At 46.8% G+C, this 144,179-nt stretch overlaps 2 protein-coding genes across 2 annotated transcripts; one reads left to right on the forward strand and one right to left on the reverse strand.

Annotated features, from left to right (window-relative positions):
* Nucleotides 1-7,561: 7,561 nt before the first annotated feature.
* Nucleotides 7,562-107,005, reverse strand: RSRC1 (arginine and serine rich coiled-coil 1). Its single transcript, XM_077184234.1, has 11 exons — nt 106,906-107,005; nt 106,421-106,465; nt 105,871-106,064; nt 102,359-102,478; nt 80,056-80,214; nt 58,495-58,531; nt 46,521-46,572; nt 23,594-23,662; nt 10,849-10,955; nt 9,885-10,031; nt 7,562-9,142 (listed from the first exon to the last, which is right to left on the reverse strand). The coding sequence occupies exons 3-11, from the start codon at nt 106,056-106,058 to the stop codon at nt 9,050-9,052; spliced, it is 972 nt and encodes a 323-aa protein (XP_077040349.1). The 5' UTR covers nt 106,059-106,064; nt 106,421-106,465; nt 106,906-107,005; the 3' UTR covers nt 7,562-9,049.
* A 1,399-nt stretch (nt 107,006-108,404) lies between these two features.
* SHOX2 (SHOX homeobox 2) lies at nt 108,405-113,426 on the forward strand. The gene is given in 5 exon segments (XM_077183618.1): nt 108,405-109,032; nt 110,034-110,242; nt 112,584-112,641; nt 112,718-112,820; nt 112,822-113,426. Coding segments are annotated over 5 exon segments (957 nt in total). The 5' UTR covers nt 108,405-108,764; the 3' UTR covers nt 113,141-113,426.
* Nucleotides 113,427-144,179: the final 30,753 nt, after the last annotated feature.

Here is a 144,179-nt window from a genome sequence, read left to right on the forward strand (position 1 = left end):
CCCTTTTATAAGTTTTGGTCCCTTTCCATGTTGGGTTCATTGTCCAATTGCAGCCCCAGGTTGTGCAGTCCCACCCTCCCAGTTTCTCCCCTCCATTCCCTGCTGTTTGCAGTGTTTGGGCTGAAGCTGCAGCGCTGTCCTTGGCTCTGGGGCTGGACAGGGATTGTTCTGTGTGCCTGGGCTGTGAGCAGAGCTGCTGGCACTGTGTGTGGAGTTTAGGGTTATACACTGCTGGAATGCAGTGCAGAATCTGGGAAATACAAAAGCTGAAGGCATCAGGGTGACCCTGGCCCTGCCCAGCATTCCCTGCCCAGACGCATTCCTGCCTGGAGTGAATCCCAAACCCCGGGATCTGAGGGAATTCCAGCAGCTGAGAGCAGAATCACCTGGTTGCTGTGATCTGCACAGTGCTGCAGCCTCAGTTCATTCCCCTCTGATGTCCCTGCATGGATGGATCCTGATGGAACAAGGATCTCCTCTCCTGACTGCCATGGAAACACTCCAGGCTCTTCTAATCCCAGTGGTCATCCCAGGCATGTTTCCTGCAGGGAATCTGAGGAGGGGCAGGACACAGGGAATGAATTCCCACTGCCAGGGGCAGGTTTGGGTGGGATCTTGGGAAGGAATTGTTCCCTGGAGGGTGGGGAGGGGCCGGGATGGGATTCCCAGAGCAGCTGGGGCTGCCCCTGCATCCCTGGCAGTGCCCAAGGCCAGGCTGGACACTGGGGCTGGAGCACCTGGGGCAGTGGGAGGTGTCCCTGCCCATCCAGGTGGATCTTGAAGATCCCTCCCAACCCAAACCATTCCATGATTCCCTGAACTCAGCCATGAAAAAAGAAATTATTTCTACCCCTGGGACGGGGATGTGGAACTTTCCCACAGCTGTTCCCAGCCCTCCACATCACCCACACTCCCCTGGTTCATCTTGTGCCCACTCTGACTCCCAGGGATGGAATCTCCCAGCCAGAGCAGCTCCAGCCCTGGATCCTGTGCAGGAACCCAGGGATGGGGCTGCAGGGGTTGTTCCTTTCCCATTTCCCTGGATTCTGTAAGGATCTGAAGGACGAGGCTGCAGGGGTTGCTAATTCCCCATTTCCCTGGATCCCGTGTAGGATCTGGGCAATGAGGCTGCAGGGGTTGTTCCTTTCCCATTTTCCAGGATCCTGTGCAGGATCTGGGGGATGAGGCTGCAGAGGTTGTTAATTCCCCATTTCCCTGGATCCTGTGCAGGATCGGGAGATGAGGCTGCAGAGGTTGCTAATTCCCCATTTCCCTGGATTCTGTAAGGATCTGAGGGATGAGGCTGCAGAGGTTGTTCCTTTCCCATTTCCCTGGATCCCGTGCAGGATCTGAAGGATGAGGCTGCAGAGGTTGTTCTTTTCCCATTTCCCTGGATCCCATGCAGGATCTGGGGGATGAGGCTGCAGAGGTTGCTAATTCCCCATTTCTCCTGGATCCTGTGCAGGATCTGAGGGATAGGGCTGCAGAGGTTGTTAATTCCCCATTTCCCTGGATTCTGTGCAGGATCTGAGGGATGAGGCTGCAGAGGTTGTTCCTTTCTCATTTCCCTGGATCCCGTGCAGGATCTGAGGGATGAGGCTGCAGAGGTTGTTCCTTTCCCATTTCCCTGGATCCTGTGCAGGAACCCAGGGATGAGGCTGCAGAGGTTGTTAATTCCCCATTTCCCTGGATTCTGTGCAGGATCTGAGGGATGGGGCTGCAGGGGTTGCTAATTCCCCATTTCCCTGGATCCCATGCAGGATCGGGGGATGAGGCTGCAGAGGTTGTTCCCTTTGCAGCTGCAGGAAGGAGCTCATTATGGGATGCTGGGTGCCAGGGATGCAGGGCTGTGTTTGCACAGAGATCTCTTTAATTGCTCAGCCCTTCTCCAGGTCTGGGGCTGCTGCAGCTGCAGCTCCTCTGTGCAGATTAAAAGAGTTCTGTGAGGAACTCCTCGTGCTGCAGCTCTGCCAGGCTGGAGGGCATCTCCAATGAGATTAATGATGTCTGCCTTAATAGAAGAAAACTTTGCATAAATGAGATTATGGTTTCTGCTGAAACCTGCCAACTCTTATTCATTTGCAGTAAATATTATCTTTAATTAAAAGTTTTAAGGTATCTTGTTCCTGAGCTAATGAGATCTACAGTGATTTCCCTTAGGAATTAATTTACCTTCTTAATTCTTATTCATTTTGGTGATAGGACTGTTTAAATCTGCTCCAGACTTCAGAGCTTTCTGGAGCACTTTCAGCCAGAACAGAGGGTCATTTTGCCACATTGATGTGTGTTGGTATTTGTAATTCCCTTGTTCTCTCTCCATTCCAAAGATCCCTGTTTAGGTTCCTGCCCCAAACATTTCCTTCCAACCCCTGAGTTCCCCTGCACTCCTCATGCTGAGAGGTTTCCCTCCCACCAGTTTGGGTTTGTGTTTTCTGTTCCCTCCAGAGTAAAAATCAATTCTGGTGATGCCCAAAAAGACCCTGATTGTGATCAACTTTTTATATAAAATACATTAAAATCTGTGGGAGACACTTGGTGAACTGCTGAAAAACACAGGAATATTTCTGCCTTTCTGGGAAATCATCCCCTCTAATTCCTCTACTCATCCAAAGGATTATTTTGAAGCAGCTTTAACACTTGGAGGTGAAAATTGCATTCCTGCACTTGTGTTTGAATGGGAAAAGTGCCAAACTGGGCTGGGAGAACTGGAGCCAGAGCCCTCCCTGAGGGCCAGACTGAAATTCATTCATCATTGGAACTAAATGACAAGGTTCCCTTCTTTAAAACAGAAATACAGATGGAAATTAAACAGCAAATTTCAAAGGAAATACCTGGTTTGTACACACGAAGAAGAAACCAAGAGGGAAGAATTATTTGTCCTCAGCTCATTATCAGCAGATTTTTCTGTTGAAATCCAATCTGAATCCTGTGAGTCTCCTCCAAAGATGCTGGGTCTGACAAGGTTTAAAAGCTGGGTAATTAATTACCCTAACGAGGGAAATGGAGCAGTCAGAGCCAAGTGTTGACCAGGGGTGGTTTTGTCCTGATGAAATATTAAATACCTGTTCAGGACTAAGCTCTCAGCCTTACCTGGATAAGTTGAACCCTATTTTATATAAGATGCAAACCAGGGAAAGACAATTCCTCCTTTCTACAGAAAAAAAATTCAATTTCTTTTACTATTATTCCAACTTTTTCCATTTCCCACCCAACAACTTGTGACAGAAAACCTCCCCATGTCCTCTCTTTGTGTATAATTAGGAATATTCCTAAAAACTGCCCTTGTGTGTGTGCAGCTGATAAAAGGAGTCACTTAGAGGCTGCAGGAGGAACTCCTGCCTGCAGGAACTCCTAACCCTGAACTTGCAGCACCAAAAAAGGGGAAGAAACACATTTTGGGGCCTGGGTTGGGCTATAAATAGAGCTGTCAGCAGCTCGTGCAGGCTGCTGATGCCTCCCTTTTATAGCTCAGGGCAGCCCAGCTCCCTGACCCACACAGAGGAGAGCCTGGCAATTAGGGATGAGCTAATGAACAGTGCTGGAGGGCAGCAGGTCCCTCTGGGAGCAGGAGGGACCCTCGGGGTGTGCTGGGGGCACCCTGAGCCTGCCATGCCCAGAAGGTCTCAGCAAAGTGGGAAATGGGATTTTGGGTGTGTTTCTTTGAGGAGGCTGAGAATTGGTACAAAACCAAAGCAAGTCACCAATCTGAGTATGAAATACCTGCAGGCATTGCCAGGCTGGGGTGGCTGGGATGGCTCCTTGGTGTCCCCTTCAGGGGATGGGTGTTGGGTAAGGAACATCCAGAGCGTCCCCAGGAGCTGGATGTGACACAGGCAGCCAGGGCCTGGCACTTCACTGCCATCCCAGCTCATCCCCAGAGAGCCAGGAGAAGCTTTTTGGTTCTGTGAGAAGTTCTGGGATGTTGCTTTTCAAACATCCCTACAGCAAGGATCCAGTGGGGAGAGTCGCTGAGGTTTGGGCTTTAATGAATCCCTGACCTTCATTTCCCATCCTATGAGCCAGCATTTCTTCAATCAGCCCTGATTTTGTGACTCTATCTTCTCCTCTTGGTTTTGTTTAGCAGAGTAAAAGCTGAGGCACAGAAACATTCTTCCCAAACTCCAGGAGCTGGCTGCAGTGGGAGCTCCATCCCTGGCTCCAGGATTTGATCCCCACTAGGATTTGTCCAGACAGGCTCTGCTGCCATCCATCAGTCACTGGGGATGGACAAAGCCTTTGGAAGCACAGGGAATTCTCTTTCATTTTGCATTCCCAAGTCACCAAAAGGTGTTTGAACACCTTGTGTGGGATGCCAGGGTTATTCCTTAAATCCTGGCAACTCCTCTGTGCCACTGCAAGGGAGGGACAAATTCCTGCTCCAGCCTCAGCCCCAGCAGTGGGGGAGAAGAGGGAAAACCACCTGGATTTTGGGGCTTCCCTCAGCAGCACATCAGGGACAGCAGCACCTGTGGGGAGCCCTGATTCCTCTGCAAAGCTGGAGAGGCAGCAGGAGCAGAGCTCTGGATTTGGGCTGGCATTTTGGAGGTTTGTCACAGGAAAATCTGGCTCAGGTTAATGGTGGAGGTCATCAGAACTGAGCCCAGGCTTGGCCACAGCCTCAAGCTGGAAAATCAGACAAAAATGCAGAACAGATTAAAAATCTCACCTGGGCAGCAGAGCTGCTTGATTTATTTGGGGCTTCCAGGAGCCCTTTTCCAGAGGGATCCCAATCCAAGTTTTCCTGGGACTGGCACCAGGTGAAGGCACCTTCAGTCCCTGTTTAAAGCCCGTGCCCAGTTCAGGCCATGCTGTGTTTGTTCCAAAGGGCTCTCCTGCCTCAGGCTGGTTGTGGCTGCAGCTAAAAATGCCTCCTGCTGCTTCAGCAGATCCCATTAATCCCATGTTCCAATTAGTCCTGGACAAGCTGAGGGTACAAGTTATCACAACATCGAGTTCCCAGCTCAGGTTCTGGCTGATTGCACAGGCAGGGCAGGGATAAATTGTCAGCTCTCAGCAGCCAGGAGAGGTTTCACTGCTCACTGGAGAAAAACTCAGCTTTTATTACACAATTACTTCTTAATTACATTTCTTGCAGCCCCAAAAGTCCAAACATTTAGCTCTGCTTACCCAGCTAGTGAGAAACAGCAGAATTAGTAAAAATAGGGATTTCCCAACTGTTTTGGGAGGAATGGGAGCACCTGGGGGCCCTGCTCCATTCTCTGCCCAGCAATGTCAGGAGCAAGGTTGAAGGAAACCTGAGAGGGCTCAGGCCAGCAGGGCTCCATCCCCAGCAGCTCCTGTTTCCATTTCCCACGCATTGGCAGAAATGAGAAATGTCCTCACCCCTGCAGCTGCTCCCTTCCAGGTGGGCTCAGAGCTGCTCTGCAGTTTCCAGAGGTTTCAATGGATTTTTAGTGGGAGAGGCCTTTGGACTGTGCTGTTCCAGAGCTGATTTCAGTCCAGAGGTGACATCAGCTTCTGCCAAGGCAGCTGCTGATAAATTGTTGGTAAATGACACATAAAAGAAAGGACTGCAGGGAGATGTATAAGAACATGGACATTAATATTTGATTTAAATATCTCTTCAGCTCCCAGTTGCCCAGTTCAGGAATTTGTACAAGGCCTGAAATAAGACAACAAGAATTTCTAACAAAATACTGTTAAAATTCACTGGTACAGAATCAGAGAACCATGGAATGCTTTGGGTGGGAAGGAACTTAAAGATCATTTAATTCTCATCCCATCCATGGCAGGGACACCTCCCACTGCCCCAGGGTGCTCCAAGCTCATCCAGCCTGGCCTTGGGCACTGCCAGGGATGCAGGGGCAGCCCCAGCTGCTCTGGGAATCCCATCCCAGCCAGGAATTCCCAATTCCCAATCTCCCACCCATCCCTGCCCTCTGGCACTGGGAGCCATTCCCTGGCTCCTGTCCCTCCATCCTTGTCCCCAGTCCCTCTGCAGCTCTCCTGGAGCCCCTTCAGGCCCTGCCAGGGGCTCTGAGCTCTCCCTGGATCCTTCTCCTCTCCAGGTGAGCCCCCCCAGGTGCCCCAGCCTGGCTCCAGAGGGGCTCCAGCCCTGCAGCAGCTCCATGGATTCCTCTGGGCTCTCTCCAGCAGCTCCAGATTTGTTGTGGGATGGGAGCAGAGCCCCTGGAATGTGGGAGCTGGGCTGGGGGCACCTCCCTGCCCTGTCCTTCCTCCCAGGAAGAGGAGCCAGCAGCATCCCCTGTGTGGCAATTCCAGAGGGACTCGGGGCCACTGAGCCATTCCCAGTCCAAGCTGGGAAACACCAACCAGGCAGTGCTGCCCTGAGTCCAAACTACAAGAGGGGAGTATTTTCAACCCTGGTTCACTGTGGGTTTAGGGTCTGTATCACTTTCAGGCTGAGGAGTCCCCCCAGCCCTGGGTTCAGCCCCAAGTTCCAGCTGATCCCTCCTCACAAAGGTTTCTGGAGTTCAAGGATCCCCACTAAAAATAACTCCCTCCTTGTAAGCTGACAAATGGAAAACTGTCATCATGCAGAGGGCTGGGTTTGGGTTACAGCTGGGCAGAGGCCCTGGGCTCACCCAGTGCTGCCCTGCTGGAGTGACTGGAGCAGGAGGAGCAACACCTGATCTCCTGGCCAGGAGGGCTTTCTTGGACAGCATCATCTGAGCAGCAGAACCCTCCTGAAATAACGTACCAACAACAAAGAGATTATTTGAAGCCAGTTAAAAAGCACCCCCAGCTCCTTTGCAGGCAGTGATCCCAGAGTGGAGCTGCTGAGGGATGGGGAGCAGGGACCTTTCCTGGTGGGAATGGAGGCTGGAGCTCTGCAGGCTCAGGGGACCCCAGCAAACACCACCCACCCCTGAGGTGCTGAGGGCTCTGCCAGGGCCATGGGAGCCCCCGTGGAGCAGGGACCCCTCTGCAGGGCTGGCACTGCTGGCACCATCCTGAGCACTCCCAGCCAGGCAGGGACTGGCAGGGTAAGAAACCAGAAAAATCCCCCTTCAATGACCCCCCTGAGGCAACACCCAAGTTGTTATTCCATGGAAAGAGCACAGTCCTGAGGAATTCATGGGCAGTCTGATCACTGAGCTGCTTCTGGAATGATAAAAAACAACTTTATCCTGATTTGCTCCATGTTTCCAGTGGTGTCTGGAATAATTCAGCTAAATTTTCTAAATGTTATTTAAATTACCTAAATTTAAATTTAGGTAATGTTTTTAATGCTATCTAAACATTTAGGTAGTGTATTTAAATGTTATCTAAACATGTAAAAATTTATTAATTTATTTTATTTAAATTATTTTAATTTATTGATTTTAACTTATTTAAATTATCTAAATGTTATTTCCATTTTCTTTCCAGCTCTTGCTCCCAAATCTCCTCCAGCAAATTTAGATGTTGATTAATAAACAATAAATAAATAAGCAAACTCTACTATAAATCTATTTACAGCCTATTGTAACATTTTCTAATATTCTACAGGGCTGCCAATAAAAGGAATCATTTTACATCAAATAAAAGCACCAAAATTATCCAACACAATGCATGAAAAGAGGAATTTACACCTGGACCTTCCATGGACATCAAACAGTTTTTATTTTCTATGAAAGAAACATAAAAGGTGATGAGAAAATGCAGCAATGACAAATATTACCATTTTAAAATGCTGAAATGAAACAAGGGAAACAAATTTTTTCCCACTTTTTCCTGCAGACAAGGTCTTGGAGTATTTTGATGCAGGATAAAAGTCAAACTAACACTTCATAAAGGAAGTAAAAATGTCAGAATGCAAATTCAATACATTTTCATTTTACATCCAGGATCTAAAATAAAAAATAAAACAACCAAAGTCCATCTGCAGAGTCAGCCTCCATTTTTTATCACCACAGATCTGAGAACCAGGAGGAAAAATGCCAAAAGCAGCTTCCCAAGGGAATGCTGGTGCAGGGCAGTTCCAGGAGCACACCCAGAGCTGGGGCTCAGTTTTCTCCTCTCCTGATGTGACCATTTCCTCCCAGCTTTACTGAAGAAACACTTTTGTGTTTTATTGATTTGATTGGGTTGACTCCCTGCACTTAGATGGATGATGGGCAGATTTTTGTGGAAGTTTGTCCAGGCTAAATTCAGATGTTCAGACTAAACTTTGATTATTGGAAAGTCCCAGCTGGCCCAAGGGAGCTCCATGGGCTGGGAACAGCCCCTGCCCAGAAGCAGGTGTGTGATAATTCCATCATTTGGGAATTACAGAAATGATCAGTTGATAAAATTCCCCATCTGGAGCTGCAGTAGTGGCAGATGCTCAAGGAAACGTGGAGCATTTTCCCCCAGAGTGAGGAACTGGGAGCAGAGGGATGAACACATCCAGGGACAGGATTCCCTCAGGAGGAGGGGATGACAGGGATGGAGCCTGGACCCTCTCCAGCTGCAGGACAGGGATGGCTCCACACATCCCTCACTGGCCCAGCCCTCAGCTCCCAGTTCCTGCCTGGCTCCATGAAACTTTCTGGGTTGGGAGGGATTAAATGGTATTTCATTGGGAGGGATAAAATGGTATTTCATTGGGAGGGATAAAATGGTATTTCATGGGCTGCCAGGTGTTCTTCACCTGAGGAATTCCCTCCAAAAAAAGGAAATTCTCCCAGCTGTGCTGCTCTGCCCATCTCCAGCAGTGAGTTTGGAGAGAACCAGGGCAGGACATTCCTGGTTATGCAGGGGAACCAGGACAGAAGATTCCCAGTTATCCAGGTGGAGCAGGGCAGGACATTCCTGGTTATTCAGGGGAACCAGGACAGAAGATTCCCAGTTATCCAGGTGGAGCAGGGCAGGACATTCCTGGTTATTCAGGGGAACCAGGACAGAACATTCCCAGGTATCCAAGTGGAGCAGGGCAAGAACATTCTTGACTCTCCAGGTGGAGCAGGACAGAAGATTCCTGGTTTTCCAGGTGAAACCCTCCCTGCCTGCCCAGCTCACTGAAATCTCCTCTAGGAGACAAGAAGAGGAGCTGAGTGTGGAGCTCCCAGAGTGAGGGAAGGGCCTGGGATGCTCCTGGGGGCTGTCAGGCCACGGGGCTCCCCATCAGCCTCTCCTGGCGCAGAGCCACCAGCCTCTGGAACCACTTCTCCTCAGCCTCTGCCTTCTCCATGAACAGCTGCCACGGGGAGGAAAGGGCACAGTCAGGAACTCCAGGTCTGTGACCATCCCCTGGAGCACCCAGCACTGCCTCAGGCCCACAGGAAAAGCTCAGGGGGTCAGAGACAAAGGTGAGCCCAAAACATCAATAACAGCAGGGACTGTTCAGGGAATCCTCAAACAGTTGGGCTTGGGAGGGGTCTTAAAGATCCTAATTACAGGAGAGGCAAAGCTCCAGGGCAATGCATCACTGACATGTGCTGATCTCTGTTCTGTGGCCATTCTACAGAACTCACTCTGATTGCTTCACTGCAAATCATTTTTAACTTGCTAATTCTTAAAAACCCTTTTATTTCCCTCTAAAGCTCTTCCAGAGGGATTTGCTCAAGTTCAGCCACAATGATTTAAAATCATCTGAAGTCTGTCCCATGTTTAAAACTTTGCAAGTTGGCAAAGTGGGCAAGTTCTGAGTTTTCCACCAGGTTTCCAACTACAGAAACCAATTTGTCTTGAATTTTTATTTATCCTAAATTCCCCAATGTTACATTAATTATATTTTATGACAAAATTCCTTTACAGCTCCAAAACTGCTGCTGAAGCTCCTGTGGGATTGCTCTGCTGGGAGGAGTGGGATCTCTTTATCCCAGAGCAGAGATTTTGTGGGGAGCTGTGGGGTCCCACAACCCTGCTCTCATCCCAGGGGCTGCTCTAAAGCCAAGGGTGGGATAAATTCTGGCTACAAAGATGGGATAAACACTCACATTTGGGTGTGCTAAGGAATTGTCGTCCTGGTACTTGATGGCAGTGGGGATGCTGGCAGCTGGGGGCTCCTTCTCAGCAGCAGCTGCCTCAGTGGCTCCTGCTCCCACATTCACAGGCTCCTGCTGGAGCTCAGGAGGTTCTGCTGACTGGAAAAGGAGCAAACACACAAAATTGGAGTGTTTTATTCCAATATTCCCAACTATGGCAGTATTTTAAGCCAGCACTTGGCTGTCTTCCCTGAAAGGATCCTCAGCATCCTCAGTGGGACACACTGGACAAGGACAAAGGACATGAAGTGACAAACACAAGGTGTAGGGAGAGAGCTGGAAAAACTGCACCACTGGGGTTTTGGGTCACTTCCTGAAGAAGCTGCACCAGATTCTTGGGGATTTCTAGAAAAACAAATTGCACATTCCTGGGGAAGCAACCAGGGCTAATTCCAAACACTCTCTGCCAGGTGGGAAAATGAACACAGCCCTCACCAGCTCCCTGCAACACCTGCTGGCCAAAATTCAGGGAAATCCTGGGATCTGGATGTCTCCTGCTGGGTTTCTGGAAAGCTGATTGAAAACCAAGCTGCTTCTTTTCGGGAATAAACACAGACTTAAAGTCTGGCTTTAGGTAAGCAGCATTAAATCATCTCCATTTTAATTACAAAGTAAATGTCATTACTTTGGGATTTGAATTCTTCTGCTTCTCGTAACAAAAGTATTCAAACCAGGTGATTTCCTTAAATTCTGCCACATTTAAATTCCCTGAGCCCACCCTGAGACCATCAGGGAGTCCTTGGTGGGATTTCAGGCTCTCAACGTTGATGCTCTTTCATCGATGGAAAATCTTAATAGTGCAGCTTCCTCCTGGCTCTGAGAGGATAATGCAGCAAGTAAGGGACTCAAAATGTCCCTTTTGGAAGGAAAATGTCCCTTTTGGAAGGAAAATGTCCCTTTTGGAAGGAAAATGTACCTTTTTGACTTCTTTGCTGGACCTGAAGGTCTGTGGGACGAAGGCGTCGCTCTCGATGGCTTCGATCTCCTTCACTCGCTTCACTTGGTCCAGGAGGGTGGCTTGGTCTGCACAGGAAGGTGGGATTTGTGGGATTGGTGGGATTTGGGGGATTTGTGGGATTGGTGAAATCCTGGGAGCCAGGCCCTGTCCCTGGAGGAGATTTTGGGACACACCAGGAAAACCTGCTGGTGCAGTGCAGCCCAAAATCTCCTGTTGCAAGGGAAAAGCTCTGAGTAAAAATAACAGCAGTGAGGATGGGAACATTCCAAATGCTGACCTGAGGGTTTGTGGGATTGCTGGGGAAGAAAAGGCTCCAAGGAGAGCTCAGAGCCCCTGGCAGGGCCTGAAGGGGCTCCAGGAGAGCTGCAGAGGGACTGGGGACAAGGATGGAGGCACAGGACACAGGGAATGGCTCCCAGTGCCAGAGGGCAGGGATGGGTGGGAGATTGGGAATTGGGAATTCCTGGCTGGGATGGGATTCCCAGAGCAGCTGGGGCTGCCCCTGCATCCCTGGCAGTGCCCAAGGCCAGGCTGGACACTGGGGCTGGAGCACCTGGGGCAGTGGGAGGTGTCCCTGCCCCTTCCCTGGATGGGATTTAAGGCCCTTCCAACACAAACCATCCCATAATTCTAAGCTGACAGGAGCTGCACTACAGCAAAGACCATAAATACAACTTCAAGCCTGATGTTTTGGTGGATTTGGAAGGAAAAACAAGAATTTGCTACATTTAAACCTGTGTTTGCAAGTCCTGCTGCCTTGGTGCTGAAACCTTCTCCTTGAAAAGTAAAAAAGATTGCCAAGGATTTTTGGGATAAATCAAAGGAGAGGGAATCAGAATTCACTGAGGTTTTGGATACACCTGGTCTGAGGGTAAATAAAGGATTCTGATTAAAGCCAGGCATAGACAGGCAGAAAAAGGAGATTTCAAATCCACAGCTCAGCTCCAGCATCACCAAATCCCAGGCAGCGCCAGGATCCCACCCAGATCCTGCACAAAATGATGGGAATGACAAATTAGGGAAGGGGCAAAAATCACTAAAAGCTGCCAATGACATCAGTGACATTAACAGGGGAAAATGGACTGGAGGAAGCAGAGCCCATTAGTGCAGGGGAGTTTTGACAAACACATTATGGGGAGATAAAACGACTTCCAGCTGTTGTTTGTCAGCTGTCAGGAGCAAGGATATGTATTTCATAGGAAAATCAAAAATAATGGAGTCAGAAAGCTCCCAGGCTTCAGACAAAAAAAAATCAATACTAACTCAGTGCACCGTGAGTCTTTTCACCCTGTTAGGGTGGAATTAAAGGGACTAAATCTTGGATTAGGGCTGGTTTTTAATAAAAAGGTGATTCCAGCAGCAGGCACAATTTCCAGCCCTGTCACCTTGGCAGGGGGAGCCTTCCCATTTTACCTGGGAACATCATCATCCTTCAGGGGTAATTCAGTATTTTACAATTCTCCATTTCCACCTATTGCTCTCCTCCCGTGTATAAATATACACACCCAGCTTTAAAGCTGTAAATTCCTATGGAATTGGGCTGGAATGTCACTTGAGAACTAAAATGGGCTGGAATTCTCTCGATGCCACCCCAAAACTACACACAAAATAATTAGAAACAGCAGAGAATCAGATAAAAGGAAAACAAACAGGGAATTCTGTGATTCTACAAATCAGGTGAAAGGAAAACTTCCCTGTGAGCTCTGCCTAAAATATTCGCATTTTTTCCTTAAAGACAAAATTTATTCCACTAAGAGTTTTAAAATCACCGAAATAGAAGCATTAAATGACCAATAATATCTTGCGAAAGATCCATTAAACAAAAACATGTTTTAAATATTTTTTGGATAATCTCTGAGTGTAAATTTTTATGGATTCATTGCTTATCCATAATCCTGACCATGAACATGAACTTAAAGAGATTTTTTCAAGCAGGTCTAACTCCAGAATCAAAGAAATGACAAAAAACCTCAAATATTCCTCAGAATCTGTTTCTTCCTATTTTACTAATTAGATTTAAGGGGTTAATTTAATTTAAATATATAACACATTTTACATAAAAAGCTTTGAAATATGGAAAAAAGCTGCTATTTTTTCTTGCTCTTTTGAGTTGAGGATTAAAAGAAGGAAACACCCCCAGATCCCAGACTAAACAAACAACTACAGCAGAAAATATTTCCCCTTTGATCCCATTTTATTTGGGGTTATTGGAAGTGATATTTTTATCCAGCTGTCTTACAGAGCTCTGGGTTTTCACACATCCCATGGTTTTTAATTGATCCCAGTTTTACTCAAGCTGCACAAGCTGACAAATTAAAGAAAAATGAAGTTTTGCCTGGGTAATTTGCAGTGGATGACACAAAAACCTCCCTGGCTGTGGGAGATCCTGGATTTTGCTCAAAGCACTGGGAAAAGGAGGAAAATCCAGCAGTACAGGTGGGACTCACTGTGGCTCTGTCACCTCTGGACTTCACCAACCTGGGGGCTCTGTTCTCAGGGAATTCTCCTGCCTCAAATCCTTTGGGAGCTCCCTGGAGACCCTCCCTGGAGATCCTCCTTGGAAAACCTCCCTGGAGAACTTTCCTGGAGAGAGTCCCTGGAGAACCCCCTGGAGAGATTCCCTGGAGATGCCCCCTGGAGCCCCTCCCTGGAGCCCCTCTCCGAGGGGAGCCCTCCCAAATCCCGAGAGGCCGAGTCCCGTCCCATGGCCACAAGCCCTGGCCGCAGCATTCCCGGCCGGAGCGGGGCTATCCCGGGATACCTGCTGGGATATTTCCCGGGATATTCCCCGGGATCTCCTGCCGCCGGTCCCGTTTCCCGGCCGGGCTCCGCTGCCGTTAGAGGGAGGCACCGCCTCACTCAACAGCGCCGGAGCCGCGGCCGGCGAGCCCGAGGATGCCCCGAGCGGAGCAACCCTGCGGGATCTGATCCATCCATCCCTGCGGGATCCATCCATCCATCCCTGCGGGATCAGATTCATCCATCCATCCCTGCGGGATCCATCCATCCATCCCTGCGGGATCTGATCCATCCATCCCTGCGGGATCTGATCCATCCATCCCTGCGGGATCTGATCCATCCATCCCTGCGGGATCTGATCCATCCATCCAACCCTGCGGGATCTGACCCATCCATCCATCCCTGCGGGATCTGACCCATCCATCCATCCCTGCGGGATCAGATCCATCCATCCCTGTGGGATCAGATCCATCCCTGCGGGATCTGATCCATCCATCCCTGAGGGACCCATCCCTGAAGGATCTATCCATCCCTGCAGGACCCATCCCAGATTTTGGGATCAGCTTCCATCCCCCTCATCCCTCCCACAACTCATCCCAGATGATTCCCATTCCCACTCCCCGATCCCTGGGCTCTGCTCCCACACTCTTTCCCAGCTGGGAAGGATTTCCAAGCCATAGTCACAGGAGCAATAAATACACCCCAAAAATAGAAACTTGGCAGAGAAAGCTCGGCCTGCTCATTCCTCTGCTCCCAACTTCACTGCAAGTACTTGAAAAATACAATTAAATTTCTTAAAGTAGCAAGCTGGGTGTACTCCAGCATCTATTTACTATGGGGAGCACACAGGATTTACAAATAAGGTTGGAAAAATGCAAAATAATGAGAAAAACTTTGTCCAGGCTTGTTTTAACATCCTGTGAAAATGAGGTGATCATTAAAATATATTAAATAGTATTTTGTGAGCACCGTGGTACTTACTACAGATAATACTACAGAGAGTACTACAAAGAGTACCAGACCACTCTAAGTTTGCTGGTTTGATACATTATAGTGATAATAACCTCATTTTTATAGGATTTTAAACCAAGTCTGGACACTAACAGCTTTTCTTTTAAAGACCTGGAAGCATTAGGTATAAAATGCAGCAGAAAACAGGAGGGGAAAGTTCAGCAGGTGAGCTCTGAATTTAAGAACCTTAAATTTAAGAAAACATCTATGAATTTAAGAACTTTGAACTTAATAAGGTGAAATTCCTGCTGGAGCCCTGCACGTCCTGTGTGCCTTCCCCACTGCCCTCCTCTCACCCATGCACCCCCATTTTTGGGCTTCCTGGGGTATTTTTGAGACCATCCTGGGCAAGAACCCTGCTCTCAGCAGAGGGGTGGGCACAGGCCTGGCACAGGGAATTGTGCAGGAGCTGTGGCACAGGGAATTGTGCAGGATCTATGGACAGGGAATTGTGCAGGATCTGTGGCCCAGGGAATTGTGCAGGATCTGTGGCCCAGGGAATTCTGCAGGAGCTGTGGCACAGGGAATTGTGCAGGAGCTGTGGACAGGGAATTGTGCAGGATCTATGGACAGGGAATTGTGCAGGATCTGTGGCACAGGGAATTGTGCAGGATCTGTGGCCCAGGGAATTGTGCAGGATCTGTGGCACAGGGAATTGTGCAGGAGCTGTGGCCAGGGAATTGTGCAGGAGCTGTGGACAGGGAATTGTGCAGGAGCTGTGGACAGGGAATTGTGCAGGAGCTGTGGACAGGGAATTGTGCAGGATCTGTGGCCCAGGGAATTGTGCAGGATCTGTGGCCCAGGGAATTGTGCAGGAGCTGTGGCCCAGGGAATTGTGCAGGATCTGTGGCACAGGGAATTGTGCAGGAGCTGTGTCACAGGGAATTGTGCAGGATCTGTGGACAGGGAATTGTGCAGGAGCTGTGGACAGGGAATTGTGCAGGAGCTGTGTCACAGGGAATTGTGCAGGATCTGTGGCCCAGGGAATTGTGCAGGAGCTGTGGACAGGGAATTGTGCAGGATCTGTGGCCCAGGGAATTGTGCAGGAGCTGTGGACAGGGAATTGTGCAGGATCTGTGGCACAGGGAATTGTGCAGGAGCTGTGGCACAGGGAATTGTGCAGGAGCTGTGTCACAGGGAATTGTGCAGGAGCTGTGGACAGGGAATTGTGCAGGAGCTGTGTCACAGGGAATTGTGCAGGAGCTGTGGACAGGGAATTCTGCAGGATCTGTGGCCCAGGGAATTGTGCAGGATCTGTGGCACAGGGAATTGTGCAGGAGCTGTGGACAGGGAATTGTGCAGGAGCTGTGGACAGGGAATTGTGCAGGAGCTGTGGACAGGGAATTGTGCAGGATCTGTGGCCCAGGGAATTGTGCAGGAGCTGTGGCACAGGGAACTCTGCAGGATCTGTGGACAGGGAATTGTGCAGGATCTGTGGCCCAGGGAATTGTGCAGGAGCTGTGGACAGGGAATTGTGCAGGAGCTGTGGCCCAGGGAATTGTGCAGGATCTGTGGCACAGGGAATTGTGCAGGAGCTGTGGCCACCCCGTGTTTGTCACTGAGCCCGCCGTGCTCCTGCCTGGGCACACAAAGCCAGGCCTGTAATTCAATGCTCAATTTACCCTTGTCTCAGTGGAGATTTCTCCCCGCTAATTGATAGAAATTAAGCCATTAATCAAGGCACCAGCCATCATTCAACCCGGGGAAGATGAATCCAAACTTTCATCATAACCACCTTCCCCATTTTAGTGTTCATTAGCATTAATTTTTAATGCAATTATGCTCTTCTTTTACGCTGAGCTCATAAATTACTGCTCTTTTGTTGCTCACTGGCCTTGTAAAATCCAAGGTAATGCTTTGTGCTCTGATCTTAAAGGCAATTACTGCCTGCTTCTATCTCTTCCATACCTCCATCCCAAATAACCTCTGTGCTGGAGGTACAGACTCACCAGTGGGGATCCCACACGGACGTTTCCTACAGAGAGATTTGCCCACGTTCAAACCCACACTGACACAGGCAGAGTGAGAATTCCTGCCTCTGCTGCTGGAGCCCAGGATCCAACAGCAGAGCAAGGACAGGAAAAGGGGATCCTGCAATGGATACAGGGAAAAATGTGCTGCAGTGTAGTGGGAATAAGCTGTCGGAGAGCGTGCAGGACAGCAGGGCCGCAGCTTGGAGGCTCTCCAGCTTTTCCAGGGATCACTTTGTGTTGTCACTTCAAAAGGTGCTGCTGGCACCTGCCCATGGCTCCTTTCTTTCCCCCTGGGCTGTGCCAGTGTGTGGTGACCCCACAGAGCCCTCCCAAGGGATCCTGTGTCCTGTGGGATGCACACGAGGCCCTTTGTTCCCACTCTGATGCTGGGGACCCCATCAGGGGAAAGGCACAGCAGCTCCAGCCACCTCTGGCTGCCCCCAGACACCTGGGCTGGTTGCAGGGAAAAGGAAATACACTTTAGGAAATGCACTTTAGGAAAGGCACACTAGGAAATGCTGCTTGGTTCAAATTATTTTTCTGTTTCTTTCCCAACCTTTAGCTGGGACATGGAATAAAGTCACTCACTCCAGCTCAAGGTCTGCCCAGCACCAATAAAATATCATCCACCTCCAAACTCCCAGTTTATCTAGCCCTTAGCCAGCCTAAAGAGGAAAATTCCCAGTGAACTCTCATGCTCACCCCACAGATTCCCAGAAAAACACCCTTCTGGAATGGGCCCAGATCCACAAAACCCTAATTTTTATCAAAATAAAATTCCCCACACCAGGGATTGTGGTCTGGAGTTTTGTTCCATACACCCCTATTTATTTCCCCACACACCCCTGTCTATTTGCCCTTTAGAAACAGCTTTTCAATACATAGCCATAAATTTGTGTTTCCACTGACTGAAGCCCAATAAGCAATTCCATGATGGTTTTTACAACCCCATTCCCTTAAGTGCCTTCTCCTTTAGCACAAATAAATGCCATGGAGATGACAGGGAAACACACAACATTAATGAGGTACAGAAATCAGATTTGTTTCTCATCTTGAAATTTGAAGACAATTTCAAGACTTTTAATTTGTAAAAATAAACCATAAATTTCCCTGTTAGGGAGATCATAAATTTCTGTTTCACTTGCAGAACAGTAAAACTTTAATGACACCAGCTGTGATTGCTGAAATAAAATCACTCAAATATCAGCTTCAAATATACTTTGATATTTTTAAAGATCATGGAATGCTTTGGGTGGGAAGGAACTTAAAGATCATTTAATTCCCACCCCTGCCATGGCAGGGACACCTCCCACTGCCCCAGGGTGCTCCAAGCTCATCCAGCCTGGCCTTGGGCACTGCCAGGGATGCAGGGGCAGCCCCAGCTGCTCTGGCAATCCCATCCCAGCCAGGAATTCCCAATTCCCAATCTCCCACCCATCCCTGCCCTCTGGCACTGGGAGCCATTTCCTGGCTCCTGTCCCTCCATCCTTGTCCCCAGTCCCTCTGCAGCTCTCCTGGAGCCCCTTCAGGCCCTGCCAGGGGCTCTGAGCTCTCCCTGGAGCTGCTCTTGTCCAGGTGAGCTCCCCCAGGTGCCCCAGCCTGGCTCCAGAGGGGCTGCAGCAGCTCCAGGACATTGGGATCACTTTGGGAACCTCTCCAGGGAAAGCAAGGAAGCCAAAGAGGGAACTCTGGAATACAAAGGGCCAGAGGATGATGGGCAGGCACAAAGCAAGGCAAAATTTAAGGAACTCATTTAGAAGTGATTATTAATTACAGCAGCTTTAATAAAAAGCCAGGAATTGATTCCTCCAGCAGCCATTATCCTTGGGGGGCCATTGATCCCCTTTCCAATTCCCTCTCCCTCAGCTCTGGACACACAGAGTGGCCAAGACCCCAAACTCCCCTTGCCCTTCCCATCTCTCATTTCCTCACGTGGCTGCTCCTCCTAACAAGCCACACTCTGCCACTGCACCCAAACTTGGCATTTTTTGTTTTCCCCTTGATTTGTTCCTGCCCCCTTTCAATTCCAACCCAGCAATCTGAAGATTAAACAGAGATAAAAGAAGATCACAGTGAGTGCCAGATGCTGGAGCAGCCTCCTGGGAGCAGCAGCACAACACCAGGTGTTGGTGTCAGCCTAATGAAGTGACACTGGCACACCAGGGACACCCAGGGAGGGGCTCCAAACCTGCCATTATCGAGGCAAAAACGAGGAATATTGGAAATTCCAGCTTCGAGGAGGCAGGGAAAAAATAATCCATGTCTTCATCTAAATGTATTATCCATATGAAATAATTTGGGGGTTAAACAGATTGAGTTTGGTCTTTGCCACCACAATGAACTTCAGGAAAATTTACTGAAGATAAACGAGGAGCTCAGGCAGTAACTGATGAACTTCAGGGCATCCCAATCCAGGGCTGAGTAAAGCACTTTAACTTATTACAGACTGACCTCACCCCAGCAAATCTTCTCCTGGCACGTCCAACCTGTGGTTTAATATCCATTACACCCAGGGAAAGGCTTTTAACTCTCTCTGAAGGAAGTGGGAAGGGAAATCAGTGGGTTGGGGTGTCCTGGGCAGGGCTGGGGTTGGACACACCATCCCTGTGGGTCGCTTCCAGCTCAGGATATTCTGTGGTGGCCATGGATGAGATTTTTCATGTGAGAACTCCTGGCCAGCAGGTCAAAAACGAATCTTAAAAAAAAATGAGAACTTTTAATTTGGGTTTATAGAATTTAGGGATTTTCTAAAAGTCAAGTCCTCCAGGTTTTTTGTACATTCTAACTTTGCTTCCATGACCCCTCCATCACTCAAAATCACGGAATCACAGAACCATGGAATGGTTTGGCTTGGAGGGACCTGAAGACTTGAAAAATTTCACTTTTGCTGAAGGAGAGACACCCCAGCAGCACAGAGGGCTCAGTAAGAGGCAGGGATGGCCCTCAGGGACGGGGTTTATTCCCTGTGGAAGGGCCAGCTGTCTCCCAGCCACATCCCCGCTCTCGTTTGCATCCCGCCCTCCCTCCCCTGCCCACGTGGGCCTCATTTCCAAGCCTATTCAAAATGATATTTTCCAAGCATGTGCCACACGACTTGTTCATATAAATGGAACAAATTAAACTGTCTCCACAGATATCCCCTCACATTTGTAGCCCTGATTCCTCTCCCTCACACGTGGCCAAGACACCGAATTATCTCCCTGCAGAGGTTGACCTCAGGATATTGGATTCTGCCACGGAGCTCTCCGGGACTGAACCGACGGGAAACACTTAATCACCCCTGCCTTTGCAGGGAAAAAAATCAACTTCAAATTTGCCCTGATGAAAAATCAATAAAGCAGTAATTGCTTGGCTTATCACGGCGTGGAGGGACAAATTGGGAAGCGGAGCCGGGCGCGGATCCCAGGGAAAGGCGCGGACTTTCGGGATCACTAAGCCAGAAAAGGGAAAGGTCTCGGAGCCATAATTAAATCTACTCCTGCTGATTTGCTGCCAAAATTATTTCCCTGGAGTTTATCAAAATGTTGCAGAGCATATCGGGGCTGGGGGGGGAAAGAAGGAATCAGTTCAGCACTGGGACAGCACGCGCCAGGCACAGGAACACAAAGCCCGGGATAAAGGACTGGGAAATGGAAACTCTGGGATAAAGCAACCAGGAAATGCAAGTCCTGGGATAAAGGGACCAGGAAATGCAAATCCTGGGATAAAGGGACCAGGAAATGCAAATCACAGGATAAAGGGACTGGGAAATGGAAACTCTGGGATAAAGCAACCAGGAAATGCAAATTCTGGGATAAAGGGACCAGGAAATGCAAATCCTGAATTAAAGGGACCGGGAAATGCAAATCCTGGGATAAAGGGACCAGGAAATGCAAATCCTGAGTTAAAGGCACCAGGAAAAGCAAACTCTGGGATGAAGGCACCAGGAAATGCAAATTTTGGGATAAGGACACTGGGAAATGCAAATCCTGGAATAAAGGGACCAGAAAATGCAAATCACAGGATAAAGGGACCAGGAAATGCAAATCCTGAGTTAAAGGCACCAGGAAATGCAAACTCTGGGATAAAGGGAGCAGGAAATGCAAATCCCGAGTTAAAGGCACTGGGAAATGCAAATTCCAGGATAAAGGCATCAGGATTAAGGCACTGGGAAATGTGAATTCTGGGATAAAGGCACCATGAAATGCAAATCACCGGATAAAGGCACCAGAAAAAACCGAATTCCAGGATAAAGGGACCAGGAAATCCAAATTCTGGGATAAAGACACAGGGAAATGCAAACCCAAATTCTGGGATAAAGGCACCAGGATAACGCCCACCCCATCCAGCACCCCCCTCCCAGCCATCCACCTAAGGAATGACTGACTGCCAAAAATGCTTATTTTCTATTCTGCTGTGCTCCAGAACAACTTCTTTTCCTGGTTTTCTGATGCATCCTCAGCTCCTCCTCCCCACACGTGGCCCTGCTGTGCTGTTTTTTAAACTCAATATTTAAAAATATTATTATTTGTGGTAGATTAAGAGAAACAAGCCCAAAACCTCTCCCTAACATCATCCGATGTGTTCCAATTTTTGCTTTGCATTTTGTTTTCAATTTTCCTCTTGTCCACTTCATCTATTTGGAATTTGTCTGGGGTAAAACCCAGCTGGGTGGCAAAATCCCCCTTGGATTTTGTCACTTTTCAGGCAGCCCCAAAGCAAGTAAACAAAAACCAAAGTAGGAAAACCCAAGCACTGAAAATACTCCTGGAAAAGTGGTGGGTTTTGCTAATAGACCTAATTTCATGCAGCAAATTAGCATAGCTCCAATGGAAGTGCAAATGTAATCAAACTGAAAAATTCAAATGAGGCGGGGGGAGCCTTTTGCTTTTTCTCTTTGCTTTTTAGTCACTTAAAAAAAAAAAAAAATCAGCATTTTGCTGTGTGTCCTTCACCAGGCTGGAGGGACTGTGGTAATTAAAACATTTAAACCAGCACAAGCCCCCAGTCTCTAATCTGGAGCTGGGGTCAGCTGTCTGTAGATTCTAATTTGTCCTGGATTTTTTATTCATGCTGGGGAAATGCTGCATATTGAACAGGAAACCAGCGGGAAGGGGCAGAGCGGGGCTTGGAGGTCAAATAATTTGATTTCCGAGCAGATTACATGGAACATCCAACGTCTAATCTCACACCTGATTTGGCAATAAAATGACAATAAAAGGAATGTAAAGACACCCTCGCTATGGGGTGGGCAATAACCAGATTTTATGAGTTGGGAGAGGATTGGTTTGTTTGTGGAATTATTTTTATTGCAGCTCCTGGGTAAAGGAGTCACAGGCTGTCTCCACAGGCTGGAATTTCCTTTTAGAGGGTTCTAGTGAGGGAAATATGGGATACGAGAGAAATAAAAATTCTTTTAAAATAGTGATTTAGAATTTAAAAAAAATATTTAATATAATTTTGCTTTATCTTATTTAATTTCAATGACTGGATGTAGAACTCAGTGCTCTGGTGGGGATCAGTCACAGTTTGGAATCAATGGTCTGGAAAGTTTTTTCCAACCTCAGGGATCCCATGAGGGATCTAAGAGGGTTAAAAACCACCCAGAAATGTTGTGTGAGGAAGGAAGAACTAAGAGAAAAATGCAAAATGCTCTTTTTCCAAGGAAAAAATGCCACTGCAGCCTGGCACAGGGAGGGGAACACACTCAAAGCCCTGGGTAAATGTCCTGTTTGCAAATCCATATGGGACATAAACCTACCTAAAACTGGAGTTTTGAATCCATATGGGATATAAACTTAACAAAAACTGGGTTTCCCAGTGTGCAATTCCCATGGATGTCTTGGAATGCTTCAATGCTTCACACACAGTTTAACAGAACTTTGTATTTTCCAGTGAGAATGAATCCTTCATTCCTAACTGGGAGCTAACTCCACAGCAATTAGACGGATTTGAGTTATTCAGAGAAAATCTTCTCTTCATTTTCCAGCACTGGGACATCCTCACAACCCTTCAAAGCCACCCCAGGACAGTTTTCATGGCTTATGAATAAATGGTAGAGAAGTTTTCCTCCCCATTCCCCTGGAAATTCCACTGTTCCCAAGTCATGAACTGCCCCTTTTTTCTTCCCTCTGCCTTTCCACGCTCACCCTTCCCAATCCCTGCTGGCACAGCCATTGCCAGCACATCTGCCACTCACAATGGGATGGAAGCACAAAACAAACAAAAAAATCCTGCATTTTTCCAAACCTTCCCTACAAATCGGTGCTGGTGGGACCCAAGCAGCTCATCCCAAAATCCCTGTGCCCGTGGGAGCCTGGCTGGGTGACTCCTCCAGGTGGAGAGGCTCCCCCGGGGCCATTGGTTCCAAAATCCAGGAATCACAATGGGAAGGGGGCACAGCTCCTTGGTTTGGTCCCTTTTCCAGCCAGATCTGGATTTTCCCCTTCCTGCCATATCTGGGCCATCCCACTTTTCCACTTGAATTTCCTCTTTTGGTACCACAAGAACCTTCTCCAAGCAGGATTAACTGGGAGCACCAACGAATTCCTCTCAGCATCCCACAGTCCCCAGGTAAATCAAACTGAAGATTAGAACATTTTGATTTTGAGTGAAATTCTCAGCAGCTGCTGTTTCAAAAATGGGGAATTTTCCCCGAGTTCCCTCTTGGAAGTAAATGATGGAATCCCAGAATGGTTTGGGTTGGAAGGGACCTTAAAGCCCACCCAGTTCCACAGAGCTCCAGTGAGGATTTGAGGCTCCTGGATTGTTTGGATTGGCTCCCTCATGATGTTGGAAATGCCATCACTGCCTGACATTTCCATCCCTGTGGTTTCATTATTCCACCTGCTGGACTGCAAAGCAGCAGCTCAGGGCACCAAATTCCATCATCAGCCTGGGGAGGAAAATCCCACAGCCCCACTGGAGTGTGGGCACTTTAAAATAATCATTTCTGACTTCCTGGGCTTTAGTTTGTTAGGAAACAAAAGAACATTCCTCACCTTCTTCCTTTCTTCTCTTGGCTTCTTCTTCACTTCTCTCCTTGGCCTTCAACGCTTCGTCTGCTTTGGCTAAAGAGAAGAAAATGAGCTGGAATTAGTTAAATTTATCCTATGAAATCATGGAATCATGGAATGGTGTGGGTTGGAAGGACCTCAAAGCCCATCCAGCCCCACCCCAGCCATGGCAGGGACACCTCCCACTGTCCCAGGTGCTCCCAGCCCCAGTGTCCAACCTGGCCTGGGACACTGCCAGGGATGGGCTGTCAACAACCTCTTGCCAAACAATATTTCCTGGGCTTTAAACCCAATTTCATGTTCCTTCCTGCAGGCCCCACAATGAAACCCACGTGCCTGACAGACCAGAGCTTGGTTCTTCATTAATTTTATTTGAAGTCATTGCCACAGTCAAGGAATGGCATAAATGGGATTGTGGAGGGTATATCAGGTCAATATTAGAGGCAATATTAATTCAATACAAATCCCCACATTCATTTTGGGGTAAGTAAGGCCCTTAAGAGGCTTTTAAGAGGTTTTCTTTCTTTAAACCCCAATCTGCCCAGCCCAAACTGCACCAAACCTGGTGCACCCACGAAGGGGCAGATTTGCTGCCATAGTGAGTAATCCAGCAGACCAATTTTGAGGATAAAACAGAAACCAAACAATATTTCCAGGGCTGCAGACTCTGTTCAGAGTGGGAGTCAGACAGTTCTTCCTCAGGACTTTATTAGGTAGTACACAATTTCCTCTTCACTCCAAATCACAGCAGCAGTACTTAATCCATGTTACAACAATCTTCTTTAAAAAGAATCTTTTTCCCTCTAGAAACCTCTTCCCTTATTACTTAATTATCTACCAGTTGCTCAACTGCAGGGGTTTTCAAACACTTTCCTACAGATGTTAAAGAAGATTAAAAATATACAGCACAGTAACAAGGGACTATCAATATACTCTGTAAATTAATTAAATTTCTGTTCTAGCACATCATTTATTCCAAAGCATTAATGTCTCAAAGGAGCCATTCTCTTTTATTGCCATCTCACTGCCTGACGAGTGAACTAAGTGAGAATAAGTCTCTAATAACATTATACTTGATGAAATATTAAGTTTTCAAAAGTATCACCAGGCCAGAAAGAGAAGAACCAACAAGGACCAGGAATCCAGCATTCACACACCAGGCCCTCTCAGGGAGGAAAATCACATTAAACTGTGCTCTGGATGGTAAGAGCTGAGTCAGATTTGCAAATATTTAATCCCAGCACCTCCTGAATTAAGCAAGAATTTATGAAAACCAAATTCAGCTCAGGAGGGAGGGGAAGGGCTCGTTCCTTTTTGGAGCCACCAGCTCCACCTTAGAATGCACAGCCTGGCCAGGGTGTCACAAAGTGATCCAATCACTGCACTGACAGCTGCCTCCATCTCCACAATTTTATACATATTTAGACAACATTTAAAGCCGTGAAATATTAAAACTTTTTCTGCCACTGAAGATCATTACGAGAATCTATTAAATCCCATAATAAAACCAAACCACGAGTAACTCTAAAGAGTTTTACTTCATTTACACTTTATTCTCCTTGGTAAAAGGACAGGGATAATAGAAATTCCATTTAAATTCAATTTTGGTGATATGTGTAATTGTAGATATACCCCTTGAGTCATGTAAAATGCTCAGCTTATGTTTCTTTCAAATTATCCCGCTCCCATTCCCATTCTGCTCCTTACAACTGTCTTCAATATGTATTAGCAGAGCTCATTAGGCTGGAATTTAATAATGCAAACATCAGGTGGATTTCAAGACCCTCCATTATCAGCACAAGATGGATTGCTCATATAGCTCGTGGGCCAACTGGGCACAATTTAGATTCAATAAACTACCAGGCCTAAATTTGATTTATCTATTCCACTGAGCTACTTTGTTCTTCCTGCCCGATTTGTTGCTGCACAGGAACAATTCATTGGGTATCTCAGTGGCAAAAAGATATTAAAACACACAGGAAAGATGCTGCTGGTCAATGAATAAATTTTTAGCTTGTCTTTGTTAACTTTAAATCGCTGATTTCCAGCCCTTGTAAGTCAACTTAAAACTGCTGCCCAGGCAGAGCTTGGCCTTTCAAGTCCTGGTTAATTAGAGGGACAATGGGGCAATTTAGGAAGTATCACGAGGACAATTCCCCACACAAAATCGCTCATTAACAACAATTTAACTTAGCCCATAAATCTCCAGAGCAGTCCTCGAGCTCACAGGGCTCTGTCCACCACCAGCACCACAGGCACTGAAACTCTGAGTTACTGCCAGGATTTAACATCAAAAGGTCTCCTCAAACATTTCCCATTTCTGTCATTTTTGCACAGAATCCCAGAATGGGCCAGGCTGGGAGGAACCACAGTGGCTCATCCTGGAGAACATGGCACAGGATTGTGCCCACTCTTCTTCTTCCTCTCCTTCTCCTCCTCCTCTTCTTCCTCTCCCTTTCTTCTCCTTCCTCTTATTCTTCTTTTCTTCTTCTCCTCCTCCTCAATGCTGTTATTATTATTATTATTATTTAGTGAATATATTGTTGTTCACTGCCCAAGTGCCATCAAAAGCACTAAAAGAAATTCACTTTTCTCAAACCAAGCTGCAATTAAACAACATTAAAAGATCTTTACAACTTGAGGGTTGGATTTGATGGTCTGGGAGGGCTTTTCCAGCCTAAACAATTCCATGGAACCCCTGGAAGTGCCCAAGGTTGGGAAGCAGAGTCCCTCCCTGATGGATGGGTGATGCTTTAATCCCAACCAGCCTCCCACTGGGCCAAGGTGAAATTATTCCAAGCAAAGCTGCTAATTAAGAGAAACCAGGCAAACTGTGAATTATTCCAAGGTAGAAACAGGGCAGGGGATATTTTGGGGCTGGAAAGGGCATTTTGGAGGAGCCCCTGCAGCAGAGCCCTCTCCCAGTGCAAGGGAGCAGCAGGGAAGGTGCATGGGAAAGACACAACCCCTCACTAAGGAGATTTCATTTTCCTGTCACAATTAAAAAGAGAGGAATGTCAGAACACCCACAACTGCAAACCACCAGAGGTCTGGAAAAATAAATTAATTCAACATAATTGTGGACTTTCCAACTGCTCAGAGTTGAAAACACAAGATGTGTCTGAGGAAAAGAAAGCCAAGAAACTGTAAAAACACATGGACATCTCATTTAAAATGCAGCCAACCATCCACGGTGCTCATCAGAAAGACTTCACCTTTTTTTTTTTTAACACAAACATTTTTGCACTTATAAAATATTCAGTCAGCTCACATATAAAAATACAAGTAGAATCCATTATTAATTTACAAGGCCCTGTTTAATTTACATGCTATTTTTCTCTGGTATATTAAATTTATCAAGGCTTGTGGAAATCCTCTCCACTGAATATTCATGGCTGACGTGTAAAATTATCTGTTATCCATCTGACAAATTCCAGCACAAACTCCAAACAACCACTTGCTCAGAGCATCCCTCTGACAGCAACACCAGGAGCAGCACCCAGGAATTCTGAGTTCCAGAGGAAAAGTGACACCACCACACACATTCTGATCACCCCAGATTTAAGCTGCTTTTCTGTATTTTTGCCTTTAGTAACGTTTCACCAAACATTTAAACACCACCAACATTCCTGGAGGTCTCAGAGGCCTCAATGAGAGTATGATTCTATCAATCCATGACCCCACCACTCCACGGGGCTCTGTGATTCCATAAATCCACGTTTTGGGTGCTCACTTGCCCAGTCCATCGTGTCCATGGCCACAGAGCTCCCCCTGGTCACACCTGGAGCACCCAATTCCCAAACATGGGAGTTCTGCTCTTGCTGCCCTGTCATTTAATTACACCAGACCCTAATTATGGATATTGGAGCCCTGAGTATGAGGGGGAGGGTGGAGCTCACTGCCCCTCCCCAGCTCTGCCAGTCACACTTAAAAACTCCCCAGAAGCCCAAATCTGGTTATTTTAAACTTCTCTGAGTTCCCAGGGGAACACACTCCCAGTGTCTGGAATCATCCCACTGATTCCTCCTGCTGTAGGAATGCTACTCCTCACCTCTTCAGCATCATTCCCTTTGTCATTTCAGAAAATATTCCTTATTTTGGGATAAACGTCCCCTTATGGCACAGTTAACAAGCAGCTGGCTTACAGCCACAAGGGTTTTCCCAAATATTAAATGGATTTTTGGTAGAAGATAAACCCAAAGTCATGTGCAACCCAACTGAAAAAACACAGGCAAAACCCAAACATTGTCTTATTCCAAAGGATAACTGAGATATTTGTAGTCATTTGGTGTAACGAAGATATGTGTTTATATTGGGTACAACCAAGATAATAACCAAGATAAACCCTTTCCCACCAAGCAGGCAATTTTCCCCCTGTTTCTTTCATTGTTGCCATTTCCAGGAAGCAGTTTGTGGCTCACCTGCTGGCTAGGAACAGCACAGGGCTGGGAGAGAGCCCAGCAGGAAAGAGAGAATATCCAAAACCCTGCTGAACAGTCCAGAGGGGTGGGATATGAAACCAGCTCTGTGCAGAGAGGGAGGCAGGCTCATCCCTGGCTGGAATATGCAGGGCAGGGATCTGGGAGGGCCACGGGGTGCTGGGCAGGGAGGGAAGAACTGAGAGCTCAAATCCCACTCTGGTGAGCAGGGCCCAGCTCCCCAAAGGCCTCCCCGGTGCCGGTGACTGCCTCCTGTATTAAGACTGCCTTTCTCATCACTTAATGCTTATTTTCATCACTTTGCTTAAAATATTGATAATCAATTAGGGCTACGTCTGTTTTGCCACAGAATCTGTGTCACAGTCTATCAGCCTGTCAGGGCCAATTCAATCCTCATTCAAAGTTAATTTTTTCTCCATAAATCCGCCTTTGGAGGAGTCATTAGGCGCAGAACATAGCCCGAGGTGCAATCACCTATTCTCTTTCATTAGAGGCAGGCAGGGAAGGTGAGGGAGATTATTAGAACTTTGGAATGATCACAAAGCAGCGTGCTGCCTGTCAGATCCCCCCAACATTTCATTCATCTCGCCCGCTCGCTGCCAACGCTTCTAAATGGACATTATTCATGAACATCTGTGACACGCTGAATATTCCAGGCTGGCAGGGATGAAAAAGCCATGCCCCCCCTTTGGCAAGGAAATTAATTCTGTGGTCAGAACAATTAGGAATAGAACAAACTTGCTCCGTGATGTTATTTTTAGGCTTTCCCGAGATAGCCCCCTTAGAAAGGTGGGATTTTTGGTTTTTAAGCATAAATGTGGCCACTCCAAATGGTCAAACGCTGGTCAAACATTGGAATGATGAAAAAGCTGTGCCCCCCTCGGACTGAGAAATTAATTCTATGGTCAGAACAATTAGGAATACAAAAAAAAACTTTGTTTGTGTCGTTATTTTTAGTCCTTCCAAGATATTCCACTTTTTAAAGTGTTAGTTCAGAACTGGATTTTTTCGAGTCCACTCTAGAGGGTCAAACACTGTATATTAAGGTATTGCTGAACAACGTGCATTTCCTTTGCTATGGAAATAGATTGTTGGTTGGGTTTCTTTACAAACAATTACCAAATCAGCAGCTTTGCAATCTGATTTGTTGATACCTTTCCAAAAGGCAGCCAAATGAAACCCCACGTTGGATTTGAAATCGCTGCCATCTGAAATTCCAGCCCACTTCCCTCCTGGTGGGAAAGCAGAGTGGGAAACAGATTTCCACAATCAACTCTGTTTATTCCTATTTCCTTCCAAGGAACACGTGACGGCCATCCAGGCGTTTCTGAGGTAGGAATGGCAGAAATGCTGGTGCAAGAGACAATCACCCACAAAATTCAATAAACCACCACATTTTCCATGCATATTCCCTTCCGACATGCAGGGGGTTAAGATGTAGCTACGTGGGGAAAAAGTCATTTCCATCTAATGAAATCACATCAAGTAGTTCCTTGAATCTCATTACAAAATTCAAAAGAATAGTCATTTACATTTTTTTCCCTGATATTACCAGGAAAACAGTGTTCTCATCACCAAACTTCCCACAGCCCCCATCATTCTCCTCCCCAAATATCCTCCTTTTCCAGAATTAAGGGCCAGATCCTCAGTGAGTTCAAGCTGGCACAATTCCACTGACTTGAGCTGAGCCAAGCCCATTTACTCCAGCTGAGGATCTGGCACTCCCTATTTATAATAATAATCCTAAAGAGGACTTAATCAGCAGCTCTTGGCTAGGTACATCCATCCATTATTTAGTGCATCCCTAATTTCTTTCTTTCTCCCATAGTTTCCCCCCCAAACACACATTGGAGGAAAAATCCAACCTTAAATAGGGTTTAACACTAAGGATTAATTGGCTTCTGACTGATTGCAGGGGCTGCTGTTAAATATTGCAAGGATTTGTGTCCATCCCAGAACAGGCTGTACATTATCCCCCTAAACATCTCCTAACCCTGCCCTGTTTCAGCTGGGATCTGCTGGCCCAGCCTGCAGCCCAGCTCAGGAAAAGAGCAGAACTGGATGTGGAACTGTCACCTCGGATCTTCAGCCCTGGGGAGGACACCAGCCCCCAGAACAGCTCAGTGATCCCAAGGGAAGTGCTCAAATGGACCTTCCAGGGGAGAGGGGTGGGAATCATGGAATCAGGAGATGCTTAAGGTTGGAAAAGCCCTCTAAGATCATCAAGTCCAGCTGTTGATCCAGCACGAACCCTGTCCCCACGTGCCACATCCACACATTTCCTGAACACTTCCAGGGATGGAGGCTCCACCACTGCCCTGGGCAGCTCATTCCAAAGCCAGATCACCTTTTCCAGGAAGAAATTGTTCCTCAAATCTAATCCAGACTTCCCCCAGTGCAACTTGAGGCCATTTCCTCCAGCTGATGAGAAAGGAAGAGCTTCCTCTTCCTCAAGGAACAAAGTAAAAGGATGGCCTGGAGTTAAACCTGCCCCTAAACTACTGAGACAAAACAAGCAGCAATATTTAGGAGCAAAAAAAATAAATTTCATATATGAAAGCTGATGGAGTAAAGGATGCTGTTATTGCTATATCCCTCAGGAATAATCCCCAGCTCAACCAGAAAACCAAGAAGCGATCCCTATGAAAAACTTCCATTTGCTTGAATTTATTTAAATTGTTCTTCAGGCAGTATTTGCTCCAGAGCTGTTTCTTTCCCCTGGCACAGCATGGGTGGACAAAGGAGAGGACAATGGGCAGGGCTGTCCCAGGCCTGGTGAGCAGGTGAGAGGAGGAAGCCAGGCTGGATGGGGCTTGGAGCCACCTGGGCTGGTAGAGGTGTCCCTGCCTGGCCCTGTAGTCCCCATGGAAATGCTGTCAAAGCCACCACACAAATTCTGAAGGACAAATTCAGGCTGCTTCTTCCTCCTCAGTGACTTCAGTGCTCCCTTTCCTGCGAGGATCTCAGCCCAAATCACCGCTCTGTTGTAAGCAGGGCTCAACCAAGCCCTGCAGCTCCATGGACTCTGTCCCACCCCACACCCCAAAAACCACTCAATCCTCAAGGGATCTGCCAGCCACCAGCTCCACCACCCATGAGAAATCACCCTGATCTTGTACTACCCACTTACCTTCACGTGAAAACGTACCAGCTCCTCCATTTAATTCCACAAATAAATCATTTTAATTCAAAAAACACTTTCTTGCTTAAAATAAAACCTCAAAGACAAATTACTTAAACGATTTCTGGGGAAAAAAAAAATGGCACCGTGCCTCAAATACAATTGTCATTACAGGCTGCAGACTGGCAATGACAGTCAGCTTTTCTTTCTGGGGTGAGGGCAGAATTCAGCCTGACAGCTTGTCAGCAAACTTGAAAAATTCACTCCCAAAACTTGGATTCCAAACGAGCCCTTCTTTCATCTGCCAATTTCCCGACGTCAGGAATGGCCACGTTAAGTGAAAATCAAGTAGATGACAAGTGCTGTGGCTGTGAGAAGGAAGCAATAAAGCACAGAGCACACACAGCTGAGAGCAGAACAGCTCTGAGAGGAGCCAAAGCCGCCCCAGCACCTCGGAGGGCTCCGGGAATTTCCAGCTCCTGTTTTCCAACCCGATAAAAACATCAGGAGTGGAAACATAAGGAATAAAGCTGTGTAAGTGGAGCATACTTCATCAAGAATGGAGCACAATTAATATTCAAATAGTGGTGCAAGGAGGCATTTTTGAGGATTTTTTGAAGAAAGAAGGAAATTTGTTCACCCTATGTACGATCCCTTCCCACTCTGACCACGATGTTAATAAAAAACCTTCGTGAAGCAACAAAACACAAAAAAAATATCAAAAAGCACATTTGAAAGTTTTTTAAAAACCCTGTAAGTGCATAAACACCAAGACAGGGTAAAAGACAAAGAATATTAGCAGCAAGGAGTGTTAACTCACAGAGATACTGAACAGGGCACTGGAAAATCAGGAAAGGACGAGGTGGAAAACTTCGGAGCTGGAAAACTTCGGGGTGGAGGCGCAGCAAAGTCCCAGGACTGAGCGAGCTGGAGCTGCGGAATCATGAGACAGGCAGCCACGAGAAGCTGACATCTGGCACCAAAAGGGGGAGCGTGTGTCAAGGGAAGATTTGTGGGGAGGACTCCCAGGCGATGCCAGCACACACTCGATTGCAGCCTTGGGAACATCCCGGCCGAGAAAGGGATGGGAGACTCCACGTTCCCAGCCCGTACCCTGAACTCCTATAACCATTTATACTCAGCCTCATTAAATACTCCCCCAGGATAAAAGAGGTAAATATATTGCTTAAATATTCAGTGGCTGGCTGTAAAATTTCATTGCAGATTAAGTGATGAAGATGAAGAAATGCTGCTGAAAACAAACAATTTATCTTCACTCGGCGCAGCAGAGCGCTCCTGGAACCGCGCCAGAGGCTCTGTGGGTTGGAATTCAATACCTGCATTAAAAGAAAACTACACCCCAACTACACACCAGGCTGAACATCCCTGAGTAAACAGTTCGCTGCAGCAGCGCTTAAATAATTCAGGAAGGAATTTGGGGTAGCAAACATTTTTTCTGAAGTACTGTGTGGCTTAATGTACTTCAAATAAATGTTTGTTTTTAAAAGTTCGAGTAGAGCCCATTAGAGCAAGTGGGAAAACAGACAAATCCAAGACAGAAAACCACCAAAGCACTGATTTCCAGGAGAGCAGTGAAGAAAGATTTGTCATCAGGGAGGAAGTCACCGCCAAGGGCACGGAGCTGATAATATACACATGCATTCCCACTGCTCATCTGCAGCCTTGAGAGATTCCAACTGGCTCTCATAAGTCTGGACAGCATAATTTTCCCTCAGACACATGTGCATCCATATATTTGTATAAAGCTGTAGCAAAGTAATAAATAAGCAGCCTTATCCAACACCAGAACTTCCATAAACTTTCTCCAATTAGGTTTCATTTCCAGCCAGCTTTAACTTTGGATGGGAGAGCTCTGCCAGGTGCTTCAGGAGGGCATTTCTCTCGTTCTTAGAGAACAGAAATAATTTGAAATATTAAAATGTCATTGGGTGTTGAAGGGTTTTAACCATGAGGAAAGGGAATGCACATACCTGTGTGGGACTGGCAGCAGAGCATCACTGAGGCCCCCATCCTTCATCCATCAGCAGGAACCTGGCTCTGAGCTTGCACATGCACCCACGGGATGTCTGGGTACCCCTTATATTGAATTTGTGCTTTTTAATGAAGATGATTGTGTTAATCACACTTTTAATTGCACTGCTCTGTTGCCCAAGCACAGAACATGGAATGGTTTGGGTTGGGAGGGACCTTAAATCCCATCCAGTGCCACCCCTGCCAAGGGCAGGGACACCTGCCACTGTCCCAGGCTGCTCCAAGCCCTGTCCAACGTGGCCTTGGACACTTCCAGAGACTGAGGTGTCCATCAGAACGTGGCAGAGGGTTGAACTGGATGGTCTCTAAGGTTCCATCCAACCCAAACCATTCAGGGATTCTATAAAAAATTCTTAAAGAAAAATCACCCCTTTTTTCAGATAACTTCCATCGTAACATTTTTGGAAACAATATTAGAAGCTTATATTTACAATTTGTAGAAATATTGCAAGCAGGCTAATAACTATCTCCAAAACCCCACTGAACTGCTTTAATCCCTATTTGCTGCCAATACTGGATATGCACTCCTCTGAAGAGCCCCCAGCCGATGGTATCCAGGCCTGTGGTGACCCTGTGGTGAGAGCAGGTGAAGCAGTGCTGGCTGAGGGGCTGTGCTGGGCCCAGGGCAGGGTTAGGGTTAGGGTTAGGATCAGGGTTAGGATTAGGGTCAGGGTTAGGCCAGCTCCAGCTCCATGTCCGGAGCCGCATCCCAAGCGCTGCTCCCGCTCTCGGAGCCCCGTCCTGCATCCCCCCATGGATCCCTCCCATCTCTGGGCTGATCAGGGCCCAGGCAGCCCCCCCAGGGCTGGAGCTCCCATCCCAGCTCTGCTGGCAGGGAATGGCTGCCCAGCACTGCTGGGAGACTCCGCTGCCCCCAGCCCAAGGCCCATGGCAGGGGAGTGGCAGCTCCAGCTGGGAATTGTCCAGCTCCGAGCCAGGGACAGCACAGGGAGCTCAGCTCTGCTCCCTCTCCCTGGCAGCTGGAACGCTCCAAGCGTGAGTTTGATTACTCTAATTAATATAACATTATCAACAGAGCTTCATATTGATCCCTCTCCCTCCTTTCTAATGGAAAATTCCAAGCTCGCAGGGAGGGAGCCGAGGCGAGCGAGGTTCATGGTTTTAATCCTACCCCAGCTTTAGGATGGGTTTCCTCCAAGTGCCCCTGATTCCTTACACCACTACCTGTTTGTTTTTTTTTTAATTATTTAATAGTTATTATTTCATATTTTTGTATTTTCCTTTGTTACAGTAACATTCACCACTTTGTTACCAGCCAAATCAATTAAAAAAATATCATGAACACACACATCCATTATTTTCACTGAGACTAACAAAAACATTAAGTTGAAATGAATAATGAAGCTGAGCTTTGATTTTAAACTTAATTTACTAAAAATAAACTAATAGAATCATTAAGGTTGGAAAAGACCTTCAAGGTCATCCAGTCCAACTTTCAAGAATTATTTATGTTGTTGTTCAAAGTTTCTTTCCATAGCAGGTGACTAAATCATTTAAATATGAATGATTGCAAACAGAATGTACTGTCAAACAACATTTCATGTCCACAAGAAAGAAAAATGAGATGCTATTCCTGAAATTACAACACAAATTATAAGTATTTTAAATTTTGGAATTTTTCCCCTTAGTTTACAGTGCAACAGGGCTGTTCCTTATTACCAGGCCCAATTCCACATGGATCAAACCATAAAGGAGTTTTTAATCCCCCAGCTTTGTCCTTTAAAACTCATTTAGCCCTATCCCAGGCTGTGGCAGGAGTGGGCAGCACTAATGGGCCCCAGCTCCCCCCATTCATCCCCAATTCCCCCAGGTGCTCTCCCTGCTCGTGCCCAAATGGCACCAACCTGTTGTGCAGCACATCCCTGAAAAGCCCAGCCTGAACCATCCCCAGGGATGAAATCCCTGCAACCACTCCAAGCTGTTCCTCTGGCTGCGTGGAAAAGCCCTGCCCTGCCAGCCAGGCCAAAGAGGAAACCAAATAAAGCTGATTTTAAGGCAGAAAAAGTCAAAGTGGGGTCCTTTAAAGCAACCCCTCACGTGCCAAATACATCAGGGGCTGCTGCACACGTTTGCTGCCTAAAATCTGGGGAAAAATTGGGAAATGCCAAGCACTGTGATGTTCTAAGGGAATTTGTGTTGAAACACACTGATTGTGGTAACAAAACCTGACACTTTCAATAAAAACCACCTTACACTGGAAGCTCTGCACAGCTCTGGTTCTAGCCCCTCGATATTTGTTCAATATTTGGTGTTTCTGAGCAAACCCCTTGGTTTTATCCCCAAGCTCACACGGGGAAGGAGCGGGGCTGCTCTGCTATGCCTGCAGCCACAGCCAAAGCCCTGGTCCTGAGGGATGGGATGATACAAACCCCACCCAGGGGATGCTTAAAGCAATAAAATGAATGGTATTTGTCACCCTGGGCAGCAGCAGAGCTCAGGGAGGGAAGGGCACATCCAAAATCCACTCCTGAGGAAACACCTGAGCTCGGGATCCAGCCCACACAAACTCCAAGCCTTTTCCATTTTCTTCCTCCACGCTCCCAAGTTTAATAAACAACAAACCCATCATTTTTTAACACTTTAACCAGCGAGAGCAGTGATTCATAACTCTGTCATAATTAAAATTTTATGGCAAATACACACAGCCATCAGTCATCCAGGCAGGAACGTCCGAAAAAAGTGGGATTTCAATTTATAAGCCCGTGCAGGATTGTATGAGTTACACTGTATAAAAGCACATTTCTAGGGAGTTATTGAACTGGGGAAAGCAAAAGTTGGTTGGGTTTATTTTTTTAAAATCAAATACAGAGGAGGTTATGAATTTGTTGGTGCAGTGGCTCCGTACAGTGACTGATGGTTAAAAAAGGGAAGGAAATATTATCCTGTGTCTTCTTCCAGAGCTGCACTAACCAAGTTTGGTGCTGTCCCTGGTGTTCCCTAATGCCACAGACACAGATTTCCTGAAATTATTAAAAACTCCCAAAAAAAGAGAGAAAAATCCACATTGATGCCAGGGGGTAAAAGGGGTAAATCAGTGAAATTGGTGAATTGTGAGATACACATGTACAGAAACATTTTAACGTTTCTGTAAACATTTTAATTCATTCAATTTCAATTAATTTTATCCCAGCAACAACATGGAATTCTCTGAATGAATGAAAATAATGGAATTGGTGGTCTGGTACAGACACACATTCAGGGATTTCCAAAATTTGTGTTTGGCTCTCCAAGATCCATCCTGGATCCAGACATAAAATGAACTCTCTAAAACATGGATCAGGGTAATTTTACTTTTTTAATATACAGCTGGGTTTAGGATACAGTAGAGAATAAAGAAATGTTTGCAGATCAGTTTCACAAGTTGCATTTTTGCTTAGAAATACAAGAAACAAAAAAACTTTCAGTAACTGTTTCTCATACCTGTCCTTAAAAGGACTTATTCCTAAATCCCATAAATATTCCACATCACCTGGGAAATCCCTTCTGCTGGCACACACCCAGCTGTGTTCTACAATGCCTTGCTAGGGAGTGGATCCTCCATGGCTTTACAAGAAATTTCTATTTTTAAGACACAACTGACATCCCCATTCCACCCTAAGGCCAGATGATGGGAATTCTCTGTAAGAATATTTAGGGATTCCCAACACTCTCTGCTGCTACAACACTGTCAGTGTTTGAGATTTTTATCCACTTTTAAGCTGAGAAGAATATCGTGGGACGTGCAGGGAAAAGTTGGATTAAGTTTTCCAGTGAAAATGGTGAACGTGGCAATGCTGGGTATTTTCCAATCTTAATGATTCCATGATATAATTTCTACTTGGAAAAAGAATCAGTTTGTATTTTCACACATTCAAAAAAATAAAACAAATAAATAAAAAGGGAAGAAAAAAGCTAAACATGAGACTTGGAGCTTCCACAAACTGTTATCTCAGGTCTCCCCAGTCCATTAAAGGAAGTAATTGAATCAGTTTGCGTTTTCTCTGTTAAAATCTCATTCAGAGAAATTTTATTGCCAGCCATCTAAATAGTAAATACTTATTATCCTCTCCAAATGAGGTTTTGCTTGCCAAGGGCAAAGCCATGGCTGTGATTGTGGCTCTGTCAGAGGCAGCAGAAGTGGAAAAGGTTATAAAGACACCATTAATGTCACGGGAGGGCCTCGCCAGCGCTCCGTAATTGGGGCCTTTATTCCCAGGCTCAGGCCCTGCTAATAGGATGCTTTAGGGTTTCTTTGGTGGCAGCCCCACATAATCACCTCCACCAGCTGAATGTGGACGTTTATCTGCTGGGCCTGGGAATAAAATGTCAATAATGGGCAGCTGAAAGGGCCAGAGAGGCACGGTCAGGCAGGGCCAGCACCAACGAGGGACAGCCACCCTGAGAAAGGGCACCAAAATATTGGGAATAAGGCTGGGAAAGGAACCTTTAGAACTCAGTCTCTGCTGCAGGGAAACCTGGGAAAACAGGCCAAGTGGTAATACTGAGATTGAGTTAAAATAATGTATTTATTTCTAACTCAACTGGCCCAGAGTGCCCCAGCCCTGAGGAGGCCAAGGAGCAGCCTGGCCCAGGGAGGGGACCCTGGCCTAGGGAAGGGCTGGAATGGGATGGGCATTAAGGTCCCTTCCAACCCAAACCAGTCTGGAATTCCATGTACTCCTCCACAACTTATTTCCCTTCCCCCTCAGCTTTGCCCACACTTCCACCAGAAAATGCAGACACAAATCCAGAGCTGCTGCAAGTTAGGAATGTACAGGAGGCAAAGGCAGAGCTGCAGAGAGTGAGAGCCCCAGGATGGTTTGGGTTGGAAGGGACCTCAAAGCCCCTCCAGTCCCATCCCCTGCCAGGGCCAGGGACATTCCCACTGTCCCAGGCTGCTCCAAGCCCTGCCAATGGAGCCACAACTTCCTCTTGCTCAAAGAAACTCATCGCTATAAAATCATTCACATTTCTCAGAGAAAACTCTCCAAGGGCTTCAGATCAGCAGCACAAAATGCTCAAAACCTTTAAGAAACTACTGATTAAATAGTTTTAGTGGGTATTTTAAGAACATAAGGGGATACACGATGGCTTAAACAAAGCAGCTCAGAAATCTTCAATAATAAATCACAGTGCAGCCACAGAGAAGAGAAACAGAGCTGGAATTAAAGGGAGGATCTGCAATAAAGGCACCTAATTTGATTTTTCACATAAGCTGTGTTTTGAGACACTTCTTTTTTTCCTTGCTGGGTTGATCAATATGAGAGATTGGCAAAGGACACGAGTTTCCATTACTGTTGCCTTTTACTGATGATGCTGTTCTGCCCTTTCCAATGGATTCTTTCATGGGCTTGTGGCAACAGGGCTCAAATCACCTGATGCAGATTTAACTCAGTGTGAACTTGCCTTGCTTCACATTTGAAGGAGTGGTAAAACCTATTATTACAGCATCTGCTTTTCAAGAGCAAAAAATGCTGCTGAAAAAGTTTTTTCAGCAGAAAACGCTGCATAAAATCCTTTCCAAGTCACTAAAGTTACCAAACACCCCCAAGAAAACACAGCTATGAAATATTCATAGAATAAAGGTGCGTAAACAACAAAAAGAAAATAAAAGAAAATTTTCTTATCGGCCTCTTAGGTGTGAGGAGAAATGCTTCACATATAAAAATATGTTGGGGATCTTGTTTCTATCAACCTCTATGACCTCCCACATTTGTAAAAACCTAAGTATGAGAACTGCCCTCAAACCACCCCAAAATCCCTGCTAATGACAGGCAGCAGCCTTGCAAAAAGCCCACCAGGACTGAAGAGTCCCTGCCAAGCACCCTCTGCTCCACGCTAAGATTTATTCGGCCGACACCTCATAATCATCTCTAAATCTAATGGGACACAAATGCATTTCATCACAGATGAAAATCTTCAGCGCTGCTCAAATGGAAATCAAGGAATTATTACAATCCCGTGGTCTGGCTTGCAGCAGGCATTAATCAGAAATCATAATAAATCCACACAGCACACTCAGGCAGCACATTAGTCAGGCGCTTTTGCATGATAACGACGTTGACTAATGGGCTCCGAGTTGGAAGGGTCAATCATAAACTCATCAAATGCTTCATTTAATTTCTTAATTTGGACAAACACGATTTGTTTATGGGAAAGATATCAGGTGTTCTTGAATGAATAATGGCTGTGAAACCAAAGTCCATTAATCAGCGCTTGATTACAAATGACTCGGAGATTGTTTGTTCTAATTTCATTCATTTGGGGCAACAAAGAGAACACGAGCGAGCGAAAGCACTTGGCCAAAATGGCACACTTAGTTCTCCATGTTTAATAAAGTTGTGATAAATGGGCTTTCAATAACTAAAACAAGGGGTTATTACCCATATTAAATACTGTCCCTGAGAAAATTAATATCTAGGAGTTACAAGGAGATGGTGCAGGCACACAACAAGGTGCTGGATGAGTGCTGAACTCCTGTGCTGGCATTCCAGCTTTTCCTGAAAGGATGGAAGAGAAAAGCACAAAGCCAGCAGGGATTTATTTCTACTTCCTGAGAAATACTTTAAGAAAATTATGGCGTTTTTTGGGTGGGAAGGGACTCTAAAGCTCAGCCAGTGCCACCCCTGCCATGGCAGGGACACCTCCCACTGTCCCAGGTGCTCCAAGCCCCAGTGTCCAACTTGGCCCTGGACACTGCCAAGGATCCAGAGGCAGCCACAGCTTCTCTGGGCAGCCTGGGCCTGCCCACCCTCACTGGGATTTGTAATTAATTGAATTTAATCTAATCCATAGGTTCCTTTCAGCAAGATGATTCCAGCACACTTCCCACGCAGAAATTAGGGAGGCCTGCAACACCAGAACAGCACCAGCCAGAGCAGATGGGGCAATTTAAAACCTTTTCCTGGGCATTCAGGCTGTAAAATCCACCACTGGAATTTATATCTGTGGATAAAACCACTCTGCACTTTCACTTGCAGAAAATCTAAAACATCCAGAGATGTTACAAGGGAAGCTGTCAGCACAAGGCTCCTGGACAGCCATTCCTGGGCATGCCTGGATGACCAGAGCCCACAGAGGGCAGCTGTGACAAACCATGTAAAACACCACAACTAAATATTTGCCCATCAATATTAAGAAATAACATCTCCCAAAAGACTTGCTAAAAACAAATGAGCCCCACGACCACATATGGTTTGCACAGCCAAACCAGTGGATAATTAAATTACAGCAAAGTTGCTAAATATGAATTGATATAAAACTTCAGCTAACTGAAAAATTGTCTTTGACTGCAGATCAATAGCAGGCCTGCAAGATTCATCTGCACATAATTAGCACAGAGATTTGCATCAAAATCCTGGATCCCATATGCTGCAATATTACAGAAACCCATTAGGCACCATGTAAGCCTGAGATACTTTTGGTGCCACAAAAAAAAAGACCTTGGATAAAAATCTAACAAAAAAATTAGAAATTCTAAAAGCTTTAGAATGATTTCTGAAGGCAATAAATGTTCATTAGCTAATAAAGTTCCTCTAAATTCTACTTATAGGATCTGATTTTTATTATGGCATCCCTACAACTCCTCATTGGCTTCTTACTCTAAAAACAAATTGATATTCTACAAAAATAGTTCAAAGAAATTTTTTTTAGTCTCTTGCAAGAACCTAAAAGAGGTCCCTGAAGTGAACAGCTTTTAGACACCAACAGAATGATATTATACATTGCAAAAGTGAATTATTTCATTTCAAACACATTTATTCTCTACCTACACCCAATTAAAATCCTGTATTTTTTCACCAATCCTGCAAATTAATTTAAATTATTTAATAAATTACTATTATGCAAGTGTTTACAACCAGCTGCACTTCAGAAATCACAAATTTTGTAAAGACAACATCGTTAATATGTTAAAAAAGCAATTAATTGGAGAAAGACTCTTTTTTTTCTACAGTTGTCACTTTGTGTGCAGAAATTCTCACTTTTTTTTTAGAACTCTAATGAGATTATGAAGCTCTGCCAAGAGCTCAGGGGCAAAGAATGGCCGAAGAAATCTGTGTCTGTCCAGCTTGGCTGTGAAGCTCATTGGTGTGGAGCACCCAGTTGAGCTCAGAAACTTCCTGAATTTTCAGAAATTCAGTCTTAAAACACCTTGAATTCCCATCAAACACATAAAATAAAAAGTAGCTATTTCTTCTAATGCACACCTTCTTGATTTTTAACTAATTGTTTAATTCTTCTGTAGCTCAGAGCTTTTCCAAGCGTTCTTTCTCCTGATGCTGTCACTGGAATGGGTTTTGACACCAAAATCTGCTGAGTAGGAATCAGCAGCTGACCTAAAAACTGGGTTCATTAATTCCATAATTAGATAGATTTCCTAAATTAGCTGGGGTCCAAGAACAGGATAAACCTCCCCTATGGAGCCAGGACAGAAGGAGGATCCAGGGAGAGCTCAGGGCCTGAGGGGGCTCCAGGAGAGCTGCAGAGGGACTGGGGACAAGGATGGAGGGACAGGAGCCAGGGAATGGCTCCCAGTGCCAGAGGGCAGGGATGGGTGGGAGATTGGGAATTGGGAATTCCTGGCTGGGATGGGATTCCCAGAGCAGCTGTGGCTGCCCCTGCATCCCTGGCAGTGCCCAAGGCCAGGCTGGACACTGGGGCTGGGAGCACCTGGGGCAGTGGGAGGTGTCCCTGCCATGGCTGGGGTGGCACTGGGTGGGATTTAAGGTCCCTTCCAACCCAAAGCCTTCCCTGATTCTGGAATCTCAGGCGGCCCTAGAGCAGGACATGAAGAGAAGGTGTTTGAGCCATCACTGCTGAGGCTCTTCCCAAGGTAATTCCAGTTTATTTTCCTTTCACACAGGGAACAGAACAACCTTGAACAACCTTTCCCAGACTGGTGAAGACTCACAAGGGATGAAAATTCCTCTCCTTGCTGGGGGTTCAGAAAATGCTCCACAAAACGCCCTCACAACCCTTTGTGGCACCTCCATCTATATTTGTCACAAAGAGAAAACATGATTCAAGGAAGAATTTGATTATTCAAACATGATTCAAAAAAGAAAACATAATTCAAGAAAGATTCCTTTGCTCTCCAAACAGAGATTTTTATATAAATAGAAGAAAAATTCAATTATCCAAAGTGTCAACTGCCACTATTCAAAACAAATATTTGAAATTGATAAAAATTAGAATTTTATATTAAATCAAACCTATACAGCAACTGAATTAAGCTTTTTTTCAATATTCAGAACTTTTAAGCTTGTTAAAAGTTCAAATTCTTGCAATTTCTGGGGCAAGAATTATTTTTAAAGCCTGCTTTAAATTTCCACGGAACAAGTAAAATATTTTAAGTATTATTTCATCCTTTGTGTGTATATAACAGCACATGTTATCCACCCTCCTAAAATTCATTGCATAATTAGAAATTTAAATTAAAGCCAGCGAGTTCTCAGTGGAAAGAACACAAATAAGAAAACTGAAAGAAATCCATCATCAAAACGAGAAATCCATAAACATTTGATAAATTTGGCAGTTGAAAAGAAGCCCCAATAAAAGGAAATTTTTCATACTTGTTGCCACCTGCCCGCCCGACTGCTTTGCATAGCTAGAAAAGAGCAAAACAGAGGCCAACCTATTTAACTAAACAGTTTTTATTAAAGTAAAAGAAAAGCAAGAATCTATAAAGTAGCAAGTGATCCTATTAGTTCCACCAGACTAAAATCATACAGTCTACGTATGTGGTCCTTTCAGCCACATCTGTTATGAGCCATTTTGATACCCAAAAGCAGAGAATATTTGCCTATATTTATCAGGCACTGAGTGCAAATCAGGCTTTTTCTCCTCAATAACTCCTGGTAGAATGGGTAGATTAATTAAAAAAAAAGGCAGTCAGAATTATAAAACATTTGTATTTACCAGAGCTAAGGCTGAAGTACTCATCGTATTCCATGATTTTCTCTTTGAGGAATATGTAAAACACAATAAAGATGCAGGCTACAAAATTAAAGGCAGCAATCTGATAGCATAATTCAAAGATGATGAGTTCAACATCCAATATCCAGAATTGGATTTGATAAATGGGAAATGTTTGGGATTTGTATTCCCCCATTTTCTCACATTTAGAGCCTTGGTCCCGAAGTTTCCTTTAAATAAACTCCGGCGAATTCTTTGCACAAAACGCCCTATTCTTGACTGCTCTTTCAGCCAGAGATTGAAATGCAGATCCCAAAAATACATCAGTCACTTATTTCAACTCTAGACCTTTGAAAATCCAGATCAATTGCCTTTTGTCACCGCCTTTATATGGAGAGTAAGAAATTTCTGCTTAGCACCATGGAAAAGCTCCCGGAGCCCTTTGGAAGCGGTGGCAGCATCAATAGTTCGAGACATCCGTGCGCTATTTCACGGGAATTTATTGACATTTTGGGAATATCCATCCATATTTTAATCTTTATGAGAAAGCACAGGTGCCCATATAATTTACAGCACGCACTAAGCAGCTTTCAGGTCCTGAGGTTTGCCCTAAGCTCGGGATTTCAGATTTGCAACTTCTCCCTAAAAACCAGCGCCGGGAGCCACGCTCGGCACAAACCCCCGGCTCGGATCCTCTGCGTCCCTCGGTAATGAAGTCTGGGAAAGAAATCACAGACACCCAAGTGGTTTGGCAACTGTAAGTGACAGAAGCTGAGCTAAATCCTCTGTTTACACTGGGGATTATCCGGGTGGATTGTGCGGCGCTCCCGGAGCCGGCGCTGGTCAGGGGACGCTGCTCCCCGTCCGCCCGTGGGGCAGGGCACAAAGCCCCGGCCTGGTAGGAAGTGACCCAGAAGGAGATGGCGAGCAAGGATTTACACAAAGCCAGTCTGCCTCAGAAAAACTCCATATGACCATTAACTGGCCGGCAGGGCCTGCCAGGAGGCCTAATTACAGCCCTACAGAGCCCGCTAACAAAAGCTGGAGAGCTTTAGCCCAGGGATGATCTGCTTTATACTGACTTGAGAGAGTCCATATAGAGCGAGGAAAAGAAAGAGGTTTAGCTTGGAAATTCTCCCAAGAGACAAAGCATTGTGGCTCAGTCTGGAAGGCCCACATGGAACATACTTCAGATGGGCTTAAACATCCCACCCTCTCCAAATTAACATTCAACTACTGCCTGCTTAACATCTGCTCGGGCACAGCGACTTGTGGGAGGTTGTCAGAGGAGCCTCAAAAGGCTCCCTGGCACCTCAATATTAAGAAATCTAATTCAATAAATTGTGAAAATATGAATTTATAGCTGGGACCAACAACTTCAGAGGAATGAAAGGTTTTATAAATCAAAACTCAGTTGTCTCGAGAATGAAAGTGTTTGGGTACCTCCCAATATTGCCCTGCTTAATGACAACAAAACACTGACATTAATCTGCACTTATAAAGAAAAAAAAAATTCAAATTTAATGAAGTCAGCATGAATGCCGAACTTGGAGAAAAATCTCCTCGGCACTGTACAACCTAAAAATAAAAATGGCCATCTTACCCTCCTCCCCCACAGATACAGGTGAATATTTTTTATTTTACCTGCTCTCCTAATGAGAGACCAGAGTCACAATTCCCATCTCCAAATACACCAGGGGAAAAAAAATCTCAATAATAAGAGCCTGATTTACTAGGTGCTGATTTCTGCCTTTCAGAGACAGCAGCTGCTATAGCCTAAAATATCTAGGTTAAATCCTAAAAGCAGGTTTTCTCAAGATCCTAAATATCTCCACAAGGGAAATGTTGATAGGGAAATGCAAACAGGGAATTGGAGAGCAGCTGTGGCTGCCCCTGGCAGTGTCCAAGGCCAGGTTGGACACTGGGGCTGCCATGGCAGGGTGGCACCAGATGGGATCTAAGGTCCCTTCCAGCCCAAACCATTCCATGATCCCACAATGTCAGCAGGGATGACCCAGGAAGGGACTGTCCCCAGTGTCCCTACAACCCCTGCAGGGGATTTGGAGCCCCTGCTTTGTCTGTCCCAACCAGGGAGGAGCAGCATCAACACCAGATCCACGACAATCCACTGGGAACACAGCACAGCTTCCTATTCCCACTCAGTGGGCCTGGAACAATCCCCACAATGTGTACAGGTATTCCATGAGCTCATTCCCAAGCCTGGGATGGAGCTCTGTGCACACCACCAGCAGCTCCACTCACCATCACTGAAGTCCAGAGTTCATTTCAATGATACTCAACGAGAACATCCCCACAGCAGCAACAGCAATGAACCTGCTGAGCCTGAGCTCCTCAACAGCTGCTGGGGAATGGCTCAGCAGAAATTTATTTTTAAGTTTGAAGACTAAAAGGTGCCGATTTTGCAAGGAGTAAACACACAAAAATACATTGAAACAACATTTATCAACATTTCCAACTTCTTCTCACAGCAATTAAGTAAAAATTAAATTTAATTGACTGAATGCAGGACTTGGGGAGGAAGTGGGGGATGATCCCATAAGCGCCTGGGATGACCAAGACTTGAATAAAGCCAGGAAGAAACTTAATTCTGTATTTTGGATTGTAAGAGACACAAAGATATTAAATCTCTTCTATTCCTTATGAACAACCTGCAGCTTCAATCTAAGATCCAGCCCTCAGTGGTGGATATTTAAATTTAATAATGTCACAGACCTTTGATAAGCTTCGGAAAATTTTGGAGCCCAGGTCACAATGATATACAACCCCAGTTATCTTTTGTACATCTCCCAGGTGTGAAATTAAAAAATGAGATGTGATTGATGGCAGCAGAATACACAAATTGTGCTTTTGAGGTCAGGGCTGTCACATCCATTTCATAATTACATGCTTCAAAGATTTATTAAAAGTTCTGGAGAACAAGGAATGCATTGGAAGAGAGACAAAGCAAAAGGCTGGATGGATTTTGGAAAAAGAAGTACATCAGCAATGTGAGGAGATTCCTCTAGTGGGTTTCCAAAAGGGGGAAAATATATATATACTTGTACTGATTTAAAACAATGCCAAAAAATAAAGAAAATTGCAGAAAAACAAAAAAAACAACCAAAATTTTGAGAGCACAGAATAATACTTAAGTAGCAGCAAGAGCCAGAGGATAAACATGAGGTTTTAGTGTAGGAAAAGATTTATTTTTATTTCCTTAAAGGGCTTTACTAAGTGCCAATGATGGTGCAAACCAATTCAATCTTAACCTGAAATTCAAGTGAGCGACAGAGAACAGGATCAGCATCTGCCAAACACAAAGGGATAAAATCCCACCTGACAGCACAAAAATGAAGGAAAGTTTTGAAGATTCTCATTTACTCACCAGCTGCCTCCAGAACCATCTGCAGCCTGGCTTTGGCCTGTTCAGCAGGAGTCTGCAAGAGAGGAGGGATCAGCTCACACCTGCTGGGACACGGGGCACTCCATGGGACACGGGGCACTCCATGGGACATTCCCACCCGTGGGACACTGGGCACTCCATGGGACATTCTATGGGACATTCCCACCCATAGGACACAGGGCACTCCATGGGACATGGGGCACTCCATGGGACACGGGGCACTCCATGGGACATTGCCACCCATAGGACACTGGGCACTCCATGGGACACAGGGCACTCCATGGGACATGGGGCACTCCATGGGACACTGGGCACTCCACGGGACATTGCCACCCATAGGACACTGGGCACCCATGGGACATTCCCACCCATAGGACACGGGGCACTCCATGGGACATGGGGCACTCCATGGGACATTCCCACCCATGGGACTCTGGGCACTCCATGGGACACGGGGCACTCCACGGGACATTCCCACCCGTGGGACACTGGGCACTCCATGGGACATTCCCACCCATGGGACACTGGGCACTCCATGGGACATTCCCACCCATGGGACACTGTACACTCCATGGGACACTGGGCACTCCATGGGACATTCCCACCCATGGGACACTGGACACTCCATGGGACACGGGGCATTCCATGGGACATTCCCACCCATGGGACATGGGGCACTCCATGGGACACAGAGCACTCCATGGGACATTGCCACCCATGGGATACTGGACACTCCATGGGACATTGCCACCCATGGGACACAGGGCACTCCACGGGACATTCCCACCCATGGGACACTGTACACTCCATGGGACACGGGGCACTCCATGGGACTCTGGGCACTCCATGGGACACTGCCACCCCCAGAGAGGAGCTCCCGCCTCCTCCAGCCACTCCATACCCACAGCAGCCAGAGGAGCTCCCAGACTGGAGTCACTGAGGGAGGAATTACCAAGGAGATCTCCAGAGCTGACCCAAAGCACCATTCCCACCAGGTGGCTGTGGCACCATGACCAGCCCACGCCCAGCCCCTCTCCCAGCCCTCCCAGCCCCAGTCCTGCCTGGCTCCTGGGTGACCCTGCTCCACACAAACACACAGCTCCACAAAATGCTCCAGAACTGGGCTTAACATGATTAATGTGCTGAGTTTTTCACACTTTTCTCTTATCTGGGCTGATTTTTCCCTCTCCTGAAGGTATTGCTGCACATCTGTTGGCTTGAGGAGCACATTGTTGGCTGTGGCCCCACTATGCTAATCACCCCAGTGATGTTGCACTGTGTCCAATGTGTTTGCCATCCCCCCAAATGTGAAGCCACTCAAACGTTGCCACAGTTAAATTGATACACAAACCCTATTTGTCACGGAGTTCAGAAGTTGATTATTTCTGGAAGCGTCGGAGAAGTTTGGGAGGTTTCTGCTCTGCACTAAAAACAAAACCTGACGGGAATTTTTGGTGGCGTTTTGCAGCTTAGGAAACTCTTCTCAAGAGTTTCTCTAAATGGCTGCAAAAGGGAAAATTAAATAGGAAAATACAGACAGGAGCAGCTGTGGCTGCCCCTGGATCCCTGGCAGTGCCCAAGGCCAGGCTGGACACTGGGGCTGGAGCAGCCTGGGACAGGGGAAGGCGTCCCTGCCATGGCAGGGGTGGGAATGGCATTTAAGATCCCTTCCAACCCAAACCATGCCTTTATTCCATGATTTTAATGGAATGGCAGAGCTCTTTGCCATGAATGTCCCAACTGGTGATGGCCTGCATGGCCTCACCACCCTCACCCACACCCACGAGGAGAGGCTGACAATGACAGAACAATTCCATTTCTACTCCAAGAATCTACAGACTGCTCCTTCCAATAGGAGAGATGCTGCATTAAAATGGAATTTAAATGAAGATCCAGGTTTTGGTTGTATAGAGATTGATTATTTTTAGCTCAGATTTTTGCTGTTTGCGTAAACCCAGAATTACTGGGCAGAATTTATTATTATAGCTGCAATATGGATCCTACCATCAGACCTGACCACTAATCCTGGTGGCAGCAAGAAACATCTTGAAATTTATCATAAATTATCTTCCCATTTCTTTTTCTTGCCATGAACTAATCATTGCAATCTGCTCTGGCATCTTTAGTACATCATGGGAGGAGAGGAAGGGAAAGATCTGCTTTTTATCCAGAACCAGCTTGCCCAGCTTCAGTTTCAGAGAAGCTTTACTTGGGTTTGTGGTTTCTCCATTCCATGACAACTGTAAATTTAAAAATCCCACCAGGATTAGTTGAGTTTGGCAAAATTTTGCTGGACAAACAGAGAAGCAGAAGTATTTGGTGTCAAACACCACCTGTGCTCACGTCTTCACGTGAACAGTCCAAGTCCTTGTGCACCTCATGCATCAGGTGGGCTCTGGCATCCCAAAACACAATTTCCTATTCCTACAGCACATCCAGTTCAGATATTTACCCAAAAATACCCTGGATCCCTTCTTGCTGGCCACACAACCAGCACAGCTCAGCACCACTGACTGGAGAAAGACGTTCCACAGCAGCTTTAGGTGTCCAGCACCACCACAAGAACTCCATGAAAGAGCAAAACCCAAGCAGGCTCCAGAGGAGGAGAAGGGAAGCAGCAGCAGCTGCCCAGATGTCACTCCCAGCACTAAACACGGAGTTCCACAATTGATCCTGCTGCTCTGAGGAGCTCCAAACACCTTTTCCCACTCCTCCCCCGGAGTTATGGATGTGTCTTGTTGGTGTAAGGGAGGGAAGACTCAAATCCTTATTTTACTCAGCAGTTTCCCACTGGGAGCAGCCCAGGCAGCTGCTCTGGAGGCATCTCCCCCTTTGCCCTGGCCCCAGGTGTTAATTACTCCAGGGGAGAACTCGGCACAGCCACCTTTTCAGCAATCAATAAGCCCTAACCAAGGAGTGAAAGGAGGATTCTGAAATAAAGGTGACTGGCCTGGCCCCAGAAAACATCTCTCCAACTGGTGGATGGGGCCAGCACTCGGAGAAAAAAGGACAGAGGGGATTTCAGCTGAAAACCACAATTAGAGCCTCAAACAAGCCGGGAGCAATGTGTGAGAACAAGCAGCTACCCCAGGTCAGTATTGATTCAGGGGACCATTAAGTGAAAAAATTCAGCAAGAGCCTCAGGAAACTTCAAAACGGTGAAATGATTGGTGGAGGAAGCATTACCAAGAGTGATGTCGAGCAAAATAAACCCCTGTACTTTCCTTAAGGTCTTAAGCACAATACAGAAGGAAAAGAATTCAAAGAGAGTTAAAGGAAAATAAAAGTATTTCTAATGCCAGCTGGTGAAGGAGCCCACTAACTGCAAAAGCAGGAGAGGAATTCCCTAAAATTCCTTAACAAACACACTGTAAAATGACCTGAGGTCATCCCCAGCAATGAATTTTACACGTGTCCCAAAGTGTCTGGTGAGACACTGGAATCCCAGCTCAGAAAAGGATGGGATTCCATAGGACACCATCAACACCCCTGTGATTAATAACAGCTTTTAATATTTCAAGCAAAAATGGGATAATTCAATTTTTAGTGGCAGCTGATTTATGAAGATGCAGCACAACCCTTAACTTGTATTTCTTTGCAGTTCATCCACTGCGTTCCACCACTATTCCTTTCATAAATAGTTATTTTAATAAAACTACTCTAAACCAGTCTCACAACTTTCATTTTCAAGTGTAATTTTAATTTTTTTTGTGTAAAAACACCCACACAAGTTGGTTGTCACTCACAGCTTCAGGAAACAAGTGCTGAGTGTGATGGGCAGGAGAGCCATAGTTGGCTTCCCAAATATTCCATTTCAAAGGAGAAGCAGCTTCTCAATTAATTAATAGATCACAACAAACACTTTAATTCAGCTTTAGAATGTATTTTTTGAATTATTCCTGCTATTTGGGATGAATGGTAAACATTCTTGACAAAGGAAACGATATTAAAGCGAAAACTTGAGAACACTGAGAAAAAAAAAGAGAAAGATGAAGTTTATAAAGAGAGTCCAAGTTTCTGCTGGAGCCAGCCACTGGGAATTCTGTGGAGCAGAGCATGTGGCTCTTGGAAGCCCTGGAAAACTTTTATCCCAGGATTCCAGCAGGTCATGAGGCTGCAGCATTTTGAGCTGCAATGTTGCCTTTCTGAATTTTTATCATGATGGAATTCCATATGGAAAATGGCTGAGATGTGCTAAACTGGGCAGGTTCCACTCCTCCTGCTCATTCCTGACACTGCTGGGGTAAAATTCACCTGCAGGACTTTTCTGTCTCAAAACATCTGGATAAAAGCCCAACAAACTTCTGGTGATGGTGATCAGTTTTGGGGGGTTTTTACACAAATCTTTTCTCTTTGTATTTGATAAAGACCAATCCAGCCCTCACCATTGCCAGGAAAACCTGCTACCTGAAACCATAATTCCATGTTTGACTGCAGAGAAATCCCCAGTTTGGGGCTATGGGCAGCAGAAAGAGACCTCAGGTGTCAGTGAGGGGAAGAGTCAAGGAAGAAATCAAACAGAGGGGCTACACACACCTAAAATGATATTTGAATTTATTCTGTAAGTCAGGGGCCTGCCTCCACCTGCAGTATTATCCATCCCACTTCCAGCAACTCCCAACAGGAGAGAGCAACAAAGAAGCCCAGCCAGCTTTTAAACAGATTTTGATCAAATTATGGAAAAGATTGTGGGACAGGTTTATCACAGGAATGCTGCATTCCTTTCCTGCCATTTACTCCTCTTTGGCTGATTAAAAAAAAATAATTACCAAAGAAACTGAAAATACTTATTTGTATAAGAAGACATAAGAGAATCAAATACTAAAATAAAAATAAAATCAAAGGAGATTGGGAATTTGCAGTTGTCATCTTTTCCTTATATAAGCCTTTGAGGGTGGCAAATTCCAGATTGACAAAGGAATGGTTTTCACATTAAAAACATAAAAATAAAATCCCACAGAAGACTCCCTAATCTGAATTAATAGCACAGAAATATAATAAGCACATCTGGCACTATTTGAATTAAACCCCTGCATTTTCAGACATAAATCTGTTGAAAAGATTGGATGATAAAATTATATTTATGTCTGAATTTTTCCTCTGATACAATTAATCAACAACACAACTCGGGAATAGGCTATGGTAGGAGTGTCCTGACTGGATACAGATCCACCTGCTCCCAAAAAAATCATCTTAAATTTATCAAAATTAACTATAAGTGGAGAAAAATAATGTAAAACATGGAATAATGGCAATTTTTGTCCATGGAATTCACAGATGCTCTTGGTATTTCAACAGAAATAAAGAATCCAGCATCAAGGATAGACTAATTAGGAAAAGGAAATCATTAACCCAAAAAATGGGCAGAAAATCTGAAATTTTAATTTACGTAAAGGCCACCAAAACTATGACCAGCGATGAAGGGAAGGGTCCATCTTAACTGGCCACCAACACCACTGTGAAGGGAAAGCCTGGGCATGGAATGTGGCTCCTCCAGCCAGAGCCAGGAGAAAACACTGGAACACTGACAGAAAGGACACAAAACTTTCCCAGAGCTCTCCTCCAGGATTGCCCATTTACCAAAACTGGGAAGGAGAGAGCCAACAATGACAAGGCCCAATCCTGAAATTCAGAGCCCACTGAGGAACTAAATGAGGCAGAACTGTAAAATCCCAGCTCTGAATGGAATGCCCAAATCTCCTGCTAAAACACCTCAGGGTATTTGGACTCCGAGCTTTCCATCCAAGGGAATTTTCACTCAAGTTTGGGATCAGAGGGACAAATCCTGAAAATGTCCCCCAACACCAGCAGCAGTTTGACCTGAGAGCTGAGGATTCCTTCCCCAAATCCTCTCCCTCCTCTCACCCAGGACACACATGGCCACTAAAACATTCAGATCTGTTAACTTGAATTGTGGATTCATCACTTTAATTGCGGATTTTCCATTTCACTCCGCTTCAGCAGGAGCCACTTCTCACAGCGGGGTGGGTTCAGCCCAGGATCTCCAGAGAACCCTGCAACACCAGGTGGGTGGAAAATCCCATCTTGTTTCCACTAAAACCAACCCAAAATGTCAGGAATGAGCGACAATGGATTGCTGGAAGCAAATCAAAGGCAGGAGGGGATGGCTGTGGCAGAGAGCCCGGGTGGCTCGGGCACACGGACGGGATTTTTGGGGTTTAAAGCAGTTTTTGCAGCAAGGGCTCCTTTAAAAGGAGCAGAAAACAACAATGCACTCATTTCGGTGAATATTCCTGAGAAAAAGCAAGGAAAAAGGCCTTCCTACTGGGAGTGGATACAGCAAAATGGATTAAACACTCTGCAGAAAGAGGGAGAGCTGTAAATAAGATTTTAGAAAATTAATCGGTAAATCCAGGTCTTTTTAAAAGCAAAAATTCCTGGAAGTGTTAAACTCACACAGCCATAAAACTCTGTGTGGGTTATTCAACAAGAGAGGAAATATAGATAATATTGCACTAGAGGCTAAAAAATTACCTCCCCCTATTTATTTCCTCACAGCCTGAAATATCATCCCTTAGATTTACATTTGCATGGAAATGCAGCCACAACCACCAAAAAATTCAACATTCTGATAAAGAGCTGACAGAACAAAGATTTTTGCATCAACATCATCCAGTCATTATTCGATAAATTAATCTATTTCCTAATTAAACCTTTAAAAATTAAAGGTAGAGTGATTCCCACAGCTTATAAAATTCATAGAACTACTAATGTTTAACTCTGAAATATAGATTTTAATCTTTTATCACTGTTTCAATTTTTGCTGCATTATGCTGCAACAATGGCATGGGAGAACATAAAAATAGCAGCAGAAAAAAGCAAGTTCTGAAATGAAAATTTTTAATTAACACATCATAAACTGCTTTGGAAACAGCTCCAGTCAAGGCTGGACTGACTGAAAAAGCAGGAGCACAACCAACAGGTAACAGGGATTAATTAACAAAAGGAGCATTTAATACTTGAATTACTGCTTTACTTTTTCCACTAAGAGAGGAATTTTCTCTAAATAAATTAGAGCTTTTCAGAAAAAGGGAATCCCATCCCCTTTGGAACCTTTGCACTAAAATGCAGCAATTGAAAAATAATGAAAATAATTTTAAATATCACAAGGATCCAGTGGGTTCTAAATCAGCACTCAGTTTCAAAATATTCTGATCATCTACCCCAAATCATGCCTAATTACACAGGAATTAACCTGAACTTAATCAAGGTTATATACTTTGAATCAAAGTGCATTTTCTCTTTGCTCTCGGATTCAACGATCAACTCACCCTCACTGCACTGTTTTTTGGGCTGGCACAGATCTGCAGGTTTAACTTTTCCAAAAATGACCTGTGTTTCATGCTTTTGGCTGCTTCTTCTGACAAATAAGTCGAATATAAAATGTGCAGGGCAAAACATAATTATTCTGAGGAGCACCTGCATAAAACCAGGGTGCAGAGATTTGTATTTTAGGTGCAGACCACAGATAGTTGGGCAAATTTATGCTCCATCTCAGTATTGTGCCAAGATCCCTCTTCAGTATCTGCAATAAAATACATCCAGAGCAAAGACCTCCACTCAAAATCCCCAAAAGAAGAGGAGCAAGACCCCCCTGAAAAGATGAATTTGCTGGTGGCCTCAATAATTAGATTAAAAATCAATTACATTTTGCCAAAGCGTTTGTTTGCTGGAGAAAACCCTCCCAGGAAAGGCACTTAAACTTGGGGATAGAGAAGCAGCCACTGCCCTCCATAAAGTTCCTTTATATATTTTTCCACAATATGCACAAAACCAGAATATGAAATCAGAAACATTTTACACATTCTCATACTTCAGAGAGCACTAACAGCATTTTACTCGTCGAAAGCACTTTATCTTCATGTCTCTATAAGGCAGAGTTGGTGCATAATAATGTAATTTATATTGCCTAAATGTTATTTTGGGAGCATTGCATCATTTCTCAAACTTCATGACCTTTACAATTTTCTAAACTTTTATTTCCCTCATTATTCTGAACAGATTTCATTACATATTTTGAATGTAAACAACCCTGAATAATGATGGGCCCCATTACGTATGTACAGCTCTGACAATCGCGCGCGGGGCCGAGATGGAAACCCAGTGCATTAATTTACCTCTCATCCGCCGTAACTGCACTCCCATAAAAAGTTTTATACTCAACTCACATAAATCACGGGGAAGAAAAATGAGAAAATCTGGTGGCTAACTCATCTTCCACCATTCTGCGAAAATGAAATTCACTGAAATACCTATCAAAACTGCAATCATCAAGAGATAATGTCTTCTTAGGTCTATCTGCACTTTCCGATTTAATTTCCTCCATGCCCTTGACATCCACAGATACCATTAAGATTAAGAGCAGCGAGTAACTGAGCAGTTCTCAGATTTTGATATATGGGGCCCAGGCACTAAATGTAATATCATCATTTGAAAATTAATGCAATATTTCTTTTGTTAGTTTTTCCACTCGGAAAGCGGGATGAATACTTGGGGTTCTCGCCAGTAATTTCCCCATCAGAATGCCGTGCAATTATGAGGAGATGTGCACCTGGGCAGAGGTCACCCAAATTACTCCATCATTTAATGAGCACCGAGATCAAACCCCAGCACACTGTTGCTGCCGAGAGACGCCTCGCAGCCTGCTACATCAAATCTGATGGAATCATTAGAGTAATAAGCAGGAAAATCTGTTTGCAGATTAACCTCTGGTTTCATGCTGCTTTCATCTAATGGGGCGCTGTGGAAATCTTGTCAGCTTTTCATCAGCCGCGATCAAATTACGGGAATTGCGAACAAACCGCCGGCGCGATTGGAAACAACACCCGCACGTGCCGGGGGTTTTATGCAGATGCCAGGGAAAATCACACTCTTTATATTTTACAGCCTTATTTACTTCAGCTGATCACTGCTCTCCTCAGCCTGCAGAGCGGCAATCGGGGACGCTCCCGTTGGCCTTTCCGAATTTACGGCGCAGAACGGCGGCCAAACGAATTTATTGGGGAAATATGAGCGGGGTGACAAAGGGAAAGCAAAATAAAGGCACAAAGGTCACGGGGATGGAGGGTCACAGGGTCCCCACCGCAGCCAAGGGTGGGGGAGGCACCTCAGCCTCGCTGGTAAGTGAGAGTGATCAAAGTTTACTTTTTAATAAAGACACAGAGACATTAAAGTGTTGTTTCATGTGGAGCGGCTCTGGTTTCAGAGCCCGCTGGTAATGGGAAGTGACAGGGTAAAACTCGCCTCCCTTACAAAGTTCCCACAAAATTTGTCACTGTTGGAACAACAAACTGCTGCAAGCCTTTGAATACTCTGCCATGAAATGCTCTGCCTCTGATGGTTTGATCGCACTGCTGTTCGACTCACATCTGCCGCTACCAGCAGCAAAGCCTTGGAACAAATAAAGCGGTGCATGCACACAATTTCACACACACTCACTGCAGAGAGTTCTCCTCAAATCCTGGGATCCACGGAGCCCCTCTGCAGGAGCAGCCTGGGTTTCATCCCTGTAGGCAGGCAGAGCCAACCAAGCTGCTTTCCCCATGGATATTCATAAGGCATTGATCCTCTGCAGTGTGATCACCTGGCATGAACCTGGTCCTGAGCTCCTGAAGGAGCTGGAATGATTTCCAAGGGCCAGGCTGCTGTTGAGCCAGGGGAATGTTTGGGATGCTGACCCTGGCACAGCCAAAGGGTCCATCAGCCACTGACACCTGATGGGTTGGGGACACCAGGGGTCCCCTCTCAGTGTGGGACACAGCCAGAGCCAGCACTGCTCCCCAAACAGCACCTTCCAAGCTGGTGCATCCAGCTGGACACTCAGTGGCTCTCCAGCCTATCCAAAGGGAAATTTGGAATGTCCCTGGACACAAATGTCACTTTGGCCACAGGAGGAAAACCCCTCCACCCCCACCTTCACTCCCTTCCTCTCAGAATGGAACAGACAGACACAATTCAAGAGAGACAGAAGAGACAATTCAAGCCTGCAGAGCATAATTGACCAGCATGGAATTTTGCCAGGACAGCAAGATAAACATAATTACTCATATTAAGAGCGTTAATTAATTGTTTGTGAACACAAATAATTGGCTGCTTGGTTTACAGCTCGTTAGGAAGCCAAGGACTCTGCCAGACGTCGCTGCCTGGTGGCCACCCAAGGGCCACGGAGCGGTGACACCACAGGTGACAAACTCAGAGAGCCACGAGCAGGGAGGGGCCAGCACTGCCACCAGACTGCCTGGAAAACCCAGGAACAGCCAGGAACATTTCATTAAAATAAATGCTCCATCAAGTATTAACACTGAATAAAGGAGAAGGATTCTTGGCTGGAGTTTGGGGTTTTTTTGGTTGATCAGATTGAAGAAAGACACAGACCTTAAACCCCATCCAGCCCCACCCCTGCCATGGCAGGAACCTCCCACTGTCCCAGGCTGCTCCAGCCCCAGTGTCCAGCCTGGCCTTGGGCACTGCCAGGGATCCAGGGGCAGCCCCAGCTGCTCTGGGCACCTGTGCCAGGGCCTGCCCACCCTGCCAGCCAGGAATTCCTTCCCAGTATCCCATCTAACCCTACTCCTTCCAGTTTGAAGCCATTCCCTGTGTTCTGTCAGTCCAGACTCTTGTAAATCCCAAATTGTAAACCAGCCTTTTTTTACAGAAGGGATTTAATAACAGATTATCAAATCAAGATAAAGACCTCTAAGGGATTCAACCTGCAGGTGAGACACCCCTGGAAGCAGCAAACAAGGTGGATTTTCCAACTGCTCTGAGAACTCTGCTCTTTATTGCATTTGGTGATTCCCAACACATTTCACAGGGCATCTTTAAAAAGGAGGAGCTTGAGGATCTCAATCCCAGCAGGATCTCCATCATTTCCATCCCACTATGATCTCCATCACAGCAGGATCTCCATCCTCTCCACCCCACCAGGATCTCCATCCTCTCCACCCCACCAGGATCTCCATCCTCTCCACCCCACCAGGATCTCCATCCTCTCCACCCCTCTGGCACTCCAAGGAGATCCTGGTGCCCAAGCTCCTCCAAATCCTCCCAAGTGATTCCCAGAAAGGGAAGCAACAAGAGAAAAGCAGCTCTGTCCAACAAGACACGCAATGTTTTTCACAGCACTATGGAACAGCAGGGATTATTTACATATTCCATGAAAAACCCTTCTCAGGATGGATGTGCCATTAACAGTGAATATTTTAATTTAATGGGATTTAATAATCACTTTACATCAACTATTTAATGTTCCACTGACTGCTGGTACCAACATGTGAGGCTCAACCAGCTTCTGACTTGTGACAAGATTTTATTTTTCCCAGTTTTGATCAACTGATGAGTTTTTAATGCTAAGCCTGGCTTGCCATCACTTGTGGGTTTAACATGTTTACTTAAACCAGAAATATTTTGCACCTCAATTATTATTTCCTACTGCAGCCCTGAATGGAATTTAAGTCGATCCATTATTCATAAAGCAAAGACAAGAGAAAACACAAAGCTGTGCACTTCTTTCAAAGCCTCCAAATGACTCAAACATACCATATTTATGCATGCAATATTTGATTGTGTCCCTGGCTCTTTTTTTTTTTTTTTAACTTTTTTTTTAATCACAAGTTTGTTGTTTTCAGATCAGGATATGCCAAAAATCCAACACCAAACAATTTTTGTTTATAATTAAGGCAATCATCAATCCAAGGATTGTAGTCCAGTTTATTTCATCTCGACATCAAAAAAAAGTAATTTAAAAAAATTAAAATTCCCTTGAAATGGGGAGATAAATGAAAATGTGAGTGCCTTCACATAATAACAGTAGCCTGACCCTCTGGGAAATGGTTGACTTTCTCAATTCAAGGTATTCAAAGCTCATTCAAAAGTGTTCATTTGGAATGCAGATATCAAAGATGATGCAAATGTTCAAGAGAAAATTAAAACTTACCAGATGTTCTAATCCAGCTTTGATGTTTGCAGAGTCCCTGTAAGAGAAGAACAAAAGTTCTAAATAGTTGCTAAACCCTTGTCTGCAACGATTTCTGTTTAACTCTGAAATGGCAAAGCTGGGTAATTTCTCCAGTGTGTCAAATTTTTAATTTTAATACACATATTTACCTGTAACACCTAAAAAACATTGATTATCCTAATGCTCAATGTCAGAATTCAACCCTCAAACAGTGCCCGCCCTGAAATTGCTACAAACAGTGGCAATGCCACAGGATACACATATTTAAATTAACATTTTAATCTAATTATCCCACTAGTTACCCTGGAAAGAATCAGCCAGGCCAGGCCATGGAGCTGTTTATCAAATCCACGTTTGGTGCCTCCTGGTTCTGCCCTGCCACCACTACCACAATGAAATTCCCTTCCCCTTTCCAAGGGGATGGAGAGAAGGAATTGTGAATAATTCCATGGCTCATGGCAGCCATACTGGAGCTGGGCATCCAATCCCTGAAAGCTGCAAAAAGTGCAAAGGTGCACAGAGAAAATGGGAAGAATTTTACATAAAGGCAGCTGCAAAAAAAAAAAAAAAAAAGGACCAAAGTATCTGAGTAAAAACTCTGAAAAGCAAAAATTCAGAGGGAAAATTTATCTTTAACATATCCTGCTATGGAAAAAAAAAAAGATGAAATCCAATGGAAAACAAATTAAAAATTCCTGAAATCCCAACCCACCAGAAAAGGAGACTGTTTCTGCTTCCATCAGCTCCAGGTTCTACCTAATTCCAACATCCCCTCTTGGAAGGTGGGTGATTCCCACAGCAAACAGAGAAACCAGCCTGTGAGGACTGCAGGGAACCAGTTTACACTACACTATTACTAATTACTAGTACTAAAATTGCTAATTATTTATCATTTCCTAAAGCTTTTCCAAAAATCTGCTATGCAGTTTTTTCTATTTAAATGTCATTAATGAAGCGAGAGAGAAAAAAAATAATAAAAAAATAAGTACTTTAGCTGTTTGACTTTGAAAGAATTTAATTTCTCAGTCCTAGAGGATTTATCCCAATTTTGGAGACAGGAGAAGCTCCAGGGAGAGCTCAGAGCCCCTGGCAGGGCCTGAAGGGGCTCCAGGAGAGCTGCAGAGGGACTGGGGACAAGGATGGAGGGACAGGACACAGGGGCAGGGATGGGTGGGAGATTGGGAATTGGGAATTCCTGGCTGGGATGGGATTCCCAGAGCAGCTGGGGCTGCCCCTGCATCCCTGGCAGTGCCCAAGGCCGGGTTGGACACTGGGGCTGGGAGCACCTGGGGCAGTGGGAGGTGCCCCTGCCATGGCAGGGCTGGGATGGATGGGATTGATCTCCCTTCCCACCCAGAGCATTCCATGATCCCGTGATCCCTTCTGGAGGCTCCACCAGGCCCTTGGAGGTGGGGCTGCTTTGGGAGAGGACCCAGGGCAGGGCTGGAGGAGCTCCCAGGCCAGCCCCATCCCTGCCATCAATATCTGTGCACCTCCCTCAGCCTGTGCTGAAAGCAGCCCTAATTCAATTCCAGGCCTCAAAACTGATAAAAAAGGTCCTGAAGTGGAAAATGTGAGGAGATTATTGGCAAATGAATAAAGATTTGTATCGAACCAACACACGGGAGCAGAGCGGGGCTTGGTGGGGCTGTTTTTTAATCATGGCCTGTCTCAAACCTTCTGGGAACAGCGAGTTTCCCTTCCCCTCCTGCAGCACATCGATTCCTGAATTAGGCTGCAATATTAAATAATTAATATACTTGCCATGATTGATGTTTTGCATTAGTTGAATATTAGGTTATCAATCAAAATCCACTTGGTTTAATGTAATAATATTGAAAAAGTGTCACGGGCTGTTCAGCCAATTTGTAGTTGAGGCAGCCCAGACAGGAATATTGGTGTAGCACAAGGCCCTAACGCAGGAAATGCACTGCTGGAACATCCATAAGGAAAACATTATCAAACTAACCAGGACAAGGCTGAGCTTGTCCTAAATAAACCTTGGGGCACCTGTCACTTGCAATGAAAACCTCTCCCCAGCCTGAGGCTGCAGGGCATCAATCAGCCAGGCTATGGCAGGGTTTTATCTTTTAGTTAGCCAATAGATTATATTAGAGATCTTACACAATTATATTCTGCATCCCATTCTATAGTACATTAGATATACTATAAATTATATTACATAATTACCCTTCTATTTATCTAATTATATCTAATAATTATATATTTAAAATCCATACTATAAATGATAACATAACGTTTGTTGCATTTGTATAATTATGTGAAATAATCACATATTTAAATTATATTGTTTGTATCAAATTATACAAATAAGGCTCCAATCATTACTACATTTCAGATGTTGTTTTAGGCAAACCCATGGCCACAGCTCAGTCTCTCCCACACAGCCTTGAGTGCCTGCAGAATTTTAAACCATTCAACACCACAAATAAAAGCCAGGAGCAGCTTCATGCACATCCAACATTCCAATGCTCACAACATAAAAGAAGCCATTAATTTGGTATCATTGCCAGGTAATTATGTTTTACTCCATTTTATACCCCAGACTTCCCAATAAATTTGCTTTCCATACCATCTCCAGAGCAGCACCTTCCTTTCTTTGGTTCATTAGGCAAGTTTGATTTTATTCCTGACTTTTCCTTTTTCTACCAGAGAAGCTTTGGAAATTTTCCCCACTATAGTCAAGGATTTGCAGCAAAACACCACCTGACATGCATATATATATAAAGTCATCCATTAAACCCAGGAAATATCATACTCAGGCTCATCCAAATGTTTCAGCAATGCCAGGGGAAAAATTCCAGCTCCATCTGAATCCTGGTCATCAGGGACCTGTAGCAAGAAGCTGGGAATTCAATTAAGGAAGTTCCATCCCTGCCGATGGAAGAGTGGGGGGGGAACTGGAGGAATTTTAAGGTCCCTTCCAACACAAACCATTCTGGGATTCTCCAGGTTTTGCCAGGTTTGGGATAACTTAAACCCACAGTAACTAACTGAGGTGGTGTGAACTTCCTTTGCTAGTAACTTAAAAGTATTCCCTAGCACTTGCTGAAATAATGATTTTAACCTGGAACAGAATCATGTTCCTAAAAATACTCCCTGTATCAAACTAATCATTAATCAAGGGAGCTGAAAAACGTGCACTATCCTCAAAATACCCCATTCAGGTATTATAAAACAGCCTAAGATTTCACATATAATGTACTTTCCAGGGAATTTACAGCAGTTCCACCCAAGAACTGAAGAACTCATAGAGTTAATTAATACCCAATAATAGTCTTTGCCATAGATTTTGAGTGAGAAGCCATAGGCTGCAGGATAATCCTATGGGTTATTTATACCCACATGGACATTACAGGAAAACTCAGGTCAAAGGGACTTTTGGAAGGTGCAGAGTTCCTGAGAAAAGAATTCGATCTCCATGTGATCACACAACTTTATTTCTACCTCAGGATATCCCAAGATGAGACATTGCTGAACTTGTCATTTTTTGCTGCTCTTTCCAATTTTTTCCTGCACAACAAACTCATCAAGAAGAGCAAATGGTTTGGGAATCCCTGATAGGAAAAGCACCCATTATGTATTTTTTAAAGTGTGCAATGTTGTTTTGTTCTTACCAAGCACCAACTTCCAAATGATCTGGAGCTGATCCTGGAGTGTGAAGACTCCAAACCTTGGTTGCCTTGGCCCCTGTGGATCCCTCCAATCATCCAAACAATTTATCTCAGGAAAAACAGTAGGAAGTTTGGCCAATTGCTAATAAATTTAAATGCAACAAAGACCCCAAGATGATCCTATGAAGGTCATTTAGCAAAAGCAGGAGGAAAAGCCAAAGTCAGCCCCCACACAAACACTCTGGAATAACGTGGAACTGCCAAGGAACTCCGTGGAATATAATGCAAACCAAATTGAATCATGCTAAAACCAGGACTTTAAACAGGACACAAGGTGAAACAATTTCCATAATATGTTATCCTAGAAAGAAGGAAAATCAGCACCCAAGAGACCTTATCAAATATTCAACAGGGGAAATATATAATAACCCTGGCTCAGAGAGTAAAATCCAAGATTTTATGCAATATCAACACTGAAACTAAACAGAGAGAGAAAACTCCAAAATACAGTGTTGATAAAAGCAGTATTTTCAAACAGACTCTACAAAAATATTGCACTTCTTTGCATGTATTTGTCAGGTAAACAAGAGACAAAACAACTACCCAAAATCTCCTGGCTTTGCTTTACAGAGGCTTCAAGCCAGGTATGAAAATCCCATAAATCACAAGAGATAAAACAACCACCCAAAATCTCCTGGGTTTGTTTCAGGGAGGCTTCAGGCTGGGTATGGAAATACCATAAATGACCAAAGCTGATTCCTCTGTCCTGGCTGCCCTAAAGCCATTCCTCAACTCAACCTGGTGATTCCAAGGACATCACAAGGTGCAAATCATTGGAGTTTTCCTACTTGGAGTGGGTTTGCTTGGTTTTCCCCTGGTTTTGGATGGTTTTGGTTTGGTTGGCTCTCCCTTGGTTTTGGCTGGATTTTTCCCTGGTTTTGGCTGGATTTGGTTTGGTTGGTTCTCCCCTGGTTTTGGTTTGGTTGGTTCTTCCCTGGTTTTGGCTGGATTTTTCCCTGGTTTTGGCTGGATTTGGTTTGGTTGGTTCTCCCCTGGTTTTGGTTTGGTTGGTTCTTCCCTGGTTTTGGCTGGATTTTTCCCTGGTTTTGGCTGGATTTGGTTTGGTTGGTTCTTCCCTGGTTTTGGCTGGGCTGGCTCTCCCCTGGCTTTGGCTGGATTCTTCCCTGGTTTTGGCTGGATTTTTCCCTGGTTTTGGTTTGGTTGGTTCTCCCCTGGCTTTGGCTGGATTCTTCCCTGGTTCTGGCTGGCTGGGTGGCATTTCTCCTGCTGTTCCCTTCACCAGGAATGAGATCTTGTTCCTCCCTGTCTGCATTCCCAGCAAACACAGGCAATTAAACATCAGGCTCTGGAATGCCACCGTCTCTGTTAACCAGCCTTAAATAAATTAGACAACTTTGGCCTGGTTTACCTTCTCTGTAATATTATTTAGTAGATATTCAATTAAAACACATCCTGTAGGTGAAAGTGTAGGGAAACATTTCCATAATGGACATCAGTGGCAGTCGGAAGTGCTGCTAATTAGCCCCAAAGAACAAACCAGATTACAGAAGGAGCAGCGAGCCCGGCACTGGAAATGCCCACAAGGCTGGGCTGAATATTAAACAAAGCCCAGCAAGTTCCAGTCTTGGGAAGCACATCTATGGGAAAAACTCTCTGGACTGGTAGAGACTGTTACAGGTTAATGAGGAACATAGAGGCAGAGCACAATAATTATCATACCCAACACCTCCCCATCTGGGTTGGGATGGCTGCAGAATATAAACACAGCACTGAGGCTGCCACTAATTACTCGTGTGCTGCCATTAGCAGAAATATTGGGAACTCTGTGAGCTTCTCCTCTGCTCCTGGTACTGAGGAGTATTAAATGCAAGTGTAAGTCAGGGAGGAAATTTAAATGTTCTAAGCACTAAAACAATTTGAGTACAATCAATTTTCCATTTGCTGAAAGCTTCTAAATCCCCCTCATTCACCCAATTACTACTGTACTTAACCTAATGAAATTTTATTCTGCGGGAACAATACTATTCTTAAACAAATTCTTGAAAAAAATATAAGATTAAAAACTTCGAGACAAAGAATAAACTCCTAGAGAAAAGATGCAAATAAAATTACTATCATAATCTTTTGTTTTTTATTTGCAAGTAGAAGAGTGAAGAGAAACAAAAGCATGGAACATAGCATCTGTCATATCAGAATATAAAAAGATGATCCTGGCACCAAATGAAAAAGCTCTAATTCATTTGCAAATCAAGCCTGCCAGTTCTATTTCAAGCTGGCGGTAACTGTCAAGAGTTAACAAGATAATCACTTTCAATCCTGCCTTCAATGGTACATTACACTGTTATTCCATTCAATAAGGCCCTTCTTTGGGGCACTGGATGAATGGTTTTCATTTCCAACTCACACAAAAAGTTGCAGAAAAAAAAAAAATCCATGGAGCTTAAGAAAGAAATCCCTTTATGGGCATTTATCTGCCGGCACTTGCTTTTAGGCAAAATGAGATATTTGGATACATTGGTGTCCATTCACTTCCTCTATTCCTTCAGGCCCTCAGTCTGGTGATAAAAAAAAAAAATCCCACAAGGAAACCTCAAGCCTGTTTAGTTTGGGGTTGGTTTTTTTTAAACTCTCTATGCACATTAAGCAAGTTCTGCAATAATCTTTGGTAAACGCTTCACACCACACTGAAACTACATCGGGTTTGAACAGCTCCATCTTTGTCTAAATTCATTATAAACTGCTCAAAAAGTACTAAATGCTCATGAAAATTGTGCTTAGGGAAACATTTGCCAGTTGCTCATTAAATATTCAGCAAAAATAAAGTTACCAATTAAAGGCTCTCTGCCTAAGAAACAAGGCAACCTCCAATTTATCTGAATTAATTATATGTAATTCTTTTCTAAGACTCTGTGCCATGAATTCTTCCCAAGAGGAGAAAATCTGAGAAGTTTATTAAGTATTTTAAACTTATTTGCTGGCACCCAACTTTCTACTAAGACCTGTGAATAAAACTCTTCAAGCTTTTGCTCACTGCTCAAAATTCACATTACAAAACACAGCCTGAGCTCCCTTGCACAGATCCCATTCTATTACTGCATATTCATATTTAAAGGATGGGATTTATGATCTTAGAGATTTTTTCCAACCTCAAGGATTCTACAAAGCAATTTAAAGCTTCTATACTGACTTTAGAAACAAATTATTCTCTTTTTTTTCCCCAATGTTTTCCTTCTTTCTTTAATCCCCACAGATCTCAGTTCAGAGAACAAAGCTAAATTTATATTTAATATCTGAACAGAGCTCAGCTTATCCAACCTATAACCAATACAGAGCTGTACATACTTTTAATTTATTTTATTGATCAGCAAAAATCCCTTTCTTCAAACCCAGGGACCCACCTCACCCACCACTTCTTATTCTATCTGCACAACTCAGATTTTTAATTGTTTTTCTAACCCATCACTAAAGTCAGACAACTTCTTCCCCACCCTTCTCATGCAAATGTTCCTTTCTATTCAGGCTTTCTTTTATGGAAAATCCAAACACCACAAGTTACAGTTTCATTTTTGTTCTTTGCACTTCACAAGTTCTTCAAAGCTTCTAAACACAAAGATGTTCTTGTAATTAAAAAAATACTTCAACAAACCCAAAGCCCAAATGCCTCTGTCTATGAGGTATTAGGATACAGCTGGTTTTGTTGCCCTGCTGCCCCATAGTTCAAAATAAAAATTATTGAAATAAAAATTAATTTAAAATTCACACAATTTTGAAGGACTTTAAAAGAGCACAAGATGTTGCACTTAGAATAGGAATTAAGAGGAAGTGACAGATTTCAAACAGCAGGTCGGAAAGAAGATTAATAAAGCAAGAAAAAGGAAGGAAGATTAATAAAGTAAAAAAAAAACCCAGAAGTTTGGGATGTGCTCTCTAGGCAGCGGCAGGATGGCACCAACACTGCTGAAAAACAAACAACTGATGAAAAAACAACCATGAACCAACAACCAACTGATCTCCACAGCTCAGGGAAGCACCAGGACCACCCAGCAATCCTTGGAGGCGCAGCTTTTACAACCAAAGACTCAACAAACATTTCCAACATCCCTGAAGAGGAGCGCAGCCCTTTGGGAGCCATGGTCAAGTTCAGCCCCACAAATTCCCACCTGGCTGGAATTCCAGCCCTTGGGACTGCATCTGGCCCATTTCAGCAGCCTGAAGCCTCGTGGGGGTTGAGGCATCCCTGTGGGGAGGGATAAAAACCCAGTTTGGAAATGCTGCTGCAGTGCTGCTCTGAGCTGAGCTGGTGCCTTGGTTTGATTCCTCTCCCTCCTTCCACCCAGCCCAATCTCAGAATATTCTCAGAATGTCTCAGATACGTCTCACAGGCCCAGCTTTTCATTCCTACACAAGACAGGATTTTCCTACTCCTGAACACAGCAAATCCACTTGATCTGAGAACATTTCATCTCCTCACCTACCTCAGCTTTTTTGGTCAGAAGAGGTTTGAGTTTCAGGCTTTCCTCCACAATTAACTTTTTTATTTTAATCTCACCTTGATGTAGCCCTAAGGAAAACCTTTGGAAGCCTCTTGGTCTCTCCAAGATGGCAATTCCAAGCAGCCCAGTCTAACTTCCAGTAAGGAAGGAAGTTGTATCTTCCAACAACTGGGCTGTGTTGCAAGACAAATTTATAAAATTTTAAAAGGGAGAGCTGAAGTCAAGCTTGAGGGGGAATTCCTCAAGTTCCTTGGCCACAAATGAAGAGGAAGAAATAATATTTAATCAAAATGAAATTAAAACAGAAACTGATTGCAGGTCTCAAACACATCTGACCAAACCCAAGCCTAACAGACAAAAATAACCTGGAAATGCTTTGAAAGCATGAGGGGAAAAAATCTAATCAAATTAAAACCAGCTACTTGGAGCTCATGAAGGAGAGGAGATGGACAGGGATCACCAAAGTTCTCACCTTGCTTTTTCCAGGATTCAGCCCAAAACAAGGAGGGGACACCTTTGGGCAGGGCTGAAAACACAGACACAGGCTGGAGTCTGATGAGCACCACAGCGGGGTGAGAACAAGGAAAGACCTGCAAGTTCCCCTAAATCACAGTTTGTGTTTTGGGCAGAAAATTTGACAGCCTAAAAAAGCCCCAAAAGCACCAAGCAAAGCTGCCTGAGCTCTCCATGCTCCTTGAGTTGCACCAGAACCTCCTTCAGGCTTCCCATTTCACCAGTTACTAAACCTAAAATTCTTACACTCCACGCTGGCCTCACTCATTTCACTCCCTTGCTCTCAGAAATTTGCTTTTAACCTCTTGCTGCCATGAAAAACTAACACCATCTGTTTGCTTTGGCTCTTCTCATTCCCAGAGAAAGTGTCCAGTGGAAACAGAGCAGGAATGGCTTTGCAAGGGTGGAACAAACTCCCAGCAAAGTGCCAGCCAACCTCTAGACCAGGATCCCAAAATCCCAGAAAGGTTTGGGTTGGAAGGCACCTTAAACCCATCCCATTCCAGCTCCCCAGGGACACCTTCCCCAGAATCTCCCAAAAGCTTTTTGTGTTCTGGCATTTCTTCAATGAAATCAAAATAATTAGTGCTGCACATTATTGATTTACCACCCAAATGAGACCAAAAAAAGACAAAAATATAAGACATGTCTCATTCTACAGCCAAGATTTCCTTCAAAGGTTGTTTTTTTAGTATAGAGAGAAGAGACTCCTGAAGGAATTGAGCACCATAAACAAGGCAGGCTCCAAGGAAACTTGGATCTTGAGGAATTTGGAGGTTGATGGTTAAAACCAGCACCTCCTGTTGTACCTGCCAGTCCTGGAGGTGAAGTGAAATATTCTATTTAAAATAAAAAGACCAAGTAAGTGGCCAGATCCTCCCAGGGCAGCACTTCCCAGAGGATTCCCAGCCCATACAAAAGACCTGGCACTGTGGATGATCCAGCTGACACTGGTGGGAAGAATCCCAAATGTGCAAAGGACCAGGGGAATACCCCCAAACACCTCGAGGTCCAGACCCACCCAGATTTTTGTGTCATGTGTCCCCTCCAGCATCCCCCAGCTGTGCTCAGGAGGGACCTCCTGCAACCACTGAGGTTGGAAAAGATCTCCAAGACCATCAAGTCCAGCCTTTGACCAAATCCTGCAATTAAATCAGGTTATGAAATGTAAGATCCAATTTTTTGACCATTCCAGGGCTGCCCTGCCAGGAAATTCCAACCCATGTCCAACCTGAACCTCCCCTGGCTCTCACTAAGGCTGGAAAACATCCCCAAAAATCACTGAGCCAACCATTCCTGAGCCACTGCAGACTGATGCTGCAAGACAGGCCCAAAGTGGTGCTGCTTTACTTTAAAATGCTTATTTTTACCTCAAATTTCAAGGTTAATTATATGTAATTCTGGTGACCTCAGCCAGCCCAGAGTCAGCCGAGCTCATGGGTGAATTGAGCTTTTGTAATTTCTAAAAAGAGGAGCAGCCAAAAACCCTTTTGTCAACTGAAAATTCTGCCTCTCTATGATGCTCCCAGGATTAAGGATTTTCCCCACTGCAACACTCCTCAGATTTGTCTTATTTCCCTCTCTTCAAGAAATGCATCCAGGCAGTCTCACCGATGTCAATCTGAACAAACTGCATTTTTTGCTAACTGCTGGTGGAAGAAGAATGTGGTAGAGAACATTGCAATACTTGTGGCTGAAAGAGATTAAGAGAAAGTGAAAATTGAATAAATAAACTGATAATTTAGAATGAACATGCAAAATGAGGGACTGATCTCCACAAACAGCACCTTGATATTCCTGGGAAAAACCCCTCAAATATTGGCTTTTCCCCCATTTTCAGTTTGGGCTGAAAGTTGCAATTTCAATAAATGAAATTATTGTGTCCTGCAAAGAAGTGCCACAAAGGGGAGTCCCCAGAAGGTGGAACTGGAACTGTTCCAAGCAGCCAAACACATCCATGGGATCAGCACAAAGCTCAGGACTTCCACACAAAGGCAGCACAGCATAAGCCACTGCTTACCTTCCTGTCCAAGCAAGATGTTGCAAAGTTACATCAACTTTTTTTGATAATTCTCAGGCCCTTCAAGCAGGTCAGGATGTTCCAGCAACATAAATAAATAATATATAAAAATATAGATATTTAAAAAATCCCCTTCCTCTGGTCATCGTGGCTTCAGCCAACCAGCTCAGCATTTGGGTGAATAACTTTTACAGTAATTTTTTTACTGTAAAAGTAAATTTCACAATTTACTTTTTACAAAAAACTTACAAAAGTAAATTTTTTGGTGAGTAAAATTTTATAAATTTTACTCATCCAGTACCAAAAGCAGAGAATGGAAGAAACTGGAAGAATCAAGAGAAGAAATTAAAAAACTTTAGTTTAAAATAATAATTATTAATTATTAATCAATAATAACAAATTATTATTCTTAAATAGTAATAATAAATAATAATTTTGAAAACTTTGTCCCTATATACAAGAGGATAAACAGTTTAGTTGTCTCTAGCTGTATTTTTTTGCCCTGCAGCAGAAATCCAGCACAGCCAACAGCTGGAGTGAACAATGTTCAAACTGCAGGTGAAATGGGGGAAATAATTTCAGCTCTGGGGTAAAATTTGCAAACTCTGCTTCATGTCTGGGATTCAAGGTGGGCTCTTCCTTGCAAATCTGTAAGGACAGAAGCTGCACAAACCAATGGTAGGAACAGCAGGAAAATGTCCACTCTTTGTACATCCAACACAGCCTAGCACGTGGTACTTGGTGCACTACAAAAGGACCAAAATTCTATTTTTTAATTAATAAATTGGTCTTTTAAAACACTTTTTCCCATCCTGCATCTGGCATTTATGTCACCAGGTAACGAGGAAGGCTGAAATCAGCACATCCTGAAGCATCTCCTGCACTTGCAGGATGCCACAGACCTGAGTGGGGAGTGACAAAAAGCCACAAAGTGCTGAGAAATATTTGAGAAGCTGTAATAGCCCAGCAGCAGATAAACATTTTTTTTAAAAATTAAAAGGCAGCCCCCAGTCAGAGCCAGGGGAATTTGCTATCTCTTGGACGTGGAACTGATCTGAATGCAATTACTTTATTCTTTTCAGCTCTGTTTGACTTTGAACTAAACATCAATTAATGCACAAACAAGATCTGTTAACTCCAATACCGATTTTTCCATAAAAGATGTGAAGCAAATTCATTGGCCCCCATTGAATGGCTCTGAGCAATCGCAGCCATCACCCAGGCAAGCTCAACTTCATTTTCCAGTGGTCACTTAAACCCTTAATTGTCACGACAAAACTCCCTCAGCCTCAGGTTTAAAGCCCTGCAATGAGCAAACAAGACATCACATAATGTATGCTCCAAAGCTGGGACCTTCCAGAGCTTCAGCTGCAGAGCAGCCATTGAGCCATGGCCAATGGAAGCTCATTTGAATAATCAATATGACAACCTTATTTTTCTAATGCAAACAGGATTGCTACAGTAAGGTGTCTCACTGCCACATCACAGTCATGGCCTCTTTTAACCCCTAATTAGATTTAGGCGATTATCCCTGCTCTTCCTTACAAGTGTACAGCCCGGATAAGGGATGACAAAAGCTATCTGCCACTTCCTCAGCCTCTGCAGGCTGCAGGTTATGCAGGGAGATACAGGGGAAGATCAGCAAACAATTGTTATTCATATCATCTCCAGTTTGGAGATAGTCACAGTTTGCCATCCGTGCTGAGGGAAAATAGCCCAGAGCATTAGGTAAATGCAAAACCCCTAAGAACATCGGGGTTACACAGATGGAAATTCAAGGTGATGTTGGGGAATTATGTTTAATTCAAATTGGTTATCACAAAGAGAACTATGGAGCCCTGGTTTTGTGCCTCACGCAGGAAACCCTGCATTTTCAAGAGATTTCTGTGCATTGTCTGGTGGTGTGTAACATTTTACATGGCTGGTTCTATCAAAATTAAAGGGAAAAAAAAAAAAAGAAATCAAACTTAGAAACAGCAATCCCAAAAGAATTACATTGCTCAACAAAGTCCGAGCAGACAGAGAAGATCTATTACAGAAATGTAATCACATTTCATTTACAAGAACTCTTATCTCAAGCACTTAAACATAACATTTAAACAGTTTTCCATTTTATTGTGCTCAGTATTGAAGCTAATAAGATAGAAAAGTATAATCACGTTAGCAACATTTCTATTGCATTACATAAACACAGCACGAGATTAAAGGCAGAGCAGGGGAAGGCAGTGCCTGCAAAACTGAGCCCTGGCTTCCTGCAGGCACACAGGAGCAGCACTGGGACCGTGTGTGACAAGTGCCACGCTGAAATTGGACCCTGGGCTCCCAAAATGGCCCTTCCCAGGCTGCCTGGAAAAGGGATTTCACCACATTCTCCACATGGGGAGGTGTTTTGGAGAGAAGTCCTGGCTCTTACTGGAAGGATCATTTATCCAAGATGAGTAAAAAATGTTGAGAATTGCTACAAAACCCATTTGGACAGAGGCTTGAAAAGCACTGAAGGGGAACAGATTTTAAAAATATTGCACAAGTTGTGATGAACCCCTTACCAGCCATGCTCGAAGCAGCTCCAGTGCAACCCCTGCACCGGGGCTCCATTTCCATGGAATCTCTGCAGCCCTTCCCAGATTCCTGCTCCAGGCCCAGCCTGGGAGGGCTCACCTGGTGCCACCCCAGCTCCAGCAGGGCCATCCCAGGGCACAGCACTGGAATTGTCCCAGGGAGGCTCCAGAGCCCCTCTGGTCTGGGGGAACTCCCTGGGATCAGTCCCTGCCCCTTCCTCTGGTGCCACCCCCAGGCCCTGCTCCAAAAGTGGCTCCAGAACTTGCAGGACAGAGCAGGAAGAGAAACAACCAGGCATGGGAAGGAGAAGCTCCAGGGAGAGCTCCGAGCCCCTGGCAGGGCCTGAAGGGGCTCCAGGAGAGCTGCAGAGGGACTGGGGACAAGGATGGAGGGACAGGAGCCAGGGAATGGCTCCCAGTGCCAGAGGGCAGGGATGGATGGGACATTGGGAATTGGGAATTCCTGGCTGGGATGGGATTCCCAGAGCAGCTGGGGCTGCCCTGGATCCCTGGCAGTGCCCAAGGCCAGGCTGGACATTGGAGGAAATAAGTTTTTCAAACCCCAGGAAATTCTGTCAGGAAAGAGTTCCTGTCCCATAACAATGTGAGAAGCACAACCTAAAAATAAGGCACGACTCAGAATATATTACAGTGCAGAATAGAATTTTCAAAAATTATATCTAAAATATACAGCATATAAAACTTTGAGCATGTAACATCAAGACCTAATTATCTACTATCCATTTACTGAGTTATTGTAGCCTGAATGTTTAAAAAAGGAAAAAAGCAGCAGAATTATTAAAATTATCTTTGAAGTTCATGGAAAGAGTTTCCAACAAGCTCTGAGGCCTAAAGCTTGCTTTGTTTTTTAAAATAAATTAATTGATGGACTTTAATCTTTTGTCCTCCTCAATAAAAAGCACATTGTGACCCTTTAAATCAGATTTAGTGGCTCTCACTCCATATAAACCCCTTCCTTCTCTTCCCTCTTCATGCTCCTGACTCACAGGGGACCTGTAAATTAACTCCCAGCAGAAACTCCCACTGCAACATCATCCAAAACTTCACCCAGGTTTTTTTTCCACACTGTTTAATGTGGCCAGGAAATAAAGGCAGAGCAAAGGAGGAGATAAAAAGGAAAAAGGGAGATGGCAGAGGCAGGCACATGAAGCCTTCTCACCCCAGCCCTGCATTCCCCATTCCTGTGCTGAACACTCTCCCAGAAATCCATTGTCTGCATTTCCCTAATATTTTTCAATGCCCACCTGACAATAATCAATGGGAAAGCCCCTTTTCCCTCTTGGACACAGCATGATCCCATTAAGCAGCCTCAAAAGCTTCTGCTCTGAGCAGCCAGGGCAGGCCTTCCTGATCAATTCCTTAATCCATTTGGAGAGAATGGACTGGTCCTGCTGCTTCAGTTTCAGCCCAGGAAAAATCATTCCCAACATAATTCACCATTACATGGGCCTTGTACTACAAGAACTTCAGCTACTGGAGCAGCTGAGGAGCGAGGCAGGATCCAGGAGAATCCAAGATGATCCCTCTGGGTCTCCCCATTCCTCCCCTGGAAGGCACCCAAAGCATTTCCCAGCCCTGTCTTTCAGGGATATTTTAAGGTGTTGGTTTTGACACTAAATAATGTAAAAATCAATGGCTGGAGTGGAAGCCATTCCCAGAGTTTTTCCCCAGAAAAAGTGCAATGCATCAGGTTGCACCAATAGCAACAATAATCTAAAAAAAAAAAAGGTAAAAAAGGAATAAACCCAAGACAATGCTGAATTATTGTCACAAGGACCACTCTGCTCCAGGGGCTGATGGGGAACATCATCCCATCCTGCTGGGGAACTGGAGGAGCTCATTCCAAGAAGGGATCAGGGGACTCTCAAGGAACAGAGAAGGACATGAAGGTCAAGAGCAGCCTCTGCCTCTGGAAATCTCCTTTGGGAACCAGATCCAGAAGTTCCAGAATGGAAAATCTGGGTTGGCCAGTCTCTTCTCCATGGGAAGGTCCAAGAGCTTTCCCTCCTCAATGGAAAACCTCTCCAGTGAAAGGGTGTGGAAGGAGGGAAATGGGAGCACAGGTTATCTGGAGGGTTTCACTCCTACTGAGCAGGAAAAACCTGCCCTGGACAGAACCAGGGGCTGCCAAGGATGAAACCAGAGCCTGGAAGGGAATCATGGAATCACAGAGAGGTTTGGGCTGGAAGGGACCTTAAATCCCCCCCAGTGCCAGCCCTGCCATGGCAGGGACACCTCCCACTGTCCCCAGTGTCCAGCCTGGCCTTGGGCACTGCCCACCCTCCCAGCCAGGAATTCCCTTCCCAAAATCCAACCTACATCCCTCATCTCTTAATTTCAACTATTCCCTCGTGTCCTGTCACTGATCAACAATTTAAATTATTTCATTTAAGTTTGTCATGTTATTTTAGAATTCCAAACAGAAAGGTCCAAAATCAGACCAGGATTAGAAATGCTTCCTCCAAACAAAGATGCTCCTTCCCTTCCTAATCAAAGCCATGGATGGTTTATAATCTCCATAGCAGGTAAGCTCATTCCAGAAAAAGCATTCCCAATCCAAAATACGAGGTGCAACAGCGAGTTTAATATTTTAATGTGAATTTCAATTTCTCTTTACCACAGCATTATCTTTCAGATGGGCTGTTTGTGACCTGCCCCTCCTGTGCCTGCTCTGAGGAGCAGTTTGCTGGTCTGGGGCTGGGTTTTCCCTAAATCCTTGCTGGAGACTGGTGGGTTTAGTAGCAGGATGCAGGAGCAGGGTGCAGGGTGAGGTGATTACTGTATCTCTGCTGTTCAGTATCTGCAGGGTGTCTCAGTGCCACTCCAACTCCTTAAACCCAGTAAAGAGATTACAGCTCACACTAACTGGATTTGCACAGCTCTGGATCATTCAGTTTGGATTCCTCCTGCCCAGATTAAGGGAGGCCATTAAAACAATAGGCAGCTGCTCTCCCAGCACAAGGTGTCCCAGGGAAAAAAAAAACCCCAAAACTCCATGTTTACATTCAGAGCGTGTGTGTGTTTGGACATGTGGGCAAACAAAGCCCTCCTTCAGCAGGAACACTCCACGTTGAAGGGATGATTGCACCCAAACCCCAGGATAATGCAAATTATATAGTTATAAAAGGACAATCAGGGTGGCTGGCAGTTTTAAGGAGCGGATAGTTTGGAAAATTTTAAACAGCTTAAAAGAATGTGTGTCTTTGAAGATACTGCCTTCAAATGCATTCCAAAACCTATTTCTGGAAATAGGGAGAAATATAATTCCCTCAGCATAGTCCATGAATTTAGCAGGGAAGCTTATTTGACAGCCATCACTAACTGACAGTCTGAACTACAGAATTTCAACACAAAACTTAGATTTCTGTAGTTAGCACAAGAAGTGCTTAATGAATGAAAATGAAATGTTTACTCTGAACTAAAATCTATTTATTTTCCAGAGCCAGTGGTTCCCCAGCACCTCCTGCACAGTTTTGCTCCACAGCTTACACACGTGTCCCATCCACGCTGGCTTTTCCAGCTGTCTGGGAGTGAAAGGAAAAGAAATCATCCCATATGCTGCTGCCCATTAAATAAATGACCAGTCTTTTGAGTCCTAAAAGGGGATTTTTAGCAAACAAAAAGAAAAACAAGGCCAACACAGCTTAGACAACAATAGCAACAAATCTCGGTCAAAGGCAAGTGACCCTCGAGCTGCTCTGGGCATATGGAGGTCTCAGTCCTTTTCAGAAAAAACCCTTCCTCTGCTTCCCATTAGCCTTTGGCTGACTTACTGGGAGGAAACTGTCCTGGTCTGGCCTCCCAGCAGCTCTGCCAGCAGAGCTCAGATCCTCACCCATCGCCCCAAACGCGCCCAGGGGTTCCCTGGGTGTCCCCGAGCACTGCAGGGACCCAGCCCAAGCTGCTCAGCCCCTCTGCCATCAGCAAACACAGATCCTGACAGGACAGGGGATTCCATCTCTGGGGGCACCCAGAGACCCTTCATCACCTGCTCCAGTCACCTCATGCTTGGGTTCTGCCAGCAGGCTGGAGGTAGAGAGGAAGGCAAAAGGAGTAAGAATAAATAGATTAATTAATCAATAGAAGAGGCATTTTGGTTTTACTGTGGATAAGTGACTCCCTTGCCATCCTAAAGATCCTGGAAAATCTACTTTGAGTCCAAGCAAGTGCCTGGCAGTCATTGGAGCATCCCAGGCTGGACAAAGGGGCTCAAGCTGTCATTCAGTTTTAGAAGCTGTTCTTCAAGAAGCTACCAAAAGAAATCACTGGAGCCAAAGAGTCCTACCAAGCATCTTAAAACTTTACTGCAAGCACTTCTCAAAGTCCTCGTAATTTAGCTGACACTGAAAATAAACCTGCCTGGATTAAGGGTTTTCCCCTCTGACAGAAGCTATTTCTCCCATAAGCATTCAAACCACTTTCCACCACAGGATGGAGTAGTTTGGTTTCAGCATTCAAAATGCAGTTGCTAATTCTAAACAGATTTTAAAGAAGTTCTCCAGTTTTTCTAGGAATGCACATGTTTAAGAGGGATTTTTGGCCACATTCTACAATTCCCACCAGCCCATTTCTGCTGCCCATTTCCATTTTCCTGGAAGCACCTCCTTTAGGATGTTTACAACTCAACAACAAGAATTTGATCAAGGTTGAACCATGGCATGCAAGGTTCCAGCCCAGCAGCAATCCTTATTTATTCTATTTGGGATCAAAACTTCCAAAACGAATGCATTTTCCTTCTGGACTCCTGAGCTACAAACTAAACACAATGTACCTTATATTTTCTTCATAAGCCTCTTTGAAATAAACTCCAAAGAGAATTGAAACAACCAACAAGAACTCCTGAATGTGAGACCAGAGCAGTGCAAATTAAACAAGCGTTGTAGCACCCTGAACATCAATTTGTGTTTGCACCTTTCTACTCCTTGAGAAATGGATTTTGGCAGGTCAGATTTTGAGGAAAAGGTCTTGGAGAGACAGAATCAGCCTTCCCAACCCTTCAGCTCCTGGTATAACACAGGCCCCAAACGTGCCAGAGGAATCCTCCCTCCCAATCAAACATTCCCCCTCTGCTGCTGGTGAAAGGCAACGAGATCTCTCTTTACAGCCCTCGTCTTGCCCAATAAATTTTGCATGAAAACATGTCAGCCCAGCCCAGAATTCCTGCTGGCAGGCTGGGAGGGTGATGAATGTTTAATGCAAACAACACCCCCAGCCTGGTGTCAGACAACAGCTCCTGCACAGCCCCTTTGATCCCAGCACAGCTTCCCAGCACTTCTGGGGTGCTCTGCCCCACACAACTCCATCACCTATATGCAAATCAGGACCAATTACCATAAATGATTTCCTACTGCACTGCCTGGGAAGAAGGAAGGGAAAAATAATCCTGTGCCAAGCTCCAGGAGAGTCTGACTTGGGAAAGTCCAATATTGCCATAATTTACTCCTGATGTTTCCTCCAAACAGCAAAAATGTCATCAACAGCCATCAATGACCCACGGGCCATCCATGGGGCACTGGGCATGGATCCACTCCAAGGGATTGCAGGAAATGCCACTGGAAAAAGGTCCCCAGACTGGGGGGCCTCAGTGAAACCTCAAAGCCCTGAAGTGTGGAACTGAAAGGAAAAATGGAGATTGTGTCTGAACAAGGAGCTCCTCAGCTCTGCAATACTGACAGGACACAGGGAGCGGCTCCCACTGCCAGGGGAAGGGATGGATGGGATTTTGGGAAGAATTGTTCCCTGGGAGAGAGGGAAGGGGCTGGCACAGGTGCCCAGAGGAGCTGTGGCTGCCCCTGGACTCCTGGAAGTGCCCAAGGCCACCTGGAGCAGTCTGGTCCATGGAAGGTGTCCCTGCCCATGGCAGGAGCTGGAATGAGATGGGATTTAAGGTCTGTCCAGCCCAAAGCATTCCAGGATTCTGGGATCTGTCAAGGTATTTAGGAAGCTGTGAAACCATTAGTGCCCAAATGTATCAATAACCTTATTAAGGATCAGCAATTCAACCAGTGGTCAGGCTTGATTAATGCTTCACCACTTCTTTTCTCTTAGCAACTGAGGAGCTGCTCTTAATTTATGCCATTAAAAATTGTCAAAATCACTTGGAGAAGTAATCCCAAATTGCACTAGTACACAAGCAACAACGAGACCCATAAATCTAGGAAAAAATTATTTAAAACTAACAAGCTTTTAGTAGCTTTCCCCCCCAATTTAACAATGAGCAAGGAGCCTTATGAAAAGCACATCTCAGAACAACAGAATTTGCATGTTTTGAAGCTGATCAAGACTGGAAACATCAAAATTCAACAGCACACCCCACCAGGTCAACGAAGACATGCATGCAGGTTGTTTTAAAACAAGAGAATTTCAAAAAGCATAAATAAAAGATGAATGTAATGCTTTGATTAGTACAAAAAATAGTGGGAAAACATTGTAGTGCTGTAAAACCCCTCACTTCTGCAGACTTGGACAGCTGAAGGCTTCCTGCATGTAGATGTTGCTGGTCTAAACGTGGCATTTGGGGCTGGAGGGAACTCCCTGGAGCTCCCAGCCCACATTCCCAGCAGCTGCTGCAGGATTTCCCTCCATAATGGCTGGACAAGTGGAACATCCCTTAAAACACTTCAGGGTGTGAGAAGAGAAGAGCTGAGCTGTTTCACAGCCCATCTCATGAACATCTGGTACTTCTCCAGCACTCCAGAAATCAGTGCTCAACATTAGGGAAGCATCACTGAAACGGGGAATGCCAAAGGAAAACATCCAGAATACTATTTTTAAAAAGAATTTTAGTTTTTTACTTTTGAAATTTCTCTTGAGATGTTTACTGTGACAAGATCTCCCTCGAAAGAATCTAAGGCTGCCCCCAAAAAACCCCAAGCACAGACCTTTCTCCCTCACATGTACAAACACAGCCAAGCCAAGGACAGAAAATCATCATTAGGGTTCACAGGAGCCACAGACAAATTTGCTGCTTAATTAGTGAAAAAAAAGCATTTTGATTCTGTGCTTTAGAGGAGCAGTAAAGCCCCAAATATACAGCATCGCTCAGATAAGCTGCAGTGCTGCCAAGCTGAAATACCTCCTTTTATGCAAAGTTAAACTATAAAGTCAAGCAGCACCTGAGAATTTATGTCCCTTCTTCCCACAATCTGGCTTCAGGCTGATCTTCATTACAGCTCCAAAGCAGCTATTTTGAATAAATACATTGCAAACAGCCATGAATTTAAACTGGGAACCAGACCTGGTCCTTGAGGTGCCTTTGAGGAAGGATCTGCTCAAATACTGAGGCCACAGGATTGTTTCCACTACAGATCCCCTAATGCTGGAGGTTCTGGAAGGGCTCTGTAGAATAATGAGACTTTCCAGACTCTGGGTGTAGAAATTAAATCTGCTTGGAGAGTCCAAACCAGATCCAACTTAACCAGGAATTTTCCTGCTGCCGCGGGGAACAAAGGGAGAATTCCAGAAGCCAAGAGAAGCCCAAATGTGGGTGGAAGATGCTGCTCCAGAAACTCTCCAGGAGCATTTTCAGTGGGAATAAACCCAAGGGAAGGTCATGAAGTGACACCTCAGTGTTTTGGGTTTTTTTTGGAAGGGATCAGACAAAGAGGGAAAAGACAAGCAGCCCAGGAAAGGCTGCACAAGAGCATGATGTTTAAAGCAGAGGGAATTACATAAATTACATAAAATGCAAAAAATTACATTGCCTTTCCTGCAATCTGTCATCAACAACCCAAGTCATTCCAAGCAGAAACTGGACTGAAAGCAGGTTCTCAAGGGTTCCCATCGTTCACCAGAGCAAGGCTTGTGCTGGAACTGCATTTCTGAGCCTCAGCCAAAGCCCAGGAGGAACTCCTGCCACTGGGAGGAGGTGTAGGGGTGTGTGAACAGTGAAACCCATCTTCTCCTAGGAAGAAGCCCTCATGCTATCCAATATTCCTCATTTTTCCCCTAAATCATGGCTATTACATATGGGAAGAATGCTTATATTAACAAATTGCAGAAAGCTTTTTAACCCACCTGAAACCAAGCGGGGAGGGAAAGGGTGGAAAATTAAACCACACTTAGTGTGAAATGTTACCACATTGCAGAACTGTAAAACCCTACAAACCCCACCCTCCAAAGAGTCTGAACGATTCCCCACTTTTCAAATATTCTGAGTTTACCTAAACTTAGTTGATATAAAGTACAATTTAAAGTAAAGGAAGATTATCACAAGAGTGAAAGGACACAGCATTGCTGCCTGGTTTTGCCCCAGCTCCATCATTTGCTGTTTCACTCACCCAGCCTTGGTACTGTGGATCTCCTTCTCCTTCCCTTTGCCCTTGTCCTTGGCTTTGTCCTTGTCCTTGTCCCTGCCCTTGCGGCGCTCCCGGGACCCGCTGGGGGTTCTCCTGTGGCCGGACCTCTCGCTGCTGCGGCTGTAGGAGCGCTGCCGTGACCTGCAGGGACACACAGACACCAGGTGGGGAAGGGTTCTTGGCAGAACAAGGCCATGCTGTACTCCTGCTAGAACTGGACAGCCCTGGCCTGCAGGTGACAGAGTGAATTTGAAGGAACACAGGGACCCAGCCCTGTGGCTGCACCTCTCGCTGCTGCGGCTGTAGGAGCGCTGCCATGACCGTGACCTGCAGGGACACACAGACACCAGGTGGGGAAGGGTTCTTGGCAGAACAAGGACATGCCCTACTCTTACAGGAATTGGACAGCCCTGGCCTGCAGATTGCAGAGTTACTGTGAAGGAACACAGGGACCTGCTGGGGTTCTCCTGTGGCTGCACCTCTCGCTGCTGCTGCTGTAGGAATGCTGCCACGCCTGCGACCTGCAAGGACACACAGACACCAGGTGGGGAAGGGTTCTTGGCAGAACAAGGCCATGCTGTACTCCTACAAGAATTGGACAGCCCTGGCCTGCAGATTGCAGAGTTACTTTGAAGGAACACAGGGACCTGCTGGGGGTTCTCCTGTGGCTGGACCCCTCGCTGCTGTAGCTGCAGGAGCGCTGCTGTGACCTGCAGGGACACACAGACACCACCTGGAGAAGGATCTTGGCAGAACAAGGACATGCTGTACTCCTACAAGAATTGGACAATACAGAGAGCCGCTGGGGGCTCTCTTACTAACATGCTACAAAAAGGGCTAACTATCTTACTATACAAGGTATTTCAAGGCTAAACTATCCCATTAAGAAATGACACCTAAATTATTTACTTTTAACCCAATAACTGATCACTCAAAGTCTGCAATGCTGACTTTTCTGTCCAACTACAAAATACCACCCAAACCTCTAAAGAAGAAGGAGGACCAGTCTCCACCCTAAAACCTCCATCCTGCTTTATGTATATTACTATATTCTAAAACCCCATACTCTGACTTTCCCACCCTGTGATATCACACATTTCTATTCAAACCCCACACTCACAATCCCAGTTCTATCATTCCATTTTGGAAGCTTCTCCATGGCCTCAGGTCAATGCAGTGCTCTCTCAGGGGTCAGTGCCTGGTAGCACAGAAAGTCTGAAATTCTCAGTGTCCAGGAATCCAACACTCCAAGACCATTGAGTCCATCGTAGCCCTAAGATGCCAGCTAAACCTGGCACTGAGTGTCACATCCAGTCTGCTTTTAAACACAACCAGGGATGGTGACTGATACCTAAAGAGGCTGCCTGGAACAGAGGCTGGGCAGAGTTAAAGGAATCAAACAGGAATTTATTAAAATGCCTTCAAAGGATACACCTTGGGCAGCACAAGAGCCTGACCAAGGCTACACCCAAAACAGACCCAAAATGGACCCCAAGTCACAAGTTCTCACACTTTTATAAGTTTTGGTCCCTTTCCATGGTGGGTTCATTGTCCAATTCCAGCCCCAGGTTGTGCAGTCCCACCCTCCCAGTTTCTCCCCTCCATTCCCTGCTGTTTGCAGGGTTTGGGCTGAAGCTGCAGCGCTGTCCTTGGCTCTGGGGCTGGACAGGGATTGTTCTGTGTGCCTGGGCTGTGAGCAGAGCTGCTGGCACTGTGTGTGGAGCTCAGGGTTATACACTGCTAGAATGCAGTGCAGAATCTGGGAAATACAAAAGCTGAAGGCATCAGGGTGACTGACAGGAAAAAATGACCCCAAAACAACTGGGGAAGAGATTCTGATTAAAACAGGGTAAATATTTTAACAGGATCTATTGGATTATCTAAACAAGCAGAAGAGGAGTCACCAAAACTCCTGTGGGAAGCAGCCAAATAGTGAAGGAAGGTTCTCCTTCACTAAAGAAGAGGCTGCTTCTAGGCAGACAAAAAGGATCCCCAAAGTGTAAAATACAAAATTAGCCTAACAAAATACCACCAATTCCTCTGCCTTCCTCCACAGAGACATCTAGGTAACATTTTTCTGCAAAAACCACAGTGAGTGAAGTCAGACATCTGACATCAGCAGGCTCAGTTTGCTACCAAGGGTTTCAGTTCCAGGTTTTGGAAGCTTTTGGCTCCTCAGCCCTGAGCACAAACACTTTAAATGCCTTGAAGGTCTAGAGTGAGAATCTCAGAGATCTTACTGCCCTACTTCACAGTTACAAAATTTCATCATCAGAACAACTCAGCCATTTCTCATCAGCACCTCACCTCAGCCTTGTTATATTTTATTATTTAATTTCAATTATTTAATTTCAATTATTAATGTATTTAATAAATACACCTAATAATGGAGCACGTGTCACAATTTAATACCTTTAAACTGACAATTTAGCAAAAGAAGTGAAAAAGAAAATGTTGCTCCTGCTCTGAAAAGAGATGCAAAATAACTTAAAAGACACAATGGATTCATCCATTAACAAAATGGAAAAAAAGATCCAGAAGTATTAGGGCTGGTTCTTTGTGCGTCCAAAATTATTTCATTATTCCTGAATTTCTTGTAGAAGATTTTCCAGGTTTTATTTAATAATTTGGCATGGATCAATGCTACCTGAGTGGACAAGGGATATTTGGGAAAAATCAGGTCAAGTTTTCCTTGGTTCCTCTCACCTGAGCACCCTGGCCTTTGGGATGTGTCCCTCCCAGGGCAGGCATGGAATGAGATGGGCTTTAAGGTCCTTCCCAACCCAAACCATCCCATGATTCTACAATTCCATGATTCCCATGAAAGTTCTGATGGCACTTCATGGAAAAGTTCCATCAAGTACTGATGGAAATAGGGAAATTTTTAAAACAGTATAAAAAGTTCCTTTAGCACCTCTCGGAGTGCAAAACTCCCAAAGCCTTTAAAAGCCAAATCACACAGACAAAACCCCTCCTTTTATGAAACAACAACTGCTTAATAAAACTCAACAATAGACTAAGCAAAAGAAAACCCTCCATCCAGATGAGGCTATAAATTACATTTCTGGAATTTGTCCAGCACATGGGAGTTCAGGTCCCTGTTCCTGCCAGGAGCAGCTCCAGGGGTCAGGGCTGGGTTCCTGTTTCAGCAGCTGGTACCTTCCAACAGCAGCTCTCCCATCCTGGCCACTCTATTAACACTAATAAATAGATCAAATTACCACTGCAGTGCTGGATTCTTAACTGGAGAGCATTTGCTGGCTCAAAATGGATTTTTAGTGTGTCATCATGAATGTAAGAGTGTCCATCCATCCTTACTCCTCAGGCAGAGGAGGTTTTGACTTGAAAGAACATTCTTGATATTAAATGTAATTTTTGTTTGGCACAGAGACACTGTTTTTACAAACATCATGATGAGGCAGCACAGATTTACAGAGCACTGCCCTAAATCCAGTATTCCCAGGTAACCCTGGCTTCTCAGAACTGCAGGTAAGTCCAAAACAGAAAATCAACCCCAAACAACAAAACAAAGCCCTGTAGCAACACAAATCACCTTTAATTGATGCAGGGACTCTCCTCATTTAATGGCACAGTCCTTTCCCCAGGAATAACAGGAATCTAAAATATTTCTTGCTAAAGAATTCCAGTTTCTCAGCTCAAATCTGAACCGGAGTTCAGCTCTACCTTTTGCAGGTGCAAGTAACAAATTCAGCCCAGGCAGGCTGGATGCTCAATTCCTGGATTCCTGCTCGTTCCCATGTCTGTGCAGAACTGGTGGCAGGTGACATTTATACACAGGAAACAGCTTTTAAAAATTGAAAGAGTTATTGCACCAAATTTCCCCTTCCCTGGCAGTGTCCAAGGCAGGGATTGGAGCTCCCTGGGACAGTGGAGGGTGGCCCTGCCATGGCACAGCCTCCCTGTGTCCCACCACCCTCACAGGGATGAATTCCTTCCCCATATCCCATCTAAACCTCCCCTCCACCAGCTTCAGGCCATTCCCACATGTCCCATCACTGCATGGCCTTGGGAAGAGTCTCTCTCTACTGTTCCTTAATTCCTATTAAAGTATCTTGCAAGATCTACAGGACAGGAAACCAAGATAAGACTTCCTGAAATGGAGCTCCCAAAAGTCATCTGTGTCCCCAGCTCAGCACCAAACCACAAGAAAAGGCCACAGATCTGGCAGAGCAGACAGATTTTCTATTTTATCTGCTGTTGAAAAATAACAAGAATCACAATTAGTCCTATTAAAGCAAGACCCCAAATGTTCAAATTACGGAACTACCAAAGGGGGGGAAAAAAACCCACCAAAAAATGAAGCTGTAGAGGAGATTTGCAGCATGGATCCCCTTCCCCCCCAACAACACCCAGAACACCCACCCACCATGCCAAAGGTTAAGTCATTTAGTCAAGTTCAAAGATCTTCAAAGGGTTCTTAGATCCAGATAAGCCCATATGTTCCCAAAATTCTGTGAAAAGCCATTACTTTCCAATCTGCTTTTCATGTCTAAGTTGCAGAACACACAGATGCTTGGCATCACTCGGGATCCCTAAATTCTCACACCAGATAATCAAGGCTCACCAATAAGTTCCCTATCTCCAGCCCTAAGAAATGGCTTTATTCCATCAGCACTCGGGCCGCTTGTAAAAATTGAAAGTCCCCATAAAAGCCCATTCAGTTACTGCACAATAAGTGTTAATTTGCTAATTTCTTCACAGGTAATCAATTAAAATGTAAAATATTGGATAAAATTAGTTGCACTAAATTTAACAGCTGCTCCATAAGCATAATTAGTTTCACAAGGGCCATATGTATTCTGAGCAGAGACAGAGTTGAAACAAATAAGCGGATTTTAAAACAAGTTTGAGGAAATCTGCATTTAATTAGCAGGTGGGCACTACAACTGCATAATGTTTTTATACATTTATATTTATGAAGTGACAGAAGATCTAAAGGCTTTTTAAAATGGCGTTTATTGTTTGAATGGGAACTGTTTTGCTGCATGCTAAAGTGATTTAAATCCTTATAGCCCCGCTTTGAAAAAATCATAAATGGTGAAAGAAAACATGTGGAAAACTGTAAAACTAGAAAGAATTTGCGACAAAAAGCAGAGCCACATACCATAACCAAAAGGAAACTACACTTAATTAAATGTACACTACATCTGGAATATCAGCCTAATAAAACGTGCAACTATTAATTCTCATTGTTCTAAAGGAAATGAGGTCAGTGGCGTTTAGTATTTCCCCAATTATATTGCACTAAAGCACTGAACTCTATCTTAGAGGTCCAATCTAATCTCTTCAAAAGGTTACAACTGCAAAAGAGAGACTTTTTTTAAATGGAAGGAGGAATTGGAGCCCAAAACCAAGACAAGGTTTGTTTTCTTCTCTTTGAGCTCTTCCAGGAAAGATCAGTTTTTGCAAAAATAACCTGTTTTCTTGGCAAACAGCACCCCCCACTCCAAAGAAGGGTGCTGAGACGTCAACTTCTCCCCTGGAATTCTTCTCAGCATCTCTCACCTGACACAAGCCTTATTAGATGAGTTTTAGCTCAATGGCCACAAACAAAAGCCAACAAATTCACGTCTCTTTAATACTTCAGCCATAAATCCAAGGGCTGAACAATGGAACAACTGCGCTGCATCAAGGCTGGCTGCTCAGACTGCTAATAAAGCCAGAGTGCAAACACACAAGGCATTGCAGCAAAATGCCATGTTCTCTTTCAAAGCATATTAAGAGAAAGTTCCTTGTTTAACTCAACTTCACCACCAGGGAAAAAAAAAATCATGGTACAAGTTGCTGGAAAGGTAAAATAATATCAGGTATCAATTGCAGTCATTCAGACTGCAGAAATTATTAAAGATGTATATATAATACAAATGTAGCTGCCTCTATAAACATTGCAGGTCATTATTAGCTTGCAATTTTCAAGTGCATGGCTTTGAGGAAGTTAAATATAGATAATATGTATGATAATAGTAATTTTTAAAAATTGACTGTTCAATATAAGGTGAGTGATAACAAAAGCAGGCAGCAGCAGAGTCAGAGTTTCAACCTGAAATGAGACTGATGCTAAGAGGGCAAAGGTGTTCCAAACCAGCAGTCTGAGAGTTGGAAAGTGACAAAACATATTTCAGAATAAGGGAATATTTAAGATTTTAAAAAGTATCATCCCACAGTGCCAGAGAAAAGCAGGATGAAATAAAAACAAGAACTGGAACAACCATGAGCTTTTTTGGAGATGATGTAAAATGTCTTTCCTCCAGGATTGCATCATTTAAACTTTCACTCAGCCCATTTCTTCCTGCTTGCCTTTTCCTCAGCCTAAGCAGTGACAGTTCTGGGGTTTGGCTGGGAGAGGAAGGAATTTCCTTGCTGGTATCTTTGTGTGGCAAATTATGCCAAATGCAGAGCTGGGGAAATGCATTCACCAAACACCAGCACCAACTCAGCCCAGCAACTCTGCACTTCTAAATCATGGTAACTACATGATCAAACATTGGTAGAGGTAAAATTCCCACAAGTGTCATTTTGAAAAACACAGCAAGGCAGCGTGGAGAGGACAGGGATGCAGATGGAGAGAAGAACCCAGGGATGGGAACTGCTGGAATTCTACAGCAGCTGGTTTGGCACACACAGACTCCTGGAGAACCTCCTGCTCTGGATTCCAAGGGGGATGAAGGTGCCTCCTCTGCCACAAAGCCCTGGTTATCCTAAGGAGTCCTTGGGAAGGACATCCAGCATGTCCTGGACATCAGTGAGGTGCTGGAAAACCCACAGGAGATCAGCTGGGAGGAGGAGAACAACCCCAAACACATGGAGCTCCCTAAATGAGCCTTGGGGCCACAGTGCTGTGCCAGAACCTCCATCCCTGGCATCCAGGGACACCTCCCTGGGATCCAGAGACACCCTGGGATCCAGGGACACCTCCCTGCACATCCATCCTGGGATCCAGGGACACCTCCCTGCACATCCCCTGGGATCCAGGGACACCTCCCTGCACATCCCTGGCATCCAGGGACACCTCCCTGCACATCCATCCCTGGCATCCAGGGACACCTCCCTGCACATCCATCCTGGGATCCAGGGACACCTCCCTGCACATCCATCCCTGGCATCCAGGGACACCTCCCTGCACACCCATCCTGGGATCCAGGGACACCTCCCTGCACATCCATCCCTGGCATCCAGGGACACCTCCCTGCACACCCATCCTGGGATCCAGGGACACCTCCCTGCACATCCATCCTGGGATCCAGGGACACCTCCCTGCACATCCATCCTGGCATCCAGGGACACCTCCCTGCACATCCATCCCTGGCATCCAGGGACACCTCCCTGCACATCCCTGGCATCCAGGGACACCTCCCTGCACATCCATCCTGGCATCCAGGGACACCTCCCTGCACATCCCTGGCATCCAGGGACACCTCCCTGCACATCCCTGGGATCCAGGGACACCTCCCTGCACATCCCTGGGATCCAGGGACACCTCCCTGCACATCCCTGGCATCCAGGGACACCTCCCTGCACATCCATCCCTGGGATCCAGGGACACCTCCCTGCACATCCATCCCTGGCATCCAGGGACACCCTGGCATCCAGGGACACCTCCCTGCACACCCATCCTGGCATCCAGGGACACCTCCCTGCACATCCATCCTGGGATCCAGGGACACCTCCCTGCACATCCCTGGCATCCAGGGACACCTCCCTGCACATCCATCCCTGGCATCCAGGGACACCTCCCTGCACATCCATCCCTGGGATCCAGGGACACCTCCCTGCACATCCCTGGCATCCAGGGACACCTCCCTGCACACCCATCCCTGGGATCCAGGGACACCTCCCTGCACATCCCTGGGATCTAGGGACACCTCCCTGCACATCCATCCTGGGATCCAGGGACACCTCCCTGCACATCCCTGGGATCCAGGGACACCTCCCTGCACATCCATCCCTGGCATCCAGGGACACCTCCCTGCACATCCCTGGGATCCAGGGACACCTCCCTGCCTGCAACCCATGGATGGAAGGGAGATGCACCATTTACTTCTCTTGTCAATCTGCTTAAAGACTCCTTCCTAAAATTCAGCTTCAAATTAAGATTATCAGATAACAACCCATCTGGTTTTCCCTGACATCAATTTCCCTCACCTCTTCTCAGAGTGTCTCCCAAAGCAGGACTTTTTTCTAACCCTATATTCCTGTAGCCATGTCATGACTGAGCAGAAAAATCTGCAATCTAATTCTAATGATCTTTAGGGAATAAAATAATAAAGAAACCAAAGTTAATACAGAAACTGGCACATTGTCCTATTAAATAAACAGCCAAAAGTCTCTCCCATTCCTTGTCCTCTCTCATTCAAAGCAGTCTTGGAATTCAAGGGCAAAAACCCCACATACACCTAAAAAAAAACAAAAGGGTGCAATACCCAGCTGCAGGTACATTAGATAAAAGCTTCCATATGAAACCAAAGTTAATGTTGATAAGATAATGTTGACATTACTCCAATCATCTGGAAACAAAACACAAAAAAAGGCTCCTTTGAGTTGAGAACACCCAACTTGTCTTCTGGACATACAAAAAGTTTAAAGCACGAGGTGAGGCAAAACACAACAGTTCCTTATTTGCCACACAAAGACACCAGCAAGGAAATTCCTTCCTCTCCCAAGCAAATCCCAGAACTGCCCCTGCTTAGGCTGAGGAAAAGCAACCAGGAAAAAATGAGCTGAATGAAAACTTAAATGCTGCAATCCTGGAAGAAAGACATTTTATATTTTCTCCAAAAAAAAGGGAAAAACTTGAATTCCACAGGAACAAACGAGCCCCACATTCTATGAGCAAGCAGATCCACCAGCCCCTGTAATTAATTCTTACAAGCACGTGGAGTTACTCCCTTCTCCAAGCAGCTGGAATCCATTTGACAAAACAAAGGTGCAGCTTTCCTGCAGGACTGTGGACAAACAGCCCAGATTATCCCTCCCTGCCTGTGCAGGCATTAGTGCCTCTGCATCTGCCCTGGATGGATCCCAGAGCATGGAAAAGGCTCCAATTCATTCTCCAGATGGAATCACCAGCCAGGCAATTATTTGTTGTAAATTTGACAACACCTCTGATATTATGGTAAAATGTTAAGGGACAGACAGGAGAGATTTTCAGGTTGAGATTTTCCACTTCCCCTGTGCCTCAGATTAATTACAGGTAAACACTGCTCCTCTGTCTGACTGGGACAAGCCCAATAGTTCAGGTTTTGGGATCATAAAACCTCCAAGACTGAGGCCCCAGTGATGGGCTGAGCTTAAGGACTCTGTAATATCTGTGTGTCCTTACATCCCCAAATTGATATTAGACAGCTGAAGGGAATGACCTAAACAGATATTTGAAATCAGCTTACACACCAGGACACCACCTGCTCTCAGAAACTGCAAAAAACCCCAAAAAATCCCAATTTAGGTCATGCAGCAGCAGCACTGGCAACTGAGATCTCAAAGTGCCACCAGCACAGAGCCAAAATTGAAACAACAGGGGAAAAAAAACTGAATATTCCTCATTCTTCAACACTGCAACACCATTTAAAAGGCAAAGAAAAAATCTGCCCAAAGACAGGATTAAGGCATTTCCTAGAAATAAATACCTAATTTGGAAGACAGAATATTGAGACTGACTAGATTCATAATAACCACAAGCAACACAAATGATAACACCTGGATGAAAAGCTGTGTCTCTGCCTTTTCCTGAGTAAAACAAATGAACCCATTCTCTGTGCTCACAGCTTTTAAAAAAGGCAATTTTTTTCTTTAATTCAGTGATAACCAGACAGGCTGAGGTTTAAATTTTATGAGACGTAAAAAAATTTAAGGTATTCCACCTGTACTTTTTACCACCACGTGTTTATGAAGAACACAGAAAGGTTTTTAGAATACCTCCTTTTCCCAAAATAAAAACAAAATAAACTTAACATTTTTAATGAAAATTGCTATAACTGGACTCCAAAAAATTAATTCATGAAAAGGTTTTAGAAAAACAAAAATACTTCACACCATGCACTCAAAATCCTGGGGAGGGACAACATAACAGCATAAAGAGTTTGGATATTTTGTGTCTATTTTCCAGTGCACACTCTATAAACACAGGGGTAATTCCCTGATTTCCATGCAAGTTGGATGCATCTCCCTTTGAATATTTTGCATGTAACAAACACAGAGCAGGCAGAGGAAGGCAGGAGCTGTTTCCAACATTCCCCTGGATGAAAACTGAACAGCTCCACTCCTGCAGACTGCTGAAGAGCACGGAGCTGCCACCTTTATCAGCCCCAAAATCTCCTTTTCTGGGAGTTACCACCTCTAACCCTGTCCTGTCCCTCCCAAAGCCCGATTCTTATGGCTAATTAAAAACTCCAGGGAAGAAAACTCTCAGTATTTCATTTACTAGTCTAAAAATTAGTGTTTTCCTCATGGAATGTGTAATAGTTACATAAAATATTGTCAAATAAATCACACCAGAAAGAAAGAAACAACAAAATCTAGATTGTTTAAAAAAAAACCCATAAAGCAAGAAGTACTTAATAATTATATTTCAAAATATGTTCTGACTGTTCTGATCAGCTGATGATGCTGAGCACAAACTGGTTGGTGTCAGTGCTAATTTAAATGGGGAATAAAGGTGAATTATGATGTGATTTCTTCATAGCTAGGTTTTGTTCAAAAAAGGGTCTCATGGAACTTTCTTCCAAGTTCTGCTTTTTGTTTAAAACAGAAAAGAAACTCACAAAGCCACAGCTCACCCAGCAAAGAGTGACAGGCTCCTGACTCTGCAGCAGCTCTTATGGACCACGTTCACCTGCATTTCCAGACCTCAAGACAAGAATTAAAATGAAAAATGAATTCTTTCCATCACTTAGAGTATTACCCAAACCAGGCAGCTGAAGAATTCCAAAAATAAATTCCAAAAATAAATTCCAAAAACAAACCAGTACCTGTTGTGTCACTCAAAACCTTGCACAATTCTGTCCCCACAGCTCTGGGAAGATTCACACCACCAAGGTGTTCATTAACACCATTAACAGCATCCTGGGGTGTTGAGGGGAGGGAACAGGAATAGAATGGGATTTTAGAACTGAAAAGTGTAACTTGTATTGTGTTACCAAGGTACTAACCAAGGGAAATGTGTCTGACACCCCTCTGGGGGTCACTGGGTGTCCCCAGCTGTTACTGCTGTGTATTTTGGGTTTTTTAATGATGTATTTTTCATGTTTCTCCAGCTTTTTCCCCCCTTGCTGCTGACCAAGCTCCGAATCTCGGGCATTTCTGTTCTGGACACTCCTGGATGCTGCAGAGGGCAAAGAGCTGCATCCCACCCAGCCCTTCCCATCCCCATCACCTGAGGGTCACTGGGGGTGAGCTGGAACCACCCCAACAATCCTTCAAGCCCAGAGCTGGGGCAGCACAGACCCCATGGCTTTGCTGCCCAACCTCCAGCTGCACTCACCAGGAGCGATGCTCTGAGCAAGGCCAAAGCTTCAGTGGATTATTCAGAGAATTCCACCTTTCCATGTGGCTGAAGTGAGGGAACACCCCAGAATTCAGGTATTTTAGAGCCACCAGAATGCTCCAGCTCTGGCTTTTTCCTGCTGCCTCACCCACAACATCCATATTTCCAACATTCCTTTCAGGGGAATGAGGAACACCCCATTCTCCCACCATCACCCTCTGAGGAAGTGGGTACCATTTTCACTGAAATTCTAATTTAATTTCCCATTTTCCATATTATATGGATGTAATTGGAAGCTGTAGTTTCACTCTAAAATGCATTTCCTAGTTCTGATAATCTACTGAGCAATTTCCATGACCACATATTTGATGGGACTCCATAAAATAAAATGCCTAATGAATAAGAAAGGCTATTTGTATTTTACATCATTTTTCTGTATTGAATATTTGCTTACAGAGTAATCAAAATATTACCCTTAGAGAAGTCTCACAATTAAACCAGTTTCTAAAAAACTGAAACAATTCTGCAGTTTTCCTTAAGGATTTGTTTTTATTTTCATTTACACTGCCACAATTCACTTGCTTTAATCCTTTATCTGTGATTTGAACAAATATCTGTGATTTGAACCAATATCTCATGACTAAATGACATTTTGTTTGTTTTCTAATTCATAGCTCTTTTTAATCAACCTTACACTTGAACCACAATAATTGTTTGGGTTCTGCATTAATATTGAATTCCCCAAAGCCCATTTTTTGTGGCCCAATGGCACTGCTGACCTTTCCTTTCTCAGGCTGCAGTTTGCTGCCAGTGCCCCCCGAGCTGCACGAGTGGCTCCTGTAGCTCACAGTGCCCTGCAGATGGTTGTGATTACACCCAGCACCTCCCCAGGCACTCTCCTCACGGGATCTCACGTTCAGCCCCACAGAGCTGGGCAGATCAAGCCCCTCCAGACTGATTCCAGCCTCTCCAAACAGGAGAGGTTTTCACGTCACAACATTTCCAATGGAATCACTGCTGCCTGCACTGACCCAACACACAGCTGGGATTATTCCTGCTGCTGGGAGATGTCCTTGGGGATCAGAGCTGTCAGCAGCTGGGGAATGGATGCCCCAGAGCCCCAAACCCTGGGGAACAGCAGGGTTTGCCTGCTCCTGGCTGCCCCTCCCAGGGCTCAGTCCTGGTTCCTCAGAGATTCCCAGCGTTGTCCCAGGGCACAAACTTCCACCAGGAGCTGCTGCCGGTGAAACGCTGGGAGCTGGATCAGGGAACAAATGACTGAAGCAAGGTGCTGCAGCTGAACATATGGCACAGCACTGAAGGGGCTCTGGGAAGAAGGTTTGGATTCCTGGGAAGCTGATGTGCCGTGAGAAGGGCCGGCGATGAAAGCACACCCGGCCCCACAGAAATCCAAACACAGCCACAGACACAATTATTTTACTAATTGCTAATGAATACAGTCAAGTGGCTTCAAAAAGCCAAACTTTGCTTGGACTACTTCAGGTTTTGACCTCTGCAGGAGCAAATGCATTTCAAACTGGAGCCCACCAAAACTGATTAACGGCGGCAGCCAAGGCCAGCGCGGAGCAGGAGCTTTTTTCCATCTATCACATGGCCCCAAGGATAGTTAAATGAACCTTAAAATGGCTACAAACAGCTCAATGACTACACAGAGTCCTGCCAATTAGAAATAATTAGGCAGTCATTTTGGTGGTAAGTCTTTTTAAGTGCATACATAATGATGCAATGATGCTTATTAGCGAGCTCATAGGAGCTCTGCTCAAACAGCCTGGAATAATTATGCAACTATCACAAAGCCTTGCACATCTCTGTACTTCACCTTAATGCATTTAAAAATCCACTTCATTACCTCCAGTAATTAATCCTCCATTAATTGCAGGAAAAGCCCAGTTTACCGTGCTTCGTTTCTAATTATCTTATAAATAGTTATGGTTCTAATTAATGTGTTCATTAAGCTGAATATCTTTCTCAAAGCCATGCTCAGAGCAAAGGTTCTGCTTTTGAGAGAAAAAGCCTAACTAGCCATAAGGTGAGGCCATTTTGGTTGTATTTGCTTTTATTTTAGTATATTCAACCTCCTAATTGGCATTTAAAATCTAATTTGGAAGAACTTCAAGAAGACTATATAGGAGAAAAATAGGAAAAGGCTTTGCTTTTTTTTTTTCACACATTCTCCAACCAAGAAGCTCAGAGCTTTAACAGGAAAACTTTTAGCATCTCTTTTTGATATAGACTGGAAACAGATTTCCAGTGCTGTGCCACAGATTAATTTAAATTCTATCACAATTCAATTTATCCCTGCATGTTTCCATAGAGGAGAACCCAAAACCATGGAAGAAAAACAGATACCTAAGAGTTTATACAGAATTACAAATAATAAACCCATACTGCTGGCCTTGCCTTCATTTCTAGGATCTAAATCCATGGCACAGAATTACAACCAGAATTTACATCAGTTTTTTGAGCTGAGCATGACCTGACCCTTTAAATTCATTGAGAGGTTGCCTTCCTAAGAGATATGGATATGATCCAATAAAAAACACAACTGGAGAATATCTTACAACAATGCCTATGGATAAGGAACTCCCCCCATTGAAACATTTCCCAGGATTTTGGGGCTTTGCATGTAAGAATTTTGCAGAAAATTCTGACTCAAAATAAAATTCTACAAGAGTACAATCAAAATATTTTAGTTACAGTTACAATTATGGTAGAGATACTAAATTCCCATATCTTTCTAGCTTTCAGTTTTTTAAATATACATTATATATCTGATACCCCTGTATTCAGTTACACCATGCAAAAACAAATCCGAGTTTTCCCATCTTTTTATTACCCTCACCACACATTTTACATTCAATATTTTGTTCAGAAAATTGCTCACACTCTAGTTTAACAGCAGAAGGACAAAAGCTCTGCACATGCCTGCAATTATCCCATTTCTTTTGGGAACCTTTTCTCCCTAGAACACCCCAGCTTGGGATAACCTGGAATCACTGAAGTCAGGTGCAGCTTTGCCATGGCTCTGCCAGGGCTGGGGTTTGATGCCAATAAAGCTGCACCAGGAGCAGATGAATCATCAGCTCTACAGCTTGCTCTGGAATTTTTGGGAGACTCAGCGTTGGAAACTGGAAAAATGGAAAAGCTCAGGAGCTCAGATGTGGGAGGAGAGGCAGCACAAAGGATGAAAGGACAGCCAGGAGCGGCAGGGTAGCAGAGTTTTCATCAGATTAATCATGGACTCACTCCCAGAGCACACTTGGGGAATGGCCCAACCTGGACCCCACAGGAAAATGGAGTTTTATGGGATAAGGTTTGATACAAAGGTCCCCAAAGGCTGCCTGCAGCAGTGACTGCCCTGCCCACACAGCCACGTCCTGTAAGGAGCAATGCCTGCAATCCCACAAAAACTGACAGCAAAGGATTCCAGGGCATGGATGCTGGTTTATAGACAACCAGGGCATGCTCTGGGTTGGGAGGAACCCTAAAGCTCATCCACATCCACGGCAGGGACACCTCCCACTGCCCCAGTGTCCAACCTGGCCTTGGGCACTGCCAGGGATCCGGGGCAGCCCCAGCTGCTCTGGGAATCCCATCCCAGCCCTTCCCACCCTCCAGGGAACAATTCCTTCCCAAAATCCATCCAGCCCTGCCCTCTGGCAGTGGGAACTCATTTCCCCTTGCTCTATCACTCCACACCAAACATAACCTCTCCATATCACTTTTTTGGCAGAAATCCACTTTTTTTGTCTTCATCATTTTAACCAGATTCTGCTCCTGTCATTCATTATCAGAATTAGAAAGAGTAAAAGATGGGAATAAAGAGTCAATTTTTACTACTAAATTCTACTGTTTTGTGTTTCACAGTGGGGAAAATCACTCCTAGAAACGAACCCTGGAAAAGCAACAATTTACAGAGCCAAGAGGGTCTTGGATTACCAGGGCATCCTCAAGACATCTGCTTTTGCAGGGCTGCCTTGAGAAACACGAGCTCTGCAGCACAGAAAAAACAGATTCTATTTCATGGCCTGAGCTTTGGTAGCAGATGAAAAAGAGAATTAAAAAAAAAAAAAAAAAAGTTAAAATACGTAGTGGTTTAGAATGTAGACACACTGAAATCAAAAAGGCAGCTCCTCACTAAGGGGAGTTCCTTTTCCAAACAGAAAACTGAAGCACTAAAAATCCCAACACCCTGCAAAGACCCCTTTTTCCAAAGGGAGGAATGAGAGGTTCTGGAGCAATGATGAGCTCTGCTTTAAACATATTTTGTGTACCCAACACCTGGGCTGCACAAAACCCAACTTTCCCTGCAATCAGACCTGAGCCTGATCTCCCAATGAGCAGCACTTCCGCATTCAGAGCTTTTTAAAGGCTCCTTTTTTTGGTTTTACACCAATGAAAGGCATCAAAGCAGCTGTCACTCGCAGCTCTGTGGCTTTATTGATAACTGGAGGGCCCTTGGCGTTGCCTTGTGAAGTTTAATTTCCCAAAGTGGTCAATTAAGGGTGGGCAATGAGCTCAGCAGTGCCTGCTGCTCCAGGATATCCCCACTGCTCCTGCTCCACCTCTGGGCCTTCCTGGGCAGCCACGGACACAAACTGATCTTGAAATACAGACACAATCCTCTTGAAAAAGCCACTTATTGCAACAAAAGAAAAGGGTATTTTTAGAGGCTGGTGCTGATGCAACCTGGAATGCAACAAGATCCTAAATAAAAACTGCAGGGTTGGATTTACTGGGGGAAAACCAAACAAGAGCTGACATTACCATCAGCAGGATCACACTCAGTAATGTCAATTCCACCCTCTTGCCCCAAGCTTTTATTTGAAGTTTCATGAAAGAAATGCTGCAATATCTTAATTAAATCTATTTGCTAATGGACCAAAGGCTTAAAACTTTCCCAGCAGTAAAAAGAGAGAGGAACATGCAATATTTACACTGATTCCTCACATAATTGCACCTGAGTGGGATAACCTGAGGAGCAAGGACAGGGGGGAAAAAATAACCTAAGCTGCAGATCAATACTTGAAAGGAAGGGTAACTCCAGTGGCCACAACCAGGCAAAAAATTAGGCAATCCTAAGAATTAATGAGAAGAATAAAATTACAGGAGTATGGAATGGCTAGGAATTTCAAAAGCAATGTTCTAATTAAACAGCACTGCTTGATTTCTGCCAGGACTCCTGTCTGCTTCCCTTTGGAAAACTCCTCCTTTGGCCTTTCCAGAGGGATTTCCCAGCTGTGTGCCCAGCCCTGCTCAGGACAAGGGCCCTGCCTGTCCCTGTCCATCACTCTGAGCCAGTCCTGCCTCTCCCAGCCCAGTGCCACCCTCCCAGCACACACAGGAGCTGCATGGGCAGCCCAGAGAGCTCCCCCTGTCCCCAGCCTGTCCCTTTCCTGAACAGCACCATCAGCTGTGCCAGCACTCAGTGCCACCTCTGCTCTCACCTGGAACACCATCAGCTTTAATCCCACTGCTGCAGCACCCTGAAATTCACACCTCAACACCCCTAACAATCAATCCAACTCCACACAGCTACAGTGGATCTTTGCCCACCACTGCAGAAATTCCATTCTTTTTTTTTAACCAATCTCTCCTCTGTATCCTCCTGTTCCTCCATAAACTCTCCATCACAATTTTACTCTTTATTTATCTGCTGTCCACTCAAAACATCCATCCCTTTTAATTTCCTCTCTCCTAAAAAGCTTTATTTTCCTCTTAGGCCAATGCTGTTTGAGGAAATCCCTCCTGAAGTTCTCATAATGAAGCCCCTGCTCTGTAATCCATGAAAAGCTCTCCACCAGCATGTGCTGAGCAGGACAGACAGACACAAAATTACTACAAATTGTGTCTTGATCCACTAGTTCTTATCAGCTCTGAGGCCTGATAGGCCAGGTTTTAATGTAGAAAGATTCCAGCACTTCAATCCCACACTAAGATAATTGCACGGAAAAAAGGAGATTATTTTCCTTATTTTCCTTTTTTCCTTACTGGCAGGTACCAGTAATACAAACACAAAAGCATTCAGTGATGCCATCTTTAAAAAGTCTCACAAACTGTGCACTACCAACCCTTCAATAAAATACATAACAGCAATTTTTTTCAGAAGGGATTAAAAAGGGAAACTCTCAAAGACCCCAAAAACCCATAATCAGTGGGGTTTTACTATCAGTTATTTAATGACTCTTTTCACACAGCACTTGAGGACTCTGGGTTTAAATAGCACAAATTAACTGCTAACCACAAAGAACTCTGCCAGGCTGAGCCCAGGTTAATTCCAGTTCACACTGCTGGGATGATGGCAGCTGCTTCTGCATCCCCAAACCCAAAGCTGTGCCAAAGGCAGCCCTGAGCAGCAGCTCCCCTGCCCTGGATGCAATAACCTGCACATGGAATAATCAGACTGGAGCAATGGTAAAGAAACAAGGTGGAAAACCTGATCCAACACCTCCTCCAGCCACGCTGCCAAGGATCAGCTCTCCAGGCAGGATTACTTCCCATATAATCTTTTTTTCTTCTTCAACACGTACAGATGCACTTGCTGGTTTTGTGTCCATTTTGAAGCTGAAGTGCATTAAAGATATTTTAAGGCAGCAGTTTGCAGTTTAACATAATGGGAGAAGCCAAAGCCATTTGGCAGACAATAAAGCAAACTTGCATATTCACAGGCAGCTGCAGGATTGGCTGAAATCAGGGAATAAAGGTCAACATTTTTGGTTAATTCTATTTAAAGCTCCGTGAATTAGAAGATTTGTGCAGCAAGTTCTGCTGCAGAGTATTCTCTATGTGATTAACTGGCAGAACAATCACAGTGGAAACTCTCCCAGTATTCCCAGGGCTCCATCCAGCCCAGAATCCTGCAGGAGCCACAGCAGCAGAATATTCTAATAAGAACTCCCCTAATCTTCACCCAGCAATAATTTCAAGATGATATTATTATTCTCATTTCCTTGAATAATATCCATACTCCAGGGCCATTTTCCTTCTCATATTCAATATGGGGCATGCTCCTATCAAGATTCCTTTCCTCATATCCTGTCACAGTATCAATCACTGCCTGCTGTCCACTCAATCCACTTTTGATTTATCAGCCCCGTCTTCCTGGACTCCATAACTCGACCCAAACCATTTTAGCAAGACAGTGACAAATAACACCCAGGATCACATCAACCTGTTCCACTTAGTAAACTAAGGAACAGGAACTGTGACATCCCTCCATAAGTATTCCCTGCTATTCCCCAGCCTGATGTATATTAATGAGGAGCTGCTATTTGAAATGCTCCTTCCACATCAGCATCTAATATGATCAAATTAGGAAATGGGATGATTTATTAAATTCTGTGGAGCTGAAATATTCCTTCCCAGCTCTGGATGCCTGGCTGCAGAGAGGGAGCTGTTGCTTCCAATTTTTCCACGGGAGGATGTGCCTGCGCTTCGCAGACGAATTATTGGCTTTAAAAAGATTGTGAGGAGGCGAAATGTTATTAAGCAAATGCTCAGTAAAACAAACTAAATCGGTTTTAAAATTCCTAATTTAATGTAAATCTTGGTTGTTTCTGCTGAAATTCAGTTTGTGATCTTATTAAGTCGTATTTGCATTGTACTCCCTCACTGTAGGACAGCTCGGAATTTATAGCATTACTGGGAAGCTCCACTTTTTTGACTTTAAAAATGCATCTAAAATAGGATAATTATAATATGCACAAGTTTTCTTATCTTCTCAAATAAAACACAACCACTACTGGGAAGCTCCATTTTTTTCACCCTAAAAACTGCATCTAAAATAAAACAGCCAACACACACACACACAAGTTTTCTTATCTTCTCAAATAAAACACAACTATTATTAGGAAGCGCCACTTTTTTTACTCTAAAAATGCATCTAAAATAGGATAACTATCATATGCACAAGTTTTCTTATCTTCTCAAAAAAAGTACAAGCAATACTGGGAAGTCCCACTTTTTTCACCCTAAAAATGCATCTAAATTAAAATAACTACAATATGCACAAGCTTTCTTCTCCAATAAAGTACAAGAAATCAGTTTAGGTTGCAAACAACACCTATTTAAAATATCTTACACATAGCATTATAAAAACCCAACTTTTCAAAGTAAAACTTGATCTATCTCAGTGTTTTGCACTGCTGGAGATCTGTAAATCACCTGCTCAAATAAAACACCTGTGTTAGAGAAGTTATTAGAAAATCCATTACTTTTAACACCACCTTCACTACCTTGAAAAACAAATTAAAAGAGGATTGTGGGGAGAAAAGATGTTACAGGACACAGAATCTGTGCCACCTGCATGATTTATACCAAAAACAATTCCAGGCATTTAAAGAGACCACATACCACACCTGAACTTCCAACAGGAAGGTAATGTTCTAGAGGCTGACTTCTAATCAATAAAATAAAACTTACAAATGGCATTTTCTGGGCTCCTAAAGGGGATAATCCTCTGAGGGTGCAGTAGGAGGTACAAACCAGGGCTGATCTCCCCTCTCCAGGTGGGCAGCAGCTTTTCCTCCCTCCCTGGCACTGCAGAAGCTGCAGGTCCCCAGGAAGATTCCCCTGGATAACCAATTCCTCACCACAGGAACACAAGGGCTGCCTGAGCTCCTCTGGAGCCTTTCATTAATTATTTTGTATTATTTACAAATGGTTCCTTCAGGGTTTACCTTGAAAAGCCATAGGAAAATAAGTTGTGCCACCCTGAACAAATAAAAATTCGGAATTGCAGCTGGAATTCAGGAGAATTCCATGCCAGCACTATAAACACATTTTCCAGGACATTGTCACACCTGCCCCAGGTGGGGCAGAGATGGGGAACCCTCAACCCTGAACCACCTTTTCCCACCGTTTTGATTTTTAGGTTTATTTTTTCTACACCTCCATCACATTCCCTCTCTTCTCCACAATCTCCTTCCCAGCCTGAGGAACCCTAAACTCCTTGGAAAGCTGCTGAGCCCCTGGCTTGGGTGATTTTGAGACAGAAAAGGGATTATTTGGCATCACTGACAAGCAGGCAAGCACAGGCCTGGAGTAGCAGCTTTGTGCTAAACCAAGATTTAACTCTCCAAAATCAGATTAATGCAGAGCTGCTCAGTGCCACACTACAGCAGACTTGGAAAAAATTACAATAAAGGATGGAATGGCTCCTGTTGGGTTTAACTTTGAGCTTTTGGACTCTTGTGGGATCACTTGGGATGTTATTTAGGAATATTTTCCCTCTGTGGGTGTGAACAGGACCAGCATTTAAAGGAATGTACAGCCCCATCCCTCTAGTGCTGCACTTTCTGTACGTGAAATGTTTGATACACCAAATATTTAATACATAAAATAGTTGATGTATCAGATATTTAATGTATCAACTATTTAACACCAAATATTTCCTAGCAGTAGCCAGGTTTTTCAAGTTTTTAGGTGCCTAATTTCCATATATTGTAACCATGATTAAAATCAAATCCCTTGGAAAGATGACCACTAAACCACAGCTAGTGAGAGCTACAATTTATATTTATTATATATTATTGTATGACCATTAAACCATAGCTAATGAGGTCTGTAATTTATTATATATTGTTTTATTATAATAAAAAATATTTTAAATCAGTTTATCACTCTTATCACTCTTCCTAACACTGAGTATGTGAAAAATCCTTCCCTTTCTCCTCATTCTTCCAACATTTCTGTGGGTTCAAACTGATTTTCTTGGCAAAAAAAAAAGTGGATATTCACAGGAGGAGAATACCTCTCCTTCAAGAGAGGTCATGCAGTTTGATTTCTAAATTTATTTCTAACTCTAAATAATTAAATTTCTACTACAAAGGCACTGCAGCAATAAAGGGTCCAAGCAACTCTTCCAGTGAACAGCTGGGAACAAGTCATGGCACAGCACAAAGAAGAGAAAGGGGAATATTCACATCTTCCAACAGTTTTTCAACATTTAGAGGCAACAGCTCTCCTGGTTTGGACATGGGAACCAAAGGTTTAACAAATTCTTAGTGCAGGCACACAAAATCACCTGGCTGGAGATTTTAAATATGGACCCAAACAACTTTGATCTGCCTCATCCACTCAATAATTAATTTTAAATCAATAGAAAATGCTAATGGAAGCCTGGTAGCCAGGATAAACTTCAGTTAAACCTCTTCATTGAAAAATACACACAAACACAACCTGAGCATCTTTTAATTAAAGAAGAAAAGCAGATTTTTAAATACCTTTCGCAACTTCCGGTTAAGATTTAAACATTTAAATTGTGAAATATTTGTTTGTCACAAACCAATGCATGCAAATTTTCACTGCAGACAGCCTTAAATATTAATAAAAGATTGCATAACTAAAGACTCAGCCTTTTCCAAGAGGAACACAGGTGAGAAAATCAGTTTATTCTGAACTTCAGGGAGCCAGTGTTATGTGTGGGAATTATGGAAAGCAGGAACCAAAGAAGAAAAAAACCATGAGACATTTACAGATAATTGTATGACACCAAAAGATCCTATTTATGGGTTTTTTTGCTTGAATCAAATGCAAAATAAATATCTTATCCTCAAAACTGTTCTGCCAGGGTAACTGAAAGATTTAGTGTGTGGCAAGCACTGCAGAGACCCCAGCTGAGGAATGTGAGGGATGTGTGATGGGTTGAGCCATCACCTGCAGCCATTATTGCCATTCATCCCAAGCCCAGTAATTCTGGCAGGATTTTCCAGGATGTTTTTCCAGTAAAATACCACTGTTGTTTTTTCCTAGGGTGACCCTTACCTCCTGGTCCTGCTCTTGGACCTGGACCTTTGGGATCTGTAGGATTTGCCTCTGCCCCGGGAGCGGCTGCGCTTCCTCCTGGAGCCGTAGGAAGAGCTGCTGCTGGATCTGTGCCTGCGCCTGCAACAGAGCTGGGGTGAGCCTGGCGCTGCCAAAACTCCCCAAAAACAGCAAAAAACCCCAGGGAGTCCTGAGGAAACACAGCTGGGGTGAGCCTGGCGCTGCCAAAACTCCCCAAAAACAGCAAAAAACCCCAGGGAGTCCTGAGGAAACACAGCTGGGGTGAGCCTGGCACTGCCAAAACACCCCAAAACCAGCAAAAAACCCCAGGGAGTCCTGAGAAAACACAGCTGGGGTGAGCCTGGCGCTGCCAAAACACCCCAAAAACAGCAAAAAACCCCAAGGATTTCAGAGAAAACAGAGCTGGGGTGAGCCTGGCACTGCCAGAAACCCAGAAACACCAAAAAACCCCAAGGATTTCTGAGAAAACAGAGCAGGGGTGAGGCTGGCACTGCCAAAACATGCCAAAAACAGCAAAAAACCCCAAGGAGTCCTGAGAAAACAGAGCTGGGGTGAGCCTGGCGCTGCCAAAACACCCCAAAAACAGCAAAAAACCCCGAGGAGTCCTGAGAAAACACAGCTGGGGTGAGCCTGGCACTGCCAAAACACCCCAAAAACAGCAAAAAACCCCGAGGAGTCCTGAGGAAACACAGCTGGGGTGAGCCTGGCACTGCCAAAACACCCCAGAAACAGCAAAAAACCCCAGGGAGTCCTGAGAAAACACAGCTGGGGTGAGCCTGGCACTGCCAGAAACCAAAAACCACAAAAAAAACCCCAAGGATTCCTCAGAAAACAGAGCTGGGGTGAGCCTGGCGCTGCCAAAAACCCAAAAACACCAAAAAAAACCCCAAGGATTTCTGAGAAAACAGAGCTGGGGTGAGCCTGGCGCTGCCAGAACCACCAAAAAACCCCCAAGGAGTCCTGAGAAAACACAGCTGGGGTGAGCCTGGCACTGCCAGAAACCAAAAAACACCAAAAAAACCCCAAGGAGTCCTGAGAAAACAGAGCAGGGGTGAACGTGGCCAGAAACCCAGAAACAGCAAAAAGCCCCAAGGATACCTCAGAAAACAGAGCTGGGGTGAGTCTGGCACTGCCAGAAACCCAGAAACACCAAAAAGCCCCAAGGATACCTCAGAAAACACAGCAGGGGTGAGGCTGGCTCTGCCAAACATCCCAAAAACAGGGACAAACCCCCAAGGATTCCTCAGAAAACACAAGACTGCTCCCCAAGCAATTCCTGAAAAACACAGCCAAAGGTGAGGCTGGCACTACTCCCAAAACCCCCAAAAAACAGGGAAAAACCCCCAAGGACTCCTGAGAAAACACAGCCAGGGTTGAGCATGGCACTGCCCAAAAATCCCAAAGAACAGGGATTCTGATTTTTCACTGATTTCTGGGATTTGGAATCCCAAACCCCCAGAACTCAGTGAAAAAAACACAGCCAGGGGTGAGGCTGGCACTGCTCAAACACCCCAAAAAACCACAGACAAACCCCCAAGGACTCCTGAGAAAACATGTACAGACTTGGGGGCTTCACAAGGTGCTCCAGAAGCCTCAAACCCCACTATTCCCCCATAAGAAATAACTCACACACAGAGGGACACTGTTACCCTAAAGAGTTGATCCTCCAAAATCCACATCCCGGGCAAAAAAAAAGATTGGGTGGGGACCTTAACTACTATTAGTAGTAATCAGTTAATCAGTGTTAATTTATTTCATTTGAGTTCATTTAAGGGCAGTTCCCTCCTGAGTCCAATCAGGACTCAAAAGGGTCTCTTCCTTTTCCCCTCCCTCCCAGTTCTATCTATTTAAAGAATAAATTCTTCCACACCAAGGAAAAAGGTGAAAGAAAAGATATTAACCCCAAAATCCAAATCTTAACACTTTCTCCCCATCTCCCCAATAGTTAATTGATTAACAATTACAATCCTCCCTATTTTTGGCCTTTACTTGTGATTAATATTAAAATACAAAATTTATATTATACAATATTATACAATACTATACAATGCTGTCTTATATTATATCTTATATAATATATTATATACTATAATATAATATATTATATATATTATAGTATCTAATATAATGCATTAATTATATAATATATACTATATTGTATATTATATATTATATAATATATAATGTTATATTGATAATAATATATTATATTATATTATATTATATTATATTATATTATATTATATTATATTATATTATATTGCATATATACAATATAAACAAGAATGGAATTCAGGATGTGCTCAGTGATGGTCCAGCATGAGGGAGAGGGGCAGCAGGAGCTGGAATGCTGGACAGGATAGAGAGGTTAATGCTGAAGAACAGGGCTGCTCCTGGAAAGGGAAGGTGATGTTCCTGCTGGACGAGGGACAGGAATTCCAGGGACTGCTGCCTTTGATTCCTTGGGGTCAGGGATAAACCCACATGGAGCAGGGCCTGACCTGCCAGGAGCATTTGGGCTGCCCCAGGGGCAGATCCCAAAGGCAGAGCCCTGGATCATTCCTGGATGCAGCTGGAATGCCCTGGGGCCCCTGCAGCCCCAGCCCCTCTGGGCTCCCTGGAGCTGTGCTGCAATAATGGGATCCAAGGAGCCCAGGCACCCTGTCCTGGCCCTGGGGAGGATGGAGATCCCAGCAGGAGCAGCAGAAAGGGCTGGGAATGAACCCCTGAGGTGCCTCCTCAGCACACCCTGCAGCCACTGCAGAAAGGCCTGGCAGGAGCATTTCCTCCTGGACACCAGGAGAGTTCTCCAGCTCCTCCTCCCAGGGAATTCACCAGCACAAGCCAGACTGAGACAGCCAGGATGGAGCACGGAGCTGCTGCAGGGCTGGAGCCCCTCTGGAGCCAGGCTGGGGCACCTGGGGGGGCTCACCTGGACAGGAGAAGCTCCAGGGAGAGCTCAGAGCCCCTGGCAGGGCCTGAAGGGGCTCCAGGAGAGCTGCAGAGGGACTGGGGACAAGGATGGAGGGACAGGAGCCAGGGAATGGCTCCCAGTGCCAGAGGGCAGGGATGGATGGGAGATTGGGAATTGGGAATTCCTGGCTGGGATGGGATTCCCAGAGCAGCTGGGGCTGCCCCTGCATCCCTGGCAGTGCCCAAGGCCGGGCTGGATGAGGTTGGAGCACCCTGGGGCAGTGGGAGGTGTCCCTGCTGGCAGAAGAAAGGAAGAGTTATTTTACCTCCTGGGTTAAAGCAGAATTTCCCTTTGGATCTGCACATTCCCTGCTCTATTCTCCTGGAGGGGAAGGAGGTGTGGGTATTTCTGGTCATGGTGGTGGGTTTGGGGTTTTATTTTGACAAAGTGAAAACAGTTTCACATCTCCTAAGGTTCAGAACAATCTGTGCCATAAAATCCCAACCCGTGGGATCCAAACCCTTCCAGCTTCGCGCTGTAACACGAAAAGACTTTCTAAAATCTCCTACAAATGCACCTTTTCTCATAGGAATGGGACCAGGACGGGAGATCCCGGGAGCGCGACCTGGACCTGGATTTCCGGCCCGACTTTTTGCGGCTGTAGGCGCGGCTGTCCGAGGAGCTGCTGGAGGAGGAGCGCCGCCGGTGCTTCTTCTTCCTCCGGCTCCTGCCCTCCTCCTCCGTGTCCGAGGAGCGCCGGCCCATTCCGACCTGCACAGAACCAGACATCCCCAGCTGGGACAGGGCTGCTGCCTGCCCTGGCTTGGTTTGTATACATAATATTAAAAAAAAAAAAATCAAAATACGCCTTTCCCTCTCCTCCCGTCCCTGTTCCCTGGAGCACAGCCCGACCCCCTGGCTGTCCCCTCCTGTCAGGAGCTGTGCAGAGCCACAAGGGCCCCCCTGATACCCCTTTGCTCCAGGCTGAGCCCCTTCCCAGCTCCCTCAGCCCCTCCTGGGGCTCCAGCCCCTTCCCAGCTCCGCTCCCTTCATCTGCTCCTCCTCTTCCCAGCACAGACGGCTCCAACTCGCTCAATTCCTCCATCCAAACTCTGGCCCATCCTCACACCTCCGGTCACCGGGGCAGCACCTCCTGATCCACCGGGGAGCGCCTGCAGCGGAACAAAGGCAAATTCACCGTAAGGACACGGAGACCCCTCCGAGCACTGCCGGGAGCCACGGGGCTCCAGGGAACAACACCCTCGTGGAGAGCGGCCCGTTCTGGGCACGGCATCTAAACCGGGACAGGTCCCGGCAGCGCCGAGCCGAGCGCGGCCAGGCCCGGGAGCACCGGGATCCCCCGGAGCCGCTCCCCGCCAGCACCAGCACCTCCAGGGACTCTTTCCCAGGGCCCAAGCCCTGCGCACGCCGGCCATCCCCAGCACAGCCGGGCTCCCCGTGAGGGCTCCGCCGGGGCCGTGCCCCGCGCTGGAGGCCGCTGCGCACACCCGGCCCTGCAGCGGCCGCCGACCGCCCTGCCGTGCCCTCGGGGACCGGTGCGGCTGTGTCCCGTGTCCCTGTGTCCCCGCAGTGCCCCCCGTGTCCCCCGTACCTGGCGGAGCCGCCGCGGCCCCGGTTCGAGCCCAGCGCCTTCCGGGGCGGCGGGCAGGCAGCGCCAATCCACCGCCGAGCGCGGCCAGGCGGCCGCAGCGAGCGCCGAGCCATCGATGCGGCGCGCCGGCGAGCGCCCACGCAGGACGGGCGGGGATCGGGCCGGGGTCCCGCTGCCCACGGGGCCGCAGAGCCCACGGAGCGCTGTCCGCACCGTGCCCGACACGGTGACCGGCGCGGCGACCCACGGGCGCACGGTTGTGTGTGACACGCCGCGGGTGACGCGCAGGAGGGGGAGCGTGGGTGGTCCCGGGGTGGGGGTCCCGCTGCCCACGGGGGGCGCAGAGCCCACGGAGTTCTGTCCGCACCGTGCCCAACACGGCGATCAACGCGGCGACCCACGGCGTGTCCCGCCCGCCCCGTGTCCCGCCGCAGCGGGTGACAGCGGCACGGAGCGGTTTTCGTTCCGTCCCGGAGAGTTAAAGGAAGGTCGGGGTTTGTGGCACCGAGAGCCGCCCCGCGGGCGGAGGGCAGCGCTCCACGCGCGGCGTGGGCACCGCGGCCGTGCCCGCGGGACGGAGCGCGCCGGGCGCGGTGGGCACGGACCGAGCCGGGACCCGCCGGGCCGGGCGGAGCCTCCGCCGGGCACCGACCAGAAATGCAACAGAACGATCGAATCGCTTCGCTTAATTCGATTTTCCTACCGAATTTGGTTCGTTCAACGCGAGCTCCCGAGCGCGCGCTCCCCCGCCACGGGAACGGCGGAACGCGCGTGGGGATAAACGAAATGTCAGGGCGGAGGGGCCGGCCAGGGTCACCCGGGCGCTCGGCAGCCGCGGCGGGTCCGTCACACCGAGTGCCCCGGTGCGCGGTGCCCCGGGGATCGAAAACGCCCGGCGGGAGCGGCTCCCGGGCGGCGCCACCCGCGCGGGCACCGGGACTCGCTGCCTGTCGCGACACGGTCGCGTGTGACCGGCTCGGAACAAACCCCGCTGCCACCCCCGGTCCCGAACCTGCCCCGGTAAATGAACGCTCCGTTATGTGTAGTCATCGCCCCAAAGGTCAATGAAAAATCGATACGCAGGCAAGAGTTAAACAATTCTGAATAATTTATTAGAATTTAGCGAAGGTGGGAAAGAGGCGAGCTCCGTCGACAAAAGTGCTCCGCGGTGGGATTTTAAAAAAACAAAGGGAAACCAATATCAGCGATATCGGCGCGTTTGGCTCTAATCCGGTGCTCGCTGCGCGCCCGCTCCTCCCGCGGCCGCGTCCCTTGCTGTCATTTGTCCCCTCGGGTTCTCGGGGCGCTCGGGCGCCCACGGAGGAACTTTTGCGGCTCCCGCGGGGCCGGGGCCGGGGCCGCTCCGGTTGGCCGTGCCCGGGGCTGACCCGAGCCGTGCGGGGCGGTGCGCGGAGCCTGCGCGTCCCCGCCGCCCCCCCGCGCGTCCCGGTGGCCACTCCCCCGCCGCCCCGGCCCCGCTCCGCGCCGCGCTCGCCCGGGACCTCGCGCACGGTCCCGCGCCTAATTAAATTAATTAGGGCGCAGCGCGCGGCGGGCGGGCGGTGCCGTGGCCGCAGTGCCCCGCGGCGGGCGGGCGACCGGCGAGGACGGGAGGAAGGAAGGGAGGAAGGAAGGGGTCCATTCAGAGCTCCGAGGGGAGGTAATTCGCCGGGAACAAGGGGCCGGCTTTGCAAAGTATAAATAGTGCCACTTCAATCGCGGCGTCGCTATCAGACCCCGGGAGCCCTGCACGTCGGGCGGCACGGCCCGGCCCGGCTCGGCACGGCCCGGGGCGCCGCCGCCGCCTCCCCGCCCCGTGGATGCCCGCCCGGGGAGCCGGGGCAGCGCGCCCCTGAGCCATGGAGGAGCTGACGGCGTTCGTCTCCAAGTCGTTTGATCCCAAAGCCAAGGAGAAGAAGGAGCTCATCACCTACCGCGAGGTGCTGGAGAGCGGGCCCCTGCGCGGCGGCGGCGGCGGCCCGCGGGAGCCCGGCGGGGCGGCGGCGGAGCCGGGCCGGGAGGACACGGGCAGCCCCGCGGCGCGGCCGGCCGGGCGCTCCCCGCCGCGGGAGCCCGACGCCGCCGCCGAGAGAGCGGCCGAGGCGGCCACCCCCAAGCTCAGCGACGGTAACGGCGGCACCGCGGGCTCCCCCTTCTCCCGTTCCCGTTCCCCGTCCTCCCCTTCCCCCGTCGGGGTCGGTAGGCGCGGGGCGGCCGCGGTCGCGGGTGGCCGGCGGGGAGGCTGCGCCCGGCGGTGATGGGCGGCTGCCCGGGCGCTCCCAGCCGCGGGAGACCGGCGGCCGGCCTCGAAGTTTTTAGATTAAAATATTTAAACCCGGATTTAACTTGCTCCGAACGCGATCTCGTTCCCGTTCGGCATCCCACGGGAAGCCGCGCCGCCAACGAAAGCCCGGCCCCGCGGGCCCGTTCGTTCCCCCGCGGCTCCGCGGACTCGCGTGGGGCCGGGCCGCGCTGCCCACGCTCAGCCCCGCGCCTTCCGGCAGATCCGCCCGCGGCTGTTCCGCGGGGCCGGCACCGGGGCCGCCCGCCGCTCCCGAGCGCTGCGGGAAGCGGCCGGGCCCGTGCCCGTGCCCGCGGGGACCCGCGGGTCGCTGCCGCCCTTTTGTTCGGGCCGGCGGAGCGCCCGGAGCATCCCCGCTCGGATGCCCGCAATGAGGCGATCGGAGCGGCGCGGAGCCGCGGCGGGACCGGGCCGGGCGGCCCCGGGGGGTCAGGGCGAGGGCCCCGCTCTCCGGCCCGGGGCGCGTCTCCGGCCGAGAACTGACCCAGAGAAGCGGATCCCGGGGGCGCGGAGGGGCCGCGGCGGCCGGCGGAGGCTCCGGGGACCTGTTGCTGAGCATCCCCCGGGGGCGCGGCGGGGCCGGAGGGGAGGGCTCGGTGCGGACCCCGTTCTCCCCGGCAGCGGTAACCGGAGCCGGCGGCGGAGCCCGGCACGGCAGCGGCCTGGCGCGGCCCGGGCGCACAGGCCCCGCTCCCGGCTGCCCCGGCCCCGGGGCGCTCCCGGCCGCATCCCCACGGTCGCCGGCAGCGGCGGGAGCGGGGCCAGCCCCGGTGCCCCCGGCCCCGCCGCGCCGGCCCCGCCGCTCTGACTGCTGTGTCGTGCCCAGTGTCCCCAGAGCTGAAGGAGCGCAAGGAGGATGCGAAAGCGATGGAGGACGAAGGACAGACGAAAATCAAGCAGAGGAGGAGCCGGACGAATTTCACCCTGGAGCAGCTGAACGAGCTGGAAAGGCTTTTCGACGAGACCCACTACCCGGACGCGTTCATGCGGGAGGAGCTGAGCCAGCGGCTGGGGCTCTCCGAGGCCAGGGTGCAGGTAGCCGGGGCTGCGCGGGTGCGTGTGCTCGGGGCAGGGGCAGCTCGGCAAGAGCCGGGGAGATGATGGGGACGAGCCCCATCCTTGTGTCAGGGCGAGGAGGCAGCTCCGCAGCTCCCCGGCTCCCAACTTCTGCCGCAAATCTGCCAGCGGCCTCGCAGGGTTTTGCCTGCCCGCGATTTGTGTCCCCGTCCCTCGGTTCTGCCGCGGTTTTATCCCAGCTCCGCCGCTGTTCCATCCCATCCCCGCCTCGGCAGCCGCTCCCGGGGCCGCTGCCCGGCTCATCCATGGACAGCGATTCTCGCCATGGATGTCGCGACCATAAACTGAATTAGACACCACCGAGTGAAACAATGATAGATGCATTTTCAGCCCGTTTCGCCTCGTAGTTCTTAAATGTTGAAACGGCAGGAAAATTGAGCGAGGTGCTTTGTTCGGGTTTATGAAATACAGAAAGTCTGGGATTAACCCGAGATATTTTGAGCTTTCTCCCCTCCCGGGAAGCCGCGGCTTCTCTGGGTTTAACCTGCGCTTTGCACCCTCCCAAAGTTTTTTTCCAAACGGGTCCCTGGGCTGCTTCCTGCGAGTTTTGTCGGGATGAGCTGAGGAGCGGGGAGGAAGGGGATCCCTCAAATGAGAACAAATGTAGCTGCTCCGGTGTATTTCCGTTCTGAAAATAAAAGAAGAGAAAATGATGGTCATTATTTGCTGGAACACATGGAGAAGTTTTAGGCCCCGAACATCTGCAGCTGGTGGAAAGTATCTCTGTAACAGATACTCCCCTCAATCTTTGTGCTCGCAGGCACCATCTGCACCCAAGTACGCGCTCGGTCCTTGGGGGGTTTCCCTGCATCGTGTAAGGTTGTGAGGACAGAGGCAGAGCCGCACGGGGAACCGAAAAACTCAAAACGAGCAGCTTTTGTCAGAGCCTAAACCACAGGGAAAAAAAAAAAAAAAAGAAATAAAAAAATAAAAGTCTTCATTTTCCCTCTCTTCTCCCCCTCCTTTTTATATTTTTTTGGGTTGCTTTTTTTTGGTTTTTTTGTTGTTTTTTTTTGTTGTTTTTTTTTTTGCTGGCTGCTTGGTTGGTTTTTGGTTGGTTGGTTTTTAATTGTGTTTGTTCGTGGTTTTTAAATTTATTTTTTATTTCTGTTCACCAAACCCTAACAAAACCAAGGCAAAAAGTTGTTGGCTGTGGAAAATGGAGCAGGGAGGTGCTCGACAAAGGAGGCGGCGGCGGCGCATAATCCGCGCTCCCATGATGCCAAATCGCAGGGTGCATAATAACTTTTGGAGATTTACATAGATTAAAGCCATTCCCTAGAAATCCTCCCGGAAAAAAAACCGCTTTTCAATAATATTTTGCCTCGTATCTGCTCTAATTTGTAAATGACGGAAGGCGCGTTTGTTTCCACGGGAGGCTGAGGGCGAACGTGGCTCTTGGGCAGATTTTCCCTGGCTGGAGAAAATGACAGGGCGGGTGGAATTCCCGTTTATATTTGTCTCTTAAAGTAAGACCTCAAAAAATGCAATTTTTATCTTTTTTTTAATCTTTTTTTTTTTTCCTGGCCGCGGGGAAAGGATTCCTTGGCCGATGTGGCTGCTGGGATGCGCTGCAGAGCCCTGGGTTAAAACGGGGATGTTTTAGGACCGGCTCTCCCCCTTTCCCTCCCTCCTTTCCCAAAGCCAGCAGAACTTCGAGCTGGGAATTTATTTTAACGATTCCATTTCCAATATTAAAAGTACGTTCTTGTCTAACGGGGCAGCCTCTTCGGTGCAAGCAAATTAGATTATTATGATAATGAGATAATTATTCCGCTTCTGCGCTACACTCCAGTGAACAGAGAAATTCGAAACTTCTTTGTAGCGAAGCTTTTAGGACCGTGATTCTCCTCCACCCCCCACAAAAAAAAAAGAAGATAAAAAGTCATAAAACGCTGTTGTCGTTGAGTTTTTCTGTAAGATAGAGCTAATTAATTTATTTATTAATGAGCACGAGCTTCTCAGGCCATTACCGCCCGTCAGTAGCGGGTATCGAGGGCGATTCCAGCCTTTTGGGAGTCTGCTGCGGAAAGAGGAGCCCGGGGCTCGGGCAGTCATTTCCCTGGGGGTGCACGCTGCTCTTGGCCATTTTCGGGGGCTTTGGGCTCTTTCCCTTCTGCCTCTCGGAGCTGGGGAGCGGGGGCTGCCCGGGCGGGGGGGAGCGGAGCGCACCCGCGCTCTTTGTCCGCGGCCTTTGGGGCATTTGAAATCACATTTAAATCATTACTGCGGTTATTACCGTTGTGGCTGTCGTTGTTCTGGCGCGGCCGTGACGCCGTGTCCCGCTCCGCTCCCGCAGGTCTGGTTCCAGAACCGCCGGGCCAAGTGCCGCAAGCAGGAGAACCAGCTGCACAAAGGTAGCGGGGCCGGGGGCGCGCCGCGGGCACGCGCGGGGGCTGCGGCCGCGCTGACCGCCCCGTGTGCCCTTGCCAGGGGTGCTGATCGGCGCCGCCACGCAGTTCGAGGCCTGCCGGGTGGCTCCCTACGTGAACGTGGGCGCGCTGAGGATGCCCTTCCAGCAGGCGAGTGCGCTCGGGAGGGCGGCGCGGGCACGGCGCGGCCCCGGGGGTGACACGGGCCGCCCTCTCCGCTTTGTCCCCGCAGGTGCAGGCGCAGCTGCAGCTGGACAGCGCCGTGGCCCACGCTCACCATCACCTGCACCCGCACCTGGCCCACGCCCCCTACATGATGTTCCCCGCGCCCCCCTTCGGGCTCCCGCTGGCCACCCTGGCCGAGTCCGCCTCCGCCGCCTCCGTGGTGGCCGCCGCCGCCGCCGCCAAGACCACCAGCAAGAACTCCAGCATCGCCGACCTCCGCCTCAAGGCCAAGAAACACGCCGCCGCCCTCGGGCTGTGACCGCCCCGCTGCTGCTGCTGCTGCTGCTGCTGCTGCTTTATTTTTTCCAAAAAAAAAAAAAAAAAAAAGGGAAAAAAAAGAGTTAAAAAAAAAGGAAAAAGGAAAGAAACGAGGGAGAGGAGAAACGGACGGGAGATATATACTTATTTAAGGAATTAGAGGACGCGCAGCTGGGAAGTTCACAGGTTTTGAAACTGACCTTTTTCTGCGAAGTTCACTTTAATACAAGAAATTTGATAAGAGAGGCGGGCCTCCTTTCACGTTGCATCAGGTACTTGAGTTTAACAACCACGTCTGGAATAGCGACAAAAAAAAAAAAAAAGAAAAAAAAGGAAAATAAAAAAGAAAGAAAGACTACGACGAACAGGAAAAAAAAAAAAAAAAGGAAAAAAAAAGACAATGATTTCTCTGCGAATTTCTAATGGGAAACTGTCCGGGATACTTCCTCCAGCAGCATTCCGGGTTGCATGTATTTGTATTTCATTGATGGAGTCCTTTGATTCACTTGCACTTCACCCTCATCTTTAGTAGAAAAAAAAAACCGAGACAACCACAAAAGCAAACAAACAAACGTGGCTGGGTTCTTTCTCCTTTAATCTTGGAGGGAAGCAGGCAGAGAGAGGCAGATCAAGCGCTACCTTTTCCACTCTCAAATCTTTGTTGGTCGTTTGCTGTCCCACCTCTGAAATAAAAGGGAGCGGAAAGCGCCAGGAGAGCGGAGTTTGCCTCCCTTTGCCGGTCTCTCCTATCCTGAGGGCAAAAGTAAATGGGGAAAAAAAAAAAGGAAAAGGAAAAAATAAAAAGAGAGAGTATTTAATTCCCAACCACCACTTGACACCACGGCAATTTCCAATAAGAGGTACTGGGTACATGTAAAATATGTTGATACACACGAACAAAGTTTATTTTGGCTATAACTTGTGAATTGATAGTTGACTGTCAAACATTTACATTTTATCTCATAAAGGTGTATCTATTCACGTAACCTTGTGATTTTTTGGTTATTATTATTATTATTTGAGAGACGTATAGCTATTTAACCTGGGGTACCCTGCAGTCAGTGATTGTTATCCCAGATTTTGCCATCTGACCCTCATGCTTATTGCCAAGACAGAGGGAAAGCTCTTCTACGCGAACTTTGGTATGGACGGGCTTTGTATCTATTTGTTCTCCATGAAAACAAAATTATTTATATTGACCATATTTTTTCTAGTGTATTTTAAGTTATTTAAAAAAGAAAAAAAGAGAAAAAAAAAAAAGAAAGCAAGATGCTGTTATCTCATTGCATTTGTTGTCAGTACAATATATTTTGTTTCACTCAGGTTTGCTTCACCTTTTTTAATCCATTCTCGACGTCACGAATTTCAATAAGTGCCAAGTAATGAATTTAAGACACTTTGCCTATTGACTGACGGGGGGACGGTTCGGGGGCCGGTGCCAGCTCCCTGCCGGGACTGTCGGTGTCCAGCCAGCGCTGATGTTCTTTCTTTTCCGTGTTCTCACCTCCTGTAGATCTCGCACGTTTCTTTCCGCTCCGTAGATGTCGCGACACGCCGATAGCGCTCAGCACGACGAGGAAGCGCCGCTCGCCTCCGCGCAGCTTTTTTTAAAACATTTTTTTTCCCCTCCACTTTCTGTGAGTTTTCCCCGAGTTTCGGCTGCACAAACCGGGACGTTCGCGTTGGGCTTTTCTGCGGCAGCCGAGCCGGGCGGACGCTCTATCGCAATTGTGTCTTTGCGAGTTCTGTCAGGTTCCCTCAGGTAATAAAAGCGAGCAAAGCGGAACGGCTCGGAATCTTTTCCAGGGCGGGAGCCGGGGGCACCGGGACCCCCGCGCCTGGGCAGAGCCCGCACCGGGGCAGAGCCTGCACCGAGCCCGGGCAGAGCCCGCACCGTGCCCGGGCATTACCCGCACCAGGGCAGAGCCCGCACCGAGCCCGGGCATTGCCCGCACCAGGGCAGAGCCCGCACCGAGCCCGGGCAGAGCCCGCACCGTGCCCGGGCATTACCCGCACCAGGGCAGAGCCCGCACCGAGCCCGGGCATTGCCCGCACCAGGGCAGAGCCCGCACCGAGCCCGGGCATTGCCCGCATCGAGCCCGGGCAGAGCCCGCACCAGGGCAGAGCTCGCACCGAGCCAGGGCAGAGCCCGCACCAGGGCAGAGCCCGCACCGAGCCAGGGCAGAGCCCGCACCGTGCCCGGGCATTGCCCGCACCAGGGCAGAGCCCGCACCAGGGCAGAGCCCGCACCGAGCCCGGGCATTGCCCTCACCGAGCCCGCACCAAGCCAGGGCATTGCCCGCACCAGGGCAGGGCCCGCACCGTCCCCGGGCAGAGCCCGCACCAGGGCAGGGCCCGCACCAGGGCAGAGCCCGCACCAGGGCAGGGCCCGCACCAGGGCAGAGCTCGCACCGAGCCGGGGCAGAGCCCGCACCAGGGCAGAGCCCGCACCAGGGCATTGCCCGCACCAGGGCAGAGCCCGCACCGAGCCCGGGCATTGCCCGCACCCGCCCGCTCCCACCGAGCGCTCCCGGGGCGCTCCGGGCCGGGCGCTCTCCCCACGCCGGGATTCTCCTCCCGCTCCTCCCGGGGCGCTGGGAAGCTCCGGGAAATCCCGTCGGGAGGAGCCGCTCCGGGCCAGCGATGGACGGGGCTGGCCGGGGATGCGCAGCCCCCGAGCCCCGCCGAGGAAGGGTCGGGAAGGGCTGGGGAGGGTCCCCAGGGCCGGTGCGGCACCGCGGGCAGCGACGGGAGAGCCCGAGGTGTCCCCGCGGGATAGGCAGGGACAAGGACCGGGATAAGGACAGGGACAAGGACAGGGATGAGGACAGGGACAGCCAGGGCACCCCCGGCGAGGCCCCAAGCAGCTCGGCCGTTCCTGTGCTAATAACAGGCTGGAAATGATAGATTTTACATTAGGTAAAACAGCTTTATTCCAGCAAAAGTAAGATACTGCTAATTATAAAGTCAATAAAAGTAGCGGTGCTGTCGATTGATCCCGAGTAGAGCAGTTCATTAATATGTGCAGGAGAGCATGGCAGGCTCAGCCCCGGCCTCAGCCACCCTCTGCCCCCTCCAAATAAACCTGCCAGGTCCTGCCTGCTCTGCCTAAGGCACAGCTGGTTGAGGTGGAGCTGCCCAACAGCCTCGTGCAGGTTTTTGGGGGTGTAACACAAATGTGGTGGGAACCTCAAACCTTCCCCCAGCTCTTGGCATGTCTGTCTTCAAGATGGTTGTAATAAAAAGTCAGGGAAAATGGGCTTTCATCCTATCAGGGAAGGTGATTGGACGGTGTGAGAGAACCGTGTGGTTTTTAGCACAGCTGTGATTAAAATAAAATAGCCTTAACGGGATGTTTTGGACAGGAATACTCACATTCCTGGTTTCCTTGGACTGGAATCCCTAATAAGTCTACAGGCCAACAGAAGTTGGCCAGGACTCTTCTGTTTCTATTTTATTTCTTAGAGTGTCTGAACCTCTACAAAACCCCGTAGATTTCCCCAAATTTAATTATGGATCTTTCAGGAACCAGCCAGCTCTCACAGTCCGTGCTTCCTGCAGATAAAACTTTGGTGTGGGATTGACGGGGAGACGCGCTGGCCTGAGCAGGGGGGTGGAGAAGGGATCCAGAAATGCTGCAGGAAGGGGCAGACACCTGTTCCTGTCCTGGCAGAGCCCGTGGGGGCTCCAGCAGGCCCTGCCGTGGGTTCTGTGGGGCTCAAGGCGCAGTTCCCCCGTTTTGTTGTCTCTCTGCAGCAGCAGGAGCGAGGAGAGCGGGGCAGGGAGCAGCCAGAGCTGTGCCAGGGAGCTCCAGCCCCGCAGATCCTGCCTGGATCTCAGCTCTGCCCACACCACGGCGTGCAAGGAGCAGGGGGAGGCAGCAAAGGTGCAGAGCCCTGGCACAAACCTGCTCTGTGCCCTGGGGCTCTCTCGCAGCTCCGCTCCTCCAGGCCAAGCTCTCAGAACTGAATTTTGGAGGAGCAGCCTGGGAACAGCAGCCGAGCCTCTGTGGGATCCTCGGAGGGAGCTGTGGCTGGGCAGCCACGGGATGAATGATGTGTTGTGCCAGCAGCACAGCCTGTGCTCCTTCCTGCCCAGCAAATATTGATACTTGCTCCATTTTGTGGCTGTTCCCGTTGTGTTTGCCCTTGAATCCTCAGTCCCTGGCTATTTCTGAGCCTGATTCCCTCACTGTGAGGTGCCAGCAGGTGAAAGGGCACCTTGAAGGTCACCTCCTCCTGCAGAGGTTTGAGGAATAAAAGCAGGAGATTTGGATCCCCTTGGGGCTTCTGAGGTGGGCAGCAAAGTTCTGCAGGGACCTGGAAAAGTTGTGCTCATTTTTAAATTTCGCTTCCCTGCATTCAAGCAGCGACTGCCCCTGGTTTTCCTGGAGGATCCAGTGAGTGTTCCCAGCCACGGGAGCTGTCACTACTCACACTTTACACCAGCACTCAGCCTTCCCTCCAGGTGTTCTTTAGGCAATTAACTTGGTGTGAGTGAAGGAAATCCTCAGAATTTTCGACACCCCGAGTCCCCCTGCTCTGCTGGCAGGCCCTGGGGCTTTGGGATGTGTTTGTGCTGCTTTGCCAGCTCCTCCTGGCCCCAAGGGCAGAACCAGCAGAGCCACCAATGCCCATCACCTCCCTCAGCCCTGTGCTAACACCGGGGCTGCTTTGACAGGGGGAAGAGCCACACAAACCCTCCCTTCCCCGTGGGAGGCTGAGGGTTGGGGCTGGGAGTGGCAGTGCTGGTGCTGTGAGTGCCAGTTTTGGGGCTGAGAGTGCCAGTTTTGGGGCTGGGAGTGCCAGTTTTGGTGCTGTAAGTACCAGTTTTGGGGCTGTGAGTGCCAGTTTTGGGGCTGTAAATACCAGTTTTGGGGCTGTGAGTGCCAGTTTTGGTGCAGTGAGTGCCAGTTTTGGTGCTGTGAGTGCCAGTTTTGGTGCAGTGAGTGCCAGTTTTGGGGCTGTTTTGGTGCAGTGAGTGCCGGCACTGCTGCCCACCCTCCCAGGGAACAATTCCTTCCCAAATCCCACCCATCCCTGCCCTCCATCACTTTGAAGCCATCCCCCTCCTTGCCCTGTCTCTACACGCTCTTAGGAAGAAACATCTGAATTTTGGAAGCACCCAGAAGAAGACACAAGGATTCTCCTGAAGGTGATTTTAGTTCAGTGCCTGAATTCTGTGAGGGCTGGCCCAGGTGGCCTCCCCTGCTGTGTGCCAGAGCATCCAGGAGGGGCTTTGGCAGCCCAGCACAGACAGCAGTGTGCAAACTGTTATTATTAACAACAACACACTTCCCACCCTCTCATTGTCCTTTGAGTAAATATTTAAGCAGTGGAAACTTGGCTTGCACTTCCCCAGACTGGCAATCTGCTGGAAACTGAGATCCTGCCTGGATCCCCTTACAAAATCCCTGTGAACACTCAGAACATCTTTTTCACCACTCCTCCGCTTTATGGACACACTTTAATTATTATGCAGATTCTCCTTTAGGAAATATTTGGATTTGGAAGTGTTTGGCCATGTGGTAATCTTTAGGAAGAAGGTAAACATATTCTTTGTTAAAGAAAATGTAAATAAAGAATTGCCCCAAAATATCTCAGAGAGGTTAAATGCAGGACAATGGGAACCACATGGAAATGTTCCTGCTGTCCCTGGCAGGGAACTCAGGGATGTTCCCAGTGACTTTGGTGACTGCAGCAGGAATTCTGCTGGGGTCCTGACCCTGTAAGAAAAGGGAAACAATGGGGGAAGGAATTAACTGGGTTTGATGGATTTGCAACCACAGAATCCCAGACTGGTTTGGAAAGGATTTCAGTGTTCATCCCACCCACCCCTGCCGTGGCAGGGACACCTTCCCTGTCCCAGGCTGCTCCAGCCTGGCCTTGGGCACTGCCAGGGATCCAGGGCAGCCACAGCTGCTCTGGGCACCTGTGCCAGGGATTTCCCACCCTCCCAGCCAGGAATTCCCTCCCAATATCCCATCTTACCCTTTGTCATCCCGTACCTGGTTTAGATTATCCCAATTTCTGAAGAGTTACTCACTTACAGAGATACCACAGCTCCAAAACCCACCCTCCCTCTGCACAGGGATGGGAGCTCATCCCCAGGGCTCCTGCTTGGTTTTTAGCTGCTTTTCCTCCTTGTGCAATCCCTGCAGTGGGATTTGGTCATTCCCACAGGGCTGGAACTGCAGGAGAACATTTCCTGATGGATCTGATGGTTTCAGGCCTGTTCCTGACCTGTGGGGCAGTGGCAGCTCCGTCCTCCTCCCCCTGCAGCAGCACAAGAGGTGACAGACCCTGGTGGGTTCTGTCCCTGCTCCATGCAGCTGACAAGGAGCTGTGCAACCTTAAGCAGATGACAATTTTTACATGTGTAATCAGTTTAATTACACAAGCTGTTTACAATGCTTTCCTACCCAGGTAAAGGATTCTGTATGAATTTCAAAGCTAATTTGGCCACATCAACACTGCTAAAGGAAACAGGAACATTTGCAATTCATGCATCATTTTACGTTCAGATGTAATTAATTTGGATTATTTTCTAATGAACTCGTTTTGCTGGAAGTCAAGAACTTCTTTTCCTGGGCTGGGGAAGCGCCTGTGGATTTTCCCTCTGAGCTCTCTGGCAGAAATCTGCCCTGAGCTGTGTCTGTGGAACAATGGAGAGGCAGATTTACAGGGTGCCAGCTCTGCTCTGGGCCTGCAGGAAGATGAATTTAGATGAATTAAGCCTTCTCTCAGAAATGGGACATATACACTTCAATTGTTATTAGCCAAGATATGGCCTGGGCCAGGCTGAGCTCTGGGTGAAGTATTCCTGTGAGTCATTTATCTCCAGGGCTCTCAAATGTAAGAATTTATTTAAATTTTGTTTCAAGTTGTGCATAAGTTCCTTAAGTGTCCTGCTCAGTTTTCAGGAAAATAACAACAAACACAGAGCAGGGTTTGGGTTTGTTTTTAACTCTTTCCTGTGTGTTTGCACAGTCATGGGTCAGCCATGTGGGGGAATCTCTGGGGGTTCAGTGGATTCAGATGTTGTCAAGGAGGAAAAGGGAGTTTGGTCTTGTCTAAGCTCAGAGAACTTGGAGCAGAGGTGTGGATTCATGCTGGAGGCTCAAGGAGCCAAGAGAACAACTGGAGCAGAAAGAGGAACTTTTGTTCTGCCATTTGCAATTAAAATCCAGAGAATCACAGAATGCTTTGGGTTGGAAGGGACCTCAAAGCCCATCCCACTGCACTCCCTGCTGGGGACAGGGGCACCTTCCACCATCCCAGGGTGCTCCAAGCCCAGTCCAACCTGGCCCTGAAAAATGCTCAGACTTTTGTACTTTAACACCTATAAAATGGGGGCAGTCACAACTTCAACGTGGAACTGAAATTGCAAAAATTTAAAGAAAACCTCCAGAATTCTGCAAATTGTTCTTGAGGCTGCACTGGGTCCCTCTGTGGGCAGCACCCCCTGGCCCTGTGGTCTGAGGAGGAGGATGGAAGGATGGCCTTCAGCCAGCCTTTCCAGAGAAGGAGCTGCAGAATGTAAATGAAAACAAAACAAAACAAAAAAATCAGGTTTGGGCACAGAAGAAATGCATTGGCCACAAATTGCATTTTTCCTGATTTCTGCACAGCTCTCCAATTGGCACAACCCTATTTAGCTTCAAAGATCTAAGAAAATTACAGCCCAAGGCTCTTGGATGGTGCCTGAGCGTGGCTCTTATCGCTCAGGTCCTGGGGAATAATTTAAGGCCAAATGTCCATCCCAGCTCCCCTGCTCTGACATTCCCAATGTTTGCCCTGGGACATCCAGGAAGGCAGAAAATGTGGGCAGTCTTTAGAGCAGTCTCACATGAAAAAGGTGTAGAATTGTCAAAAGCAGCTGCAGCTCCTGCAGAGGAGCATCCTGGAGCATCCCAGGCAGAGGGAGGGAGGTGTCCCTGCCATGGCAGGGGTGCAAGGAGATGATTTTTAAGGTCTCTCCCAACCCAGACTGCTCTGGGATTCTGAGTTCCCTGGAAATAAAGAACCTGAGACCACCTCTTGGGAGCAAACTGCTGTTGGTACCTGAATGGCAAGGCTGAGGAAAGGGCCAAAGGAGTGAATTCCAGCAAAGCCCTGGAATCTGGGGGGCTGTGGGTGCTGAGAATGGCTCCAGCCCAGCCAGGGGTGCTGGGAGCCACAGCCCAGCTCTGCTGCAGGTGGGGAGGGAACAAGGGAGGTTCTGTGTGAGACAGAGGGGCCAAAGCACAGGAACCCATCCCTGCAGGCAGGGAAAATCCAGGATGGGCCATGGATGGGGACAGGGACAGGGACAGGGACAGGGACAGGAGGAGCTGTGACAGGGAATGTGGGGACGGGGAGGGACACAGGGAGTTTGGTGGGGGCCATGGACAAAACCAGGAGCATTTCCAGGTCCCCTGGATGCCCTCCCAGCTGGGCACAGTGCTCTGGGTCTAATAAACAGTCTCAGGCTGTGTCAAGGGAAATCCAGGTTGGATAGCAGGAAGAAGTTTTTCCAGAAAGGGTGAGGAAGTTCTGGAATGTTCTGCCCGGGGAGGTGGTGGAGTCCCCATGCCTGGGTGTGTTTAACAAAGCCTGGATGTGGCACTGGGTGCCAGGGTTTGGTTGAGGTGCTGGGGCTGGGCTGGACTGGATGATCTTGAAGGGCTCTTCCAATCTGGGAATTCTGTGATTCTGTGAATTCTGTGATTCTGTGTTTTTGTGAATTCTGTGAATTCTGTGAACCCAAATGGACTCGTGGAATGCTTTGCTCACTCACCAATTTTTTTCCTGGATGAAACAACCCAAGGGAGCCTGGGCAGTCTGTGCCACACAGGCTGGCAGTGCTGGCCCTCCTAGAGCTTGGGAATTCAGCAGGTAAAGGTGGGAAGGGAAATCCCCAGTTTGGCCCTTGGAATGTGATTGTCTTGTGTACATTTGTGTCCCACAGAAGGACCAGAACCAAGGAGTGCAAGCAGGAAATTCAATTTTCCTGCTGTCCATTAATCCATCATCCATGAATGGCCACTGTCTCCATCATTCCCAGGGACAGGGAAAACAAAACTCCTTCAGGGGAGCTGGGGGGTTCCTGAGGGCATCACAGCCGGATGAAGGGCATGGAGATCATCCTCCTCCTCACCAAATGTCCTCCTGGCCTTGCACCTGCTGCCAGCAAGGCAATTCCAGAGTGAGGGTGATGGAAACCTTGCTGGAAAGGGGATGTGCAGTGATGGAAAGGAAGACAGAAGATTTCAAGCTGTAAATAATATTTTTTCCCTCCTCTAGGATTTGTTCAGAGAGGCACAGGAACTGCCAACCTCACCCTGGCTACCTGCAAACTGTGAGCATTTAAACACAATTAATGCAAAAGAGCATTTAATTCTAACTGAATCCCCTCATTTGCAGCACATGGATAAAATTCCAGTGGGGTGGGACTCCATGGAAAGTCTCGTGAGCCGCCCTCACTGAGCTGGAGCTGTCTGTGTAAGTGCAACTTCACAAAGGATAATTTTTATTTTTGACATCCATTTTAAAGGAGACTCAAACCTAAGTAACAACTTATGTTCCAAGCTCTCAGCAGAGCCATTGGGCCCCCAAAATAAACTGTTGGTTTAACATTTATTTGTGCCCAAACCCACACACATTTGTTTGCAGAGATCAAAGTGGGTTTCCAGTTTACAGCCGAAGCTGTGGCCGTGGCGGAGCTGTGGAAACCCTCCCCGGGTGTTTGAGCAGAGCTGTTTAAACACAGCTCTGCAGCCAAAAAATCACACGGAGCCCTGGGCTCCGGGGGCACCCTCGAGCCCTTTGTAGGCTCCGTTTGGGATTTCAGAGGGGAAAACATCCCCAGATCAGTCATTTCCCAGCGCCTTTATTTCCCTCTCAAAGCGCAGGGCAGCAAACAGCTCTGCCAAAGTGATGTGAAAAGGTTTCCAGCTGGGAGGACGTGTTGGGATCTTAAGCCACATGCTGGAGCAGCTCCTTGCTGCTGGAGATGAATCCCAGCATCTTCCCCTCCTTCTCCTGGAGGGAGCAGAGCTCCAGCTGTCCAGAGGGACCTTCCACAGCGTTTTCCCAGCCCATCCCCTGGGAACCGGCCCTGAGATCCACGGGGAGGTAAAAGTTAATGGTGATTGTGCATCTAAACCCTGGCAGGGCTGGAATTCAGGGGATCAAGGACTGCAAGAGCCTCTGAACAGAATCAGAGTTACCTCGTGTTCAGACACTCCCCACTGGGCAGACACTTGGAGTGGCAGATGTAAAGTTAATGGCATTTAATAAAGTATCTGCAAAGGGAAAAACACCAGTTCAGTATCAGAGAGAACAAGATGAGTGGTCTGGCTTACATTTCCATGGCCAATCTGGTTCCATTTCTACCACCCCTTTATCAATATTTCATGCTTGATTATTTGGATACAATAAAAAAAACACAAAAAACCCCTGGGCTCCAGGAAGAGCCCAACCTTCTCAAGGACGTGGTGGATTTTAGCTGATGTTGGTTTCTGCTCAGTGAAACTATTGGCAGTTGCTGTGTGTGAGTGGGTTGATCTTTAAAGCATCAATTCTCGGGGTGTTTGTCTTTCCCCGTGCCTGCTGTCGGCAAATCCTTTAGCAGGCAGAGATCTGGGCAGTCCTGACCACAGCAGCATATTTTATTTGTTGAAAATCAGTTTTGTATTGTAATAAAGAATATTTGCTGTGGCAGCCTGGGTTTTTTTTTCTGGAGACTGATTTATACCTGTCCAGACAGCTAAAGAAAAATGCCTTAAGACTTAACTGCACAATTCTATTATCCTAAGTATCAACTCTCAAATTCCTGTAGTGAACTGACTGTGGATTTCTGATTAAAAATGAATTCTAATTAATTTAAGGATCAGAAAGAAACAAAAGGAAAGCCATGAGCTGCTACCTGACATCATGGCTGGGACTGGTCTGGAGTGGATGGAGGGCTGAAAATGTGAGAACAGATCCTGGAATCCCAGAGGGGGTTGGAGGGACCTTAAAGCTCATCTGCCATGGGATGCCTGCCACCACCCCAGGCTGCTCCAATCCCCTTCCAGCCTGGCCTTGGACACTTCCAGGGATGGGAGGAAGCAGCTCTGGTCCAGTGGGGCTGAACTGGATCCCCTGGCAGGGCCTGACAAGGCAGGGAGGGAAAGCTGCAGTGAGAACATCATGGAGAGCTCCCTCCTGAGTGTCCTCCTGAAGGTATTTCTGCTGTCAGAAGGTCCACAAGTCTGGAACTGGGGGTTCAGCAGCTCAGCTCTGTGATGGGAGGCAGAAATGCCAAATTTAACATCCCCAGGAGGAGGTGGAGGGAGGGACAGGCACTCCTGGATGGATTTGGGGCTGGGAGAGGGGAGAGGGAGCTGAAGTTGTGGATGAAAAGGCAGCAATGAGTCAGTTTGGAAACATTCTGTGTTTATTAACCTTGGCAGGGGGTGACTTTCTGCTGCTGCTCTCTCCTCTCTCCTGACCAGGACCCCGTTCCTGGCTGGTCCCGTTTGTGCCACTGGGATGTTTCTATTTATAGCACTTTGGGGTGGGTGTGCAGGGCCAGCTCAGCCCCTGAGACACAGCTCAGCTTCCCTCAAAGCAGCTGCCTGAGGAGGGGCCTCCTCCTCTGGGAACCTCCTTTCCAGAGGGGAAAAGTGCCCAGGGAGTGCTTGTGTGTCCCCCTCTCCCCTCAGCCTGACTGCCATGGGCTCCTTCCACCAGCCCAGCTTGCTCCAAGCCCTGTCCAAGCTGGCCTGGGTCACCTCCAGGATGGGAATGCAGGTGACACAGGAAAAACAAGCAGTGGAGATGGAAAATGGTCACTCACACAGGCAGCATTCATCAAAAAACAGCCCTCAACCCCATTTGTTTAACTTTTTGTTTGCTTGTTTTTAATTCTTTAATATAAACTAGTCAGTTTTAATTATTTTAGATGCAACCAGAGCCCCTTTTTTTCTGATTTAAGCCAGTTATAAATATAATTTTCTCATTGCAGACCCAAGGAGTCCCTAAAGCAGTTCCAGATGCCAGACGTGGACATTTGTAACATTCCTACTGGGGGAGAACTTTGGATATTGAATCCAAAGCAACAAGTTTAGCAAACAAGACACTGACACACAAAGAGATAAAATGGTGAGAAGAAAAAAGTTCAGTCTATAAAATTTAGATGAAACTTCTCCAATTCATACAAAGAGTTTTACAAACATTAGTTTAAGCAAAGGCATGGCTCAAAAATGAAACCTGAAAAGGAGTGAAAGGACTGGACTGAGGAGAAGTGGAATAAAATGGAAGGAAGAGGCAAAGGAAGAGAATAAACAGTAAACAAATGGGGACTTGAAAAAGAAGTGCAAAATGTCAAAGGAGAAAAGCAGAAAATCAAAAGAAATGCCAAGGAGGAATAATTTCAACAAGGCAGGGATAAAAAATGAGCTGGATGAGGAAAAATGCAAGAAATACCAGGAGTTACAATGTTCTAAGGACAACAAAACTGTGAAAACACTCAGGAGGAAAGAGAAAATATGAAAAACCTCATTTTGTATTAATTGTGTTCCCCTTCAGACACCACATTCCAACACTGGAAAAAAACCGCTGTAATGAGATTATTGTTTACAGCAGGTTATTTATTCCTCAGCTGCTTCCTGTTCAGCCTGCCTGTGTTTGATCTCATTCTGTCAAACCTTGCAGAGCAGCCCCTGAGTTGCTACCTGAAAATAAAGACTTCATCACGCCAATGGATTTGGAACAAAAATCCTCATTATGGCCCCATTTTTCCTAAAGGCTTTGTGTGATTACCCAAAGCTCAGGCTGCAGCTTTGCAGCTTCTGGCAATCTCCAGCCATTGATGGTTGGGGGCTTGGTTTGTTCCTCGACCTTGAGCAGCTCAGGTTTGGGGTGGCAGTCACCCAGGATCCACCCTTCAGTGCGATGCCGAGAAACACAAATTCAATTAAATATTAGAGCCCAAATATTTAGACAGAATAATTACATCTAATCCCTTAATGGTTGTTGAAAATCGCTGCCCTCACAGCATGGCAAATCTTTGTATTTTTGGGGAAAAGAACGTTGGGAAACAGGCATGAAACCCCCCAAAGAAGCAATTAGCTAAATAATCCCAGGAATACACAGAGGAAGCAAGTGGGAAACGTTGTATGGAGCTGTGATTATGGAGGGGAAATGATTTTATTATCATGTGTTTTAAACAAGCAGGTGCCCACGTTTTTCATGCAACGGCACGATTGCGTTAGGCACTAAAATCAGATTTTAACGTACTTTTAAATGTTCTCCCTTCCCCTCCACTCCAGGGTTTGAAACTGTGGCTTTTGTCACCATTCCCGTGCCTTCCAAAGGTTCCTTTAAGCACCCCACAATTACCAGAGCTGGCTAATAGACCATCTCCTGATAAACTTCCTCATTAAGGGGAGCCCAGGACAAAAAACGAGCCTGGTTCTTTAAAAGTTTATCCCTGTGGCACCATCGTGTAAGCATCCATATGGGACAGTAAAAATGGAAGACGACACATTAAATGACATTATTATAAAATGCAATACTCTTGGAATGATCCCTTATTAAATTAGGCTCTATGATCTGAGATGAATTTCCCCGATCCCTAATCCATCACCAGAGAAATATTAAAAGATAGGTCTCAACTGGCATTAGAATCGCACTCAGTCTCTACTTTCATTATTTTGAATTAGGGTGCTACTGGGGGGAAGCCTCTTAATGAGAATTAGAGTGATTCACTGGCCTCCTTTTGGATTTTGACAAGTAAAATATTAACTCTTCAGTCACAGCTGTCGGAATTAAAATACTTGGCAGCCACAGATGCACAAATTAAATTGGCCTTTATGTTTCCATATTGCTGACCTCCTTAGAGGCAAAAACATCAAACCCAACAATAACAGCAAACCCACAGCATGTCATTCCTTGGAAGAAAATATATTTATTGAAGTTTTTATATTTGTTTCAGTTTTGAACACATAATTGAACAAATACGGGACGTTTCTACAAAAGGCTCTTATTTTAATTTTGCGTTCTGTAAAACTTCAGCTACAAATCAGTTCCTGTGAACCATTAATCAGGCAATAAAATAATAAATGAAGTTATTTCGGGGATTTCTTAACTGTTTAAACCAACATAAATCAGATTTACATGCAGTGCATCAGTGAAAACATCTTAATGGCTTTGACTGGCATTTCTTTGGGATTGTTTCTCTGGTTTTAATAGATTCTTTTTCTTAGAAACAATATTTGAAAATGCACAATTACTGCAAAAGAACAAGGCTTTTTATTAGCAGCGCTCCAGTTTGGAACAGCAAAATAAGCTGGAGTTTAGCAATGTCAAGAAAAGATCCTTTCTGATCTTTCCCCCTCTTTTTTGATTTACTGCTGTGGCAGTGGAATTTCAATTAATCTCAGTTAAACATGCCTCAATTAAGTGTATTTCAATAATAATAAGAGTTTCCAAAGCGGAATTGCAGCATGGAAAAGAAAGGAAGGCTGCAGAAGTGATGCAGAGGTGGCTTTATTTTTATTTTTTCAAGCTCTCCTTAAATTCCCTGATCCATCACACCCAGGGCAGCCGGGGGTTTGTTATCCTTGCCTGCGTCCCTGGTCACCTCCAGCGCTGTCCCTCCTCCCTAACGATCCCGCATTGATCCAGCTGGGAGCGCTGGCAGCGCCTCCAGGGGATGGGGATGGAGCCCCTCAGCCACCCCCACAATCCCGGGGTGAGCTCCCTGGACCTGCCCTGGGCAGGGAAAACCGGGGGCTGAGGCCGAGGCAGGCACAGGGCGGTGAATTTGGGCTCCCTGGGAGAGGTCACAGGTGGAATTCCTCCACAGAATTCCTGGGAGCACGGACTGGGATGTGCTGCAGAGTGGATAGGCTGTGACAGCGTGGAGCAGCTCGTGTTTGATGGGAGGAAATGGAGTTTGGTACCCTCTCACTGCTTCCCCAGTTTGCACTCATCCATAACCAGCCTGGGGAAGGTGATGCCTCTTCTGCTCCTGACAGGGGAGTTCCAGAGCTGATAACGCAGCATCACTGGTATCTAAAAGGATCCAGCTCTGAAACCTTAATATTAGGAAGTTATTCCCTTGTTATTCCCTGGCAGGATCTGCTGGATGCATTTGCACTGTGCACATTTGCTGTTCCCCCTCTCCCTGGCACCTCCCCAGGGAAATGGGACACACTTGCTGTGCTCAGCACAAAGGAACCGGCCCCAAGTTGTGCCAGGGGAGCTTCAGGTTGGATATTTGGGAAATTTCTTCACCAGAGGGGTTGTCCTGTGGTGAAACAACAGAGGTGGCAGTGGTGGAACCCCATCCCTGGAGGGGTTTAACAGCCCTGGGGAGGTGACACTTGGGGACATGGGTCAGCGGTGGCCTTGGCAGTGCTGGGGATGGTTGGAGTCGATGGTCTGAGACGACTTTTCCAACCTTAATTATTCTTGAGGATGCTGAGGTGCCCTGGTGGCTGGGACAGTTTAGGGCTGTGACATCCAGCCCTGCCTGGTCAGAGGTCCAACCACACTGAGTTGTCCCAGAGTGGGCTCCCCGTGCTGCTCTCAGTCACACATGGGGACAACATTCCATCAGCAATCCCAAGGCTCTCCTGGAACCACTTCTCCATTGTTTTCATCCCTTTCATTACATTATCTCAGCAATGCAAACAGCTCCTTCATGGGATTCAGGCTTTCCTAGGAGCACTTACCCCATCTTTCCTCCTTGCCACATCCCCACTCCTTCTGAAGCCCTCCTCCCTCGGAGCACTGCCCCAGCCCCGTCTCAATCCAGAATTCCCAGTCTGGATTGGGGCTGGGAACCCACACAGAGCTTTCCAGGCTCTGTGGTTCCTTCCCGGGTTCCTCGTCCGGAGCCAGGAGCACCACGGAGCCACCTCTGTGTGAATTAGTCCTGGGAACTACTTAATCCATCTTCCCTGGAATTAAATGTGCACGGAGAGCTGCCGGGGGCCGTGCCGCGGGCGGCTTTAATTTCTTTTTTAGAAGGCATTAGCAGAACTCGATAAAGGGTCAAGTAATTTCATCCAACTTGCCACCAGTTAGTTAAGGGGAAGCGACAGGGCTGGAGCCTGACGTTGTTACAAGCCCGCAGAATCATTTTATACAACAGGAGGTTTAAAATGCCATTTTTTTTGGCCGGCAGAGCGCTGGCGGGAGGGAGGGTGCCGGGCTGTAACGGATTGCCCCAAACGGGGCTCCACCAGGGATATCTGAGTTTTGGGGGAGGGCTGGGGGCTGAAATGAGATGGTTACTTGTGGCACGGGAGCGGCTGCGGAGCGGGGCCGGGGAGCCTGGCCGGGGAGTAATTCCCGGGAATTGTGAGCGGACAGTGGGTCCGCGGGGAGCGCTGGCAATCATGGCGGAAACAATGTTTGCATCGATCAGCTGTCACGGTGATTTATGGCTTCATTTTGCTGTAATGGAGAATTAGTGGAAAGATTATCAGGGACTCAACACTTTGGCTTGTTACCCATGTCCAGACGAGCAATTTGTCTCCCTGAAGCAGTGAAATACTTGTGACAGCTCCAACACTTGCCCTAATTCAATCAAGAGAAAATGTTGGAATTAATTTGTTACAAGAAAATTTAAATATGTTCAGCAAACAGTAACCGCAGAGCAGCAGCTGATTTATTGTGCTCGGCAAGATATCGATCCGCTTCGATCTGCTCCATGTTGAGGTTTTAATGTGTAATAATTTCCAATTTAAAGCTCCTTTTCAAGATCACGGGTTTAAAGAGAGGGCAGGCTGGGTCTCAAGACCTGATTAGGAGCCTGTTGCAATGGCTTTGTCAAAAGCCTGTTTGAATGTAAATTCATAGTTATCTTTTGCACTATCTTTAATATTCTTGACATGGATTTTATTGTGTGTCAAACCTCAGGCCAGCTGCCTGCCACAACCATTAATGAAACATCTTAGGAAATAAATCTCAGTCTTTATACAATATTTTTAAAAACCTGAAACATTAGATGTCAGCGAAAAAGGTGGAACAGCATCCTTTTTTTTTTTCCCCTGCACAGTAAAGCATCAGAGATGGAGCAGTTTTACAGCTCCCCTACACAATTAGATTGAATTATTGTGCAAATGCTATTATGCCATAAGCCTAAATTCCAAAGTCTGCAGGAATATTTTAGGTGCTTGTACAGATCTGTTATCTTCATTGAAGGTGTGACAGCTTATTCGACCCTTACAGATCTATAATTTTTAAGCTTTTCATTATTAAAATGCTCTCCCCTAACGCCTGTAGGGTGACACCACTCAGGGAGGTGGCTGGAGCATTGGAAATTTAGCTCCTTATAATTCATGGAGCAGCCGTGGTGGTCTGCAGGCTGTGCCAGCTCCTCTGCCACCCAACTCCTGCAAAATGGGGGGAAAACCAAATGTGCTCAATGAATCCTTTCAACCACATTGTTATGATTGATTAAAGGCAAACCCAGGGCTAAAACCTTGTTTAATAGCCAGCTCCAACTTTGAGTTTTTGCCAGCATTTTTAGGACATCAGTGGGTCACATAATTAGAGAGCAATCCTGTTCAACCTAATCAATAAGGAGTCGTCACCACCATTGGACACATCCATAGCCAAGGATTTTTTTGCTCATTAGGAGAGTTTATTTCAGTTATTCTTAGTTTTGCTGCCTCATACTGAGCACTGAAAAATCAGCTCTCTTCATTTTAACCGGTTTTGAAAGTATTTCTAACAATGTCTGGGCTGTCAAACACAGGGTTTGGGCATCACCACTGGGTCAGCCATGCTGGGAGGTGCAGCCCCCCAGGTTCTCCCAGGAAAACCCACACTAGGCAGCAGGATTTTTCCCAAATGGGTGATGGGAGAGGTGTGTGAACACCTCAAGCCACCTGGGTGATCCCAGGAGAGCAGGGGAAAGGACCAAACTGCGGGAGAAGCTGAGCTCCTGAGCTCCCTTGGTCACCAGAGCACCTGCACTAAATATCCCCATCCCTAAGTGTGTGCCAAATGCTGTTTGAAGGATGAATGTTATCCCTTCAAACAGGAGCTTCCTGCCTGCCCCTTCCTGGGCTCTGGACTTTGCTGGCTTTGGAGAAGCCTTTGCAGAAGCAACATCTGTCTCTGTTGGGGCTTTTGGAGGCAAAATGTGAAAAATTCCTGGTCCTACATCCAATTTTGAGGGAAGGTATTGCACAGGATGTCCACTGGGGATCACATTTGGTCAGTAACTGAAAATGAGGTGAATTTGGACAAAACAGCCACACGTTGCTCACTGGAGACACTCTGGCTCAGGGGTGGTGACCTTAGGAGGTGTTTTGGTGGCCTGGCAGCACAGTGTCCCCTGGCATACCCCTGGGGAGGGCACACAGCAGGATCATGGTCACATCCCTTGGATGCACCTCAGTCCCCTCCAGACCAGCTTGGGCAGAGCTCTCACTGTGTCCTCGGCCTCCCTCCCAACAAACCCTTCCCTGACTCCTCAGGGAAGTCAGGGAGGACAAGACTGAAGACAAGATTTCATCTGCCAAGGGCTCCAAAGACTCCCTGGACCTCGGATGGTCTCTGGTGCAAGGATTTAATGCTGCAGCCTTTGCTGGGCAGCCACATTCCCACCTCACTCCTCTCCATGATGGAGCTGAACATCTTCCCCCTTCCTGAGACATTCTCTCTTTATCCTTCCACACGTGTGCACTCAGTGCCTTTGGTAAAGCAAATACAATTTTATTAAATTCTGTGCATGAGTTGGATCATAAAAGAAAAGGGATTATGGACATGCTGTAGCAGCTTTATGAAGGGAGGTGTCCCTGTATTTCCAAGATTCACTCTGACTGGGGGCTTCAGGATTGGGAATGAGTATTTTTTTAATAAATGCCGTGCTGATATTGTGCTCCCACCTCTGCAAATCCGTAATTACAACTCAGTTTTTCATTACAAACTAGAAACGTAAATATTTCTGTGGTCTTTGATGGAATTTAACTTCTGCAGCAAATAATATCTGCACATGTGTTTCCTATCTTGTTCTTTCCCGTGTAATACCAGGCATGCTACAGCCAGTAAAATATTATTATAAAAGTCCCTTTGCTGCAAGTCTTGACCAAAAAATCCACAGCTTTCTATCAAAAGTATTCCTGAGGGTTCCTGGGAGCCAGCAGAGCTCTCATGGTCGGGAAGGCCATGGCAGGAGCAGCTTTGTCCTTCGTGGTCACAACTTCAGGGGGTGTCCCATCCACGAGATCCTTTACTCTGCTCAGAGACCCTCAGATCTCCTTTTGCTCCCAGTTTTTGGGGAAGTCAGGCTGCTGCTGGGTGATTTTGGGAGGCTCTGAGCCCCAGCCCCCTTGGAGAGCCAGGCTGAGCATCCCTGGGCTCTGCATCCCAGCAGGGAGGGAGGGCCCACACCAGTCCTGTGTGACCTGGAGGAGAATCAGGCCTTGACATTTAAAATTGAATTAGACTGATATTTAAAACAGAGATAAACTGACATTTAGAACAGTCCAATGTTCTGTTGTTTCAATTTGCTCCTTTTTTTTTTTTCCTTTCTTTCTTTCTTCATTTTTCATGGCTCAAGGCTCCACCACATTGGAAGTGGCTCACTGGGGGTCTGCTGCTGGATCATGACCTGCAGGGACCCCAGGGCTGAGGTCTCACGCTTGTTCCTCCAGCCCTACAAGCAAGAAGAAACCTCCTGGCTGACTCCAGTGGGATGCAGTGTTGTCCTCACCCGTTAATGTGTCAAAATGCAACACCAAAATCAGCTCTTGATCGTTCCCGAGCCGGCGGGAGCAGCGCCAGCTTAAATTGTATGAAAATGTTGGTCAACAGTGTTAAAAGGCAGCATTGTAGATTAATAATATTGAGAGAAATCTAAAAACCTCATCTCATTTTCAGAGCCTGCATTTGGTTTTCCTCTCTCACTCTCTGCTGGAACAGCCAAGAACTGGTTTGGTTCCCTGTGTGCCTCGGTGAGCCCCAGAAATGAGCTTTTCCAGCTCCCACTCATCAGCGTGGCCCTGCAGCCACGGGCTGCAAATCCCACTGGGGGATGTTTATTTGTTTTTAAAAAGTCGTATCAGAATCTGGATCTGCTTCTGCAATTGTCTTTAGTGCTGAAATACAAGTTTAGGGGCTGCTCATGGCTGCAAACACCAGTGTTGGGAGAGGGCTGAAAGAATGGCATTCCTTTCAAGTCAGATTTGCACAAAGCACAAAAAATCCGGGGAAAAATCATCTTTAAATAAGTTACCAATTGTGAACTTTATAACAGTGCCAGCCATTAACAATAGACCCTCTTGGGGAGGGTTTTTCTCCCTTGCCATAACAATTTTTTCTTTCTGCAAGGTCATTTTAGGTCCTCAGCCTCAATAATTATTTGCTCCACGAGCCGTTGTAGACAGGGCTGTCTTCAGCCTCTCAGCTCGGAGGGAGAAACCCGATCACACCTTGGGATCCTTCCCAAATCTCTGCCAACAGAAAGGGTTTTATTTCTCCCAGAACAAGGATGACAAGGGGTTCTCCACAAGGCTCTGGCACCTCCTGGGCTCTGCCTCCTGCCCGTGGCCCCGGAGCTGGGGGGAAGGACGGGGCTCTTCCGTGGGGGTGAAGCCCTGGCTGGGGTTTTCCAGTGTTCCCATTGTTGCACAGCTGAATCCAATCACTGCTATTTGTTTTTCAAAACAAGGCCCAGCTCCCTGTTGCTGGATGATGTTTTCATCCGCTGACATTTAAAAAAGCTATTTCAAAACAAGCTGAGAAGGTTTCTAGAATGCCTCTATTTTTAAGGTTTTTATCGAAATCAGCTTTTAATTATCTGTTTGGAAATAATTGTTAGTAAACAGCTCCGTGCCTGCTCTGAAGGAGCTCACCAGACCTGTAAAAACCAGCTAAAAATGGCACATTTTGGGAGAGGAGACAATTTTTCCAAGCCCACAGAGTGAAAAGATAATGCTCAAGCCCATGTGCTGCATCCCAGACAACATGGCTGTGATTAACCATTTCCTTCAGCTCCTGAATCGTTGTTCCACTCAAGAATAAAGATAGAGCAAAGTTATTTAAAAAAGAAACAATCTCTTCCTTGGAAAACCCACAGCTGGGCTCTCCTGCCTGGGGGGAGCTCCCAGCAGGAGCAGATTTCAGGAATTTCTGAGCATCCTGTTGTGATGGAGGGTCATTCTGGGGGATGCATTTTATGAAGGATGGGAAATTGGTTTTGCTTGATTATGGTTAGGACTCCCTTCAAATGATCTGCCAGGACTTCAGGATCTCGAGGAAGAAAAGGGAGAAGAAATTAAGGCCTTCAGAAGACAATTTTGACCTGCTGAGCTGTTGTGTCTCCTGATCCCGCCACAAAGAGCTACCAGATGTCCCTGTGTCCTTTCCAGGAGGGTTTCAATAATTTACATTCCCAGGAAAATGAGAAGCCCAAAAACCAAGGCTGAGTCACGTTTGCTGTGGCCACGAGCTTTGCCCACTTGGCCATCACCACATGCAGCCCCACAACAACAAATTACTCATAATTAATTATCAGCAAATTGTCAGAGCAGAGTTTAGGCCTCATGTCCCTAACGCCAGCTCACAATGAATTTAATTCACCCCCAGCCTAGCCCAGGTTTGATTCTGCAGCTTCGCTCGCTCAAAGACAACAATCCCCGTGCCTGGATCAGAAGGAAAGGCTGCCAAACCTTCTGAGAAGTGAGGGAACCTGCAGGAATGCCTTCCAGTGAAGCATCCACGTGGGGACACTTGGACACTTGTTCTGCCATGAATAAGGAGGTTTTGGAACGGCTGTGACCTCTCAGGAGGTGAGGTGTCACGGAATCACAAACCCATGGAATGGTTTGGGTTGGAAGGGTCCATCTTGCCCCAGGGACACCACGGAGCCTCCCTTGCTGCAGCACATCCAGGCTGCAAAGCTCTTGGCATTTTTTAATGATCTGCCAGAATCCGGCTCTCTTGGTACGAAGGACACATTCCAAACTGGGATGCCTGTTTAAATCCCACCTGGCAGAGCCAAGCTAATCAATTTACCTTATCAAGCTGCAACATCTAATTAGAGCTCTCCTGACACCACTCCCAAGCTGGGTTCAGCTCGTCCTGGAGGCAGTGTAGCCCTTTTATTACTTTCTACAACTTAATCACTGTGCTTTAAAGATGTTTTCTCTGAATTGCTCAAAGGTTAGCCCCTCTGTCAATTTAAGTCAATATCCTCTTCTTTTCAAAATTAATTGCTATTAATTAATCACCATCTGAAGGAGTTTATTGGTATTGATTGGGTCCCTTTTGTGTGTTTCTGTGAGATCTCTCATTGGTCCTCCTGGCTGAATTTGTTTTTCCCCTACAGAGCCCCTTTGGATGAGCGTGGGTTGGCAGCGGCTCCAGATGAACATCCCAATGTCCAGGATAATCTTTCTGCCAAAGGACATCCATGGTGTAGGTGCCTCTGGATTTTGTGAGATTCTCTGTTCTTCCTGAGTCACTTAAAATATCAGAGCCCTTCTTTCAAAGCTATTTTGAAAATAGGTTTTGAAAATGCGTCTCAGTTTTGGGTTCCTAGCACCCTTTTTCCTGTGTCCATGGGACTGAGGAGCTGTCCCAGCACCCACATCTCAGTGGTGTGACTTTTGGGCACAGATTGAGGCCATTTAATCAGGACCAGACCGCACATCTCTCCCTGCTTCACCTGCAGCGGGAAGGAGAAGTCCTCACCATAAAATCTCTGTGCAAGGCTCTGCTCCCGCTGCTCTGCGGTGCTGGTGGGAGGCAGGAGGGTGACGATGGAAAAGCATTAATTTGCTTTCAAGTTTTGCACCGTTATTGGCATTTTCTCTCCGACCTTTTTCCCAGTGTAATCAAATAGCAGCGATCAATACATTAAAAGTCAGTTTTCCTTGGAAGCCTCTCCTGGCAATGTGGAGTGACCAGTGCAGCACCATCTTCCTTCCCAGTCAATCATTAAACTGGAATTGGGGGGGGTTAAAAAGACCCCATGTCGTGTTGGGACCTTACAGAGCTGAGCAGAGTGGGGAAATGCAGCAGGAGTGAGGATGGTGGTGGGAAGAGGTTTCAAACTGAAGGAGAGCCTGCACAATAAAGTGTTTTTCACAGAGTGAGGAGCCCTAAACGCAGCTTAATCTTGGGATCAGTTTTATTCCAACAAACCTGTTCAGCAGCAGGGACTGGGACCCTTCAGACCTCCCCTCCTGGCCTTGGGACACCCTGAGGATGATTCACAGCTGAGAGGAGAAGCAGCCACACTTCCCAGCCTGCCAGCAGGACCCACCTCAGCTCCTTCCCTGAGGATGAGAAGGGAGTGATTCCTAAAGCAGAGCTCCCCTGGAAAACCCAATGGCTTTTCCAGCTGCTGGCCAGGGTTCTCATGGTCCCTCTGGTCACCACGGGCCCAGGGCACTGTCAGCGTCACCGTGTGTCTGATCCAGGACTCCAGGAGACACGTTCCAGGCTGCTGAGCCTGTCATTTGTCAGCCTCTGAAAAGACAGAATTCCTCCTCTCCAAAGCTTCCCCAGCTCCCCAGGGATGTCGTCAGCGGCTTTCACCGCCTTGAAAAAAATGTCATTTTTCTTTTTAAAGAGCACTACAATTATTATCACCAGGCCTCGGGGCACTTCACCCCAAATCACACAATGCTATTTCGGGTCTCTCTTTTACCACCAATGTTCAAAACCAGCTGCTTAAATCCGGTTTTCAAAAGTGAATTGGGCATTTAGCAGCCCGAGAGTCTCTTGGCGCCTCTGAGATGCTGTGGCAGCTTCCAGTCACCAGGAGCACCCAGAGGCTCTGTCCTGAGGCCAGGGACCACGTCAGGAGTGCCTTTCTGGAATCCTTCAGGGTCAGATGGGACTTTTCTCCTTGTCTCATTCTTCAGGATGCCCAGATGTGAGGATCCAGCTGCGCAGTGCTGACTCAGGCAGGTCACTCGTCCCACAGAAAATAGAGATTATATTTTGTATATATGGTGTTTTGGACTAATCCTTGCTCAATTTTAGGGCTAATTACTCCTGGGAGAGGGCCCACAGGAGTCTTTTTGCCTGTGCAGTCTCTCCTGACCGTGTTTATGGGTGAGTTTCCCTGAGCACCTCCAAGACTGAAAGCTTTTTTTTTACGAGACAGATGGAGCTGTTCTTTCCAAGAGTGAGCAATATTTAACCTTAAGCACTTTCAAATCCGGCCTCAGGAATATTGAGATGAAAGGCTCGTGGCACTAAGCTCCTTTCAAATGGATATTGCAGCAGAGCTGCCTGGACATTTGTCTGGCTGAACCTGAGCAGTGTTTAACATGCTGCCGGTGTGCCCGCACTCCTCGAGGAGCCCCGACAAGAATAAATACTCGTCTTTCAGATTTAATTTCCAGCGGCGGCTCCGCTCTCGCTATTGTGTTTCTTCTGAGTATCCTTTATTGGACTTGAAGTTGCTGAGAGTGGCAGGGAGGGTGTGGTGAGATGGCTTCACCCTCTCCCTGCCAGGGATGGGTACAGCTGCTGTGGCTGGGGGTGGGACAGGGGACAACGGCCCTGGTGGCTCAGCATCACCGTGACACTGCTCACCAGCGCCGTGCTGCAGTGGCCGTGGTTTGGGTGGGAAGGGACCTTAAAAATCATCTCATTCCACCCCTGCCATGAGCAGGGACACCTCCCACTGTCCCAGGCTGCTCCAAGCCCCAGTGTCCAGCCTGGTCTTGGGCACTGCCAGGGATCCAGGGCCTGCCCACCCTCCCAGCCGGGAATTCCTTCCCAATATCCAATTTAAATCTACACTCTTTCAGTTTAAACCCATGAGCTGTAATTATTGAAATGACGATATTCAATCAATGGAATTATAGAGTGATTTGAGCTGGAGAGTAACAGCTGGAGAGAATGAAATGGGAAGTAGAAATACATTTTCAAGAGCTTTTAGGTTTTCTCTTGGCCTGGTGATCGGATTCTTTACACTCAAATCCTCATCTCAAAGTGGCGCGCTGTGGGGGGAAGGGAGGGACTTTCTCCTCACCGCACAAAACACGGGCACTTCTCAGGTTTTCTCAGGCTCTTGTGTATCCTCTGAGTTTTCCTGGGAGCCTTTTGGCTTTGTCCTCTGCAGTGGCCCCATGGCCCGGCCACGATCTGTATTTGTCTTGATCAGGATATTAAACCCCAGTCGTGCACAAAGCACCGAGGTCCCAGTGCACCACTGTTGAACTAAGAAATCATTATCATCAGCCAGAGGAGAAGGGTGGATGATGGATAATGGGTCTCTCCCTGCCCAGCGATCATTACGCTCCTGCCGATGAGGCAGCAACTGTCTTAAGTCCCATTAGTGGATGATGGGCTGTCTGGAAGAGGATCCTCATTGCTGGGCAGGCAGCTCCCTGCCTTAACCCTGCCGTGGAGGGACTGTCCCCTCCAGCCCAGCCCCCAGCGTGTGGGAAAGGTGAACCAGCATCTCCCCGCCAGGCAGGGAAATGGAGAAACTCGAGCTGGAAGGCAAAATGCACCTTCCTGAAGGGTCTGCTGGGCAAAAAATACACTTAGGGACCTGTTAATGCAAGTCTGAGGGAGTTTGGGAGTTTATAACTGAAAGGTGTCTTATGTCTGCACAGCTTGGTGAGGGTTAAACTCTCCAGGCTGGGGGTCATCCCGAGGGATGCTCAGAGCTGTGCACACCCAGGGTCACCCCGAGGGATGCTCAGAGCTGTGCACACCCGTGTCACAGCCAGTCTGGGGGTGGGCAGTGAAATGGGAATGAGCTGGACAGCAAAACTGCTTCAGCTGTGAGGGGGAGGTGGAGTGGGAGCCACCCCCGAGGTGATGTGAGAACCAGCCCCAAAGTGATGTGTGAGCCAGCCCCAAAGGGATGTGAGAACCAGCCCCAAAGTGATGTGTGAGCCAGCCCCAAAGGGATGTGAGAACCAGCCCCAAAGTGATGTGGGAGCCAGCCCCAAAGGGATGTGAGAACCAGCCCCAAAGGGATGTGGGAGCCAGCCCCAAAGGGATGTGAGAACCAGCCCCAAAGTGATGTGTGAGCCAGCCCCAAAGGGATGTGAGAACCAGCCCCAAAGTGATGTGGGAGCCACCCCCAAAGGGATGTGAGAACCAGCCCCAAAGGGATGTGGGAGCCAGCCCCAAAGGGATGTGTGAGCCAGCCCCAAAGGGATGTGAGAACCAGCCCCAAAGTGATGTGTGAGCCAGCCCCAAAGGGATGTGTGAGCCAGCCCCAAAGGGATGTGAGAACCAGCCCCAAAGTGATGTGTGAGCCAGCCCCAAAGGGATGTGAGAACCAGCCCCAAAGGGATGTGAGAACCAGCCCCAAAGGGATGTGGGAGCCAGCCCCAAAGGGATGTGAGAGCCACCCCCTCGATGGAGCAGGGGGAGGTGAGGATGCTGCCAGGGGTGAGAAACAGCTCTGGGGTGTCTGAGCAGCCCTGTGGGCTCCTGGCATCCATTGCCAAGGTTGGCTGGGAAATGCCATGGGAAGGGCCAGGTCTCTCCTGACCCTGCAGACTCAGAGAGGGCCTCCTGTCACAGCCAGCTTCATTTCATTCTCCTGTTGCTGTGTAATCCCTGAGTCCTGCAGATCTGCAGGGAGTGGGGGTGATCTGTTAATCCCAGAATGGTTTGGGTTGGAAGAGGCCTTGAAAATCATCCTATTCCAACCCCCTGATTCGGGCAGGGACACCTTCCACTATCCCAGGTTGCTCCAATCTGGCCTTGGGCACTGCCAGGGATCCAGGGGCAGCCCCAGCTGCTCTGGGCACCCTGTGCCAGGGCCTGCCCACCCTCCCAGCGAGGAATTCCTTCCTCTTCACAGAATCAGAGAATCACAGAGTAACCAGAGTTTGAAGGGACCCACAGAGATCATTGGACCCAGCTCCTGCTGCCAAGCTCCAGCTGGGACCTCCCACCACAAAGGGAATCTAACCCAATGATCTAAACCTCTCTGTTTAATGCCCCACCCCGCCAGAAAAGCGTTTGCAGAACTCAGTAATTTTAAGTAAACTTTGAGAAATTGAATTTTAAGTCATATCTAAATCAGATCTGTCCCTGGCCTGTGACCTGGGCACAGGGTAATGAACAGAGGTATCTGCTGGGTGTCCCCGGGGAGCAGCTCTTCCCTTGGCAGCTTTGCTCTCAATTACACGGCCCCGACTGCTGTGATTCATCCTGACGTGATCCCCTGGTGATGAGAGCCCAGGACAGGATCCTGTGTTTAGCTGGAAATACATTTAAAAATGCATTCTGGAGGGTTTTCTTTAAATTATTAAAGAACAGTAATTCACCTTTTAAACTCACCAAGATGTAAAGCACTTTATGGACAATCTTTCAAATCGTTTTAAAAATCTTCAGATCCCCCTCTTGGTGCTCTCATAACTATTTAGTAAAACAATAATAAAACCAAAACCGATACAAATGTTGCCTGTTGTTTAGAGAAGTAAATATCCTTGGTAAGTCTTAGCAAAGCACTTACAACAGAGTGGTTTGGATGCAGTCCAGACTGTTCAATAGTTAATATATTATTCATATTAATAAAATAATGTTTGGAAAGGCACCAAGAGTCATAATCTGTGCAGCCAGACCTGGGGTTTAGCAGTTAGTTGACAATTAGTTACCAGCTGAGGGTTTCCCATGTTTCTCTGAGTTTGACTGGGGTGTGAAGAGGATTTCAAGCCATGTCACTGTCACAGCTGCGATTTATTCAGCATTCCCAGAGTCCCAACCAAGCTTCTCCTGGATCCTCGGGCTGGGCTTTCACCCAGGGGGCTCCATTCATTGTAAAATCAAATCCCAGCAGGACAAAAGTTTGCAAAGTTCCTGGGTGCCCTGGCTGGGGACCCCTCTGTGCCCCCAGCCCTGGCCCAGAGCCCTCCCAGCAGCTTGGAGGGGCTGAACCCTCTTACCGGAGCAGGGCAAAACAAACGAGCCATTTGTAACCCTTAATTTAAACAGCTCCCGAAGTAATAGTATAAATAGTATAATGCAATTGTAATGGCTGATGAATTATGCATGCAGCCTCTTCCCTCTTTGAATATGCATGAGGCAGGAAATCGCCAAGTGGCACAATATTGCTGCTTTAGTGCTTACTTAGAGCCCTGCCCGGGGCTCTGGGGACAGCCAGCCCAGGGCTGCAGCTCCCCTGGCTCCTGCTCAGCACTGGGATGCTCCAAACCTGCTGAGAAAGAGCTTCTGCTTGGGACCAGCCCAGCAGCAAAACCTGCACTTCCAGCCTTGGGTCAGGAGGGTGTAAACATCAGAGCCAGCCCCAGCTTTGTACAGCCCAGCTTAAAAATCAGGGTAATATCAAACTAGTTCTAGGAGCTGAAGCAAATAAATTAATTTCAGTGACAGGAATAAAGTGGATCTAATTAGAAGTCCCTCTGCAGTGCCTCATTAGTGTGGTTGGTAAGTAAATGAAATTTCAGCAGTAGTGAGTTAGACTATTTGTCTTGGGGTATTTTTAGGATTCACAAAATGCCAACAAACCGGGTTTTCCTCGCAGAAAATTTCCTTCATCAGATGTCTGGGGGCCTTTTTCACAGAGCATGGCACAGCCACTTCATTTACATTCCTTGGGCACTTGCCTTGCTCTCTGCAGCTCATTCATAAATTGAAACAAATCAAAGGGATTTTTGGAGACAAATGGATTTTAGCTGTCTCACTGCCTGCCTGTAACTCCACAGAGCAACGTGCTGCTGCTGATTTTGAGCACTTCAGAAACTTCCTCCTTTTCCCCCCTGTGAATAAACGACCCTTTCTTCCTTCTGTGGGTGCCACAACCCTCCTGCACAGACACCCCCACGTTGCAGGGTGATTTCATTACAGGCCTGTGCAAGGAGCAGTCATTTGTCAGTCTTATTCAACTTGAGGCAGCTGTTGGTAACCTGCAATCCCAGATTGTCAGTCAGCAACGATTTCCCTTGACTTCCAGTGCCTAGAAAGTCATAGCCCGTGGTAATTTAATGAGTGGGACATAAAAATTCTGCTCATACCCACCCAGCAGTGGTCCTGACAGATCATTTAGTGAGAAGCCCTCCTTTCAGGACAGAGCCCTGCGATGGAAAGCGCAAAGTTATCCCATTAATTATGTCCTCAACGCATCAGAACCCCCAAAACCCCAGCAATTCACAAGGCTGATATTTTTGGGATGGGCTGCCACCTCCGATCCCGTTGTCATTACACCACCACAAGGTCTGGATATTGGGAATTTAATCAAATTAATTGAGTTGCTGTTCTGGAGAGGTGGCTGAGGGACAGGTGCCCTGAGCAGGGAGTGACCTGGAGCCTGGCTGAAGAGCTCTGCTCCTTGATGAGGGGAAGCTGAGAGATCCCAGGAGCTCTGCATGCTGTTTGCAGCTTTCCAGGATTTGTTTCTTATGCAGAAAGAGGGTTTTTTGCATAAAAAGTGAGATTGCTGCCTAGGAAAGGCACAGGTTGCACCTGTGTGAAGGCATTTGGGTGCTTTCTCCCTCATCCTTCTATCAGTAGGTGCTCACAGCCTCCCCTGACACCAGGAATGACAAGAACTGGGAATAGAAGGGGAAAAGCTTCCCCAAAACCTCCTTTTGTAGGACTGGGATAAAAACCTGCACGAGCTTTTGCTCCACTTGCAACCTGAATTTCTCTATTTACCAATAACCCCTGCGATGCTGGCAAAATGTTTGGATTGGGATTTTGGTGTTCAGCTTCCACCTCCAGAAATGCTGGAATTCAACACAATTTTTATTTTTATAGATTGAAGTGTTCAAGGCCAGGTTGGACCCATCTTGGAGCAACCTGGGATAGGGGAAGGTGTCCATGCTCATGGCACAGGGGGTGGGATGAAGAGAGCTTTAAGTCCCTCCCAAACCAAACCATTCTGTGATTTTAAGCCTGATTTTAACACAAGAACAGGCTTAGAGAGATGGCCCAAAATTGGGGCCTACCATTGCAATCAATTTTAACAAGAACATGAATTTGAACTGGGGTTTAAAAGCTTTGTTAGACTGCAGAGGTTTGGACATCTAAATTAGTATAAAGTCCTTAACAGATTTCCAGCCAATGGCGGTGATTAACATCTTTATTAAAAATTTTTACATCGATTAAATTCAGACACTTCCATTCTGTTCCATAGTGTAACTGCTTAGAAATTGGGCCACACAGGAAGATTCATAAAGTTTAGATACCAGAATAACATCCTCAGGCAAGAATAATTTGATTTCCCCCCTCCCCTCAAACATGTTGCCATAGATTTTCCTAAATGTTTTACAAACAGTTATTAAAAGCACATTGAGAATCTGAATTCCCTGCGGGCAAAATGTTTTTGTACTTAACTTTCGTTTAATTCAAGAAAAAAAATCCCATCTGGTTGGAGTTGCAGCAAAACATGGGAAAATCCTTACCCAGCTATCACAACAACATGGATGTGAACCCAAAAATTGCTGGTGGCCACCTTCCCTCAGCCCATTCCCTCTGGGGCTGGGCAGAGCCAGGTCTGGGATCAGGACAACGCAAAGCTTTGGGGGCTCAGACATTTCTCCCTTGTCAAGGTGAGTTTTGCTGGATTCCCAGAGCCTGCTGAGCCTGTCACCCCCTGGGTCATTGGGTGTTTGCACAGCGGTGGCCCTGACTGGACAACTTGAATCACAGAATCATCATGGAATGGTTTGGAGAGCTCAGCCTGCCACTCCTGCCGTGGGCAGGGACACCTTCCCCACACCAGGCTGCTCAGGGTGGTATTTAACAACAAGTAGGTGCTGTGGGGCAAAATATTCAAAATGTTCTTCCTTACAGCCACTGTCAGAGACATCAAAACCACTCCAGCATTTAGTGAAATTCAAAATACACATTTGTCAGCTTGTGCTTTTAAATAGCTCCTAACTGAGGGAATAGATGGGAATTAAAAAAAAAAAAAATCACCCACCACCCCCTTTCAAATCTCCTTTGCCTTAACAGTCCTGTAAATTTTCAATGTCATATTCCTGTGCATGGCTGCCCTTAATCTGACAGTGTCACAGGGATCTATCTTCATTTTCTCACTCTTTTCATAATCTAATCCTCAGCTCTAACATGCAATTAGTGCCCTCCTCGCCCCTC

The sequence above is a fragment of the Agelaius phoeniceus genome, chromosome 10, assembly GCF_051311805.1.
Source record: "Agelaius phoeniceus isolate bAgePho1 chromosome 10, bAgePho1.hap1, whole genome shotgun sequence".
NCBI classification, from domain to species: Eukaryota; Metazoa; Chordata; class Aves; order Passeriformes; family Icteridae; genus Agelaius; species Agelaius phoeniceus.

Excerpts from the sequence above, each read along its gene's own strand:
- RSRC1 (XM_077184234.1), bottom strand. The coding sequence starts at position 106,058 with ATGGGCCGGCGCTCCTCGGACACGGAGGAGGAGGGCAGGAGCCGGAGG. Across the intron at positions 80,215-102,358 it reads TCCAAGAGCAGGACCAGGAG|GTCACGGCAGCGCTCCTACA; the intron begins GTAAGGGTCACC and ends GTGTCCCTGCAG. Across the intron at positions 10,956-23,593 it reads CAAGAGAAGAAAGGAAGAAG|ACCAAGCCACCCTCCTGGAC; the intron begins GTGAGGAATGTT and ends CTTCCTGTGCAG.